Below are 144,179 nucleotides of genomic sequence, written 5' to 3'. Positions count from 1 at the left end.
TGACACATGAATATTAATTTTAGAATAAGCATTAATGAGTCATTATTCTGGAAATAAATTTAATATTGATAAGGGACCCCCTATCCATAAATGAATATTTTATTCTTTATGGGGTCCAAGGATATTCTTAAACATTTTTGAGTGGGATCTCCACTTCAGATTGTTTATTCTGAGTGGGATCTCCTCTTTAGATTGTTTAATCTGAGTGGGATATCCACTCTGCATTATTTATTCTAGTGGGATCTCCACCATGAATAAAATAATCAACCCCCAACCTCACCATGGTTGGATCAAACTCTACCCCAAGCCCTTGGAAAAATCTATAAATACAAGGCATTCTAAGAGCTAAAGGAGGCAATTTTAGAGAAAGAAATTTTGTTAAATTAAGCATTCTTTCTTTCAATTCTAATTCATTTCACTTCTTTTCTAATTCAATTCTAGCTTAATTGCTTTGTTTCTTAGCTTGATTGTACTCCATGCTAGCTTAATATTTCAATTCTAAGTTTTGAATTTTACATTCATCCTAGCTTGAATCTCTCATTCTAGGGGTGTTATTATCACTGATTTGGTCTTAATTCTGAGAGTAATTAATTCCATTTACATACTCATTCCTTAGTTAGAGCAATATGACAGTTTTATAGGGTTTTATTCTTAATTTTGTTTCATTATATGTGCTAACCCTATGATATAATATCTTATTAAAGTGTCTTGGTTTTGCAGATACATGATCTACATTTCTCACACACATTTTTGGCGCCCACCGTGGGGCAAGAACCAAGTTTCTAGCTCCATTTTCTTGCTGAAATTTTAGTTGTATTATCATGTTTGGTTTTTTTACAATAACCTATTGCATCTAACCAAGTGGTTTTGCAGGTTTCTTACTTTGGTTTTAAGGCTAACCCATATGCAAATTGGTTTGAAGGCTACAGCTCTACATTTTGAAAGATTTACTCATATCTTCCAAACTGTTTGGGATACAGATCTGATATAGGGGGTTTGTTCTTTGTATTTTTAGTTTACATGTTATATCAATGCTCAAATATTTGATTTACCAAAACTACTCTATTTTGACAAAGTGGGTCCAATAGGAGCAAATGGGCATATATTTTTAGAAACCTCTCTAATTTTTGGAAGGGGTCCCTTCTTTTTACTTCTATTTTTGAAGCCAAAATCATAAGAAATAAATCAAATCTTGTTGACTAGGTCAAAAACCAATATTAAAAAAAAAAAGGCATTTGATGAATAGCTTGCATTTAATTTTCACATGGATCAATGCAGGATGTGAGCTTTTATTTGGGTTATTTACTAGTTATTATCACTCTTTAAAATTAGATTCTCAGATCTAACCCTATTTTTGCATATTTTTTATATATATTGCATATTTTGTGTTTTCTTGTTGCTTTGTTCATTGCGAGCGAGTGTCCAAGCGCAAATGAAAGGTACAACAAAGAAAAGATGCGTTGCAAGGATTACCGGGTATTTTGTTGGATATCTATAACATTTGGATTTGGAAAGGAAATGGACCCTCTCATGTGTTTGGCTTGAGTTCTTTTACATGCTTTCATAAACTCACACTTTATTTGGTGTTCTAAAATTGGATCTAGATTTACTTTCACATAGTAATTAGGCCCTATGAACATTATTTGTGGAGTTCTTGAGTGAATATGCTTCATTTGCTTGCCTCACATGGGAAGCTCTTCTCAATGATAGATCCACCTGTAGGTAGGGAAAGATATGTGTTATTATCTCACTATTCTACTTGGGTTTGTCCTCAACATCCATTACTACTTTCTCTTTTGAGATTGGTGATGTTAGTTATTGCCTTTTTCAAAAAAATTGGTGAGGTGATTTTGAATTAGCATGTTAAATAATCTTGTTTTCTATGTTTGGGTAAGGTGAAGTGGCTAGAGGATTATGCTTTGTTCCCTTTTGGGTACATCAGAAACTTGGAACCCTTGAATCCAAACCAAGTCCCCATGTGGTACAACTTTGTGAGTCTTCCTTGATTAGAGAGGGTTAACTGTAGTGAACATTCCCTTTATTGGGTCAACCATGTGGATGGAACCTCAAGCGGTAATAGCCATTTTTGATGTGGTAGTGACAACTGCTATATAAATGTCCTTGTGGGGGAAATCCTCATGGGTGTAGTCTTTTGTTGGGTTGTCAGATCTCCTTAGTATCTTTGATTGATTAAATTCTCAGAATATGTCAAAACCTTGGTGTGCCGAGATTGGATTTTGCCCACTCTAGATTGCAAAAGCTATAGAGTTGAACATTACTAAGAACCATACTGTTGCCAAATTTTATTTTCTAGGAATATGTGCATAATTGGAAAACATTTTGAGAACATACATAGTGGTGGTTCTAGGGATTAGACTGGTACTACAACACTATTCTTGTTTATGTGCAAGGTTACTTTGTCCTTTGCTCACTATTTGAAGATGTTTGTTTGAAATCCCTGATTTTTGTCTTGCGCGCTTGGTTTATGATTCAAAATTTATCACACCTAGTTGGATATTTAAAACGAATAAAATTTGAGTTCTTAAATTGAGACTTTATGATCAAACTACTTTTCTATCCTGTTATTTCCAGTCTTCCGAGGTTGATCTGGTTCAGATTAGGGAACTTACCCCATTGTTAGAAGCTTGTTTGCACCTTGGGTTATTGTGCTTTGACCCCTTTGGGATCTTAGTCTAAAACTGTCAAATTTTTTATACCTATGATTATTGAACCTAAGGGTGGAAGAGAGTTTTCTTGCTTCACATAAAGCTAGACATCACAATGGCTAAAAACAAATGCACTAAATCCAACATTCCTACTAAGGAAGAAGCCATACTTATTTCAGACATGAAGAAACAAATCCAATCAATGAGTGCTCAACTTCAAAGACTAAAGGAAGAAGATGACACATCATCAAAAAAATTCTCCTGGCAAGATTATTCTCCTTCCTCCAATGATAGCAAACCATCAACTTCTTACAATGTTGAATCCAAGCCATCTAAGAACAATGCACAAACACCCAAGAAATCTAGAAGTATATTTGAAGGAAAACTTTGGGGACCTAAACCAAAGTGCGATTTCACCCCTTTGGGAAAATCTTATGAATCAACTTTGAAAGAACTTCTTGAAAAAAAACTCATTGTTTTACCTAAAGTTAGTTTGGCTGGAGTCTACTTTATGAGTAACTATTGTTCCTATCATAGAAATAATCTACATAAAAATTGCATGGAGTTGAAAAATAAAATCCAAGATTTATTTGATGAAGGCATAATTCCAAAACCTAAGAAATTATCTTTTAAATATACTACTCTCAAGCTTGATCAACATCATGAAACCATGTTTAGTAATGGTTCAAATGTGACTTCTACTTCTACCAACATGCCATCACCTTCTAAAGCATCTAAGCTTTCCAACATACCTCCACCGAATAAATAAATCACTACTTTATCGATTGACTATGTGTACCCTCAAGGGTTGCCTCTAAAAGAAAGCCAAGCTAATCTTGACCTAGTTGCAAACCTCTCCCATACTACTCAAACTAAATATCCAAAACCTTCATGCCCGACTACTCCTATTACTCCCACTCTAGCTAGTCCTTCACTATCTCTTCAAGAGCCTACCATGTAAACTCCACATTCTACCTTGTCCTTAGAAGTGGGTCCATGTCAAGAGGATTCTAAAAAACTTAAAGATCAAGATCAAGAACCCTCTCATCTCCCTCAAGATGCCATCCCTCCATCTCAAGAACCACATAGTCCTCCATCTCCCATATCATGCCTCTCTACTAAGAAAGATCATGATATTCCATCCACCATCTCTAATGAGATTAGTGAAGATCAAGAGAAGGATACTTTTCCTATGCTACCTAAATTTCTTTGTGAAGATAAAAATATTCCCTCACCCTCTTGTTCTACTTCTCTACATCCACTTCAAATCTACACGCATGCTATAAGTACTCCTATAAAAGGTGTTGCTCCTATTAAAGTTACATGTGAGTCTATTAATGGCCATGTTGCTCATTCTAAGGATGTTGATATCCCTATCCACTATCCATATATATCTTCTAAATCTATCCTTGGTCCTTATCCATCTAAGCTAAAGCCTTCAAACCTTCCATCTATTTTGGGATCTTATATTCATCCATCTCCTAATTCCATTCTTAACTCATTACCTACTTCTCCTACCCTACCTCAAGATCAACAAAGATATATAAGCTTGAGTCCTTCATATAAAGCTTTCCACCTAAACCAGTTGTATCAACCTTCGTCATCTAGAAGTCCCCAGCCTTTTGGAAGCAATTTGGATGATCAACTTAAAAATAAGCATAATCACTATGTCTCCTCTAATCGACATGTGAATGATAAGAAAGGAAATGCACAAAAGAGACCACAAAGGTCCGCTGTTGCAAAATCAAAGGAAATATGGGTTCCTAAATCCATTATGGAAGAAATATGATCTAAAGCATCTAATGAGAAATCAAAAGCTATATGGATTCCCAAGTCTATTTTGAAGGACTTGAATATTGAAAATAAATCAAAGTTGACATTCAAGCTTCCAAAGGCTTCCACTCCATCTTCTTCCAAACATCTTCCTAAAAAGGTTTCAATACCTTCCACTCCATCTTTTTCTAAAACTATTCTACCATCTCCTACATCAAAACCTCAAGCTATCTCATCCATATCTACTCAAATATTACTACCCTTCAAGGTGTGTGTCTTTGTTGATCTTTCCCACTTTCGCACCTACCCTTCTACAATCTTTTGAAGCCTACACTTCCCTATTATCAATCCTCCATCTATCCATCCAAAACCTACAACCGTATCATCCATCTACCTCTCTTTTTGCTACAATCTCCCTTCCATTACCCTATCAACATCTTTGAGCATACATTTCTATGGTATTGGCCTATAATGACTTATCCTTCTAATAGGAGCACTATTAAAATTGAAAAAGGCTTGGACTCTTCTTTAAAAAAAAAAATTTAAAAAAAAAAAGAATCATTTAAAATTTTTAAAAAAGTGCCTTGGTGAAAACCACTTCTTGTGGCACCTTGGTAGAAAAAATAAAAATAAAAAAATAAAAATGTCCCATGGTGAAAAGGACAAGTGCCACGATGAAAAATTGGAAAACAAGCATCATGTGTAATTCTTTCATCACCCATATATCTTCTCTTTCACCTTTGATCTTGACAAAGTTGATCTACCTATGAGAATTGGCTATCTTATCTATCAGTTTCCCTATCATGATCTTACATATCCCACATCTCATAGCCTCCATACCAAACTTTTCTATCCTACTCACTTGACACTTTGGTCTTGATCAAAAGAAAAAGAAAAAGAAAATTGATTCCTAGAAACCTCTTAACATGTCCATTCTCTTGGATAACTTACATTTCATGACATCATGTCAATATCCTACATGCTACCTTCCATTACACCATATTGCTATATCCTTTTACCTAGCTTGGGTACTCTCGAGGAGTCAGTCCTTAGGGATCACTTTCACTTGCTTCATATTCCTTGCTTATCGATCTCTACTTATCCACCAACTTGCTACTACATCTTGTCCTACACCTTGCTAGACATTGGGGACAAACCAATGTGATCATGCTTGAGAGCTAGATCTCTCTAAAAAAATAAATGCTAAAAATCGCAAAAAGTCTTGACAAAATCATTATCCTGGTGAAAACCTAGCAATAGACATCTTGATAATACCAATTTTTTTTTTTGTAAAAATCCAAAAAATCCAAAAAAATGTTCAACATTCATGTAGAGTTATCTTTTTTCTTTCTTGCTTTGAGTGATTCTCTCTACAAGTTTTATGCTTTAGCTTTGCTATCTTTACTTGTGCATAAGCTCTTAGTTAACTTCAAAACATTTCTCATACCTACATGGATTAAAATCAATCATAAGTCTAGGGAGCAACCTACCTGTTCTGGGGGAAATGTCCCATACTTTCTGAAAGTCTCTCTTGCATCAGTCACCAGTTGTTCTAACTAAGTCTATCTACTGTCACTCTACTACAATTAGATTCCTTTAGTGTTTTTAGAAACTCTCTCACTTTAGTCACCAATTGTTCTAACTGCATCTTTCTACTGTTGCTTTAATACAAAGATTTCTCACACTCACACTATGACTTTCAAACATGACATCAATCCGCTTATACCAAACTTGAAAACTAAAAACTAAAACTGTTTGAGCTATGCTGAGCTTTACTTTTGAAAACTACCAAAAACTACTATATATCAACAAAATAAAAAACATTTTTTTTTCTTTCAAAAATCCCAAAAACATTCAAAAAATTCCAAAAATTCTAAATATTCACATTGAATTAAGATCATCTCATTAGGTGATACACGTTTGAGACAATATTTAGAAATAAAAACAATGTGCACTTTATTAACGAGCATCTGAAGCATCAGTTACAAGCACACAAAACCAAAACATAAAAAAAATGCTCATTGTGCTCCTCCTCATAGAGGCTGGATATTTGGATTCCCAATAGGTGGCATTCCCACTCCTATCTGCGCAGTTCCAGATGATGAAGCTCCTAGTGTCAATCTTGCACCTTCCTAAATTGTATCCATAGGAATTAGGATATGGCCATGTCTCAACATAGTGTTTATTTGTGTCATAAACATTCTATCTAAGAAGGATATTCCTCTCCTATGCTTTGGAGGGACTGCCTGATGATACAATCCCATGTAGTATGCTGCCTCTTGTGCCAGCTTCTTTGACTTCTCCCTAACTTCATTCATATCTGCCTGTAATTTTGTTGCCCCAGGTAGCGTTGTTGCCTGCTGAACGATGTCCCGTTTTGCCTTGTACATATTCACAATCATTTTCCAGGACTCCCTCTCATGCTTCACTTCATGCATCTAATTCATGAAGTGGGTGATCCTTGCATTGGCAACATTTAATTGATCTTGTGATCAATATGCTATGGCATTAGTCTTTGCCATAGTTTCTCTAAATGCTTCCACCTGAGCTCATAACAACACCATCTCATTGCAAATTTGTTCCATTGATGCTCGCTCTGTTACTAGAGATGCCTTTGCAGTCTCTGTGCATGCTCGTTCTGTTGCCAACATTGCTTCCACCCATTTCGCTTCCTCACATGCTCCATCTTCTTGGGCTCTCTCATATATCTCTTTAATATGCATTGTTTTCATGCTAGTTTATGCTTAGAGCTTTTAGAGATCATATCTCCCTCATTTTTCTTGCATTCTTATCTTAATATTCTTGCATATCAATCTTATATAGTGAAATAATGCATCCATTTAGATTAATTGTTCTCTCTTGTTCTTAGAATAATCTTACATACATTTAGATTAATCTTGCATATCTCATATATTTTAAAATCCTTCATTCTAGAGGTCTGGTTGCCCGCTTCTCGTTTTGAGAGAAAAGGCAAAATCTTTCTAGTTAGAAGGTAACAGGTCGAACTATTGGATTACTTGGATGAATAATCTCATATTCATTCTAGGTTGATCTTTTAGATAATGACCATGTTGAAGTGTGTGTGAGGATTTGAGGCTCGCATTTCACTACATCACGAACTGGTTGCAAGACAATACTAGGTTGTGCTTCTTTGAAAGGACAAAATGAAGACATAAGAACTACTCACCTTCTCTGTAGATAAGTCAATCATTTCCCCTAGGATGTTCTTTCCATGCCAAAATGGTGATGCTACTGGCTTCACTATAGTTCCTTGCTCAATGATTGGGGTAGCTTTTTCTATAGGCATTTGATCTTCTGTCCGGCTATCAGTAAAGCAGACATGCACGTTGCTATCTAGTTGTATCCCATCACCTAGAGATTCAGTCTCTTCCACTTTCTTATTTTTCCCTACAATCTGTGTCGCACTTTTAGCTAACATCTACAATAGGGTAGGATCCTCCTCATTTTCTTTTGTTGGATCCTAGGGTAGTTCACCTTGACTTTCCTCTACGACTTCCTATTCACACTGACACACATTTTGATGAGAGGATGCTCCACTTGCTTCTGATCGGCTATGCTTTGCTCTTTTGTGTCTTCTCCATCGTGTTCTATTTGCCACACTATCACTATCATCATCTACCCATCCTCCAAGCTTTGCTTCTCCCATTTGATACTCTTCTTGTGATTTTTCTTGTGATCCTGCCATGGCTATTTTTGCACACAAACAAATACGACTATCTTCTTATCAATTTTTGGAGTCTTTTGATGCTTTTGACACACTATGAATCAACTCATTAAGACTCGCTAACCTATTTATGGCAACAAACTCTCAATACCTTTTGCTACATGCTACTAACTTCTTAAGAGCAAGAGAGTTGTCAACCATCTTTTTCAAAATGACACACAATAATGCCACTCTGATTGATTTTTGCACATCTCACTACACATAAAAATTGCACAACAACCAACCTCATCTTGCCAGCACATCAAACATAATGCCTTTTGATAGTTACATTGCACTCTTGTTTCTTCCAAAAGATGCTTCCCATGTGCGTTCATGCTTGTCCTCCAAACAAACCAAAACTGACACACTTCAACAAACATATCACATGCAATGCAAATTATAAGATTCTTTACAACAATGATTTATCCAATCTTTACTTGGTCGAATCCTATGAGCATCCAAAAATATTATCACAATAGACAAACCTTCAACTATTTGCTACAATAGGTTTGTTATTTACACTTGTCGACAAACGCACACAGTTCTATCAATGGCTTTATTTTCTGCATGGCAACAAATATCATACTATTGTATATAATTGTTCTTCAAACAAACATGCATACGAAGATTACACAATGTTTACTTTTTTCAGTCATGATTTTTCTAGCAACTCGATAATTTCTGAGACTAAAGTAGCCAGGATGAAAAACATGTACTTTTTCTTCATTTTCTGACTGTAGTGTTTACTTTACTATGACAATTTTGTAATTACTGTACATATTGTTAATTATTGTAAATATTTTTCTTTTCATGTACATATTGGCTCAGAATGATAAAATATTCATATTGCCATGGTTGAACCAGTGGTGATTGTACTATATCATATTTTTACTTCTCAATGATGAAAATCAAACAATACTGAGTCAGTGATTAAGTCCTAGGGTTGCATTCATTTAGGTTTGCATTTTAGCTCAACTTTGCATTGCAAAATGTTTCCCATAGCTCTTTTACTAGCCTTTAAAAAAAAACAAGGGGTAGACTATTCAACACAACTTGCATTTCATCATCCCCTCCTCAATTTGATCATCATGAGTCCAATTTCGAGATCAAAATCAAAATCTGATATTCTTCAACTTTGAGAAAATCATTATCAAACTTGTCAAACCTAGTCATATGGATCCTCACATCACTTTGAATGGACTCTACACTTTTTACAATCTATTCTGATATGTTCTACATTCTTCTGAATCACTCATCATATCTACATCTATTACTCTACATCACTTTTTTTTGAAGTATCATCTTTTAATTTTGCTTTTGAGGGGGCATGATGATTACATAATTGAACCTTACTTCAAAATTCTACTTCAAATCTTGCTTCAAAATCTTTCTTCAACATTTTCTTCAATATCTTTCTTCAATCATATCTTGCTTCTTCAATAAATTCTTGTTTTAAAGTCAACCTGATATAAAGTCAAAGTCCTCATTACTAGGGGCATCTACGCTCTCTATATCTCACACCATCTTCTATCTATGCTATCAATTGAACTACCAACTGACTTTTTGTTATTTATCTCAATCAAACTTACGATAACTCAAATCATAGCTCGATGGACAAGTATCAGGGCATTCTAACCTTGACTCTTAAGGATTAAGCCTCATTCTGGGGATATTCCTATGACTCATGATAGGTCTTGTCAACTATTTTATGGTCTAGTATTGGGGCATTCTAACCTTGACTCTGGAGGACTAAGCTTTATTCTTGAGATAGTCCTAAAAATCTTATCAATTGGTCTTCATACAATCAAAATTGGAGCCGATCTCAATTCTCATTCTACACTTCATATCAAACTATTCTTTGAATTAATGCAATGCTTTCACATCAATTTAAAGAGGGGCAAATGTAATCACCCAAAAAATTTCACATCCTTAAATGCAGAATTACATCTTGGAATGAACTAGGTTCAAATAAATCAAACAAGTCAAATCAATTTGAACTCATTCAATTGTGACACATGAATATTAATTTAAGAATAAGCATTAATAAGTCATTATTCTGGAAACAAATTTAATATTCATAAGGGACCCCCTATCCATAAATGAATATTTTATTCTTTATGGGGTCCAAGGATATTCTTAAATAATTTTGAGTGGGATCTCCACTTCAGATCGTTTATTTTAAGTGGGATCTCCACTTCAGATTGTTTATTCTGAGTGGGATCTCCACTATGCATCATTTATTCTAGTGGGATCTCCACCATGAATAAAATAATCAACCCCCAACCTCACTATGATTGGATCAAACTCTACCCCAAGCCCTTGAAAAAATCTATAAATACAAGGCATTCTAAGAGCTAAAGGAGGCAATTTTAGAGCAAAGAAACTTTGTTAGATTAAGCATCCTAGCATTTCAATTCTAATTCGATCTTTCAATTCTAGCTTAATTGCTTTGTTTCTTAGCTTGATTGTACTCTATGCTAGCTTAATATTTCAATTCTAAGTTTGAATCTTGTATTCATGCTAGCTTGAATCTCTCATTCTAGGGGTGTTATTGTCACTGATTTGGTCTTACTTTTGAGAGCAATTAATTCCATTTACATACTCATTCCTTAACTAGAGAGCAAGTTTCATAGATTTTATGTTTGATTTTGATTCATTATATGTACTAACCCACCCTATGATCTAATGTCTTATTGAAGTGTGTTGGTTTTGCAGATACATGATCCACATTTCTCACATACACTTGGAAGCATTTGACACATTGACTTTGTTCTTCCTAAGTAAGTTTTCCAACTCATCTATTCTCTTAGTCTTGTAATGATGCTCATCATGATTTGGTTTCTTGCAATATGCACAAAATAGTTTATCCTTCTTGTTGTTGTTTACCTTCTTGTTGGAAGAAGAATTGCCTTGTTGTGAGGAGGAAGATTGTTGTCTCTGATTGTGATTTTGGCTTCCACTTCCTTTTCTTGTTGTTGGTAAAAAATTTTCCACCTTGATTTTTGTGGTTCTCATTACTAGCCACCAATGTTGTAGACTTGAATGACTTGAGAATTCCCATATCTATCAACTTGGATTGTTCCAACATCAATAGTTCTGCAAATGCATCAAATGAAGGCTTAATAAAGGCACTTCCCATGGTTAACCTGTGAGTGTTGTAACTCGAAAAAAAAGATGCATACTCTAAAGGTAGCCTCTTCAAGATATGATGAATCAAAATATCATCCTTTATGGGATTACAACAATCCTTAAGTAGTGCTCTCAATTCATTAGCTTTGTTTACATAGTCTTGAATTGTGTCAAAATTTTTAGGATCCAATAGAAGTAGATCATCCTCAATTTGGAATCCCTTTTCCTCATCCACCTTACCATACAACCCTTCAAGTTTCTCCAAGCACCCTTGGCATCCTTAAAGCTAGAAATATGGAAGAAGAGATCTCTATGAACACAACTCCTAATAATTCCTATAGCCTGGTTGTCTTTAACTTGGCAATCATCTTGTGCATCAACATCAGTGGGTTTTTTACAATTGTACCTTCAACATATAGATTCAAACCTTTTTCCATTAGTCTACTCCATACGATATCTTTCCATGTAGTATAATTGTGTGAAGTTAGAAGTGGAGTTTTAGGTGAACCTATGATGCAAAAAATTAAAAGAGCACAAGAGAGAAAGAGAGACAAAAGAACACAAGACACACCCTCTCTATTCACTCAATCAAAGAACATCCCCCCCCCCCCCCCCCCGCCCCCAAAAAAAAAATGATGTTTTTGGTGCTTTATATGTAGTGCATTTACAATAGGCCACTTGTCAAAATAGACAAAAGTGGGCTTCTTATTTTGTTGTTTACAACCTCCTTTTGGAGTTCAAATCTAGTGCTTAGCAATGTAGCTTAGATGTACAACAATTTTGAAGTTTAATCAAGGCAATACAATGCAAAAAAAGACCTATTTTTAGAAGTGGTTTTTCTATCCACACAAGTGTAAAATCTAATTGCAGATCTAGAAAGTAGACAAAAAATTATTTACTTTAAAAAAAAATGAAACTTGAATATGTGTCCAGATGAGCCCAAACTAAGCCTTTGAAGTTGCAAAAATTGAGATTTGCAATTTGCAGAAACATTCAAGAAAAAACATCTCAAACATCCTACACCAATGTGTAGATCACGAACTTCAACCCCAAAACAAAAAAAGTTGCTCAGAAAAAGGAGTCTGTATGAGGGAGATATTGCTGTTTGAAAATCACCTCTGCAGTTATTTTTCCTAAATTGCCGCCGTTGCACCTCCAAAAATCAATTGACTCTAGATTTCACCTCAGATGTCCAATTTTGATGAAACAAAAGTTGATTTGGGGTTTTTTTAACCCTCTAAATATGATGCCAATATCTGATTTTGCACCAGCAAGCTCTAATCTTGTCTTGCAAAAAATCTTTCCTATTGTCCTTTTTCACAAAATTTCAAAAATAAAATGCAAATCCAGAAAGAAAAAATGCAGAGATGCAAAAATATTCGGATCTAAAAAATTAATTGCACAGATCTAAAGAGATCATACCAATTTCACAAATCAGGCCTTTGGGTTCCAATTTGCAAAATTTTTTTGCCTCAGATTTGACTGTGTCCCAGGGTAGGCAAATTTATAGTCACATTAGATGCTCCAAATGACTGTGATACTTTGGATCTGAGTTTTGGTCCTCTGAGAGGTGAAGGAAAAAATGGTCTCTAATGGCTATGTGAAGAGAAGCTCCCTCAGCTATGATAACATGTAAGAATTTGCCTTCGGAGAAAATAACCCAAGATCAAGAAGCTCAAGCACTAGCACAATATGGACCAATAAGTTATGATCAGAATAATAATATGAGAATGAATTGATGTACATACACACTAGAACTGCCTATATATAAAGACCTCTAGAATGACTAGGAGTTAGCAAAGTGATAAGACTCACAACTAAGCACATGTCCACCAAGAGTGGATTATCCTCCATTGAGCACGAAAGTTAGTGCAATGATGAGAGGATAAGCTTACATAGGTGTGTCACCATGTGCTTAATTAGAGTGTGAAACTATGTTGTCTACATGACAACTCAGATAAATATGCAAACTCCTATGTTGTAGACACCATGTGCTAAATTAGAGTTGCTAACTTTGTGTTGTCAACAAGACAACTTATATGAGTACGTATAGTCCTAGGTGTCTAATTTAATAAATAATAAAATAATGCATTAACCTAAGTAAACTTAAGTAAATTGTAATAATAATTAATTATTTGCACTAATAGGAAGGTATAAGGACAAGGTGTTATGTGACATTCTACCTATGGATGCATGTTACCTTCTACTAGGAAGGCCATGGCAATTTGATAGACAAGCAATGCATGATGAAGCCAAAAAATGCATACTCGTTCAAGAAAGAGGGTGTGACATTCAAGATTCAATCCTTAATAGAAGAGGGATGAATGGAATCTTTAAGCCCTAATGTCCTTATGGTGGGTGAAAATGAGTTCTTAAAGACCTTGGAGTAAGGAGAAGGAGTAGGGTTTTCCCTAATAGTGAAACCTAAACAAGAAGTTACTAACAAGGCAGGAAAGAAGACAAAACTACCTAAAGAAGTGCAAGAAATGCTTGATGAGTACAAGGACATTGTTAGTGATGGAAAACCTACCACCCTACCTCTCAAGAGACCTATTATCCATCAAATTGACTTTATTCCAAGAACCACCCTTCCCAACAAGGTTGCCTATAAAATGACCCCTTAACAAAATGAGGAAATTGCCAAGCAAATCCAAGAACACTTAGACCAAGGCTTGATTAGGAAAAGTATAATTTTAACACCCAGAATGGGGGGAACTTGGAGACTTTTTATTGATTCAAGATTCATTAATAGGATCACCATTAGGCATAGGTTCCCAATACTTAGGATTGAAGACCTAATGGACTATTTAGGGGAAGCAAGGTACTTTACCAAGATAGATCTCAAAAGTGGCTATCACCAAATTAGGATAACAAAAGGGGATGCATGGAAAAAAAACCTTCAAGACCACAAAAGATTTGTATGAATGGCTTGTAATGCCATTTGGCTTATCAAATGCTCCCTCAACTTTTATAAGGCTTATGAACGAGGTATTGAAGGACTACATTTGTAAGCTTGTTGTTGTCTATTTAGATGACATATTAATTTTTAGTAAAACTAGGGAGGAGCATATTAAACATTTACAAATTATTTTCAAGAAATTACACAAGGAAAAGCTAATGATAAATTTGGAGAAGTGTGACTTCATGAAGTAGGAGCTAGTATACCTTAGGTTTGTTTTGTCTCAAGTGAACCTCAAGATGGATCAAAGTAAGGTGGATACCATCTTAAATTAGCCGACTCCTAAAGTTGCAATAGAGGTGATAAGTTTTCATGGTTTGGCCTAATATTATATGAAGTTTATCAAATATTTTAGTGCTATTTGTGCTCCTATGTTAGAAACTATCAAAGGTGGAATGAAGACAAAGTTTCATTGGACTCCTCAAGAAAATAATGGTTTTGAAACACTCCAAAAGAGGATAGATATTGAGCCCATCCTTGTTTTTCCTAGTTTTGACAAACTCTTCACAATGGAGTATGATGCTAGCAATGTGGCTATTGGGGTAGTCCTAAGCCAAGAAGGGAGACCAATGGCTTTTATTGTGAGAAGCTAAATGATGCAAAGAAGTACTCTTCCTATGGCTTAGAGTTATATAATCTAGTCCAAGCTTTAAGAAAGTGGAGGAATTACTTGCTTCCAAGGGAGTTTGTGGTATATTCAGATAATCAAGCCCTTAGTTTCCTTAACACCCAATAGAAGCTTAATAGAAAACATATGAAGTAGGTGGAATACCTACAAGTTTACACTTTCAACATCAAGCATAAGAAAGGAGTGCATAACAAGGTAGTTGATGCTCTGAGCAGTAGACTCCTCACAGTACAAGATGTTCAATTGCAAAGAATTGGTATTGATAGCTTCAAGGACCTATATGTTGATGATGAAGATTTTGCAGACACTTACAAGGTATGTAAAGAGTACAAGAATATTTCCCATGGTGAATTTTCTGATACACCTTGCAAAATGATTTATTGTTTAAGGGGAGTCAATTATGTGTTCCTAGGGGATCAATGGGGGAAATTTAATTCAAGAAAAACATAATGGGGCACTTAGTGGTCATTTTGGGGTCAATAAGGCACAAGATTTAGTTACTACATTTTACTTTTGGCCAAAAATGAATAGGGATATCGAGCAATATGCTGAAGGTTGTGTGGTGTGTTAAAAAGAAAAAGACATATCTTCCAATGTAGGCCTTTTTCAGCCACTTCCATTTGCTTAAGTATGGAATTTTTAGCATAGTTACCAAGGACCAAGTAGAAGTTTGAAAATATTAATGTTGTAGTGGACAGATTTAGTAAAATGGCACATTTTATCCCTTGTAAAACAATCCATGATGCTTGCCAAATTGCACATTTTTTCTTCAAGGAAGTGGCAAGAATCAATAGCTTACCTCTAAGTATTGTTTCAAAAAGGGACACAAAGTTCATGAATCATTTTTGGAAAACCTTGTGGCATAAACTAGGCACACATTTGTCTTTTGGATCTGCCTATCATCCTAAGATAGATGGTCAAACTGAGGTAATAAATAAGGGTCTTGGAAACTTGTTAAAGTGTCTTACAAAGGAATATGGACAAGTTTGGGATCAACTCATGGGATAGGCTAAAAGTACATGCAATGATACAATCAATATGTCAACTGGTAAAAGTCCATTTGAAATTGTTTATGGGTTGCATCCTAGAGGGGTGTTTGAACTAAGGGAGCTAAAAGATGGTGAAAAAGGAAATGGATATGCTGAGGAATTTTTCCACTCCATGAGGGAAGTCCATGAAACAATGAGGAAGACCTTAATTGAAAATTCTGAAAAACTCAAGCATAAGAAGGATGATAGTAAAAGAGATGTACAATTCCAAGCCAGGGATCTTGTGATGGTTCATCTATACAAATCACGATTGGAAAAGAGAGTTCCTCATAAGATTTAGATGAGAAGGTTGGGACCTTTCCCAACATTGGCCAAGTATGGTAACAATGCATACAAGGTGGAGCTTCATGAAGATATTGGGTTATCACCAATTTTTAATGTTGTTGATTTGGTTAGGTACAAAGGCCCTACTCCAAATGTTGATTATATACTCAAGGGAGTCATTTAAGATGTAGAAGACCTAAAATTAAGTCCTACATCACTCAAGATAGTTGAAAAGCTGGTTGACTCAAGAGTTTACAAGCAAACTAGGACAAAGTCTTATTGGGAACATCTTTTCAAGTGGCAGGGCAAAGATGATGTAGAGGCTACTTGGATCAAGGAAGTAGACTTCAAGAAGTTGGGCATAGAATCTAGCTTGTTAAATCCAAGGATGGACTGAACTCTTTGTATTTGGGGGGAATATGGTGTAGGAGAACCTAGGCTAACTTGATTCTAGATGGATTTGACTGGGTTCAATCCATTCTAGATGTTTTTGCTTGCCTTTGTGTTTAGGTTGTAAGGAAGCAAGATTAGGGTTATGGGTCGTATACCCTAGAAGTCTAAGGAAAGTTTGGTTTTGAGTTTAATCTATCCTCTACGATTTTTTTACATTTTTTTCATAAGTTGGAGGTCATACATTGTCATTTGATGCAAAGTTGGGAAAGATGTCGAAAATATGTAAATTGTTGCAAAAGTTGTCAATTAGGTCAAAGTGGTCCAAATCATGTGAGTTGATGCTCTAAAGGCTAATTCATGCGTGGACATCATAAATGGACCATAACAGACCAACTTGGAAGTTTCCAAGTGATAAATGTCAAAGTTGCTAGAAAATGCAAATGTTGTCAGCAACTTTGAAGAGTTGCATGACAATATTTGACAAGAATGTTGTATTTTTTGGAGAATGATGTTCATAGTTAGGATAAATATCTAAAACCTCTCGAGGAATGTATAAGATCAAAAAGGAGGCCAATTCCAAGGGTTGGTGGATGTAATAAGTAGATTTTGAAAACTTAAGCCATGAACTATTGTTTAGAATTGACAAAATATTGTGTTTTTTATTGCTTGAATGATCTAATGGATTGAAGCAATCATGTTTGTTCTTGATCCTTTTATTTCATGTTCTTAAAATACTTTTTATTTCATATTTCAAGCTGACAGGAGTTTATTTGGTTGTAGTTTAAAAATCTTTTGTTTTTAGCCATTTTCTTGTTCCTGTTGTGATTTTTTGTGAAAAATGGCTCCCCCATAAATCCTCATCATGGCCTTAAGGGACATGGAAGTGGAGTATTTGTACAAAATAAATACCAATGGAGAGGTCTAGACAAGCCTATTTTCTATTTATCAAGTGATGCCCTAGGCAAGCTTTCAATGCATGGTTAGGTGATCACAATGCTTGAAAGTCGTTTTTGATAGATTGAATGTGCTAGAAAGTTAAATCTAAGAGTTTCAAAAGGAGGATGGATGTATGAGGATGGTATGTGTGTGAGGATAAGTTTCCAAGACAATATTTTCCATTTGTTTCATTAGACACTAGAAAGTGTTGATATGAAATGCTTGAAACCCTTGTTATTAGGCATAAAAGTAGCAAGGGGGTGTATGAACAAGTTGGGAACCTAAGACCCACAAAATGTTGAAGTACTTCCAAAAGGGTATTCATATTGGAAATTAGTCTTCTACATTGTTAAGGGAAATTTGGAGCTATAGTCCAAAAGCTAAGACTGGAGGCCTAATTCAATAGGCCCAAATATGACAGTTTTGTCTAATTTGAAGGAATCGATAGTGAAATCTATGGATTTTGAGTCCAAGAGGTTAGGGAAAGTCTAAAATCTGTAAGAATGAATACCTCACTCCAAGTTGAAGGTAGAAAGATGATGTTTTTTGAATTTGAGAAGTTGACGAGCAAGTTGGAATATCTCCATAATGCAAGTTGTAACATTGGTGTTGTTGGATAGTGAAAATTGTAGGATAAGTTAGCAATCCTCTTGAGGTTAGGGTGACAAAGGGGAACCCTAGTAGGTTATAAGAGAAGCCTAGGTGAGTCCTTAGAGAAGAAAAGGGAAATAAGTAATCCAGTTTACATCATTTATTCTTCATTGTGTGTATAATCCCACACACCCATTTAATCTCAAATGATGATATGTGTAATATACTAAATATTGAGTGTTTAATTGAGTACTAAACCCCTTCCATTTCATACTTTCATAGTTTCTTTCTACTTACATACCCATTTCATTTCAGATGATCCTCTAAAAATTGTGTCAAACAAAGCTCTCGATTGTGTCCTCTTGTTTGATCATCTCAAAACTTGTCTATGTAGGCTCGTACCCTCATGTCCTTATACACAAATTATGCTTGGATAATCTCACACACCCATTTCTTCTCATAGTATCATATATATATATATATATATTGTGTGTATAAACTACCTCCTACCCTTGTTTGACATACAAATTGTGTCAACTAATCTCACACACCCATTTCTTGTCATATCATCTATATTGTTTGTACATACTATAACCCTTGGTGGATGCACAAATTGTGCCTACATAATCTCATTTACATAGTTTTTCTCATATTATCATTTGCATAATCTTAACCCACATTTCATTTTATATTGTCATATATATTATGTGTATATAGCTTACTTCAACTCTTATTTGATGCAGTATGAATTATTTATTCTACTAGTACCCCTTCTCCTTTAATGATAATAATATATACACATACTCTTTGGACACCAAGAAAGTCTGTCTATGGTGATGCTTTTCTTACATGTACACACCGAGCTGAGGGAATCCATTTTAGACAAGCAATATGATTCATCCATATTCATATTTGATATGTGCCTCTCCACATATTCCATATTCTTGTCCTAGTTTCCCATCTCTTCTAACACCCATATAAGAAGTCAACACAACAATCATGATAAGGGTGACACAAAATTGCCTCTTGGATTCATATTCCATCCCACTAATTAAGACCTCATTACACATTATCTCTTGAGAAAGGTTTTAGACAACAATTTCACAGGAAGGGCCATTGTTGAAGTGGACCTCAAAAAGTGTGGGCCTTGTGATCTCCCTATTATGTTAAGTTCCCTCCTTTATTGTTCATTGTGTGTGTAATTAGGTGCACACCCATTTGATCTTGAATGATGATATGTGCATATTGAATGTTGAGTGTCTATACTGCATACTCCAAAATCATCCATTTCATACCTACATCTATACACAATATCTTTCTAGTTTCTTTCTACTCACACACCCATTTCATTTCATATGATCATTTGAGAATTGTGTCAATCTAAGCTCTCAACTATTTCCTCTTGTTTGATCATCTTATAACTACTAAATGATGATTATTGTAGAGGACTAGTTCCAAATGTCTACTTAATAATCTCTAACTTATGTCTACTTAATAGTTTCAAATATTTACTTCCTATGTCTACCTATGTCTACCTAATAATCTTTAACTTCTTGTATGCAAATCTATTTTGCCAATAATTTATAAGCTATATTTGATGATTTATATAAATGCATATTCAATGATGATCTGAATAAATATGTATCTAGTGATATGTCTGACATGAAGGATATAACATCAATTTTTTTTTCTCTCAACAATCTTTTCTAGATATGATAAATGAATTTTTATTATGAAAAAAGAAGTATCACTAGATATGATATACTTCTATGTTAGATCGATTCTCAAATGATTGTAACTTCAAGTAATGTTTCTCTTTTAGATATATTACTCTCATAAAGTCTATATGATGTTTTTATTAGCTTAGATGGAAATCTATATTTGTATGAGTGAGTTGTCCATCTCAAATATAAATGTGATTGATTCCTTTGCAAGGTCAATCTATATGGAATCTCATTCTTTTAATTCATAAGCTCCATATCTTTAACAATCGTTACAACTAAATAATAAAATCCACTATTGTTGCATAAATTATTTTCTAATATATCTATTGCTTACCATTCCACTTATTTCCCCAACTAGTTAATTTAAAATGTTCATATGGGAACTTTACTAGCATCTAGCTTTCCTATGTTAAAATGGGAACTTTGGAACAAATTATAGACATCCATCAGAGTATAAAGGATAGAGTAATTTTGAGAGATGGTGTAGTTGCAAATGCTTAGGTAAACAATGATGCAAACTGTGGAAGCACATACAAGACATATAAATAAATTGAGGCACATACTCACATGTACATATCAAACTGAGTCCAAAATGGAGATGAAAACATATACAACTTTTACATACTCAAATTCTTTTGGAAATATATGTGCATGTATTTTTTACTTACTGAAATTGCAGAAATAATGAACTTTTATTGTTTTCCCTCAAACAGTCTATACCAAATGATGTCTAATTTGCACTCCCTGGAGCCCCTATGACTTGATCGAGCTATATAGGGTGAAAAAAAAACTTCCCCAACCAATCCAAGTCAATTGGAAGGCATTAAAAATTTAGGGTCTAAATGAACTTTCCCTTTAAAATCCTTCTAATCTTTAGAATTCAAAATTTTAGATTTCTAACTTACATTTCTTTGCTTTAATTATGGATTTAAAACTCATTCAATTTTCTTCCATTTGTACTTTGAGAATAGTATACCATATCTAATACCCTTACAAATTATTGTATTCCTAGGTGGGCACTATTGGCCCCCCTTACATTCATTTGACCTTGATATAACAATGAGAACATAGTGCTCAATTTATATATAAATGTGTGTGTGCTCCATTTTTTAATACTTCTATTTTTTAGCTAACACATGTAGAAACTTGATCCCCTTTATCGAGCATCCCTTATAGTCTCATGGATTGACAGGTATAATTCTATACATCATATAGAGATAGTTTATTTAATATAATTATGAATGGTAAGTTTTTCTGATACAACATTTTATTATTAAGTTTTTTTGTTTATATTTTTATATTTGATCTTTGTCTCAGGGCCACATGGATTGACAACTACATGGCAGAGACACGGATATTGGTACTCCAAACTCTTTTTCTTGATAGGTAAAGCTCATTGTAATTGTTCAAATTAGCTAACATAAATATGTTATTTTATTATGTTCTTTTCTTTATAAGTGTATTGGAGTAAGTTTGATAGTGTCAATAATATGAATGACATAGAGAAATGCTTGGGGAAAAGGAAAGGAACCTATGTTAGTCCTTGAGGAGTGCAAGTAATCATTTTCTATTTTTTATTTCATTTTATGTAACTAAATGTTAATAATTGTTAATGAATGTCAACTTGTTTAGTACTACTTGTGTTATTTAATGTTAACAAATGTTATGTGTTTATGTACTAATGTTAATGAATGTTAAATGTTAGCTTTAGAAATTATGAGATTACTTTATGGATGCTCATAATTTTTTTTAGTTCACGTGATAATGAATGAATGTTATATTTTATTAATGGATGAAAGAATGTTGGATGTAACAAGGAATTTAGAGTTATGGGGGGGGGGGGGGGGGGGGGCGACGGGGGGGCAGTTGAGCTTCCACCTTCATGTGGTTGGCTCTATTAAGTAGAGAATAGTAAACTATTCTCAAAGTAAAGTAAAGCATACACTGGAGTTTCAAGATCTAAAATTTGTTATAAAACAGAGGTAACTCAACCCTTAAAACATGCATGGTGGTTCCAACCTTTTTGCAATGCATACACCTCCATGCTAAGCTTGTGATCAACAAAAATGTACAGGGAAAAAAAATTTCTCAAGATTTTGGTATTCCTCAATATACAATTGATCCAAAAAACTTCTACATTGATCTCATTCAATTATTTTTGGCATAAAAACATGTGTCTCATTGATTTTCATGATCTTGTAAAGCCAAAAGACTCCTAGTCTTCATTTTTTGCCAAAGTTGCATAGTTGCAAAAATGTAACTTTTGCAAAATGCCAACCTTATTGAACCAATATGAATTCCTATTTATGTAACCCTTCTAAGATAGTTAGATGACCCTAATTATGAACTAATTTATATAATTACATGCCATAGGATAATTTGGTAACTTAATCATTATGGATTATAGGTGTGCGAAGTCATGCCAATGCCTTACAAAATAGGCCTTTATGCAACTTAAATAAATCAAATGACTTGAAAAATTGAAATGACCTATTCTAATATGCATGATGGAGTTATTTACATATGGAGGTGAAATGCAAAGAAAAGTTCTTCATGTAGGTGCCCCAACACCATACACTATGGGGAAATTTATCTCAAGCCCACTTGAGATGAGCTTCTTTATGTCTTCCTATGCCATCTAAACATCATCCACATCTAAATAGCCTCTAATTTTGACCAGGTGTTGCTTATACTCCGTTCATATAGTCTTCTTCACAACTTTGGTATCAAGTATCCTCTCTAGTTTTGGAGATTCCTTCAATGGTAGGTCCTTCATGTCCTGTACATTTGTAATCTACTCTAAATTAACTTCTTCATTACCTCCTTTGAATGGTATGAGGTCTACTATATTGAATATGGGAGAGATCCCAATCTCAGGTCATAGTTGAATCTCTGTTCCAAACCTCGAAGTGTCCCACAAACTTCACATCACATTCTGAAACTATATTGAGAGGTATCCCATGATTCCTTATAACTTATTTGAAAAAAAAAATCTTCTCTATGGGAAGCATCATTGGTTGATTTGCATGGAAAGAGATGACCCATCTTACTAAACCTATCAACTACCACAACACACTATCATGTCCTCTCTATATTCTTGGAAACCCCATCACAAAATCCATTGTTATGCTTTCCTATGGCCTAGATGGTATTGGAAAAGGTTGATGCATCCCTGTATTTGTAGTCCTCTCAAAATCATGCATGTTTCTGCAAAGTTTCTAACATAAATTTGATGTTTCCCTCATTTGAATAGAAGTTTGTCCTTAATCATAGAATCAAAGAATTCAACATGACACCTATCAGAAAACTCCATAATACCTTATAAATTTCTCGAAAATTAGGATATGTTGCATGCATGTCTTTAAGTGCTTCAATTCTGACACTTTCTAGTTGAGTATGAGAAATAGTCATGTTCCTTCTACTAATTGAATCAACTAATTTATTGGCTATGGACTTCTTGTGCTTGGTGGTGAAGGTATAGGCATTTAAAGCCTCTACCCATTTCATATCCCTATGACTTAGTTTGCCTTGGCTATTAAGGAAACTAAGTGCTCAGTTGTCTGTATACACACTAAACTCCTTTGGTAATAATTAATGTATTCACTTATTAATGTCTCCTCTATAATTCAGTAAGATATTATTATTTCAAATAATCCTACTATGAAGAATTTTCTTCCTACTATACTTTTCTTTAGTAGAAAATATTCATTTTCATCTTCCTTTTCTTTTTTCCTCCAATGTAGTAGGCTATACACTCACCTCATTTGACAACTCCTTTGCCATGAAACCTTATCAGTTTAAGGTATGTTTCTCTCCTCACTATTGATATTTTACATCTCTTTATTATGCATTTCAAACTTTCTTGGTTTATCATTTAATGAATTGATCTTTTGTATGGATAAGTATCATAGAGTAGTGATTTTTTTGGCTTCAACTCTTGTACTATCCTAATCAATGAGCTATTTGCATCCATCATTTGTGCACCTATAATCAAAGGTGTGTAACTTTATCACTTGTAACTATTATTTTCAAATACTACAAATAAGTGGTTTTCACAATAGTTTCTTCTAATTTTGTGGTTCTCTTATATTATGAAATGAGAGAGAACTTTATGTTAGAAACTCATTTGTGGGAGAAAACTTCCACAAGTAAATTTAGTAAGTATCTAGTTCAAACTCTACAATGCCTTGTTATAGGGAAAGTGGCTTAAAACTCTACCGGTGAAAAGATACAATGAAGTAAAATATGAATTCTTCCCCGAGCTTAGTCTTTTGTTGTGAACTGATTTGGATTCCACATTCAAAAACTCTCATAGTAATTATTAGGGGAAGTTTTTTTTACATAATTTTGTGGCACAATCATAGTAACTTTGACAAGTAGTATATTTTAAGTCTAGGAAAAAGACTTGTTTCAAAGGTTTTTTCCAACTTTTGGCAACTAACTAGGTCTTGCATCATATTTCTCGTAGGCAACCATTTACATACCTCATTGTAGTTGTTAATACAATATACATGCTATTATGTCTCATGCAAGTATCCACCTACCCTTGTCAAAATCATAATAGCAACACATTGTTGGTATAATTGGCCATTACATGCTTTCACATTTCTTATTATTCCATATTCTTTGAACTTGTAGATCATGCTAGTGCTCTTTGTTTGAAGTCCGACGATCTCTGCATAGTATAATTGTGTCAGTAAAAATGTTTGTCAGTCAATGATTTCCATGTTGGTAGTGGTATAAATTTTTTCTTGCTACAAACCATTTTTTTAAAAGTTGACTTAAAATCTACACAGATGTTCTAAAATAGCACATAAATGATTATATGAGGAGTTTTGATTGTACAGCTAGCAAATATCCAACTTAAGGTCACATTATTGGAATGAGAATTAAAGTAAAAACATTTATTCAAGCGATTGACATAATTGTGTCAATATCATTAAGTTGATTTACATTCCAATATGCTCGATATGTGCCACTTTTATTATATACAATCCTCATCTAATCATTTGTGCGCTATTTTAGAACATTTCTACAAATTTTAAGTCAAACTTCAAAAAATGGTGTATGGTGGGAGAATACTATATCACTACCAAAATGGAATTCGTTAGCTGGAAAATCCTTTTCTTGACACAATTATACTATCAACATATCATTGGATTTGTTATGTCATAGTAGTTATTTTTGATGTAACATAGAACAAGGATTCCATACATTTGACAACATCTTCGTTAGTAAATTCAACTACTTATCGTTAGAATACCGATGACTAAACATCATACCTCCAATGAAAGTGACAACAGTCAAGTTACTTTCATGAATTTTACTTCCCCATATCCTACCTGACAACATTTAACATTGGTATTGTGACACCTTTTGATTCTATAAAAAAGTTTGATGCCCATTCAACGACGGATCATTTAGTCGGTTGACCATAAAAAAATGGTCCCAAATGTAGTGGTGCACTATTTGTCTTATCATAGTGTATGATGAATTGAAAATAATTTTTTTTCTTTATTTATGAGGTGTCTTTTGACCATCATGGACAAGAACAATTTTTTAAATGTGCCTTTGAGATGCAATAGAAAGTTGTCTATCACATTGATAATTGATTGTCATAAATGTGTTTATGTTAATGTTTATGTCGAAAGATAGATAATGGAAGGGCATTGAATGTGGGGACTTTGGGAAGGGTTGAAAATATATATTGTCTTGATATATTCTACGTGTTACTAAATCTAGTGCAAAAATTTCTTTGGCCAAAACAATTGTTGCATATGTTAATCCTATGCATCATTATATTGTTTCATCCCCCATACACATTTGTGTTCAATTGTACATATAGGAATATGTACATGTAGTTATGTAACATGATTACACAAGATCCATTTGATCCACCAGTTTTGGGTTTCTAGGCTTCTTGGGAAAGGTCAGGGTGTTCTCCATGTCAGGAAGAACCCTAAGGGAGCTAACCACTTTGTGGTTGAGCATTAAAAGCACGAGCCACACTCCCATCTTGAGATAGTAATACATGTGGATGGACATAGATTTGATGACATATTTCTTTTCTATATATGTTTCTTCATGATATTATTCTCATGTGATGTAATCATTTTGTAATATTTGACTGGACATGAAACTTAACATATTTATGTGAAAAGATTTGATGTGTGATATACTTGGTTTTTATGTACATTAATGTATGCTCCTTTTTTAATGAAGCCAATGTGTAGGTCGACTTCCTTTTTGTAATTTCTTATATATTTAGTCACGTGACAACATGTTGTGCTCAACAATTGGGACACTTGACATATGAGATGTAATTGGTTGAATTTCATTTGCAATTTAGAATTGGAAAATAAATCATTTTGGTTGATACAATTAATTATAAAGATATACCATAGCCTTAGATATAATAATTCTCATGTAAATCAAACATCGCATTAAAATTTATATGTTTGAATTAACCACTGCCATATAGTAGTAGTACTTGCTTCTTATTTATAAATTAAATGTAATTATAGAAGTTAAACATTGTAATAATTAAATGATAGAGTGAATGAAAGATACATGAGTTGTGATTAGTTTTTAAGAATTTTTTTAATCGGTAAATGATCGAGGCCTTTTAATTATATAGATGAAAATAAATAATAGTACAATGTTTCTCTGTACAAACAAACACTGGTAGGAAAGAATGGAGAAGAAAATCTCCAATCTTGCCCGAGACTTTTGTCCTATACAAATTACAAATTTAAAAGGGGTATACCCCAATTTATTTTCACCATGAGTGATATATATACATGACCATTTTTATTATTACAACTATTCCATGTCTATTCAAGTGTAGTCCTATTTCTTGTGTGTACTACCGAGATGATAGTTTCTACCTTCCTTTACCTACTATTCTAATACTACAACTAAGATGAGTCCTTAGAAATATTAGGAAATCAAGAATTTTATAACTTACTCCCATTGATTACTGAGTTTGAAAACCCATTTTAACAAATTTTGTTTCCTTCTTGAGATCTTAAGTTCAATTTTTAGTTTTTAAGATTGCTAATGCTCCTTATGTGGTTTGAGTTTGGCAAGAAAAGTTTTGAAAGCATAAAGCCTAAATAAATAAAGTTGGTGACACAAGATGGTTAAAACTTACATATTGAAGATGACGATAAAAGGATGAAAGAGTCTAAGACCCCATAAGAAACCTAAGGATCCTTCGAGAGAATCCAACCTATAAATAAAAGTTTGATAAGATTTGTCTAATGCTTTAGGATAATTTCCAAAACTAAACCAGAAAAGGAAACTTCCTTACTAACTCACTAAAATGCATCGATTAGTGATAGAATAGGGGAAAGGGAAAAGTCATAACCCTAAATGTTAGAAGAAGAAATATCAATATTTACTCTATTTACAATAATTTGATTCATTCAAACATAGTGATTGGGAATCAAAGACATGCATCAATAGATAAGGCTTCAAACCAATTCCACACCATAACACAAGGCATACAATAATTAACAAAGTTGTATTATAAAGCATCAGATATTTACAATCTGAGATACCAAAAGAGGGAGAAAAAGAAGCTACTATAGCTGATTACAAAATCCTAATAGACCTTACAATCCATCATCTTTATACAAAAAATAAAGATTCCTAGAATACAAAGCAAACAATTGATACATAAGGTACAAAAATTAAAGTCTTTTACTATTAAAAGCTAGGACCCTATGAATGCATATCAAGATAAGCCCTAGGACCCAATATAACCAGATAATCTATAAAACCACTATAAAACCATACCTAACAACCATCCAACAAAAGAACTAATAATTCTCCTTCTTCACACAAGCCATGATGATTTTTGAAGCTTCCTTAATATTCATCACAGGATGCCCTAGAGGACATACATAAGCCATTTTTTCTTTACTGGACTTGTATAAATTTGGAAGAATGAATTCAATGTCATCCAAATTATCTAAATCCACCCCCAACTCAATGTATGCAGAGTACATATTCAGATGGTTTTGAAGCCATACCATGTTCTGCTCCTCCACAATCCCTCTCCAGCACAACAAGAAGTTTATATTGGCTTCCATCTTCAGTCATACTTGATAAAACAGAGCATTGTCCCTTATTAGATATAATAGGACACCTATGGACATTAGCTTTCCCTAGGCTACCTGGAGTATGGCTCATGTAGATCTCTAGAAGAGGAATTCTCAATTGATGATTGATACTAAGAATTGCATTCTCTAAACCCTCTAGCCATGTGGGGTCAAATAAATTACAATAAAGGATAATAATCTCAGCATGGCCAATATTTTCCCTAGCCAAACAAGCAATGAAAGACCCAATTACCGAGTTGTTGGTACGCCATGTATAATCGTAATCAAAGGATTTCTTTCTGAAGACCTTGCTAATGACTACCCTAGATAAATCATCCACTGGATTCAGGATTCTATTCCACCTTTCAGGCTTTACACTGCCACTAAATGCCATGGTTTGATTTTCTAGGGCATGAAAAATAACTACAACCATCTCCATACTTACACTTAGACAGATATCGATAAACAAAGACAAAAGCGACAGATCATGAACTAAAAACAATGACGTCGTATTTATAAAAGTAGCCCGAGATGAAGGATCTAGAAATCATAGACATTTCGATGATTAAACTACATGATCAATTACAAAATTTTGCCACCATGATTACCAAATTTCTTTATTCGATATTGAAAATTATTAATAGTTAAGATCCTAAGGGTTGATGTGTTCAAAAGATATAGAGTGTGAGAAAGGTGTATTGAAGAAGAATGTTAATAATACTCAATCATGAATTTATTGGTCTTGATATATTAATATATCCTCACCATATACTCCTTTATTTGATAGATAATTTTCCTTTTGGTTACCTTCTCAGAATATATGTTGAATTTTTGTTTCTTCTAGATGGTCAAATTATTTTAAAACATCTTTTAGTTTCGAGTTCAGCATCCAATTTGGAGTACATACCTTTTCCTTAAGGCATTAAGAACAATTTCGGAATCCCCTTCTATTATTAGTTTCTTAATTACTATTCTTAAACTTAATTGAAGTCCCTCTTCAAGGGCTTCTAGTTCTAGTAAATTATTTATGATGATGCCCATAGGCTTAACTCTTTTAATGACCCATTTTCCAAAGCCCATATTAATGATGCATCTTATTCCAACTTTACCAAGATTTCCCCTAGATGCTCCATCGAAATTCAACTTTGACCATCCTATCAGTGAAGGTTCCCATTTACATTTTCTCCTTACTTCCTGATTGTTCTTATTGTATACTAGTGGTAGATTGATGAGTTTGTTCCAATTTCATTTCATTTCACCATCCCATTCTGTCAAGGATCCTTCCTCTTTAACTGTTTTCCTTTAATGATTATTCATGACTTCTGTTATACATGCTTCTATTTTGTTGAGTAAAGATGCTATATTTAGTTCCGAATCACAAAAAATCTATCTATTCCTTTCATTCCAGGTCTCCCATATAATTATAGATGGGCTAATGTTCTAAAGTTTTCTGTAAACTTTAGAAGAGCATCTATTAGGCCAACCAATCGAGTGACCCTTATAGCTTCTAGATAGAGGTGATGTCCAAAAAAGCTTTTGTTAGAGCCATTCCCAACATTTTTTTGCATATGAACATTGGAATAATAGGTTTTTGTTGACTCACTTTCTTTTTTGCATAAATAGGATCTTGAGGGTCCCTCAAATCCTATTTTCTTTAGTCTATCTACTGTTAAAATCCTCTTTTGAAGTGCTACCTAGAGGAAAATTCCTGCTTTTGGTAGGCAAGTTGAGTCCCAATAGAGTTTGAGGGGCATATTAATAGCTTCCCATCTTTGTGATTGTATTATTAGGTTGTATCCTTTTTTTATACTATACCTTCAATCTTTAGAGGCTCCCCAAATGAGTCTGTCTCTTCTTTCCTTATGATTAACCTCTCGTTGATGAAGTATTTCCTCAAGTTTCTTCTTTTCTTTAGGATCTAGATCTATGTTTTACAATGATATCCATTCCCATATATCTTTCTCATATTCCTTCTAGTTTTGTTTATAATTGCTTACTTTTGTCTCCCATATGTTTACTAATAAGTTTTTTACATTGGCAGGGATGCCTAAGCTATCCAAGGAGGGAAGAGCATCCCGTAAATCCTCCTAGAAGAGTGCTTCTTCTCCTTTACCTATATCCCAAGTAATATAATTACTAATTAGAGATCAAATTTTACTATAGAATCCCAACTTTCTAATCCTTTTGGTAAATTACGCATTCTAAAAGGGAAGTTGGATATGCTTCATTTAAGTACTCTTTTGTATGGTATTTTTGCCCACTTTTGGTCTCGTTCTTGATAGATTTTCCATACTAGTTTTGCTCCTAGTACTTTGTTTTTCCAATTGAGGTTTTTTTATACCTAAGGCCCCTAACTCCTTGGATTTGCAAATATCATCCCATTTTATTAGGGCCATTTTATTATGCTCATCTGTATCATTCCAAAAAAAATTTCTTAGCTTTACTTCTAGCCTTTTATTCACTTTTTTGAAAATGGGGGGCATGACATTTGATATGTGAGAAGTGTTGATAATACAACTTTAATTTTTGTAACTTTGCCTGCTTTTGTTAGCTACTTTCCTTTCCAACTTCCTATTTTCTTGTCAATTCTTTCTAGAATATCAGTCTACCCTTTATTATGTCTGGTTCCTTTTTCTAATTCTATACCTAGATATTTGAATGGAAATGATCATTTTTTATATCCCATAAGGTTGCATATTTGGTTTTCTAGATCATGCTTGGTATTAATAAAGACAATTTTAGACTTACCTGCATTTTCTTTTTGTCTAGATGCTTCCATATAATGATGAATGAAGTTTTTGAAGTTTTAGGCTTCTTCCATGGAGCTTTCTCTTGGTAGAATTGTATCATCAACAAATTGTTGGTGAGTGATATTTGGAGTATTTTCTGTAATAGTAATTCCTTTAATTTTACCCTCTATCTGGGCACTTTTTATTGTCCTCCTGAAAGCTTCTGCCATAATGATGAATAGGGATGGAGACAAAGGATCTCCTTGTATAATACCTCTTGAGATATTGAAATATCCTTCTGGGGTTCCATTTATGAGGAGTGACATTTTGAGTGTTGATATACATTGGAAAATGATGTTGATCCATTGGTGAGAGAACCCAAAGGCTTCTAATGTTTTACATAAGAATCTATAATCCACCATATCGTATGCTTTTTGTATGTCCAATTTCATAAACATACTTGCCCCTTTATTCTTGGTTACAACATGTATCATTTCTTGAATAATGATTATACCATCTAAAATGGATCTTTTAGGTACAAAGCCTATTTGTTCCTCCGATATGAGTTTGGGAAATATCAATTTATGCATCGAGCTAAAACTTTTGAGAGGATTTTATATACAATATTGGAAAGAGCTATTGGTCTAAAATCCCCAGGAATTACTGAATCAAGTTTTTTGGGTATGAGAGTCAAGAAAGTATGAATGATCTCTTTTAATATTGATCTGCCATTTCTAGATGCACCTATAGCTTTCCATAGATCTATCCCAATAATATCCCAATATTTTTTATAAAAGAGGCATGAAAGCCATCTATCCCTGGTGATTTATCAGGATTTAGGCTAAAAAGTGTAGACTTGACCTCTTCTAATGATAGAGGTTTGTTAAGTAATTTATTATCTTCTATAGAAACCAACTTCGGGATGGTTTCTAACATCTTTTCTTGTGTATTCCTATTAGAGAAGTCAAAGTTGTTTAGTATGTTTTTCAAATAATCCACAAATACTTCTGCAATATTCTTCAGGTTTTTGATGATGTTTCCATCTCTGTCCTTAATCTTTGTAATTTTGTTTTTAGTTCTATTAAAAATAGTGTTGTTATGGAAATTCTTTGTATTATGGTTCCCTTCTACTAACCATGTTTCTCTTGATTTTTATCTCTAGAAGATCTCTTCTTTTGCTAGTATTTCCTCCTATTTTGTAAGTAATTCTTTTTCTTTTAGGTATTTCTCAGTATCCATTCCCTTTTTTATAACTTCATTATTTATAATTTTTAGGTTTTCTACATTATCTATTTTTTTCTTTAAATATATTATTAAAATGTGTATTGTTCCATTTTAGGATATTTTCTTTGATCGTTTTCATCTTATAAACAAAGCAATACATTTTTGATCCTTGGAAGTGTCCTTGTGACCACCATAGTTTAATGTGTTCCATGAAGTTATTGTCTAGAAACCACATTTTTTTTACATTTAAAGGGGTTTCTCAAGGGTCTCATAGGTTCAGTTAATTCAATTCTTACTGGATAATGGTTTGATCCTACTATTGGTAAGATTGTTGACTCTAGTACCATGTTTATGTCTGTTAATCCCCCTTTGAAAAAAATTCTATCTAGTTTTTTTTCTATGTAAGTGAATTTGTTTCTTCTATTATTCCATGTATAAGTTCTACTACTAGTAGGAATATCTAATAAGTTGTTTTGCTCTACCCACCTATTGAAGTCAATAGTATCTTGTAAGATATGTTGCATGCCCCCATATTTTTTGTTCAAATTTAAAATAACATTACAGTCCCCACCTATAAATATGTATTCATTGTGATAGTCACCAATGAATAAGCTTATTTCTTCCCATGGGTGATTCTTTTCTGCACTCTGTGTTGGCCCATATATAATGTAGGGGGTTCAGAGAGTCATAACTTTTGACTCGAATATGGGTTTTCTTAGATTTTTTTGGGTTTTTTCTCAAAATCTATTATTGAGGTGGATTCCAACTAAGCCAACTCTGTTGGGGCCATTTCGACTATTTTTTCGAGAGCTAGAAATTCCATTTTGACCTCCAAATTTCCTTTTTAAAATATCTTAGGTGTTTTTTTTATTTTTTCTGCTTTGTAATAACTTCAAAATTTCTTTCTAAATTTCAAAGATTAGTTGACAATTCATCTTGCCTTAGTTGGGGGCTTTTCTTGGAAAAAAATGAGATTCATAGGATGAGTTCTAAAAATTACCAAAGATGGAAATTTCCATTTTTCCCAAAAATTTGCCAAATATGGTAATTTTTGGAATTGTAATAATTAGGTGTTTGTTTTTATTGTAGAGGCAGAGTAGAGTTGGAGAGTTTTTTTAATGAAGAACTTTGTTATTCTGAAACACCCATCTTGTGTAAAATTCAGATTTATTGTTTTATGATATTGGGGTTACATCATTTGGTATCAGAGTAGTAAGATGGCTAGGAGAGGAAGAGGAGGCGTCACATCGATGCAAAGATTGGTACTAGATATGCAAAGAGAGATTGACCGATTCACTGAGCGACTAGATAATCAAGAAATACAAAGAGGAAATGATACTGATGATGAGGGAGAAAATGAAGACGAGAGACTGGGAGAACTGAGCTACGAAGATAGAGTTCTGAAGGCTTTAGAAGGAAGAAGTGAAGCAATAAAAGTTGATGTTTCAAACTATGTTGGTAGTCTTAAGCCGAAAGAACTAATAGACTGGCTAAATGAGATGAGATTTTTTTTTTGAATGGAAGCCCATGATAGAAGAAAAGAAGATGAAGTTTGCGTGCACAAAGCTAAAAGGGCATGCAATGATATGGTGGGATCACCTCCAAAAGAAATGAGTTAGAAATGACAAGCAGAAGATTAAGACATGGATCAAGATGGAGAAAAATCTAAGAGAAAAATTCTTACCCATGGATTATTCACAAACCCTCTTTCGCAGATTCCAGAATTTGAAACAAAATTTGTCTTCAGTGCAAGACTATACAAATGAGTTCTACAAGCTACCCATGCACATAGAACATCAAGAAAATAATGAGCAGATGGCTGCTAGATATGTTAATGGCTTGAAATTCTCTATTCAAGATGAACTCAACATGCATCATGTTAATAGTATGGAGGAAGCCTACCAACTAGCTCTGAAGGCTAAAGAAAAGTAGAATAGGCAATATAAATTAGAGGAATAGAGGTGGTCAAAGGGGTACGTCAACTCCACTTCGGGGAGGTTTTAATAATGGATGGGGAGAGAGTTTTCAAGGCTTTGAAAAAAGTATAGATGCTAGGCAGGATCCTCTGAATCAAGAAAGAGGAAGGGGGTTTCAAAGAGGTCAAGGCTACGGAAGCGGAAGAGGTTGGGAAAACCAAAGAAGGCCTTTCACTTTTTTTAGGTGCAAAGAAGAAGGCCAAAGGGCTTTTGAGTGTTCCAATTTCAACATGCAAGATAGAAATCAAGGAGGACCATCCAGAGTGAACCTAGCACAGGCTGACAATGAATTTGAACAAGAACTACCTCCAGATATGGGAGAAAGCCTCATGATGAGAAGGACAATGATTATTCCAGCCAAGGAGGATGTAGAGGAGAAAGGCATAGATGATTCATGGCTTAGGACCAACATATTTCAGACGATTTGTACCTCAGGGGGAAAGGTATGTCAAGTAATTATTGATGGAGGTAGTTGTGAGAATATGGTTTCTAAAGAAATGGTAGATAAATTAAATCTCCAGTGTGAAAAGCACCCTCATCCTTATCGGATTGCATGGTTTAAGAAGGGAAGTGAAGTCACAGTAGATAAGAGATGCCTTGTTAAATTTTCCATAGGGAAGGTCTACAAGGATGAGTTGTGGTGTGATGTGATTCCGATGGATGCATGCCATGTCCTCTTGGGTCGTCCTTAGCAGTATGACTGAAAGGTTGTTCATAATGGGGAAAAGAATACTTACACCTTCTAGAAGGATGGATCTAAGGTAGTCTTATTACCTCTAAAAGGTGATGGAAAAATTAAAAGTATGCTATCTGAAAAGGAACTTGTCAAGGAGATGAAAGTGATAGGGTTTTGTTATGCATTGGTAGTACAAAAGGGGAAAGAAGAAGACTTGACTATACCACCAGAAGTAGTTGCAGTATTGGAAGAATATTCAAATGTCATTCCAGAGGAGCTACTTGATGGACTTCCCCCAAAATGAGATATCCAACATCATATTGATCTTATTCCAGGAGCAAGTCTTCCCAATCAAGAGGCATACAAAATGAGTCTGACAAAACATGCAAAACTGGACAAACAAGTAACTGAGCTCATAGAAAAGGGCTTAGTACAAGAAAGCATGAGCCCCTGTGCTATCCCAACTTTAATAACTCCAAAGAAAGATGAAACATGGAGGATGTGCATAGACAATCAAGCCATCAATAGGATAACCATCAGTTATCATTTTCCAATCCCACATTTGGATGACATGCTGGATGTTCTTGTTGGAGCAAAGTATTTCTCTAAGATTGATCTACAAAGTGGGTACCATCAGATCCACATCCGAGAGGGGGATGAGTAGAAAATAACTTTCAAAACTAGGGATGGTTTGTTTGAATGGAAGGTTATGCCTTTTGGCTTGTCCAATGCATCTAGTACTTTTATGAGACTCATGAACATTGTGTTACATCCCTACATTGGTAAGTTTGTTGTAGTTTATTTTGATGATATATTAATTTTTAGTAAGGAAAGGGAAGAACATCTGCAACATGTGAGGATAATATTGGGGGTATTAAGGAGAGAAAAGATCTATGCTAATTTAAAGAAGTGTAGGTTCATGCAAGAAAGCTTGGTTTTTCTAGGATTTGTCATTTCTGCAGATGGTGTCAAGATGGATCCAGAGAAAGTTCGAGCCATTCTTGAATGACCTAGTCTAGATAGTATCACCGAGGTGAGAAGTTTCCATGGCTTGGTTACTTTCTATAGAAAGTTCATTCGTAATTTTAGCAGTATTGTAGCACTTGTGACAGATTGCACTAAGGGTCGAGAGTTCTCATCGGCCAAAGAGGCTGAAGAGAGTTTCCAATACTAAAGAAGAAGGTCACTGAAGCTCTAGTACTAGCACTGCCAAATTTTTACAAAGTATTTGAAGTGGACTGTGATGCCTCACATGTGGGCATTGGTGCTGTACTTAGCCAAGAAGGTAAACCCATTGCCTTTTTTAGTGAAAAATTGAATGATGTGCAGAAGAAATATTCTACATATGATATAGAATTCTATGCAATTGTGTAAGCTTTGAGGCACTGGAAGCATTATCTAGTACCCAAAGAATTTGTATTTACAGACCATATTGCTTTGAAATACTTGAACAAACAAAAGAAATTGAACACTAGACATGCTAAGTGGGTCTCTTTCCTACAAGAGTATACCTTTGTTCTAAAGCACAAATCAGGGAAACCTAATCAAGTTGTAGATGCCTTAAGTAGGAAAGTTGTTATTCTGAATATCATGGAAATAGAGGTGGTTGACTTTGATGCAATCAAAGACTTGTATGAATCTGATAGTGACTTTTGGGAAGTTGTTGATCAGTTGAAGATTCCAGTACTTGGACATGCAGACACTATTCAAGGTGATTATCTATTGCAAGATGGTTACTTATTCAAGGGAAAACAACTATGTGTTCCTATAGGCTCAATGTGAGAAAATATTATTCGATAATTTCATAGTAGTCATATGGCTGGGCATTTCGGGAAGGATAAAACAATAGCTTTGGTGGCAGATAAGTACTATTGGCCAAAGATGAAGCGAGATATCACCAGGTTTGTGGAGAGGTGTCGAGTTTGTCAAGTAGTGAAAGGGCACTCCCAGAACACTAGATTATACATGCCATTACCAATAATAGTTAGATCATGGACAGATTTGAGTATGGATTTTGTATTGGGATTTCCTTATACATAGCGAGGTAATGACTATTTTTGTAGTTGTGGACAGATTTTCAAAAATGGTTCATTTCATTGCTTGTAAGAAAACTAGTGATGCTACTAGGGTGGCTACATTATTCTTTTCTGAGATAGTTAGATTGCATGGGGTTTCTAAAACAATCACCTCTGACCGAGATACCAAGTTCTTGAGTCATTTTTGGCGAACGTTATAGAAGAAAATGGGAATAAAATTACAGTTCAGTAGTTCTTACCATCTACAAATAGATGGACAAACAGAGGTTGTTAATCATAGTTTGGGTTATCTATTACAATGTATTGTTGAGGAGAAGCCCAAAAAATGGGATTTGGCATTGCCTTAAGCAGAATTTGCTTATAACAGCTCAGTGAACAGGTCAACTAGTAAGTCACCATTTCAAGTTGTTTATGGACATAACCCTCAAGGTGTTCTCGATTTGGTGTAGCTTCCTTTGGGTGATAGAGTCAGTGATGATGGAGAAGCCTTTGTAGAGCAGCTCCGCCAGTTGCAAGAAAATGTAAGACAAAAGTTGCAGGATAGCAATGAGTGGTACAAAGCTTCTATAGATGCTACTCGAAGGTATCAAGTTTTTAATGCAGAGGATCTAGTGATGGTTTACCTTAGAAAGGAGAGGTTTCCTACTGGGACTTGTCATAAACTGAAATATAAGAAAATTGGTCCTTGCAAGATTTTGAAGAAGATTAACGACAATGCGTATGAGGTAGAGCTCCCAAGTGGTCTTGATATATCTCCTATGTTTAATATTTCTGATTTGTATACTTTCCATGGTGATGATACGTCTATTGAAAATGAGGATGAGGTAGAATGGACACACACCGTACCCATCAAAAAGAGAGAAAAGGTTGCACAAATTCTAGACAAGAAGACTGTTTAGACTTTTCAGGGTGACTACAATAGATATCTCGTGCAGTGGGAAGGATTAACGCTGACAGATAGTACTTGGATTATAGAATGGGAGTTGCAAAAGCTGGATGAGCCTAAAAGGAAGTAGTTTGAGGATCAAAACTCATAGAAGCTTCGTTCTTTTCAAGCAAGTGATGCAGGGGGTTCAAAGAGTCATAACTTTTGACTTGAATCTGGGTTTTCTTAGATTTTTCTGGGTTTTTTTCAAAATCTATTCTTGAGGTGGATTCCAACTTAGCCAACTTTGTTGGGGCTGTTTTGACTATTTTTTCGAGAGCCAGAAATTCCATTTTGACCTCCAAATTTCCTTTTAAAAATATCTTAGGTGTTTTTAAAATTTTTTTTGCTTTGTAATAACTTTGAAATTTCTTTTTAAATTTTGAAGATTAGTTGGCAATTCATCTTGCCTTAGTTGGGGGTTTTTCCTAGGAAAATTTGGGATTCATAGGATGAGTTCTAAAAATTACCAAAAATGGAAATTTTTGTTTTTCCCAAAAATTTGCCAAATATGGTAATTTTTGAAATTGTAATAAGTAGGTGTTTTTTTTCATTGTAGATGTAGAGTAGAGTTGGAGAATTTTTTTAATGAAGAACTTTGTTATTCTGAAACACCTATCTTGTGTAAAATTCAAATTTATTGTTTTATGATATTGGGATTACATCAATATATATTTATTAGGATGATTTGGAGATTGTTCCTGATACTCTTGATTTTACATCCCATCTAGTTATGATTTGAGGTTATCAAATCTAGGGTAATCTTCCTTGGGTTCCATATCATGCCTATCCCTCCTAAAGCTCCTCTTGATTCCTATAGGATTATACTCCAACTACCCAGTTTCCTTCCTAATCTAATTCCTTTTTTATTAAGTTTTGTTTCTTGTATTAATATGATTTCCGATTCAAATAGTGATATGTTTCGCTTTAGTAAGCATTTTTGGCTAGGGGCATTTAGACCCCTAGCATTCTAGGTTGTTATCCTCATAATGTCATGGGAAGGCTCTCCCCCTTCCCTACTTTTAGAATTTGAACAATCTTTTTTTTGTTCTTTAGCCTAGCCATCTCCCTCTCTCAGTTCTTTAAGTGATTTCTTCCCTCGTTTTGACTTTTGCTTACCACATTTCAGAGTCTTGATGCCTTCCTGATTAATTGAGATGCCTAGGTGTTCTAGATTCTCCTGGGCATTCTTAATGCGTGTTGTATGGTTTTTAAGCATTAATTATTGATCATTAACAAAATTTAATGTCCATTTTATATAAAAAGTTTATTGTCATTATAGAACACCTCTTCATCTAATAAACCAAAACTACATCTCCAAGCTTATATTTAGATGAACATACTATTCAATATAAGATAAAACATATTTTAAAATATGATTATAAAGTAGGTGTTGGAAAGTTAAAAAATTATGTGACATAAAAGTTTTAAAATAGATAAAATATTATCATAGAGATTTAAAAAGAGAGAGAGATAGAGAAGATCATCCAAATTCAAATAAAACATAAGCACTTGTACATGTTAGAATTTTAAAAAAAATTCTTATCTATTTGTTTAAAAAAATAAAAAATTACATCAACAAAATTTAAAATATATCGAAAAGAAATGACTAAGATAAGAAATCCTAATTATTTGATATCATTCCAATTAAAAATAGATTTGAACTCTTTTTTTTTTTTTACAAAACTGCAACATTCACTTGTGTAAATTAGTGAATTTTCACCAATTAAAATAGTTTATTTTTTCATTTTCTAAATAATCACACTTTCTATAAAGTTTGAATTTATATGTTTAATTTTTTTCTAATAAAAATATTTACTTATTTGAAAATATGATTAGTTTAAACTAATTTATGTTTAAGACTTTTTTTTTTCTTGAAGGGCACATTATAAAATTAAAAATTTGGTGATAAAATTATAGTAATAATAATAAGCAAAGTTAGAAAATGAAGAAGAACTAAAAAAATTAACTGAAGAAATAATCAAGAAAGGAATGAATTATGAACACTACTGCAAAGAAAAAGAATGGTTAGCAAAATAAGAAAAGATACTTGCTAAGGAAGAAACCTACTGGCATAAAAAATCTAGAGATATATGGTTGGAAAACGGGGACTGAAATACAAAATTCTTTCACAACAGTACCATCAACAACAAAAATATCAACAGAATCACAAAAATAAAAAACACAGAAGGGAACTGAGAAGAAAATCCTTCAAAATTTTTGGAGGTCTTTATGAGTTTCTATAACATTATTCTGAATAATTTTGACACTTCAAATTTAAAAGCTCAAAAAGTAATGGAAGAACTATCCCCAAATTAATAACAAATGAAAACAAAAAATTTCTAAACAAACCCTTCATAATCGAAGAAATAAAAAAGCACTTTTTAGCCTAAACCTAGACAAATCACTATGTCTGAATGGTTTCAAAGCATTCTTCTTCCAAAAGTGTTGGGATATTCTTGGAACTGAACTATGGAAAGCAATAGAAGCCTCTAGAAATGCAAGATCCATATTAATAGAGATAAACAATTCTTTCTAACACTAATTCCAAAAAATGAAAATAATGAGGAACCTAGAGACTTTAGACACATTGCTTTCTGCAATACAATCTACAAAATACTATCCAAGGCACTACCAAACACACTTAAAACTCTCCTCCCAAAACTAATATCAGAGGAAACAACATGATTTATTCTAGGGAGGTCTATCTTAGATGGAATAATTATCATCCAAGAAATAATACACTCAACCCAAAACAACAAGGAACCAATATGCTTATGAAATTAGATATACAAAAGGCATATGCCAAGGTAGATTGGAGATTTCTATGCAAAACCTTAGAAGCATTTGGATTCTCCAAATAGTGGATTAATTAAATTTTCACCTTCATTGCCACCCCTAAGATTTCTCTTCTTATCAACGGTACTCCGAAAGGTTTCTTTGGAATTTCAACAAGAATAAAACAAGGAGACCGTCGCACCATTTTTATTCGTAATAATGGTAGAAGCATTTGGTATGGAAATCACAAAAGTGCAAGAAGAAGGGAAAATAAAAGGAATAACAATGACAAAAGACACTTGAAATGTAACACATCAAAAATCCGCAGATGATACAATCCTCCCAAGGAAAAGTATGGTAGAGGAAGCTCAAAGCTTCAAAGAAATCATACAAACTTATATGGAGGCCTTCGGAGAAAAGGTTAATAATGAAAAATAAGAAATTTTCTTTTTAAATGCATCACCTAAAACATAAATAAATATTTGCAATATAATGGATTTTAGGAAAGGTGAATTTCCATGTAAGTATCTAGGAACACAACTAGAAAAAGGAGCTAAAGACTCCAAAACTTGGAATCCCATTCTAGATAAAATTGACAAATATACAGGCAACTGGAATGGAAAGTGGCTAACAAAGGCATGAAGAGCCACAAAAATCAAAGTAGTTCCTACAATGATTCCCACATACCAAATACCCCATCTCCCTCTTCCAAAAGGGTTAAAAAGGAAATTAGACAACAAATTTAGAGACTTCTTTTGGAAAGGAGAAGAAGAGAAAAATAAACAAGCATTTATCAAATGAGAAAATATTTGCAAACCTAAAGCATTGTGCTTTAGAAATCAAAAAATGGAGTTGGCAAAACGAAGCTCTAGGAACCAAGTTAATTTGGAGAATGTAGCAAGAGAAAGAAAGAAAATGGGAAAAAATTATTGTGTGATAAATATTTAAATCTTGCAAACCCATTATTAGTCTTTAGAACTAGGAAACCCCCTAAATGCTCTAAAACCTAGAACTTTATGCTTCAATGTAGCCCTATGATTGATACAATTTAACTTGGAACATATGGGATGACAAAGAGGCATTATTTTGGGAAGACTTGTGGGATGCATTCCCAACCATAGATAAATTTGAGATACCAATTAATATTAAAAATACTTTAGTAGACCAATGGGGAAATCACATTTATAACTACAAAGAAGAAATAAATATAGAGGGGAAATAAGTATGGAAATGGAAATCCATAGAAGGATTGAATGTGTCAAATCAAGATAAACAAATCTATAAAAATTTAATGGAATAAAGATAGATTAACTCTAAAAATAGGGAAGATAGGCTTATTTGGGGAGCATCTAAGGATGGACAGTACAATGTGAAGAAAGGATATGATCTGACTATCAATTCCCAAAGATAGGAAACACTCAATATACCATTAAACCTATACTAGGATACAACATGTCTCCCCAAAGCAGGCATTTTTCTATGGGCAACAACACAAAAGAGAATTTTAACAGCCAACAGATTTACAAAAATGGGATTTGAGGGCCCAACAAGATGCCCCCTTTGTAAAATGGATTTAGAATCAACAAAACACCTTCTATACAAATGTACCTTTACTGAAAAATATTGGCAATGTCTAAGCCAAAAACTTGACTAGAAATTAGCCTTAGGTGACAATCTCATGAATCATCTAAATAACTAACCAATCTCAAAAACAAAAAAGTATATAGTAAACTATAGAACATTTCTCCATCTATCCTCCTATGGGAAATATGGAAGGAAAGAAATAGAAGAATTTTTGAAAATAAAGAATTGTCAATGTCATCACTCCTCAACAAAGTAGAAACCCGTATCACGGAAGTCATGAACAAAAATCCCAGAAACGCAATAAAGGAAGAAGAATTTTTTTCAGAATGGTATGCTAAAATGTGAAAAAAAATGGAGTAACTTAATAAATACTCCATTAGAATATCCTAAACAAAACAAAAAAGAAAGAAAAGAATGCAAATGGGAACCTCCTCCATTCGGTTGGTCCAAGTTGAATTTTGATGGAGCCTCTAGGGGAAATCTAGGAAATGTAGGTTTATGATATATAATAAGCTTTGAGAAAGGGGATTGGATTGCTAAAAGATCCAAACCACTAAGAAAAATCTCCAACAATATAGTAGAACTAGAAGCCCTAATAAAGGGTTTAAACCTATGTATTGAATTGGAAATGAAAAAAGTAATCATAGAAGGGGATTCTTGAATGATTCTAAATGCAATTAGAAAACAGAGTATCCCTAATTGGAAAATAAATTCTAAATTAGAAAATTACCTTACCCTAGTTGAAGAGTTTGAAGAGCTAAGAATCCAACACATCTATAGGGAAGGAAATAAGGAAGTAGACTTGCTAGCAAATTTGGGAGCCAATGGAGAACAAATATGCATAAAAAAAGTTTAAAAATAAAAAACTATGACATTCACTTGTGTAAATTAGTGAAGTTTCACCAATCAAAATACTTTATTTTTTCATTTTAAAAATAATCATTGTTTCTATAGGGTTTTAATTTATATGTTTAATTGTTTTTCTAATAAAAATATTTATTTATTTGAAATATGATTGGTTAAAACAAATTTATGTTTAAGAGTCTTTTTTTTTTTTTTTTCCCTTAGAGGACACGTTATAAAATTAAAATTTTGGTGATACAATTATAGTAATAATAATAAGGAAAATTAGAAAATGAAGAACTAAAACAACTAAGTGAAGAAATAATCAAGAAAGGAATGACTGATGAACATTAGTCCAAAGAAAAAGATTTGCTAGCAAAACACGAAAACATACTTGCTAAAGAAGAAACCTTTTGGCATAAAAAATCTAGAGATATATGGTAGGAAAATGGTGACCGAAATACAAAATTATTTCACAATAGTACCATGAACAACAAAAATATCAACAAAATCACAAATATAAAAAACATAGAAGGAAATTGGGAAGAAAATCCTTCAAAAAATTTAGAGGTCTTTATGAGTTTCTATTATATTATTTTGAACAATTTTGACAGCTCAAATTTAAAAGCTCAAAAAATAATGGAAAGAACTATCCCCAAATTAATAACAAACGAAGATAACAAATTTCTAAAAAAATCCTTCACAATAGAGGAAATGATTAAGCACTTTTTAGCCTAAACGCACATAAATCACTAGGTCCAGATGGTTTCCAAGCTTTTTTCTTCCAAAAGTGTTGGGATATTCTTGGGACTGAACTATGGAAAGCAATAGAAGCCTCTAGAAAAATATGATCCCTATTAACAGAGATAAACAATACTTTTCTAAGACTAATTCCAGAAAAAGAAAATAATGAGGAACCTGGAGACTTTAGACCTATCGTTCTCTGAAATACAATCTATAAAATACTGTCAAGGTACTAGCAAACTGACTTAAAACTCTCCTCCCAAAACTAATATTAGAGGAGCAAACATGATTTTTTCTAGGGAGGCCTATCTTGGATGGAATAATCATCACCCAAGAGATAATACACTCAGCCCAAAACAAAAATGAACCATGTATTCTTATGAAATTAGATATACAAAAGGCATACAACAAGGTATATTGGAGATTTCTATGAAAAAACTTAGAAGCATTTGGATTCACCAAACAATGGATCAATTTAACTTTCGCTTGCATTGCCACCCCTAATATCTCTCTTCTTATCAACAATACTCCTGAAGGTTTCTTTGGAATTTCAAGAGGAATGAGGCAATGAGACCTAATCTCACCATTTTTATTCCTAATAATGGAAAAAGCATTTGGTAGGGAAATCAAAAAAGTGCAAGAAGAAGGGAAAATAAAAGGAATAATAGTGTCAGAAGACTTTCCAAATGTAACACATAAACAAATCATAGATTATACAATCCCCCTAGGGGAAAGTGCAGTAGAGGAAGCTCAAAGCTTCAAAGAAATCATACAAACTTATATGGAGGCTTCATGACAAAAGTTTAATACTGAAAAATTAAAAAATTTCATTTTAAAAACATTACCCGAAATAGAAATAAATATTTTCAATATAATGGGTTTATGGAAAGGTCAATTCCCATGTGAGTATCTACGAACATAGCTAGGAAAAAGAGCTAAAGACACCAAAATTTGGAATCCTATTCTAAATAAAATTGACAAATATATAGGTAGTTGGAATAGAAAGTGGCTAACAAAGGCAGGAAGAGCCACAAAATCAAAGCAGTTCTTACAGTGTTTCCCACATACCAAATGTCTTGTCTCCCTCTTCCAAAAGGGGTAAAAAGGAAATTAGACAACAAACTTAGAGACTTCTTTTGGAAAGGAGTGGAAGAGAAAAAGAAACAAGCCTTGATTAAATGAGAAAAATATTTGCAAACCTAAAGCATTAGGTGCTTTAGGCATCAAAAAATGGACCTAGAAAAATGAAGCTCTAGGAGCCAAGTTAATTTGGAGAATGTACAGGGAGAAAGAAACAAAATGGGCAAAAATATTATATCACAAATATTTAAACCATGCAGACCCATTATCAGTCTTTAGAACTAGGAACCCCACTAAATGCTCTAAAACCCGAAACTTTATGTTTCAATGTAGCCCTATCATTGATAAAAAAATTAACTTGGGATATAGGGGATGAAGAATAGACATTAATTTGGGAAGACTTGTGGGATGGATTCCCAACCATAGATACTTTTTAGATACCAATTAATATTAAAAATACTTTAGCAGACCAATGGGGAAAGCACGTCTATAACTACAATGAAGCAATAAATATAGAGGGGAAAGAAGTATGGAAATAGAAATCCATAGAAGGATTGAATGTGTCAAATCAAGATAAACAAATCTATAAAAACTTAATGGAATAAAGACATATTAACTCTAAAAATAGGGAAGATAGGATTATTTGGGGAGCATCTAAGGATGGATAATACAATGTGAAGAAAGGATATGATCTCATTATTGATTCCAAAAAATGGAAAACACTCAATATATCATTAAACCTGTGTTGGGATACAACATGTCTCCCCAAAGCAAACCTTTTTCTATGGGGAACAACACAAAAGAGAATTTTAACAACCAACAAATTTACAAAAATGGGATTTGAGGGCCCAACAAGATGCCCCCTTTGTAAAATGTATTTAGAATAAATAGAACACCTTCTATACAACTGTCCCTTTACTGAAAAAAGTTGGCAGTGACTAAGCCAAAAACTTAACTGGAGATCAACCTAAGGTGACAATCTCATGAATAATCTAAACAACTGGCCAAATCTAGGAAACAAAAGAGTATATAGTAAACTATGGAACATTTCTCCATCTATCCTCCTATGGGAAATATGGAAGGAAAGAAATAGGAGAAATTTGAAAATAAAGAATTGTCAATGTCGTCACTCCTCAACAAAGTAGAAGCTTGTATTATGGAAGTCATGAACAACAATCTCAGAAACACAATAAAGGAAGAAGGACCTTTTTTAGAATGGGATGCAGTAATGCAAAAAAATTGGAGTAACTTCATAAATCCTCCATTGGTATATCCTAAACAAAACATAAAAGCAAGAAAATAATACAAAGTGGGAACCTCCTCTAGTAGGTTGGTCCAAGTTGAATTTTGATGAAGCCTCTAGGGGAAATCTAGGAAAGGTAGGTTTAGGATGTATAATAAGCTTTGAGAAAGGGGATTGGATTGCTAAAAGAGCCAAACCATTAGGAACAATCTCCAACAATATAGCATAACTAGAAGCCCTAATAGAGGGTTTAAACCTATGTATTGAATTGGAAATTAAAAAAAAATCATAGGAGGATATTCCAAAATAATTTTGAATGCAATTAGAAAACTGAGTACCCCTAATTGGAAAATTAACTCCAAATTAGAAAATTCCCTTACCCTCATTGAAGATTTTGAAGAGATAAGAATACAACACATTTATAGGGAAGGAAATAAGGAAGCAGACTTGTTAGCAAATTTGGGAGCCAATGGAGAACAATTATGCATTAAAAAAGTTTTAAAAAATAAATAAAAATAAAACAACATAACTAAAAGATAGGTTATAATTAAAATAACATAAATATAAAACACATCATCGAGACATGAAATACCATAGTCATAACATAACCCAAAGACTATAAGTATTTAGCATATTGGAAATAGGTGGAAGTAATCAAATTATTCTACATAGAATAGAGGTTAAAAAGAAGATCAAGTATTTTGATTATAACATGCTCAATAGAATTAAGTTCATTATAAGATCCCTAAGCGTTAGACTATTTAAGATTTCAAGACTAACTGTTTAAATGAGCTTGAAGCATAGGTAAATTGCTAGAATTTAAGAAGGAACAATGACACCAACACCAAAGCGATGTATACTTGATCATCTAAACTAGAAAAAAGGACTTGATCACCTCAGAATCATATTCAGACATAATTATTTCTTAGAATAAAGACAAAGGATATATAAATAGGGATGTCTTCCTAAGCCCCCTAGTGTGATAGGGGCAATTAAATACAAACCTGATAACTATAATACTGTTGAAAGGAGGTTGCAAATGTAATAAGGGAAACATGTTAGAAAACTTGTAACTAGGGTATGTTCTTTGTAATTTTGTATAGGATTTTGTCCTAGGCAAGACTAGAGGTTTTCTTCTACATTCTTTCCTACTAGTGCTTGTTTGAATGTAGACCTTATAATTTTTTTTATTAATTTAATCTATATCTCTTTGGCCTTTTACCGATAAAATAAAATAAATTAATAATAATAATATAAATAGAACTTTTTATAATATATGAAATGTATTTATCAAAAATCTAATTACCTTTTAGATTAAAAAATATATATGATGCTTTTTTGATCGATAATATATTTTATTTTATTAAAAAATCAGAAAAGCACCAAGTACAAACTAGGGATGGCTACAATAAGGGAAACCATTGTCCCATTTGAGAGCACAAGCTAAATCTATAAATATACAATCACTAGAGAGCCAAGAAGCCTCCCCTTTTAGTTTGAGATAGAAGGATTATCACAAAAGATTTCTTCATTTTTCTTTCCTTTTTTCTCTTCACCATGTCCCAACCTTCTTTTACCCTTGTTTCCATATGTTTCCATGGCTCCATGGAGTCATCAGTATCCGATAATGTGACAACTATACTATCCATCCTTTTTTCAACATGTTTTCCGTTAGGGGTATCTTTCTCTTCCTCTCGAGATCCAACTGACCTTTTCTTTTCCTATTCCTCTAGTGTTCCAAATCCATTTTTAAGTTCACACTTACCATCCATAAAAACCTTAACATTATCTTGAGGCAGTTGTGGAACCAACTTTGGAGCCTTAGAGGTACACTGCAAATGTTCACCATGCACCGCCTCAACAAAATTCTTATGTCTTAAATCTCTCTTCTCAACCATGTAAAGTGCAAAGGAGATAAAATTCCACAAGAAGCTTTTTTATCCCTTCTATATTTAGCACATTAGTCTGCCATATGCCCTACTTTAAAGCATTTCCTACATCTCAATTATACCCCTTCATAGTCTAAGTGTTGGACCCAAAACCATTTTGAAGTTTTAATTAGAATCTCACAAGGAAGATCACCTGAAATGTCCATTTCTACCAATATTGGTGCATAAGTTGAATGAAAAATATTTGAAGACCTTTTATCCACCATTAAAAAGCTTCCCAATGAATTATCTATTTCCTCTAAATACTAGTTAAACAAGAAATGGAGAGGGAAGTTAGGAAGCCTCACCTAAGTAGGAACCATATCAAAAACTTGAGGAGGGTTAAAGAATAGGTGCTAGGGCTTCAACATAAGTAGAAATTTATACTCCCAATTCCCAAAAAAAGTCACATAAAATCTTATTTTTATCATTTTTTTTTCAAAAACCATAATGAAGAAACCATTGGCAACATGGTAAATCTTGACATACCTTCCAAAAGCGGGTTATGTTGATTTGATTTCAATTTGTTAAGAACTTTTAGACTCAGCCAAAAAACTCTAAATATTCCTATTAGACCAAGATCTAAAAATACTCCAACATTTTGCATCACTTCAACATCTATAGCCTCCTCTAACACCACTAATAAAGCTTTGATGAAGGGTTTGTGCATAAAACTGCTAGACTATTTAAAATGTTTAGTTGTTAGATCATTCTGAGAGGGTACCCAACACATCCCTATGGGTCTCACTATTCACCCAAATAGAGGATTTTCTCACCTTTTCCTTCTTGTTGGCAAGAATAGAAGGTCCATCACCAATACCTTTTATCTCAACTCATTGTCCTTGCTCCTCTTAACCCACAAGCTCTACTTGCTTCTGTTTGGGCCCATCCACCAAAGATGCCCCAGAATGCATAGTTTTCATTCGTTCAAAGTTTCTATTGCATTTCCCACCATTAATGCATTCCTTTTCTTGGAGCTTCATAGAAATCCCTTTGAATCTTCTACATGTTGCTTCTGTGGGATGGCCATCCCTCCAGCCTACTTAAGTTTGGTGGAGGTTTCTCCTTCCACAAAGCCCCTAAAATCCTTGAACTTTAACTGAGCCACAAGACTATTGTTCACACCTGTAGCCTTAGAAACACAATCCGACCACACACCATTTGGAAGGGGTCGAGTCTCCGAGGTTACTGCAATATAAGAAACCCTAACTCTAATAACAAGAGCATTCAAACTGATTAGGAGTGCCATTATATCCTAACTCATTCTCTTGACATTTAAGCAAATTTACTTTTAAAAATATGTATAATCAATGATAATAGATTTTTACAATCCATAATCTTATATTTTTTGTTTATGGATGAGATTTTGTATTTTTTAATCAAAGTTTCAGATCACACTCAATGATCCATCATTAGGATGAGAGAGCTCAAGTATTAATTCTTAAGCACTCAAATTGCTTGTATTTCATAACTAGTTTACTCCCATGAAAGGTATTGATCTATATTATCATTGATTGATACCTTTCATGGGAGCAAACTCGTTATGAAATACAAGCAATTTGAGTGCTTAAGAATTAATACTCAAGCTCTCTCATCTTGATGATGGGTCATTGAGTGTGATCCGAAATGTTGATGTTTAAAAAACATACATAATCTCATCCAAAAGGAAAAATATAAGATTGTGGAAATTTATTATCATTAATTGATACCATTCATGAGAGGGAACTAGTTATGAAATGCAAGCAATTTGAGTGCTTAAGAATTAATTCTTGAGCTCTCTCATCTTGATGATGGATCATTGAGATGTTGATGTTTAAAAAACACACACAATATCATCTAGAAGCAAATATATAATATGTATGATGTTGATATTTGATATATGTTTATAATTATTTATAAATTTTAAAAAAAATATGTAGAAATAACTATATAAGATAATGAATATTATAGTTGTAATTAAATATCATTTTTGAATTTAGATTTAATAAAATAATCTAATCAATCCAAATTAATTTATTCAAACAAGAGATTTAATGCGTCAAAGTTAAGCCTTATATTGCTTGAAGAGGTATAAAATTATAGAAGTTGGAGAAGAAAATGAAACAACAGTATACAATTAAGTGTATTAAATTTTCACATAGAAAAAACAATTTAGAGAAATGAACATAAAAGTAATACAACAAAAGTTAAGATAAGAATATTTATTTAGAGTTAGTATTAGATAAATTAGTAGTTGGATGTTATAGTACAACTTTATAGATTTTAAATTTAAACAACAAGTGCACGCAGTGGCTTGTGTTTGTTGTAAGTTGTAATAGTTTAAGTTAAAAAAAAAAAAAATAGTTAGAGAATAGTAAGTTGCCATAAGTTATACTATTTTAGGATTAAAGATTTAATAGAGAGTAGTGAATTGTAATGATGCTATTTGATATAATTTAATCAATAGTTGATTAAGAAAAATAGTTTTTAATAAAAAAAATATAATTAGAAAAATTAATTCATATATAAATGTAATGTTACTATTCACTTTATTGTACTTGTCGTAGGCAATGTACTATTGTATTCAATTCTTCTAAATTAATCAATGGTTGCTCACTCTCAAACCAATTAGATATTTGTATTTTTGTTGAGTTTCATTATTACTAAAGTTTTAATACATATTTCTTAATTTTACATTTGATATAATTGATTTTATTCACTTTTGATTGGCTCAATCACTTTTCTCTTATAGGACCCCTTTTTTCGGACCGACACTCCATATTCATATTCTTCAGCAAGATTTTAGGATTCGTTAAATATTTTATTTCTCCTAAAGATTAAACATTAATTATGAGTGATAAGATGATTTGGAAACAATACAATAAGAACATCTATATACAATACACACTAAAAATAGGCCATTTATCTATTATTTTTGAATTCTTAGACAACTTTTCTTAAATCTAATTATTTTGTTAAATGTTTTAAATTTCTTATAGTATTATATTTTTGCAAATATATCCCACCGAGTAGGAACAAAGGCTTGGCAAGTTTGGACTTAAAATGTTGTTCTAGGATGCCAATGCTCAAATTGTGATTAATAACTCTTTGACAACACCATTTGAATTACAATGATCTATTAGGCATGGCTGCCCTTTATCACCCTTCTTATACGTTCTTACAGCTGATGCCTTCGGTTACCTCCTTCATGGTGCGAACCATTTGAATCTCATCAAAGGGATTTCCATTCCTCAAAATCAGGTGGTTATCAATTATCATTTTGCTAATGAAAAGATGTTTTTCTTGCAAAATTCTAAAGAAGAGTTAAATAATACACTGGATATATTGGAATTATATTGTGTTGTTTCTGGCTCCCAGTTGGCCCATAATAAAACTGAATTTATGATGACCCATTCTGAGCAGATTCCAAAGTGGCTTCCTAAGGAATGGAGGTGTATTAGGCATGATGAGATCACTAGATATTTGGGCATTCCATTTGGTATTGGTGTTTCTCTTTCAGACATGTGGAAGTGGTTTCTTAATCGACTTAAAGATAAATTATTCAATTGGAATAATAGATTCTTATCTTTAGCAGGGAAAATACAAGTTGCAAATAAAATATTCATTGCTTCCCATGTTTACTATTCATCATGTTGGATGCCATCAAAGAGGAAATATGAAGAATTGAACAAACTTATTCGGAAATTTCTTTGGTCTAAATGAGACAGAAATGATGGATTTATTGGTGCTTCCTAGTCTCATTGCATTCAACCAAGGCATAGGGGTGGGTTGGGAATTATAGACCCTAAGACTCAAGGGGAGTGTCTTGCTGCAAAATGGATACTGAGAGCTACTAAAGGAGATGAACCATGGAAAATTCTTGTTCGTAACTATATGTTGCAGGCTGCTACAAATAAAAAATGGCAATTAGTCAATTGGCTTGACAAGATCATCATGGCTCCTTGTTTAAAAATCAAGGCTTCTGTTCCCTTGCAATCCATTTGGAAGGCTTGGCAACATGTTTGTCATTTTCTTTAGTGGAATGATTCCTCTTTGTAGCATGGTTTCAGCTTTGCTTCTTCATCCATTTGGTGGAACAAGTTGGTTCAATACCACAACCTACCCCTTGCTATTTGATTTCCAAAGCATGCCTCTTATTTTTTCACGAAAGGTGTGAGAAAATTTAAGGACATTTGGGACTTTAGTAATTTTGAATGGGCTTCATGGTTGAAGATTAAAAACCAATTTGCTCTAGATAACAAATATAAACCGTTTATCGTATTTGTCCAGTCATTAGTTCCACTTGAGTTGTCCATTAAAATCTATACTCCAAGAGAATGCAACTTTTTTAAAGACTGGAAATGGTTCTTTACATCTCATTTTAGCCATCTTCCACTTAAGAAAGCATATTTGATCTCCTTACCTCATAGGTCTATCCTCCCCTGTCTCAATCAGAAATGGAAATGCAGATTTAGTATGAAGAGATGAATCAATATGAGTGCACAAGTTTGGATATCCAAAGCTGATGTGGATTCACAATTGCTAGCCTGGAAGGTTTTACACCACAAATTATTTGTTGGTGACAAATTAAAATACATTGTTGTGCAACCTATTAGATGCCCCTTTTGTTTGTATACTGAAAAATATGAAACATATATTTTGGGACTACCCCTATGTGAAAAAGCAATGGAATGTTATCTTTAAAAACTTTTCAACTATTTTTCACCATAAATGGAATTGGAAGGAAGCTCTCCTTGGCTTTGGCCTTCATAATGATGTTATTGCTGATTCTATTAGGAAAGTTATCTTAAGACATATTTGGAAAACTAGATGCAATGTTGTTTTTTCAACAATTATTTGCAAGAAAGAGGTATCTTAATGTTGTACTTTGATGTAGTTTTTTAGGTTGCTTTTTTGTTGTCGTAGATATCAGATTTATCTATAAGGAATCCGTTGGCCATGGCCCAACTACAACAACTTAAAGACCAAGTGAATCAGCTTCGAAGCAACTACCATATGGACCTTTGCAAAGTGTTTCGTCATGTCCTTTCAATGTAATGCTAGTTGTTAATTATCTTGTAGTGATTTGTCTTATATGTTGAATCTCTCTTCCAGCTACCTCATGTAGCTGTTATTATTTGCAAATTTGCTTTCTTTCATTAAAATATAAATATAAATAAATAAATAAATAAATATCTATATATATCCCACCAAGGGATATTCAAGGTCAATTTGGGAAATAAAGTAGGTGTATTTTTATTTTTATTTTAACATGTTATTGATTTTACCATTAAAATCCAATCATTAGGGTGAAACTGAAATGTTGAGAGTTCTACTTATTATTCATAGGACTATACATAGTTTTGTTTTGGAAAGAAATGGTCCCAAATGTAATGCTGCCTGCCAACAATGATGACTGGTGCTGGAAACATACTGTAGACCTATAAATACAAAGCTTTTTTTCCAAATTATTACTATACCAGAAGGTGAATATGATATTATATTAATACAGTTTGCTTTCACATAAACTTATTATTAAAATTACTATATGATAAGCGTGGACAAGTATACATTGATACAACGACAAAGAATCTTTACAAAAAAATGTAATGACTGACATTTTTAAAAGGATAAAGAATTACTCATCCCTAAAAAGTAATTTCTTCTCCTTTCTCTTATAGCATGGTCCATGATGATGGCTTACACACTTTCTATATTTGAATTGGTAGGTTTGCATGAATCTAGTCATATCTGATCGTGCAAAATAATAATATAAGCAATACCCAAAGATAAAGACAACAGTTGATCCTCCACATAGTACAGACCTCCACCACCACTCATGATCCTCTACTGCTTGGTGGAAGTAGGTCAATGCAATAGTAATGAAGGTTGTCACAATAATAAGGATTATGAAAACAATGAAGAGGATGTTGTATAGTGTGTAGATTTTGTGACCCCATACACGTGCAAATATATAGCCATAGTTCTAATCCTACTATAACCTAAATATTAAACCTTAATCCTAAACAAGATCATAATCATAATTCTAAACCTAATTCTAACTTTTAATAATGGTATTAGTAATTAGCTACTAGTATAAAATGATTAATATTATATTATATGAAGTTTAAAAGAATAAAAATATAAAACTTTTAAAAAGATAAAAAATATTGATATAACTCATTGCCAAATACATAAATAATTTAAAAGTTTTAAAATATTTGAAAAACTTTTCTTTTTTGTACTACTATATCTTTTCAAACTTGAAATGAAGATAAAAAATATTGATATAACTCATTACCAAATACAAAAATAATTTTAAAGTATTAAAATATTTGAAAAACTTTTTTTTTGTACTACTATATCTTTTAAAACCTGAAATGTTAAGTTGATTAAATGGTTAAGCACATCATTAGCTACTTCAACATTGAAGCCATTGTCATTGCATTGCCAAGCTCTTCTCTTCTTGTGACCACCTTGATTTGATTTGAGCCGCTGAAAAAATGTTGTGCCAAGCATTCTGCCAAACAACAAATCTAGATCCATGTTTAGGCGGATAACTGTGTTACACTAAAAAGATGGTAATGGTTAATTATTATTCTACTAGATAATTAAGGATAATCAGAAGCATTAACATTAAAGAAAAAGATTATAAAAAATTAATCTAAACTTGAGAATAAAATAATGACAAATGTAGGTTTCATACCTTATACCACATAAAAATTACAATTGATGGCACTTGTTTCAAAGTTGACTAATCCAAAAAAAATTATTACTATATGCATGCATATTTAAATTATATATATATATATATATATATATATATATATATATATATATATATATATATATATATATATATATATATATATATATATATATATATATATATATATATATATATATATATATATGATTATTTATATAATTTAGTATAAAAATATTTATATTTAATTTAATTTGCTGAGAAATGGAATATGTATTATCAACGGTAAACAATTCATTTTGTTTTGATAAAAAAATTAGTTTCAATAGATAAAGATTGAGTCAGTTATGTGTCCAAGAGGAAGATTTGGTTATGGCTCAGCAAGTAAATGAGAGGTTGAGATCAAATAGGTTTTCGACAAGTGAACTGAAGAAGACATTGAGCCACATTGATATTCATCAGTTTCCTACATTGACTGATATACTAGAAAATGATTTGGAAAAGCAAGCAACCAACAAGAGAGCTGGACTAGGTTCTTATTTTTATTTTCAAGTCTGCTATTTATTAACCATAAATGTTATCAATATATCTCTCCTTGTAATTGAAAGCATGTGGATTCCACTTTTTTTCCCCTCTTTTTTAGACCATCGCACTGTTTTCCTAATTTCAAAATTATAAATTAAGGACATGATTTGGTGTTCAGAGCTATATTTTAAATTGTTCTATTATAGTACTTTTCTGGATGGTGTTGTTTTTTTTTCCCACAATTTTATGAGTTCAGATTGTTTGTCAGAAGGTTAATACAATTTTGTTTAAACTGGCAAAATTTTACGACAAAGTATAGCATTATAAGAAATTATAAAAAAATGAGTTATGTGGCAAGGCATTAACAATATGTAAAAATGGTCGAAACACATTTCAATGTCTTTTAACAGTACATAAAAATGGAGAAAAAAGTCTTTATCATTCAACATATAGCAAATTAGAGCATCTTCAAATATTCCATCATCTATTGGCTCTATTTGAAGCAATAATTAAAAAACAATAACTAATGTACTTAAACTTTTTTGATGACATCCCTTACCACAATTTAGGGTTTTATATTGTTTTGCCTCTTGTTTGCCATAATATCAACAAGATTTAAACAAATTATTGTCTGCACTGAATCTACAGATTAATAGTTAATAGTCCTGTACACTAGTTATTACTAATTTGAGTGGATTTTGTTCTCATCCAAATTTCAACCCCCATTTCCCATTTGCAATATTCTTCTACTAAAACTCACTATGCACACATATGCATTACATTCTTTTGTGCAATATGCTATTTATATAAACTATTTATTTTAATTTTTGCAATAATTGGATTGTCTATGATAGTAGAGACTTAGATATGTAAATCGAATTTGGAAAAAATCATGATTTTCGAGAAGAGCATTGATAACCATGCCGACCTAATGAAGAAGAACCCAAACAAAAAAAAGAAACTTCATCAATGATAAATTTGTAAATTTTGTTTTAGTCAAATCTCGCTTTATTTGGCACAGCCGTGGCTTAGAAAATGTCTCTTTGAAAACATTTTTTTTTGTTTTGTTAAGTTCGAATTTTCCAGTTTAAATTTTAAATGATTTTTATTTACTTATTTATTTATGTAGGTCATTTACAAACAAGTTTTAGGTATCTCATACGGGCCCACACATGCTTGGAAGTGTACTTTCTTGAAGTTTCAGTTTTTAAATTTACGGTTTTTCTTTTCTAAATTTTATTTTATTTGATAAGATTTTTTAAATTTTGTTGACAATGAAGGGTATGATTTTTTGATAAGTGGTTGTATTTTTTTAAGTAGTTTCAGTTCATTTTCACCTGTTCAATTTTAAAGGCTTAAACAAGGAGAGTTCTTAAAGGAAAATAATTTAATTAATTGTGTAATCCTTACAAAAAGAATTTAAAGCTCTCCCAATTTTGATTGATGCAAGGTTTTATTGACTTTATATAATGTTCTAGAGTTAGGGATCAAAGATTTGAAGATACCTTACCTAATAACAAATTTGTGATTCTATTTTAGTTGACTTTGATGGAATACCTTGATATTTGTCTATTTTATTTTGGCATCTTTTTAATTTTTGTAGTAAATTGTTTAGAATAAGATAAACACTAGTTATGGAGAAAAATAATCAATAAAACACTAATAATAAAGTTGTTCTAGTCACCACAATTTTACCTGTTGATAAATAGACAAGTGTAAACTTTATAACTTCTATTTTTATGGCTCATTTTCTGAAATGGGACAAATTGTTGAATATGACATTTTGATGTAAAAGTTACTCTAATATATTGTTAAGTGGGCATTAAGATATGATTGCATGCTTTAATTTAAATTTATTAAATAATATTTTATAAGTTGTGATTTATATAGATTTATTTTTTATGTAGCTGATGGTAGCATGAGGTTGTTATCTAGATACAAACCATTGAAGTTGTTATCTTGTTATCTTATAGTGTAGTTTTGTTGACGAAAATGGAGTCTATTTATAGAGTACTCTCTATCTCATTATTTGGAGGGTATAAGGCAACTTATATTTTGATTTTTTGGTACCATTAAGGATATTGAATGATTCATAGCATAAAACTAAAATTAAATTTCTACTTGTCACATTGATATGTCTGTTTATGTTAATTATTATTATACTGATATACTATTTCATCAAACTCAAATCAGGTTTCTACTTGTCATATTGAAGCAGTACTACATATACTTTTTCGTGTAAAATCAGGTATGTAACATGAATCTTAAGTTTTCTTATATGTTTTCAATTTAATGTACTATTATAAAAAATACAAGTTCAATTCAAGTTAAAATTATTAGACAATAAAAAATGAATACTTTTGTTGATGTTGATAGTTATAAAAAAAATTGCAAGCCAATTCCACCTACAATTGATATTGCGTTGGAGACTAAAAAATTATTTAAACTAAAGCCTTTTCATTACATTGTAGGAGATTGTTTATTTGACTCTCTAGAGGTTTTCTACATTCTTGTTATACTTCAGTTGAAATATGAAATGGGTTAGTAGATCATTTTTTGGAATCTGTGTTAAAGAATGACTTAGATGCAATGCAAGCATTTACATGCGAGCTACATCAAATCTTTTGAATGAAGTGCACTTTGTTAGAGATGTGCCTACGTACTTAGAAAGAATGAGGTTGTTTGCATCAAGTAACCAAAATCAAAAACATGGACTTTGGGGTGATACATTTTGTATTCGATGGGTCTCAAAATGGCTAAATATAGCAATTGCAATATGGTCAACAACAACAAAACAAAAATATTTACATTTCAACAATGACATTAGAAAACATATGTATAGTATTTTATTTCATGACGAAAACCCTATTGGTGGTCACTATGAGCCCCTCATATCTAAAAAAATATACATACCTAACAATCATACATCATCAATTTACCTCTTAAACTTTTGTTGTACATTACAAAGCAATTGGCAACAAATTAGATCTGAAATGCGATTTCAAGGTGTCATGATGAATACAAAGCCAACCAAAAATTATGGTGATAGCCTCTTCTATTCAGTTTCATCTTTAATGGATGGGGAATTTGATATACACTCTTTTAGACTATATATTGCACAATCAATTTGCAATGCAAAAAAGAGTAATTCTGAAAATGTGAATTATTACATACAACACTACTTAACAACTATGTTGCAAACAATACCCTATATTGCAAATTGGGAAGACTATATTATCAACATAGCAATGCCTTATTCACAAGGTCAAATTGAAGGAGGCCCTTTTTGTTTACAATGGTTGACAATAATATTTAAAGCAACTATTTATGTATGGTCCTCAACAACTCAACAAATTATACATATCTTTAAAAAATTAGGGATATCAAACAAAGTATATAACATAATATTGTTTGAAACAAATACTACACATATACATTATGAGCCACTATATATGTCCCATAACTCAAAATAACTTAAAAAACTATAGGAATACAAACACCAAACTATAATACAATACATGTTGACAAAAAAATAGACAGGAAAACAATGCCATTTCATAAATTAAAAAAAGAAATGCGCAATACTAATACATATCAACATGACCAATCTTCAAAGAAAATAAAGCATGATACTAATTCAAATATTATTGAAAAATATCATTCAAACAATAGTTTGACAACTTTATATTTCAAGAAACAAAACAAAAATGACACGGATATAGAACTAGAAAAAAATTGTACACAAAAGAATAATATATAAGGTAATGACATAACTATTGGAGTAAAATTTAAATCTCTCCATAAATTTAAAAAACTATTGCATAATAATAACAAAAAATAACAAAACCATTGTCATAAAAAACATAAACACATTAAAAAAAATCAAACACAAATATATTTGAAAGCAATTCAAGATACACCTCAATATTAATGCTATATTTGTAAGCAATTGCAGTTTTCTCAAAATATAAATTCACTTAGCAAAATAAATCAAGAAATGTATAACAAGCTTAGTACCGTAATAGTAGAACAATACATAACAAATGCTTGAATACATTGTAAGAGAATGATAAATAATAAGAAAATCCCAGTCTTTGCTATACCACAATGCATTAGACAAAATAAATCAATTTCGATATTGTCATGTATATCAGAACTAGAGGAACGACTTATATCACCACGACTTGCTTTTGCACAAATTAGACAATGGGGGCACAAAAGGTCTTGTAAGAATTTGGCTTAGGCCAGAATTCACCCAAGAACTAAAAAACTCAACACAAGCACACAGTAGACCAAAATAGATAGAGTATGATCAGAATGACGATATTCATTCAATAATTGGATTCCAGAGTACACTAGGAGTGCCTGAATATAAAGGCCTCACGAGAGCTTCTAGAATGCATAGAAGTTAGCATCATGATATGTCATACAACTAGGCACATGTCCACCAGATATAGATTATCCTCCATTAAGCACGGGATTAAGTGCAATGATGTGAGGATAAGCCTACAATGGTGTAGCATGCAAATCAATGGTGCAGACAACATGTGCTAAATGAGGAGTGCTGATAACTGTGTTGTCAACATGACAATTTAGTGAATGATGCATACTCCTGTGTTGTAGACACCATGTGCATAATTAGAGTTGCGTAAATCAATGAGAGTTCACAAACTCCTAAGTTTCTCACCTAAAATAATAATAAAATAATGCAAAATAATTAAATAATGCATTAACCTAAATAAAACTTAAGTAAGTGTAATAAGTAAATACATATTTACACCAACACCCCCCCTTAAGTGCAACTGAGGGGAATGCCCTTAAGCTTACAAAATCTAGGATGAAATGCAATATGGGTCTCGGCTACTAGGCCATGTTAGGTACCCATGTACACAATGATATGCAATCTCCCATAAAGCGAGGAAAGAGGGAAAACCTCATGGGAAAAACCCTCCCCCAAAAAGAGAGATAAATAGGGATGCATGGATGGATGGAGTAATCAAGACCCCCCCCATTATGACATACATCCAATATATACATAAGAGAATGATGAGAAGAGGAAGAGAGACAGGATGCCCCCCCCCCCCCCCCCCCCCTCCAAAGAAGAATGCCAAACAGTGACTGCTCCGATGAAGAAGCTGATCCAAGACTGCAGAATGGTGTTCCTCCCCTTAGGAAGAAACAATGCCAAAGGTAAAAATGAGATGCTTCTACTGTGTGTGGAAAGAATCCCATGAATAAGTGATGTCTCTGAAACTTGCTCAATTGGCTGAAGAACCTGTCTCAAAGAACTGTCTAACTCTGCAACTGATGAAGAACCCTACTGCAACTGCTGATCATAAGTATCCATAATCACTTCAACCTGTGACGATTGATCATGTAGAGAATGGACAAGAGAGTCTGGAAACCTCGTAACAACTGAAGAATGTAATTCTGCATCAAGAGGAAGAGGCATATCATCAATATTGTCCCCCAAATCTGTCACTGAACCTGTATCTGGAAGACTAGATGTACTCTGCTATTCTGAACCTATCATTGTCGCGATGTATGCATGCGGACTGAACTGATGAAATGACCTCTCACTGTATCTATCAACAGAACTCCACATGTTTGAATCTATTGAAGCACTATCGCTGGAATCACTATCAGTATCCACACTATATGATGTGCGAAGAGGAGTAGAGGACAAGCTTGGAGAACTTTCCTCAAAATGTACATCCTTCTCCACAAATATCTAATGTGTCTCAGGATCTAGAAGTCTATATGCCTTCACACTATCTTCATAACCAATGAAGATACAAGGTCGAGGTGATTGTGTCTTGCATCCCTTGGAAGATCTATTTGCCCATGCAGGACAACCAAAGAATCTAAAGTGTGTCACAATAGGTTTTCTGCTGCACCATGCCTGAAAAGGAGTTTTGCTATCTAAGGCTGGATGAGGAGAACGATTAAGAATGTGAGTGGCACTAGAGATTGCTTTGACTTCTAATGATGGATCTAGAGACTTGGCATGAATCATGCAACTTGCCATAGACTTAAGAGTTTGAATCCTCAAAGCTGTAACATCTGTCTTATGCAGACTGAATGCTAAAGGAGTCTAAAGATCAATTCCCTCATGTCTGCAAAAGTCCTTAATTCTTTTGTTCACATCCATGTTTCCATTGTCCATTCAGAGTACTTTGATGGCCTTTCTAGATTTTCATTCTAGATGAGCCTTGAAGTCTAGAAATTTGTCCAACACTTCATTCTTGTTATGCAAAAAGTAGACCCAAGTGAACCTTGAAAAGTCATCAACTAAGGTAAGTATGTAGCTACCCTGTCTGAATGCAAAAAGACTTGCTAATACCATGTGAACCATTTGAAGAACACCTGTTGCTCTAGAAGACTTCCCTCTTTGTAACTTCCCCTCTGGATGCATATCCACTAAATCTGTTGAACACTCACCCTTAGAAAATTTGATTTGAGGTAGACCTTTCACCATGTGGTATGTGCAAAGTTGTTGAAGATAGCAGTAGTCAAGATGACCATACTGCTCATGCCATAATTGCATGTTTGAATTTGATTGTGTTAACAAGGATTTTGAAGAAGACTTGGGTACAAAAATAGGAGAAAGAGTACAACCTCTTGTGATCATTCACTTTCCCCACTACAACCAAGGAATCGTCTTTAAGACTATGCACTTTTACTGAGTCTGGAAGGAACTCAACTGTATGTCCATCTCCAAAGTGAGTGACTAGGTAGATTGAAAGGAGATTTGAACTTGAGTTTGGAACATAGTATAATATGTTGCCGTACCAGAATTTAGTATTGACAGTTGCCTAATTTGTCTGCTGCCAGAAATAATTTGGCACGCAGTGCAGTTTTAAGGCCATAGAGTCCCGCAAATTTTAGACAAAATATCCTTGCAATTAAAATAGTCCACAAACACCAAATATAGAGCCGAGCCAGGGGTGTCATTGCCCGGTTTGGCAAAAAAATTTCTTTGCCTGGGCCAATTGCAAATCGGTGCCTCCGGGTGCTGGTTTGCAAAATTTTTTTGCCTCACGATCAAATTTCACCGAATATAGGCAAATTTATAGTCGATCTTCACCGAATCAACACTCTGGATGCAACGGTGAGGTCAGATCTGGCTCTAGACACTCCCAAATTTTGTGGATCCTCCAGATTCGTGTCGAGGTGCTGAAGCATGAACGGTCTCGAACGACTATGTGATGAGAATCTCCCTTGGCTCTGATACCATGTAAGAATTTGGCTTAGGCCAGAATTCACCCAAGAACTAAAGAACTCAACACAAGCACACAATAGACCAAAATAGACAAAGTATGATCAGAATGATGATATTCATTCAATAATTGGATTCCAGAGTACACTAGGAGTGTCTGATTATAAAGGCCTTAGGAGAGCTTCTAGAATGCATAGAAGTTAGCATCATGATATGTCATACAACCAGACACATGTCCACTAGATATAGATTATCCTCCATTAAGCATGGGATTAAGTGTGATGATGTGAGGATAAGCCTACAATGGTGTAGCACGCAAATTAGTGGTGTAGACAACATGTGCTAAATGATGAGTGCTGATAACTATGTTGTCAACATGACAATTCAGTGAATGATGCATACTCCTGTGTTGTAGACACCATGTGCATAATTAGAGTTGCGTAACTCAATGAGAGTTCACAAACTCCAAAGTGTCTCACCTAAAATAATAATAAAATAATGCAAAATAATTAAATAATGCATTAACCTAAGTAAAACTTAAGTAAGTGTAATAAGTAAATACTTATTTACACCAACAGGTCTCAAATAGGACTAACTGGTTCTATAATTAATGTGCCTACAAATATGAACATCATTCAAACATTGCTTCCATGTTCCATAAATGACACAGTAACAATTGCAATTGCTTTAAAAAGGAAACTACAATATAAAAATCCATATCATACTAGAATGGTTAATCCACAACTAATAGTAAAATCATTACAAAAAGTATGCAAAAGAAAATTATACAAACAAGAAAACATCACAATAGACAAAACTTGGAAAACAAATTTTGAAAAAAAATCTTATGCCAATGTAAACACAAAAAATGAATATGATAACAGTGATTCGAGTTCTCAAGAAGAAGGAAACTATGATGATGTAGAAATTTGTATAGATACACTTGTACATGGCTTCTTGGAGTCTTGAAGTATACATGAATTACATGATAAAATACTTGAAATAGCACCTGCTGAAGGAAATCAACCACTGGGCATTTTTAAAGATAAATTTGTAGAAGAGTTGGACTTTCCAACTTTAATTTTTGGAGAGCCACGTGATCTTGACATAATCCACAATTACAAGTACCAAAAAATAGTGCAATGGAAAATACTACATAGTAGTGGTGATTTTGCAACTCATATAACTAACTTGTTCTTCAAAGTAGTGCGTATCATCATAGAGAAAACAATTTCTAGTATATCAGTATGAATTAGAAAAGGCCAATTAAAAGGAAAAATCTTACTCGCAAAAGATTTAAAATATAAACCAAATCTAGAAAAGATATTGAAATCAGATATTAGATACATGGATTTCAAACATATCCACATTTCTCCAGATTATCTATTACATACAAAAAAGAATGTGTTTGCAATGATAAGACAACTAGGTCCTCCAACATTTTTCTTGACCTTCTCAAGTGCAGAACATATATGACAACCATTACAATCAGCTTTACTAGTGCTACACAAAAAAGACAACACAAAAACAAACCTATTGAACAACATTACCTCGATATTGATTATATCATTTGAAACAACCCGATCACTTGTACACGATATTATAGACATAAAATGAACTGTCTAAGAAAATTAATGCTTCATGATGACACAATTCTAGGCCATATCAATGATTTCGTCTTCATTACAAAATTTCAAAATAGAAGAAATGAACATGACCATGCTCTAGTATGGATTCAAAATGCACCAATATATGGAAAATCAAAAAATAGAGAGATAGAAGAGTTTGTTGACAAGTTCATTACATGCAATACACAATCACTAAATGATACACTTCAAAAGATGCATCGACACTACCACACAAGAAGTTGTAGAAAAATAAGAAAATCACAATGTAGATATAATTTTCCATTACCACCAATGAGATAAACAACCATACTTGAGCCAATTATACATACCAATGAAACCATATTTAATAATGCAACTAAAATATGAAAGATTCTAGAATGTGGAAACTATGACATATCTATGACTTTTGAAACATTCTTAAAGGAAATTAATATGAATGAAGATGAGTACTTGAAAGCATTACAATCAACAATAACAAAACCAACACTTTTTCTAAAAAGAGATCCAACACATATTTGGAATAATAGTTTTGCCAAAAAAATACCACAACTATGGGAGGCAAATATAGATGCACAATTTGTACTAAATGTATATGTTGCTATGACATACTATTCATCATACATGACAAAAATTGATAAATCAATGACAATCACTTTTAGAAAGATAAGTAAAGACCACAAAACCACTAAAATTGATGCTATACAAATGATTCACACCTTGGGAAATAAAATGCTTAACCTCTAACAAATATCCAGTCAACTAACGGTACATATAATACTATCACTACCTTTACATTCAAGCTAAAGAAAATGTGTTTTCATCAATACATCTTCTCAAGAAGAATGCACAATTTTTCTTAAGCATAACTCACTCTTACAAAAGGAATCTGATGATTCCAAACAAACAATGTGTCAATCAATAATTGATCACTATGCCAATCGTCCACAAAATTTAATAACAATTTGCTTAGCAGATTTTGCATCAAACTATAAAATTGTTAAAGGAAAACCAGTAAAACAACATAAGTCGAGTGTTATTAGATTTGTTAAATATAACAAACATGTTGACTATGACAACTACTATAGAGAAAAATTATTGTTGTATGTTCCATTTGAAAAGAATGAAAACACAATCAAAGATGAATTTGAAACAATATAACAAGCATACAAACATTATGAAAACATTATTGAACAAAATGAATCTAAATACACATATGATTTCAATTCAGCGTGGGGAGATTTAGATGATGCATTTGAACTTGAACAAAAAAAACATTGGATGATAAAAAAATTATCAATGATAACATTGCAAAGAATATTACTAAAAATTATGATTTCAGTTTAGATTTACAATATCTAAAAGGTAAGAAAAATGAATTTGATGTTCGATTCCACATAGTAGGCAATCTTAAACTCCTTGACAATGTACAATATTATAAACTAATACAACAACTAAATGAAGAATGAAAAAAAATTATAAAATATATTACAATGCAAAAAAAATGAAAGAAAAACTATACACCTATTTCTAATGGGAGGTGCAAGAACAGGAAAAACTTTCATAGCAAAAGCAATAATGCTATTACACATCTATAATTTGGATCCTAAGTCAGATCCTCTCAAACCAAAAGAACTAGTAATGGCCTATATAGGGAAAGTGACTTACAATGCAGGAGGTATAACTATACATTTTGCATTATTCTTTCCCTTCAACAAATCCACCTTCACACCACTTAATAATGACACAATGGATTCTCTACAAAAACATTATGCACAATTAAAACTACTTTTCATAGACAAGGCCTCTCTAATAGGAAGCTGATTTCTATATCTAATTGACAAAAGACTTAGACAAATCAAACATTGCCCAACAATGTATTTTGGTGGTGTTGACATTATTTTTTGTGGAGACTTCTACCAAGCACAACCAATACAAGATAGTCTTATTTTTGAAACCCCCACTATTAATAAAGAAAATGTACCATACAATTTTTGGAAAGATATGACAACCTGTTATCAATTACAAACTACAATGTGACAACCAAATGTTTTATTCATCTCTATACTAAACAAAATGTGAACAAATTCACAAACAAATTATGAAATAGAATATGTCAACCACAAATGTTTTAGACAACCTCCTATTGACCCAACTTTTCCATATCTTTTTCATACTAATAAGTTAGTCAATTTACATGATCAAAGAATGCTATCCATTGTCCACAATGAACCATTTATTATTAATGCTATCGATGAAATAGATGAAAACTATGGCAATGTAACAAAATATCCTAAAAAATCACTACCACAACAAATTATTTTAAAAACCAACTTGATGGTTGAATTATATGCAGGAAACTATAACATTAAAGATGGACTAGTAAATGGCGCAGACGGAATTTTGAAAACATACACAACATCAAATAAGGGAGACGTAATATGGATTGAGTTTAATGAAAAAACTATTGGACAAATCCAATCAAACAAATTCCAACATCTATATACCCCAACTATCTCTAAACAATGGGTACCTATTCTACGAATAACAAAGCCGATATCTCAAAAGAAGAACTTATCACAGGTCAATGTCTGTAAACAATTTCCCATACAACTAGCATGTGCTTGAACAATTCATAGATCACAAGGACTTACACTTGATGGAATTGCATTTGATCCATTGGAAGTTAACAAGTATCGATTAGTATACATAGCGCTATCTCGTGTTCGAGCTATAAATTCACTATTCTTACTAAATCCACTAACAAATTTTTTTTTCAACGTCAAGGATAAAATAATAGCTAAAATGTTTCAATTAACAACATATGCAAAATGGAGATTAACACATATAATTTTTGAGAATGATATAAATAAAACAATAAAAATTATATCACTAAATATGAGAAGTCTTCCATCACATATTGATCATATTGCAAATGACTATGATTTATTAAATTCAGACATTATATGTTTACAAGAAACACATACATTTCAAATACTTTATCATGAAAAACTAACAATGTTTCAATCTATTTCTATGCATCATAGTCATGGACTTGTCACATTAGTTAAGAACAATATCATCATTAATAATTCTAAAAAAATAAATACAAACAATGTTGAAATATTAGAAACAAATTTGGTTATCAATACTTTTGAACTAACAATAATTAACTTGTATTCACCACCACACACAAAGATAAGTTCAATCATTGATAACATTGAACAAACATTGCCAACTACTATATTCAATAATAATATACTAATTCTTGGTGATTTCAATATCAATATGAAAAATAATAATACAAACACAATTACACTACAAACATTTTTAAACAAGAAAAATATATTTTTCTTGCTTGACGAACTAATCAATTCCAAACATCACTGATTGACCATGCTTGGTCAACTATTAACAAAACCAATTACAAAATCTCAATGATAGAAACATATTGGAGTGATCACGATGCTATCTCTCTAGTACTTCAATATTGACAACTATAAAAGAAAAAAAATAGTAAGAAACAACAATGCCTTACTCCTAATTATTGTATTTTTTTCTTCAATAAATACTCTTCTAACATCTTATTCTTTTTCATGTTTCACAGAAATGAAGGGCAACAAAAGATCAGAAGCAAACAACAATACAATTCAACGAGGACAACAAAAAGTGTAAGCTTATTTTTAATCTTTTACACAATTATGTATGATTAACAATTTGTAGTTTCTTATGAGATTAACAAATACAAACTTGGATACATTTCAGCACCAAAATAGACATTCGTAATGCAGTATCAATTGAATAATTGAATGCACAAAAAGCTGGTAATGTTTTTGAGGGTGACATTATATTGGCATACAAAATAAACCTTGATAAAACAAGAAACACAATTGAAGTCCTCTGTGCAGATTTAACAGATAAAAAAAGAGAGATGTCTATAATCCTCAACGTGATAGGAATATTTGTTGAAAAGTATGAACAAATAATTTCTCTTGGGTCAAGTGTTAAAATAACAAAATTTCAAATTGCTTCAAAAATAGGATATGACCATGGTGACTGTAAATGCATTTTGCAACTTATTGGTGAAAGCACTATTGAACCCATACCTAAAATTTGCCCACAATTTTTCTTTATACCTAACACAACAATAAAACTTCTCTTACTATCTATAGAAAAATATATAGTGGGCACAATTGGTGCAATTGTAGTGGCAACAAAGAGGACTACCCTTCACTACATCCTGGACATAAAAGATGGAGAAACAGAACATGATTTTGCATAGGTAAATAATAAGTACCACATTCAAAAATATATAGCCTATTACTTTTTAAATATTTTTTTTACATTATATACATTTCTAACAAATTATTTCTTCAATTACAACAGATATATATTCATCTCAATCTTTTCCACAATTATATTGCCATTGAGGAACACATCCGAATAAAAGATTATCCCATGATACTGTTCAAAAATATTGTAAAAAGAAATGATGGAAAGGACTTGGCATTTCACACTTCAAAGCCAACTTTTATTGGACCCCTTACAAATAAAGAAACCATAGATCACCTGCATTCATTACTACATTCAACCAAACAGGTATGTCTGGATCAAGTATTTTTCTCAAAATCTATTCTACTCTTTCCAACAAATTATATTGTCAATCTCACATAAATTTTATGCTATCAAATTTTTACTGCAATTTCTAACTTACATTAATTAGATGGTTTCACATTTTATTTGTAGGTTTATGGAGCTTTAAGAGCAACAAATCCATTCTCAAAACCTTTTTAGCCAACATGTGCAAAATGCAATTGTACAACATTTACTTTTGGAGCAATCTAAGATAATGTTGTCTATTATCACAATGCAATGAACATATTGAGTACACATATATCAATTCACTTTAATGTATTTTAACAATTGACAAGAAATGCAAATCCATTGTCAATACCTTTTTAGCCAACATGTGCAAAATGCAATTGTACAACATTTACTTTTGGAGAAATCTAAGATAATGTTGTCTATTGTCACAAATGCAACGAACATATTGAGTACACATATATCAATTCACTTAAATGTATTTTAACAATTGACAAGAAAAAAATTGTTGAATGCACTCTTCAAAATGATATGTTCAACCGTTTGCTTCCAGAGCTTCAAAATATTAGTTATGTTGATTACATCAAACAAAAAGCAAAGATGATATTCATTGTTCATGGGCTCCATGTTCAAGGTATTTACACAATGTCATAATTGATCTTGATGAAGATGGTACACTACTCTTGGATTCTCCATCCCAGGTCAACAAATAAAATAGTATTTATTACTTAAAAATAGAATTTAACTAAATGTCATATTCATATTCATCTCTAATGTCATATTCACATTCATCTCTAATATAATAAAATTACTTTCTTATGCTAGTAAATCAAGAAATATTGCAAATTACTGAAAAATAATTTAAAATTAAAATCCTATGATTGTTGCTTTCCACTATTAAAACACAACTCATATTACTCTATTTACATTGGGTTTTGGGTCCTTGTAAAACCAAATAACATTACAGTCTTATTCTAATTGGTTTTTTGGTCCCTGTAAAACCAAATACACATTACACTCTTATTTGCATTGAGTTTTTGGTCCTTGTAAAACCATTTTTATATTACACTAAAACAATATACTATATCATCCTTTACTTTTATATAAAGATATTGTTTATGGTACATTTAATGCTATTTTAGTCTTATTTTATGACACATAGTACTACTTTCACTATAAATATGCATAAAGTTATATATTACACTCACAACAATACACTACATCTTACATCTCATATCTTATGCTACATTACTCATATTTTAAAGCACACTAAATTACTAAGGTCATCTATTTCATTTCATTTGACAATTATTTCTTGCGCATACTATTTTTAATGTCTAACCTCAAAAATGTTACACAATTTAATTGCACATTGCAAATATTCATGCTAGTCACTAAAATGACAAGTACACACCACTACTGGCACTTGTTTTGTTTTACATACATGCTTAACTATTTGAAAAATAATATTTTCTAATATAAAATATTTTTTAATTTATCATATGTAACTATTATAGCTCAAAAATTATTTGATATGTTTTATGGGTTTCATCTTTTATATATATTTCAATCCTTAAATATCGGGGTAGTGGTTCCTTGAAATTCGTTCCTATAAGACCCAAAGCATATGAGCTAATGAAATTAAAGTTTAATGTTTTTATTGATTTTAGAAATTTAGATTTGACATATAAACATTAGAAAAAATCAAAGAATTAAATTAATAATAAAAATAATGAATTTTCATTCGTTCAAATAGGAAAAATTAATCACTATTTATGCACAAGTGATTGCAATAGTTTATTGCCTACAACAAAATAAAAGTAAACGACATTAAAAATGTTAATGCTTATATTTAATTAAGAAAATTATCAATAAAATCAAATTTCAAAAGTTAAAAATAGAATAAAAATATCAGTTTAGTTAACAAATTTATTATGTAATTAAATTTCATGATAATTTTATATTTGTGAATCTTTTAATTTTCATTCTATTTACTATAAATAAATATACAAATATTAAAAGTTAAATTTTGTTTAAAGTAAAAAATAAATAATTGAAATAATTTTTTTTAAAAAAAATGTAAAGATAGTGATACTTGTTTTCAAAATTATGACTAAAAATTAGACATTTATGTTCATTAAATTTTTAATATTAATTTTGATAACAATATAAAATATAATCTAATTATTAATAAAGTTTTATATGATCAAACTTAAACTCATTTTAATGCTTACCAAAATTATCCTTGGTCAATTAAATTGAGAAAAACTAAGATTTATATAATTATGCAAAATAATAAATAAATTTAAACTATAAAAGTTGAGATTCCAATAATTTCATTATAAAATTGAATTAAAGGATTAATAATATCTTAAATAAACTTAATAATCATATTGACTCTTGCATTCTTAAATAACCAACAACCTAAATCTTAATATAAAAATTAAGATATATATCTTATCTCAACATTAATAAAATAAAATAAAATATTATTCATAAAAGCAGTGTGGTAATGATCTTTCTATATGTATCTCATCATAATTATCAACTTAAATACATAGAAGTTTTGGAATAATGATGAAAGGTTTAGGATAGATACTCATCATAAGTACTTCTTTATTTGGTATAAGTATAAAAGTAAGTTTGTTAGTGACACAATTGAAAACTACTAACACAAGATTGAAAATGGAAAGAAATATAGAAATTAATCGTTTAGACTACTTGATATAGTGAATGTGATTAAAATCATTCATTCATTCATTCAATAGACAACAATAATAGGCCAAAGCAAAATAAACATTCCTTATATCAACTAGCGGAGAGGGCCCAGTACTTGAAGACCCTAACTTTGCACTTATCAAAACCCTACGTAAAAATTTCAAATCGCTCTCAGTTTTTTACAACAACTTACTTGGCAAGTTGTCTACTTGTAACTAAGGTTTCAAGTCCACGCCACCCATTATGATGCCACATCAACATGCTTTTTGCCAAGTTTTCCAAAACAAACCCAAAAAAAGTGAGACCAATGGTCGTGCAGTTACCCATACTTGAACAACGAATGTGGCATCATATCATTGGTTAATTTTTATAACTAAGGGTACATTTTATTCAATTTTGGGTAGTTAGCATTGTACTAACAACTTTTAAGTCACAAGTATTGTTACAATATTGTTAAAAAAAATTGGACATTAAATCAAATAAGTGAAGATATTAAATGAACAACTCATATCACAACTATTAGAAAGCGTTTCTAGGTCCTCTCCCCTATCTATACAATAGTATGTGAAACATGTATTCTTTGTTTTGTTTCATCTAAATGTTTTAAAAAGGAGACCGTTAAGAGAGAAAAACAGGACTTAAAAGCTAAAAAAACACTGTTAAAAAAGCACAACCGTTTGAAAAAAGCTTGCTTTAACTGGTACCTTTTACGTGAGAGGCAGGGCAATTTGTTATTATGTCGCTGTGTTGATTGTGCAAGCTGAGTAATGGCGACGGCCAGGGCTTGTCTTTCTATGAGTTCTCGGATGAGATATGTCTGGGTCTGTCCTGTTCAATGTAGGACACAGGCCCTCAATTCTTCACGAGGAAAACTGATGAGACATGGATGATTGTGGATTTGATTATGCCACTGTGGTGTCTGCAATGTTTGAGAGTTTCTATTAGGGAAGGGGCAAGACGGTGCTGGTGTAATTTCAGGTTACTTTCTAGTAGATTCTTTTTCCTACATTTCAATTATTAGAATCTTTGCACGAGAGTCAGATCCATGATTGTTTCTGCAATTTTATTACAGAGCCCTTAAATCTGACTTTTGATAGCAGAAATGGCGTCCCCGCTCAATCAAATGCGCAATGTTCAGATATGCCCTCGCACTCAACCTCTCTGACGCTCTGCAGAGGGAATGCGAAAGGAAGAGACAGAGCACAACTGATGGAGGCTAAATTCTTGTTCTAGGTAATTCTTCTTACCCGTGTTTGATGCTTTAGATTGTTTTGATGATCACCATAGTCTGCGACTTGTCCCTTGCTTATTACATTGCTGTTTTGAATATCAGTTGCAACTGGATGTAAGATGTCCTTTAACTCCTATCAAATTAACCTTTCTGTTTAAATACTGTAGATTGAGAGAATGTATTTATACTGTAGATTCTCGCCTCTATCAGGAAAAACTCTTTAAACTTATTCAATCAAATTATGTCAAAAACTCAGGTTCTAGGATAAGGGAGCGGAATAGCATTTTTACACATTTTAAATTTCTCCCTTAGATTTTCACATCCTTACTAATGCCCTCACAATCATCACACATTAACTGTTTGGACAATCCTTCCTTATCCGAGAGATCTTTCTGAGGAAGAAGCCCAAGCTACATTCCAAGTCTTTGCCATGGTTGTTATATGTATATGGTTTATCCTCTTACTAATGTTCTCATTCCCATTGCATTGCAACTGCCTGGAGAATCCAGAAACTTTATCTGGAAATCTCCTGTATAAGGTGTTCAAACCATGTTTACTTATATGGGGATAATTATATCTACAAATTTTGTACTGGTATAGTGGTGAAAGTATAAGGTAGTATGTCAACGTAATATAAGAGAATTTGGTGCGACTTCCAATAGTGAGGGCAAATATTTACAAATCTATGATCACATTTTTTTGAATATTGTTTGTCAGTGATCCTATGGATGATCCATATTTTCTCTTGTTTATAGTAGAAACACACAAACTGCATGCTTTTGTTGCTGGGTTATCTCAGTTGATCAATGACAGCTGAATAGAGGCCTAAACTTTCGTTTGCAACTGAAAAAAAAAAATGTGACTAAATTTTGTGATGCAACACAACTCTTATCCTGGAAGACCTCGGATGGGGCAAAACCAGCTTGTATTGGCCATTGCTCATCTGCTTGTTTATTGTTACTCAGAGAACTAAGTACAGTGATAACAGATACAACTTTTAGTTGTTCTCCTTATTGCCGAGTCTGCTATTCCAGTTTTAATCTGAAATTCTTCTTCTTCTAGATGCCTCAACACTCAAACTTGCCTCTCATGCTCTAATTTTCCCTCCACATGTCTTTATATTAGCTGCTGAAAGTCCCTAACTGTGCAGTGGAAGGTCTTTTTGTTCAGGCATGGATAGACAAAGTTGAACTAGCTGGTTCAACTTCTCAGATGTTTAACTTGGACGACACCGCCTGTTTCATTGAGTTGGTGGTTTCCGAACTGCCCCATGATTGAATTGACAGTCTCATACTGCTTGTTCTTCTGAGGTTTTCTGAAGCTTGAAACTCCAGAAGTGAATCCTTCTGCTGATGTTTTCTCTTTTTAAAGATCCTTATGGATCGTATCTCTCTTGTGAAAGAGGCTTTTGATCACACGCACATTCAACAGGACACCGGCTATGGGAACAGTTCTCCCATTTTCTCCTTCAAGAATAATTTTGTTTTATTCGGTTCTTGTTCTTTGAGTCCTATATGCCAAGATTCCTGGGCACTCCTTCTGGGCTGTCTAGTCTTCCTTTGCAATACTACATGCTCACCAAGTATTGCTTGTTCATCAGGTCGTCCAATGAGGCCAATAAGCACTCTTCATCTTCTTGATCCAACATGGCTTGTTGATATGGATGCAGGTATGTACAATTTACAATTGAATGGATCCTCATATATTGGGGTGGATAAAGTGCAGAAGCATTGTTTCCAAGCACTTCCAAGGTGGTGAAGGGTTCACACCTCAGTGGTTTTACCTTTTTGGCTAGTCCTTGTAGCCTTTCTTTTCCCAAGGTTAGCCACATCTTGTCTCCCACATTGAGACTCTTGTACTTGAGGCCTTTCTGGTTAATCTTTCTTCTTGAGGTGGATTTGTCCATTCCATTCATTGAATTTCACGAGTCCTTACATCTCTTGACTGTGCTCTAATTTCTTGTCTTTCTGATTCAATGCAACATCAAGTAGTTAGTAGGTTGATAACCCAAACAAACCTCAAATGCCAACTGATTCTTTAATGAGCGAATTTCTCAATTGTAAGAGTGCTGGACGTTGGGCAACAACTCATCCCAAGTCCTTTGACACCTGTTGTCAGTGTTGTACCAAGGTCACAATTCACTGATTCCATTTGTCCATTTGTTTGTGGATGAAAAGTAGTACTCTTTTGGAGCCCTGCATCTATTTTGTCCTGCAATATAAACCAACATTTCCTTACAAACCTGGAACCTCCATCCAAGGACTGAATTAATAGATTGTGGTAGTCCAAAGTGCACCCCCAGTTGCCTGTTCGGTTGTATTGGGCCTTGGCTTCTCACATTGAGTAAGATGACACATCTTGGTGAATCTAACTACAACTACAAAAATAAAATAAAAATCATGTCCACATATATACCTTGAAGCTCTTTTCCATCGATATATGGGCGTAGGTTGATTTCCTGTATTAGTATGTTAGATGTACCAGCGCAACAAATTTTGCAAGCAATGCATAAGGAAAGTAAAGCTAGAGCAGCAATAAAGTCACAGTCTAATACACAGTAAAAGGGTCTGTTTGGTTGCAGGTATAGGAATGGGGAATATGAATGCATATTAGAAATAGGAATAACTATTCTAATAACAGCTATTTTTTGGAATGGGCATAAGCTTAGAAGCAAAATGAAAATATGCATTCCTATTCCCTATTCCAATTTAAGTACCAAATAGAAAATAGAAAACGTATTCCTAATTTTCTATTCCTATTCTAGCAACCAAATGCAGAATATAGTAACCACTATATGCTATAGGAGAAGTTACAGAACAACACATGTTTCTTTCTGATAGATCTCAGCATTTCGAGCTGTGATTAAGTGGAGCATTTCAAGATACATCAAACGATATGTTCAGTATCAAACAATCTAATGTAGAGCAAGATATTTTTAGCAAGAAATAACAGAGCTCGGTATAATGTATTACCAAAGACAGGGAACTGAAAAGAGGTTGCAATAATATACACTTTATCTGTGCTTTGTAAAGAAAGCAATCCTCATCATAGATGTAATGATCCTGTAAAGGTGGAGCAGTATATGCATAAGAGCAGGGAAGACTTCTTTGATCTCAACAATTCTTGGAGTTCGTTAGTTCAAAATCTAGCATTGTCAATATTAAAAAAAAAAAAAAAAAACATTTCTTGAGGAAATACCATTAATACAAAATACCGGGTTTCTTGTCAGGGGCACCATTGCCTATCTGCCACAAGTCGCTTTAATGCAACAGTTCGGGACAACATTTTATTTGGATCTCCATATGATCCAATACGTTATGAAAGAGCAGTCCATTTTAGCGCACTGGAACATGATCTTCAGTTTTTACCTGGTGGTGATCTCACAGAGATTGGTGAAAGAGGAGGGAACATATGAAGAACTCATCAGACATGGGCCTTTATTTCAGACGCTATTGGAAAATGCTAGATAAATGGAAGATGGAATAGCGAAGTTACTTTCACCATACGAGGATAAGGGTTTCATGATAAACCAAAGTTTTTAAGGTCCATAGCTTAGTCAAAGCTCACAGTAAGAGTATCGATGGTCAAGACTATGACATCTCTAGAAATGACAAGTGCAAACTCCAAATCACATGCCAATGTCGGTTTTAAAGAGAAATGCATGTTGCATGTTTTTGTATAAAACAGAAAAGCTTTCAAGTTTGCAGTCACAGTGTTATCGAATTAGCAGACAAAATCTTCACTAAAAAATCTTCAAAAACAGAGCGGCTGAAGTCGGCCAATTGTAACAGCTGATCGAAATGCAGACTCCATCAAAAGTTCATCAAATTCCTCAATTTGACCTTCCAAGTTGGCCAGGATATCAACTTGCATTTTTTCAGATAATTTTAAGTGTTAGGGCATTTTCTTAAGATTTTCAAATGAGCCTTGGATTATATGGGATTCTTTTCCATTTACTAAACGTGGGTTTTAACCCTTGCATTCTTCTTGTTTTATATTAATATTAATATTTGTTATGTTTTATAGCTAACAAATGTTCATATTAATATAAATTAAGAATTAAGAATTAAGTCATCCTTTTAAGTGTTTTTGTGTTTTTGCATATATTCATAAAATTGTAATTAATATTTATTTTATATTAAGCTATAAACTATATAATAAATATTACAAAATATAGGTATTAGTCAAACGTATAAGTCATTTATTCATTTATTTTCTCATGTGCTATAATGACTTATTCTTTGGAGAGATAAGAGTGCATTAAGGGTTTAATGACTTGTTCTTGGAACTTGGAAGCTAGTGAGTTGGCAACCAAAAGAGGGTATCTAGGAGTTCATGGAGTGGATTTAGGGGAGGTCATTTTTTACTTTGCCATGGTGGTTGGAAGGCATTTATGGACTATTGGAATATTTTGCGGACACTTTTGATGAGGTGTTGGTTATTTATTGGATGAGATGACTTTTTTCAGCATGATGGCTTCTTCTCATTGAGTTTTGACTCCTCTTTTCTAGCCTTTTTAGTTGCATTCGACCCTAGGAGGTTTGGAGTGTTTGTACTTAATGAGTTTTGGTAACTCATTTTAGGGAGTTCTTGGTAATGCAAAATTTGGCTCTTAGTGACTTTTATGTGTCCTTTAGTCATTTATTTTGCATTTCTTTTGAAATTCACTCATGATGATATATATATTATAAGGCTTCCTTGGAGACTAATTTGGCATAAGCATTTATCATCTTCTTGTCAGTTACATAGTTGTGTGTAGTGTGATTTGATCAAATTGTTAGTTGAAATATACATGTAACGTAAATTTACACATGTAAATATAAGTATAACTTGGGACTACATAAACATACACATTTTAAATCATCACTTCTTAATTTTACTTAGGGTTATTTCTAGTAAAGTTATTAGGAAAACCTATAGGCTTAACAGGGCTACCATATTCTAGATGGTGCAAGTCAGGGTATTGATTTGACTCTAGGATATTGCCCAATAATCAAGTATTGATGAACCTATCTATTAATTCTTACCAGAAATCTAGTCTGCCAAAGTGACCAACATCCTCAGTGGCACTTACCTTTCTCCCCAACATTCAGTCCTCCATGTGCTTTTACCAAGTCTTTTTCCTTGTTCCTAATGATACTCCCCCTCTCTTTCCTTTGGGTCTAATTTAATTGTGCACCCACTTGCCACATTATAGTAGTCAACCTATTATCATATCATGATAAATTAATACACATGCATAAACCCAAATAATAATTAAATTTATCGAACTTGATTAATCATAATGACATCTTAAAATCAAATAAATTTCATTATTAAACATCATTCTGAATAATAATTTTTTAAATTCATTAAACAAAGCATGTAGGATCCATTTAGCACAGAATTCATAAAACCATCATTAACTTAAAATGAAATTGAAAACTACTTAGGGCACAACTTGCAAAGCCATGGGTTAGTCCAAAATAAAATCATTTAGGGTATACTTTTAAACCAACTATATAATATAAACCCAAAACCACTTAGGGCATAAAAAATATTATTTAAGCAAATGCACACCACTTAGGGCATAAGACAATACATGGAGAGATATAATAGTTCAAAAAGGGGTGTGATGTATATACCCTTCCCCTTATGAGTCATTGTCTTCGATGATAGAAAATCAAAATTGATTAAATATTTATATCTCCATAAACAATAATGTTAATTCTAATCTAATCAATTATAGATATTAAAAAGAAAGAGAAATTACTATTGGATTTCATCATTATCCTTCCATATAGCACTTTCTTTTGAATACTCGTCCTAGTGCACCTTGCATTGCTTTACTTATTGCATAGGTGAAGCCTACGTACCTTGAGCACCCTTATGGGCTTGACCAGGACCACCCTTAGGTATTGCATATGCAAAGAATTCTAGTCAATCATATGAGAGAAATCTAAAATATATTTCTTAAGATAAGACACATGAAATACATTATGCATCCCAGACAGAGCTGGAGGTAGAGCAATCCTGTAAGCAACTGGGTTGACAATCTCTAAAACTTCAAAAGCACCGACATATTTGGAAGAAAGTTTTGAAGATTTTCCAAAACTAATAACACACTTCTGGGGCTTAACCCTTAAGATTACTTTTTCTCCTACCACAAACTGTTGGGGTGTCTGCTTAGCAGTTGCAAAACTTTTTGTTGATCAGTAGCCTCAGCTAATCTCTATCAAATCAATTGAACTTGCGCCTCCATTTCCAATAACATTTCTAGTCTTATCAATATCCTATCTTCTAGCTTATCCCAACTGATAGGAGTTCTACACTTTTTTCTGTATAATGCTTCAAAAGGAGCCATTTTAATGGAAGACTGGTAGGTTTTGTTATAGGAAAATTCTATTAATGGTAAGTAGTCTTCCCATTTGTATTATTGATCCATGCAGTAAATTCTAAGTAGGTCTTCCAAAATTTGATTGACCCGTTTCTGTTTGACCTTCTATTTCTAGATGATAAGCGAAGCTTATATTAAGATGAGTCCCTAGAGCAGAAAAGAGGCTTTTCCAAAACCTAGACATTATTTAGGCATCTCTATCAAAGATGATCTTCTTGGGTACACTATGAATCCTAAAGACTTCCTATACAAATTTGTGTGCTATCACAAGAGCTTCATTTGTAAGATTTCTTGGAATAAAGTGTGCTAATTTAGCAAGTTTATCTACCACGATGAGGATAGCATTATGTTTCTTTAGTGACATGGGTAGTCCTTGAATAAAGTCCATTCTGATTACTTACCACTTCCATTTTCGAATAGCATGTGGAATGAGTAATCCTATGGGGTGATGATTTTCAACCTTGATTCATTGACACTCCAAACAAATGGTAACAAGTTTGGCCATATCTCTTTTCATATTCCTCCAAAAGTATAGGGGTATGGCATGAGCTAAGAGTTTAGTAACTCTCGGATGATTAGAATAAGGAGATGAATGAACTTCCTTCCAGACCAAGTTCCTTAATTCTCCAAAGTTTGGAATATATATCCGCTCTTAATATCTAATTCATTTGATTCGAAATGAAACTTGTCATATTTTTGGTCTTGAGCATTTATCCCCAATGCTTCCTTAACTTGGTTGTAGTATTATCATTTACAAAATTCAAAAGAACTTATTGTCTAAAATTTGTTTGAATTGATGTTATTGTTGATATATGTTACTTGTGACTTAAGGCTATATCCTTTATCCTTTGATGTAACTAATTTTGAAGTCATAATCTGACGTCATCTCTAACCATCATCTTTGATGGACATTTAGGTTAGGTTGGGTGAGTATATATTTCAACCCCTAGTGATTTGATCTAAGCTCAAATGTTTTCCCCATCAAATTATGTTTCCATTTCTGTAGGAACATGAACTATAGAAGCTAACTTGAAATCATGAGGGACATAAATCATTTTTTAGTTTTTGAGTTTCTGCAACTCATATGCGATCACTCAACCATCCTACATTAATACTACTTTGAACCCTTCCCTTGACGCATCAGTCACTACAAGAAACACATTTCAGGATCTAACACGTTCAGAATTATTGTCATGGTTAATTTTTCTTTAAGTAATTAAAACCTCTTGACATTCACTAGTCCATTGAAATATTTTCCTTTATGTTGTAAGGAAGTAATAGGGTAAGCAATACGTGAGAAATTAAGGACAAATTATTTATAGTGACCTACTAACCCCATAAAATTTTTCTCTTCATGAACATTCCTGGGTACATGCCATTATGCCATTGTCTTGATTTTTGATGGGTTCATAGCTATTCCATTCTTGGAAATTATGTGTCCTAAGTATTAAATCTCTTTCTAGAAGAAAACACATCGAGACAATTTCCTAAATAGTTTATCTTCTTGAAGGACTTTAATACAAAGTGGAAGTATTGTAGATGTCCCTCCTCATTCTTTGAATATATTAATATATTGTTGAGGAATACAAGGATAAGCTTATTTGAAGAATTGTGAAACATACATTTAACAAGTTTCAACTTGGGTACTAGATCTACGAAGAATCAAACATTTGTTTTAGAGTCATCTAGGCAATTCCTTAGGAAATACATCATGGAATTCATGTAGGTAGAGGTACCTATATGTTAATCTCATTGCAAGATATATTATCAGTTAGTGTCAAAACACTTACTTCATAATGGACAGACAATAGTAACTGAGTTACTAGTGTGTAGTGTTAACCAAGCTCACTAAGGAACCATGCAAACAATGTTAACTATGCAGGAAGTAAGTAGTGCCAACCGAGTTGCTATGTTAACCGAGTTGATAGTTCATACCGAGCTATAGTGTCAACTGACTTGATAGTGTCTACTGAGCTCCAGTGTGAATTGAGTCAGCAAAGTAGTTTTGTTCCAAGGTGATAATCAAGCTGACGTAACAATGCGAATGAGTCAGCAGTGTCTACCAAGTGATCAACATGAATCAAGCATCCAGTATTAGTCGAGTGCCAGAGTTAGTCAAGGAAACAATGTTGCCCGAGTATCTTTAGTATCGCTCGAGTAGGCCATTGGACCCATGTTTCAACATTGAGCCGACTTGGTAATTATTTTGGGAATTAGTTATGTTGTAGCCAATCCGTGATGGAATTATTTGGATGGATATAAGGTATTTTGTTTATCCAACTCATCTCAATTCATTGTATTATAATTTCAAGCATTAAGTGAATATGGAAGAGCATATTATTTGAAGGCTACAAGCATTCCAGGGAAAGGAAGAGACTCATCTATCACAATCAAGTGATCAATTTACTTCAAAGGATCTTCATTAGCAATCACAGTTGCACATTAGAGATCAATCCATTGATTCATCCTAACAAGTGCATCAGTCCCAAATCCTTTAATCGAGTGGACCTAATGGTCCTTTCCAAATACTCCTAATAGAGTACATACTTAATTGTATTGTAAAAATCCTTTCACAAGGTGGATCTAACAATCCTTATTGCTCTTAATCGAGTAAGATCACCAAAAGTGATCATTTGTAAGCCTTAACATACCAACTTTATTACTGCAGTAATGAAGCATTGTGGGCGTCATCCCTACCCCAATTTTACCTTCTACTTGGAGGGTTTTTGGGTTACCAATATTGTGTTATGGTGTTGTTACTTTACTGTTTTATGTTTCATGCATACAAGTATATTAGACAACTTAATAAAGTGGTTTAATTGAAGAAGTTTAAGTGATTCCTAATTCACCTCTTCCCCCCCCCCCCTCAGTTACCTAACTTGCATTACATTTCCAACACTATCTTCAAAAGACCCCTTTATTTCCTTATTTTCATTGCTTTCAACATGGAATAATAGATAGTGATCTTGATATTTGACTTCTGTTGGTTTCTTAATTTTTTCCATCTTGATTACAAAGAGATTACACCCTTTCTTCTCACTGTGCCTTAGTTGAGACCCGATGAGTTTCCTTAATGTAGCATCTTGCTTAATTCCTTGAATATACATTGCAGTGCACAAATCATTTAAACATTCAACTGTTTTGATAAAACAGTCCACTCTAATCATGTTTTGCCACAACCATTTTATGCCCAAGATTGCCTAAGATAACATTGCACGACCCTAGTGACACAATATATAGATTTACTTCTATTGCGAAGTTAGGAAATTCTACTCTAGCCTCAAACAAACACTTGCTTTACTCGAGCTCTAGACTGGTTTGCGTACATAATAGACTAAGCATTCTTTAGAAATCCAGTCCCTTTTTTATATTAAGTTTATTTAACCTCCCATTTGGGGGAATTGAACACAATATCTTCTATTACAAAGAGAAGCAACAACTGTTGCATTGCAACCCAATGCCTTAAATCTAATCCTTTTTAAAAACTGACTAAGGATCTTAGGGGACATGATATTCTCCATATCCCTGTATCTATCAAGATTGATACAATATTGTACTGTACAACATACTCGTCACCTCCACTGGTGTGATCTTGAAATTTGCCTACCTATTATCTGTTGCAGCATGGATTTTTTGTTGAAAGTTTTTTTGTTGATTAGGAAGAGGATTTCTTTGTATCTGATCACCTTGGTTCTTGGTGGGGCATTGGTTGACATGACGCTTGCTACCATAAGTAAAACATCCTCTTGGTGACCCCTTCTTTTTAGATGTCTTAGACGATGACTCAACACCCTTGTTGTTCCCAACAAGTCTTTTTTTGCTATTAGTAGTATCATGTTTACATCTCCCTTATATTTCTCAGCTTCTTTATGAAAAATTCGCTCTTCATCTGATTTTTGCTTGAATGGTTGATAAGTCTCTGACCACTTCCCCTGGCCATGACTCTTTTCTTTGATAAAGTCGTCCTTCTTTAACTTGATTTCTCGTCACATTGCTTTCTTGTAAGCCTCTATTTTGATGGGTGGGGCTAACACATCCATTGGACTCCCTACCTATCCTATTATTTAACCCCGTAATGTATTTTTGGAGTTGGTAGGTCTCGTTGTCTTGAAGGTCATGTTTGTACGTAAGTAATCTATGGAATTTTTCTGTATATTCATTCACTGACAAATGCCCTTGCTTAAGCTCCTGAAACTTAGATAATTTATGCTCATAAAAGAGCCGAGGCAACCCTCTCCACCTAAAGAGTTCAACAAACTTTAACCATGTAACATTGGACTGTTTGAGTTTCATTTCTGCTTTTTTACTTTCCCACCAATCCACTGCCTCTCTGGTTGACTAGTGGGAACCCCATATGACCTTTTGGATCTTGATGTGATTTATCATTTCAAAATACTTTTCCATCCCAATGAGATACACTTCAGAAGAATCACCAGACACCGATCCATCATATTGTGGGGGTTTGACCTTTTTCATATCCTCAGATATTATTCCTATCCTTGGGTTATTCTCTGAACTACGTTCTTTTCTATGGTTATGCTCATCCGTCCAAACGTTGATTGATATGACTGATCAGTTCTAGTTTTGGGTCTAGACTTCGACTCTTCTTGCTCAATTTCCTCAACATTTTTTTTTCTTCCAAATTTGTGAGTCTAGCCTGAGTTTACTTCATCATTATCAGTAATTGAATTGATTTGCTTGAAGATGAACTAGGTGGCTCATCTTTGATTTCTAATATTTTGAGCAATCTGAAGGAAAAAAAAGTATTATTATTATTATGCAAGATAAATTAAGAACATACATGAGCAATAAATACAATGATAAAAATTTACACACAACAAAATTGGTTTTATTTCTATTCATATTTCACTTTGCAAAACTCTCCCTTTCTACAAACTCTCTTTACAAGATCACACCAAAATTGTAATTACATAATAACATTCCTCTACTTCTTCATCCTCACTTCATGTGATGGGCTCCTTCTGACCTTCATAGTCAAAAGGTATAAATCTATATCCCGAGGTTGGTACTCATGAAGCAAAAAGTGCTATTGGTTAACTAAAGTAGGAGTTTGCACCAACTTACATTCCTCCTTGGAAGATGGTGTGTTTTCTGTGACCATTTATGAGTTTTTGTTTTTTTGTTTTGTTGACTATTTGTGTTTACACCCAAAAGGCTTTCTTTCACATAAACCCTAATTGTAGGAGTCTATGCCCTTCTCTTGTGTTTGATCCTAGTTGTGGAAGCTTCCATAGTTTAATTGTCAAATGGTAGTTCTACTTGAGAGTAATCAAAGTCTTTATATAATGTGTTTTCTAGTTTGATGGTAAGAGGGGCTTAGACTTTTTTTCATTTTGTTCTGATAATGGTCGACATCCTAGAACAATCCCAAATGCCAAAATTAGTTTTAGTTAGAAGGCTTTGGTGAGCCTAGGTTTAGTGTTGAACCTAGTGCTCTTATACCATATGTAACATGCCAATAGTTTGTTAAAGAAAAAAATGGCTAGGTCTTTTTATAAATTTGCTCAAATTTTGGAACAAGTTTAGAAATTAAAGCTATTCAAGTTCAACAAATGAGAATTGAAGATTGATGAGGACCGACTAATTCTAGTGCATCTTGGCCAAGGATTCTAATTCATGGTAAACATGTAGTCAATCCACACACTAGTTGACTTACACTGTCTAAGCAATCAAGTATAGGCATCTATATGTGATATGGAAGGTTTTGATGGCAAGGTTGCCTTAGCATCTTCTTATAGGTGGGTCTTACAATGCTATTGCATTTTGTATTAAGGGGAGCGACTGGCCTGTAATAGTCTCTTAATAGCCTGTTAAAGGGATGATTCTTTATTCTGATATAATTTTCGTTGTCTAGTCTATAGAGTTTATCTGAAGCTTTTAGTTCCCTTCCAAATAATCACTAACTTGGATAATCACTAACTTGGGGTGTACATAGGGTGAGCTATTATGCTTATGATTACTATTAATTTACTATAATATATGTATTGGGGCCGCTACCTATTAGAATAGTACAGTTCTGGCTAAGAATAGCAGAGTCCCACATGAACAACCAACCCTCACAAATAGTAGGGGAGTTTCCCAGTTTAGCCCACTACTATTTATGGGGGCTGGAAGGTAACTTTGGGTGGGAGGGAAACAACCCTACTATTTTATGTGTCATCCCCACACACATGAATTGATGCCATTAATTGATTATCACCTCTGCCATCCATCCTAGAACTATCGAGTAACTCCGACTCTATTGGCATAGCGCCCTTGCCTTAATAACAATAGGCAACCGACCCATAGAATTGTAAGGAGTCTTTCAATCTATACTCTATACATAACATGTGAACTATTGAGCGAGTGAGGCCCAACAATTTAGGCTATAGTTCGTACTAGAAGAGTAGGATTTCGGCTAGCCTCATAGAATTGTATGGTCGTTACCTCCTCCTACGTAGGGGTCAAAAATGACTTGTCCAAATGCATAAATACTTTTTGGCGTTTATTGCACGCTTGCATGTAGAAGTAGGACAATAGTGTCCAAGATCCTATATGTAACATGAGTGTTTAGGTGGGAACTATAGCAAAAATTTGTTGGCACAAAACCATACAATTATAGGGCACCCGTCCCCTTCCCCTTTGCCATAGTAGGGGTAGGGGTATGCAGGGGTAGGGGGTGTTGGCATGTTACTAATAGAATCAATCCACCAATTGATCCTTAGATCCTAAAGATTTGTCGATCCACCTAAAGAGCCATTCAAATAATCTATTTTAGGTAGGGGTGATGTGAATAATATAGAATAGGACTGCCTCCCTACTTTGTTCCATAGTAGGGCTTTGGGCCAGAAGTCGATCGATGTGCATGCAAAATAGTGTCCCCCTACTATGGAACTACAAGCGTGCTTCTCCTACTACCATTCTGTACTCTACTTGCATAGGTATCTAGGGATCTCCTCAGTGTTCTAGGTGAAAGTATGAGCGAGAGCAACAAAGGCTGGTGGAGAATAGGTGGTAGGCAACTCGCCAAAGAATTGTAGGGCAACAATAGAATAATAGGGCTTCCAACTTTCAAAAAAGAGTGTATGTCGTAGGATGGGGAGTAGTTTCTTGCCCAACCCACTAGTGCCCCTTATATATATAGGCACAGATAGGCAGGGATAGCTAAGGTAGCATGGTACAAAGACATGGGTAGTTGGATCCCATCCCCATTCTGGTTCATGCACGAGGGAGGATGGGAATGATAGTTATGAGGATGGGACCGGTTGGTGAAAGCCCAAGTGGCCCCTTAAAATTATATGGCCTTCTATTGTTGTGTGTGTGTGTGTGTGTACACACACACACACACACACACACACCTGAGAAGCAGTGATATGTTATTTTCTTTAGCCACCTATCCATTTCCACATCTATCTATGTCTAGCCTCATTTCATCTAGTGTGTTTAGCTTTGTCCGATATCCCCTAGATTTGGAAATAAGATGCCCTTAAAATGGTAGTGGACCATTTGGCTTCCCTACTATTCTAAAGGGGAACTTAGTTCTCCAATAAGTAAGTGAGTTCACTCTGGGTTCAAGATCTTTCTTTGCCACCTCGTATGCTCCATCTTTGGATGGAATGGGGGATATCATTAAGAACAATCTGCCCTTATCATTGGGTAGATTGGGTGAGAATAAATAAAGCCTCACACCCCTATGTTTAGCCCCTGTAAAAAAAAAATGTTGTAGGGAAGATTAGGGCCTATGGTTTTCTTTTTCCTAGTAGTATGTGTTTGATCCCTAGTTAGCTAGCAGCATCAGAGCAATAAGATAAAGGAAGGCCTCAAATTCTATGGGTCTACAAAATAATTATAGTGATTGACATTGACCTGTATCATGATATGCCTGACCATTCACCCATTCAAGTTGTAGGGGTCTCCGAGAAAGATCAATGTTGCTAATCCCTTTGGCTAAAAAAAATTATCAACATTTTGGTGAACATTCTACTTGACCTCGACAAGTTATCCAATTGCCCAATATATCTTAGTTCAGGACTAGGGATTGTGTTGCTAAAGGAGCCTAAAGAAACTATAGGATGGTCCCAAGCACCCCTTGAAATCTTATAATTGGCCCATTTCAACCAACCCAGGTGGGTTCAGTCAAGACTGAACAATGGGAGCAACAAAACTGACATCAGCAACAACCCATACAATTCTATGGGGATCAAACTATCAACTCCCCTACAGTTGTAACTAGAGTCAAGGTAGCAAAACTAGCTATACAAGATGTAAAGTTAATTTTATAGAATTTCAGGACTTCCATTTAAGAAGCCCACATCCCTTATATATCCATCTGGTGCATATCATATTTCATTTATTGGAGAATTCTATAAAGAAAAGGGCAATTCTATGAGGATTTAATGCCTATTTTGGTTCCCATAGATTTGTAGGGCCAATGCCATATAACTCAATTTCACAATAGCCTAGTCATCACCACTAAAACAAGTAGCAATTCAGATTAAGTCATGATCTAGCTCTTAACCCACCAGTTTAGGATCCAAACCCATTCATTGAGGATCGAGACCTAGCACTAGAAGCAATGGTGATGTCTAAGGTCTCACATATGTAGGATATGTGACTAGGTAAAAGACATCAAAGATGATATTTAGTTATATGCCAACAGTGTTTGAGACCTTGTTGATTGAGCTACAAAGAAAGCATCCTCTAATAAAGTTAGGTAGGGTTTATTAGGGGAATTGAGTTGAGTCACTTCACCAGCCATAGGAGCAAGATATTTTTTTAATTTGAACTACCTATACTCTATACCCCTACTAATATGCTAACTATTCTATAGTCATGCCTAACATCGAGCGTTGGAAGGAAGATAGAGCATTGAATTTTGAAATAAGTGAGAGTTGAATTCACCTATAGAATAGTAGGGCAACCATGCCAATAATAGAAAGGGAAATTGACTTTCATATTTATCCTTCATTATTCTATATTGATTTCCAGCTAGTTGCTATAGTTTCAACTCATGTTATGTCTATATTTTCATAAATCCTAGCCCCTTTCTTTCTTTAGTAGGGCTAGGGGTTGGCCCCTACTATTCTATAGCATGTAGATATTGTTCATTAATGAATTAACATTCTATATGCAACATGGGTGTTCATATCCCTCTCTTTATGTTACTCAGTTACCTAGATTCCATATTTTATATTTAACGTGCCAACAACCCAAAAGAATAGCCCTACAATCAACAACTCTCCTTGTGATATAATGCTATGTTCTTATATTACAAGATGATGTAATTTTGCATTATCACATTAGAGGATAACCTTGCTCTCTCTACCAAGTTAAACTATAAGTTCTATGGTTATCCCTCTCTCACTTTCACTGAATTTAGGTGAGGGATAACCGTAACCTTCCATTAGTCAGATGGGGCCCTACCTTATAAATTCTATGATAAAGTCCTTACTTTAGGAAGATGGAGGGATAATTGTAACCACACATTTCATTTAGGTGAGGTCCTTAAAATTACACGGACTTAAAATTCTATGTCAGAATCTTGACTTTAGGAAGATGAGGGATAACTGTAATGTTTAAGATGAGGGATAACAAAAAGATAGAATTTTAGGTTAGGGTGTGAATCGAGATAGGGTAGGGTAGGCATGCTAGGTATAAAATTTGAAAGGTAAACTATCAGGCATTACCTGACATTGATTTGCTAGTCTAGGTCATATGGCTATTCCTACTATTTGCTAAGGGACCTTTTTTGGAATCCTAAACTAAGTTCAGATTATGGTATAACCTTAGAATAGTAGGTGTTCTTCATAACCCTACCTAACTTGATCATAAGTCTAGCTTTGTAGAAAGGGAAAGTGACCTCCATAGAATAGGGCATGGCATTCTACTAACCTTTAGAATAGGGCAGGGCATCAACCAATTGAGAATTGAACCTGTAGACATGACTTTTCAAGTGACCTTTCTAAATTCCCAAACTACCCCTATGTAATGTCATTTCAGGTTATGGAATAACCTTGCTTGAACTAGGTTCAAACATGGGATAACCTTTAGTTGATAAAAAGTTTGGCTCCATAAGCTGGTGAAGTGACCTTTATAAATTCCCCTAATAAACCTTACCTAACTTGATCATTTTTCTCATAGATATGACTGTAGAAGTGGTTGCCATAAAATAGTAGGGGACATGCACCCATGTTATGTATAGAATATAGATGTGGACAAGTTCACCGCTAGATAAGTTTCGTTGAAATGCTGACAATAATCCCTCATATTCACCTCGTTCGTATGAGTAACCAAATTCTATACGTAACATGCTAGAGAGGGCCCTACTATTTGATTGATTCCAAGATGGAGAATGACACTATTCGCCACACTGGAAGATAGATATTGATCGAATGGAAGGTTATCAGATTTCTCAAAAATACATTTATTCAAATAGTCCTTCTTTGCCCATCATATTTTACTTCTATTGTTTTGTATCACTATCTCCAAACAACGATTTCCATTAGTGTTGCCTTTGCAATCACATAGATAAGATAGTTGAACCAACATCGTCAGTTTCCCTATCCTCTTGACAATAGCAGGAATCATTGGAGAGCCTTGAATGTAGAACACACTATTTGTAGTCAGTTCAGTTCAGTTCCTTTCCTTCCACTCCTCCCTCCCAAAATAGGCATTGATCCCTTCCCACCACCAATAGCAATTCCTCCCTTTTTAAAGTATTGATTCCTTCCCACTAATCAATATCGATTCCATCCTATATCTTAGAAAATGCAGAGTTCTTCGAGGTTAGATTTTTTCTATATTTGGAAGGAGGAATCCCTTTAGAGATAGAGACTTTATTTTAGGAAGGAGGAATCATAGATGGGAAATGAGAACATCTTCAAAGTTCGTTCCAAACTTTGGCTTCACTACATCCCATCCACCATAAATCTACCTCTTAATCTTGGTTATTTCCATCTATCATGCTACCACATCTCTTGGTTCTACCTATTAGAAACAATAGTCCACCAAGATAACTGGGCGGGGGCGAGGGCGGGGGGGGGTGTTGAATTAGTTATCCAAAAATTAAACTATTTATCTTCTTTAAACAAACTTAACCATTCAACCAAAGTAAATAACAACCATACAAAGAAGCACATAAACAATTACACCAAATTTGTTGACTAGGGAAACCCTTGATCAGAGGGAAAACCCCAGTGGGAATGATGCCTACAAGATGATGTACTAATATAAATATTCCTTATCAGAGGATGGACCCTGTTAAGAGTCTATTACAACATTTAATACATATGAGTCCCTGTTAGGAGACTTTGAATCCCTGTTTGGAGATTCCAACTCTATTAGGAATTGTACCAACCCTATTAGGAGTTGTAGTACAATGTATGCAAGATGAGCCCACTGCCCAAACATGCAATTTCAACTACAAGAAGAGCTCATTGCTCAAACTAGTAATTTACTATTATGTCCCTCTTTCCTTTGTTTTGTCAACTGAACCAATCATTGTCAAACCTTGTAGACTAGGTCACAAACCTTAAAATCCAAATATCAGACCTCAGATCGCTCAACAAAACATCGGCAATGAAGTTTCCTTCACTTCCGCTTTGCTTTGCTCAACTTTGCGTTCGCTCTTATTGCTGCTTATCATCAATAAAAAACATACCTTATGATAAAGGAAAATGTCCTTCCTTTATACCGAGTACATAATACAATTCCCTAAGTCAATTGTTAAACCTTCTCAATTAATTATTATGGGACCACATTAAGAACACATTACACTTAGTGATAACATTAATCTTTCACCTTGCAACTTGAATAACTTTCCGTACATGCAATATTATGATGAGTGAACTTAGCCACGTCATTAGCAACATGTCTTCTTCACATCCTCAACCTTGATTCTCAGAATAACAACTCTGCTAAGAGATATAACAAGTTTACCATAACATGCCTCTGTAAACTCTATCCAAAACTTACATAACTTCTTCCAGACTTATCATTTCTTCTTTTGACGTTAACTGCATATACCAGATACTCAGAAGTATCTCTCATAACCTTAGATAGTTAGAATACTCAACTAGCTGTCCATACCAACTCGATTTTTCCGTTGTTCTTCTATTGGATACCACAAAAAATTGCTATGTTGACATCAATGACAAAATCATACATGAATGTACCATATCATCATAGTAACATATCTACAATACTCCCCCATAGGAATACCATCAGCATTCATGCTTCCAATTAATATCTCAACACTACCCATTTCACATCCTGTGGCCCTGCTCTCATCCACTAGAAATGAAGGAGTGATCCCTAGCAATATTTTCCCACCCCCTCACTTTGTTTCACTCATTAGATATCCCATGGATCTTGCTCTATCTATTTGCAGAATGGTTACGAGGTTTTTGGGAGACACAAAGGAGAATGTTGCATTGGACCCTCAAATCTACCATGGGTGTATGAAGAAGGATTTTAGGCCTTTTATACTCCTAACCTATCCGTGGCACCACCCTCTTACAGTTCTCTAGACTCGCTCCCACAATTTGTGGATCTATCATGAGATAGTCTTTGCATTCTACTAAGACGAGGGGCTCTATTTCCTTGCATCAGTGGAAATGTTTCTGAGGCAAAGGACTGAGGTTCTCCATTGTACGAGTGTGGGGGCCTCAAATTCAACATTTAGTTGTGAAAGATTTCTTTAAGAAATTAGAAATGCATTTGTCATTATTTTCTTGGTTTAGATAGTGTCTAGTACATGCATGTTTCTATTTGGTAGTGTAATTCTTGTGAAGTGTTATTCTTGTACAATGCCTAATCCTGACATGGGAAGAAGGGAACATGTTTGTCTAATCTAGGAGTAACTCAAGTGTGGTTTCTTGTGTGTGCATGTACTTTTGAAAGGATTGGTAGTGTAGTGTTTGTTTGCAGTATCTAGATTGTTTTTTTTGTACTTGTTCTTCCATTCCGTTTGCCAATAATAAAGGAAATATTATTTCATAAGTCTCTCTTCAACTACATGTGTTTACATCAACTATGTGTTAATACTATCTTTAGAAAATATTGTTTCCATGAGAGAGTGTGTTGATTTTATTAGAATGCAATCAAATGAAAAGCAAGTTTCAGTTAATGAAATACAAATTTGACTTTATTTAAGTAGATGAAAGACAATCTTGTTGATTGTGATAGAATATAAATGAGGGTAAACCCATTATCTTGAACTTTGAACAATGGAAGTTTGAGTATGAGTAATTTCAAATGAATTTCTTGTTTTCTTCTGGGTTATGTTTGCAAATATTGACCAAGCATCCAAGATGATACATTTTCTAAGAAGGGAGGATGTCACAACTTGTTTTATCTTAAAATGAATAAATCGTTATTCTTATTGGCACTTTGATGTTTTTCAAAATTCTTTATCTTTTATAAAACTAAATGGAATTATTCATTTAATGTGGCTGTTAGGAATGAAATAATCAATTACAAATTGTTGCATACCACTATCCTTTCATTTTTCATGCATTGGTTGGCATTAATGGTATGCAACATAAGCATTACTCGAGTTTTTATCACTTGTATACTGTAGAAAATCTTGGGGGGAAGCTACTAATACAATCCCTATTCTAGTCTTCAAGGTGTGGTTCCTTTGAACCTGAGAGTTAATCATGGTAGGAAATGTTTTTATTTTTCTCTTATTTTATATCCCTATTAGTGGTGTTTTTAGGGATCAATGTTCATCTTTGGAGGAAATTGATTCTTTACGTTGTTGTATTGATAATCATTTATGGACCAAAACTAGTTTCCTCTGCCTCCGAATCAGAACTCATGTTACCAAAACATACCCAATAAATGAGAAAAGAACTCACTTGCAATTCTATTTTCCATGACAGAATTTTAGGGAAGAATGTGATGAAAGTGGAGGTGGTGTCAGTTCTAATAACAAAGATGTCACCTAGTGTAATTGGAAATATGTTTACGATGGATGACCATTGACAAAAGGGAACAAGTCCACCTCCAAATTGGTGAGAAGAAAGAAAGGAATTCACAAGTTCCCTCTTCTTGCACATGTAAACTAAGGTGTCTATCATCATCTTCACAATCTTAAAGGGGCAATTATCTGAAGGGATGCATTCCTGACACTTCAGTTTTCCAATTACTCATTCATTGCCTCATATGTGAAGGGCACTTGGAGCACATAGAGGATGCCTTCTGCAACATCATTGAGGGGTATACTGCAACACACATGGAAAATCAAGCCCTTGGAGTCCTTAGCAAAATAGAGGCCGACATAGTGACAAACTAGATGTTCCAAAGAGGGATTCAAAGAAAACCTATAGGATCACAATGTAAACCTAATTTCTTCATTGGCGTAGATTTCATTCAATATATTTTCCTTAAGGTTTCTTTCTACCAAATAATCAAGGTTAGTTGCTTATGATTCCATTTTCTTTTATGCTTTTGTATTTTTTATGGTGGTTGAGCCTTTATTCCTAATAATATCACACTAGAAGTATTGTGAGATAGTGATTCTTTCCTTATCAATAATTTCTATAATGGTGTTTTCGTTTGTTTCTACACATACACAGATTCTACACCATTTTAATGTGTTGTTAATCTCTAAAGCCAACCACCCCTTCATGCATTTCTGGTCTGACTTTGTTGTCACCATTCAACATTGAGCCTTGCATAGGGCTATTACATTGTCTTCTTGAAGGTTTTCTATACGATTATGAACTTTTTAAAATCTACCAAGGCCTAGCATCTCAATGTCCATGGGGATTATTTTTAACTTTTGTAAATATTGATTCATTGTAGAAACTTTTCTTTTCCTTGGTTGGATTTTAGACATGGCATTGTCCTTTTTTTGTGTGCACGTTATACATACACTATTATTATTATCACTTTTCTAGAGGAAAGTGTATTCAAATTAATGTGTTCTATATTTATTAAGAGTGGTTGTAGATTCTTTTTGTGATATTTGTTCTTATTGACTTTATGAACTATTTATTAGAGAGTGGTGAGCACACTAACAAAATGTTGATATTAAATTATCATGTTAGGTATTCATAGATGTTATTTGTGACACATTAGATAGGAATACACATTCTTTGCATCTTTTAGATTTTAGTGTATATGTATTGTAGTATTCCATTATTGCAAATATCAAAATATATGATTCATATGTTTAGGAAAAATTTAGGCTTCATAATATTTTATTTAATAGAGAATAATGATGCTTTTATTTCCATGTTTTATAAAATGAGTTCTACATATAATGATGGACTTCTTGGGATTTTTTTTGATGTTGAGTAAATATATATTCTTATTGTACACAATTCCATTACTCTTAGTTTTTTCTTGGTTAGTCTTCATCGATGTTAGGCTGGGTATCTTTTGTGTCAAAAAAGATTCTAGTGAAGCTTAACAACTTCTTGGTAGAGTGTAAATAACTCCTACAATATTATTTCTCCTTGTGTCTTGAGTAGGTTTTGGAGCTCCTATGGTTTGGTCGTCATGTTTGAATCATCTTGATATTCTGGTAATTGATTACGATCTCTTTCGTATCTTAGGTTCACATTAAATCTTGTTATATTGTTAATTTTAAATTTAGAACTCGTAATTTTATCTTACACACACACATACACACACATGTATACATGTATGTATGTATGTATATATATGTACACACACATATGTATATATATACACACACACACACACACACACACACACACACACACACACATATGTATACAGACATATATCTATATATATATCTATGTATACATGTATATCTATATCTATATGTATGTATGTACACACACACATAAATGTATACATACATACATACATATATATATATATATATATATATATACACACACACACACATATATATGTATACATACATATATACACACACATGCACATATACATATAAACACACACATATTTTAAATTTAATAGAAATTACAATTGTTGATTGGTCAATGTCTCCACTCCTGTAGATTTTTCGGCATTTTATGAAAATTGCTTACATGACTCTTATTTTGTAGGTGTAGTCTTTACACTCTACTGGCCGTGTGAATATTAATCAGGCAAAAGTGTGAATCACTCTTTTGAAACAGGGGTTGTTCAAACTAGTCTAAGGATTGAGTGAGATTATACTTGGATACCACATGTTTGTGATTGAACAAAAAGAATTTCTCACTTGAATATTGTTTCAATGCAATGATGGTTTTCTTAAACTTGCTACAATTAGAATGCATTAATACAAATCCAATTTTTTGTTACAATGATTTAGTTGTGAGTAACCCATTCATTGCATTTCTAGACATTATTTGATTTGAAGATAAGCAGATAAAGCAGAGACTAAATATTTCAGTACAAAAAGTAGTGAGCAAGCAGAGTGGTGCTAATCATAAGACTACATGGGTTAACATTATCTAATTGCAAAATGTAAAGCAAAAGATTGTACTGAAATAGGGGTTGATATTAGGAATATTGTTGTTGCAATAGAGGCAAAATTTGAATTAACATTGAAATTTTAAAGCATGATAGAAATCCAAGAAACAGGGGATGGTGCTCAAGCAGATTGATGTGATTTAGATTTTGTGTTTTGTTTATTATTCAAGAATTTGTTAAATTAATGTTGGCTGATCCTATATTCCCAATAATATCACACTAGAAGTATTATGAGATTGTGATTCTTTCCCTATCAATAATTTCCATAATGGTGTCTTCCTTTTCAATAATCTCCATAATGATGTTTTCCTTTGTATCTACACATTCATAGCTTCTACACCATTTTAATGCATTGTTAACCTTTAAAGGCAACCACCCCTTCATGCATTTCTGGTTTGACTTTGTTGTCACCATTCAACACTGAGCCTTGCACAAGGTTTTTACACTATCTTTTGGAAGATTTTCTCTATGATTATCAACGTCTTTAAATCTACTAAGGCCTACCATCTCACTGTACATGGGGATTATTTTTAACTTTTGTAAATATTGATTCATTGTAGAAACTTTTTTTTTCCTTGGTTGCATTTTAGACATGGCATTGTGCTTTTTTTGGCGCAATAACAATAACAGAAATAACAATTATTGACTAGTCAATACCCTGACTCTTGTAGACTTTTTGGTATTTTACGAAAATTGTTGACATGGCTCCTATTTTGTAGGTGCAATCTTTACACTACTGGCAGGGTGAACATTCATCAGGAAAAAAGTGGAATCACTCTTTCGAAACAGGGTTTGTTCAGACTGGTCTAAGGATTGAGTGAGATTATACTTGGACCCCACATGTTGTGATTGAACACAAAGATTTTTTTGGCTCAAATATTGTTTCAATGAAATGATGGTTTTCTTAAGCTTGCTACAGTTACAATGCATTTCTATAGACCCAATTTTCTCTTAGAACGATTTAGTTGTGAGTAACCCATTCATTGCATTTCTGGGCAAGATTCAATTTGAAGAAGCAGATAAAGTAAAGACATAATACTTCAGTACAAAAAGTAGAGAACAAGCAGAGTAGTGCTAATCATAGGACTATTTGGGTTAACAATATCTAATTGTAAAAGGTAAAGCAAATGACTACACTAAAATAGGGGTAGATATCAAGAATACATTGACAACTGCTACAATAGAAGCAAATTTTGAATTAAGATTCATATTTCAAAGAAGGATAAAATTCTGATTAACATGAGATGATGCTTAGGCAGAGTGATGTAATTCAAATACTTTTTAAGCTTTGAGACTCCTTTCAGAGTTTTTATATAAAACTCGGTATAAGTAGTATGTCTTCAAGCTATTAATGAAATTCAATGGCAATAAAATAGAAAAGTTATAAATTCATGAAGCATGTGGGGTCATCAAGATCAAGGATAAGAGAAAAGTTCACACTATTAGGCAAAGTAGGGTGGTCGTTTGAATGTTCAATTTTTTTTTTAAAATATGAAGGTGGGAAATTTATTGTGCAGATAAAATCGTCTTTGGTATGATTACGTCTCTATCAAAATTTTGTTTGGCCTATTTTTTCATGGAAAAGAGACCGACTTTCTAAGCTTTGACGATCTTGTTATCTTGCTCAAAATTTTACCATAGTATCAACCCATTGAAATTGTTTATCTTCTTTTCATTTTTGCATTTAATCACTTAATCAATTTGTGATCCACCATCAAAATGTGAACACAAAATGAAAAATAATAGAATTTCTCTCATAATATCGATTATATATATTTTTTTCACATAAACTTAAAATAAAAGAATAGGTTAAAGAAAGAGTACCAATTATCATCTACATTCTTTTACTAATTAAAAGTCTATTAAAAAGTGTTGGGTAAATGGTGACCAATTTTTTAAAAATAGTTAATAGTTTTGATTAAGTAAAAACAGGTTTTGAAAGGATCCGAAACCTTGTGCAACAAAATTAAAGATATGACAATAAACGACCCAAATACAACAGTGAGAATCACCATACAAAGATAGGGAGCAACCAACAAATTCCCACCACAACCGGCATCAATCCTCAACAAGGGAGCTTAAGATTTAGATTTAGATTTAGAACCTCCCTTGTAGGATCGCAAATTCATATCTAGGGGAGGGATGGAGTACCTAGATTTCTTTCCTTTTACTGCTGTCTATCCATCCTCTAGCCTGGTTGCATCATTCAGCCAATTCCCTGAAGAAACAAGCGAATCCACAAGGCAAACCAGAGACGAAGAAACATCCAACAAAACACTCTCCATAGGATAGGCCAAATTGGGCAAATCCAAATCCAAAACTGTCGATACTGTAGGTCCAAAGACGACAACAAGTCCCGAGACAACAGACTAAAAAGGGTCAGCATGCAAAACAACATGACCAACAGTTTGGGACGCAAGAGCCTTCGCCAAAACAGGCTGATCCAAAACATCAGGAGTAGTATCTTCCGAACCATCTAAGGCAAGAGGCCCCTCATCATCATGTCCCCAAATAGAGGAAGATTTAGTAATAGTGTAATGCTCATCAGAAGCACCCATCCACCAGGTAGGCGAACGCTTTGATCTTGCCTTATCAGAAGAACAACGAGCCGCCACATGACCAATCATATGGAATTTCCTACATTGAAAAGGAAGATCGTCGTAATCCAGAACCTGAGTCCAAACACCCTGTGGGGAACCTAGGCAAATCTTCTCAGGGAGACCCTTAGAGACATCCATCTCAACCAGGATGCGCACAACCGTTGAATGCATAACATCAGAGGTCATCGAATCCACAATCTAAAAATCCCCAAGAGCCCTCCCAATAGATTCCAAAACAGAATCCAACCAGAGATGCAAGGGAAGATTCAGAAGCCTAATCCAAACATGGATCTTATTAAAAGATTCTGTAAGTGGGTAAAAATTCTTATGCCAAAGTTTGGCCATCAGGGGGAAACGATCCTCCCATGAGAAACTGTAATCACACAAGATAGTCCTCCTATCTTCAACATTTTCAAACTTGACAATAAAAAAGCCCTTAGCAACAGGGTAAATCTGAATATTTGTAGATAAAATCGGCCTCCACATCCCAACAATCTAATCATGAAGGGCAGGAAGGGAAGGCCAAAAACCCTAAATCCAAAAATAGCAGCATGAGAAGAGAAAACCTCTTATGTTTTGAGAATCTCATCAACTGTAGCAGAGTCTAACAAAACCTAAAGAGGTTTAGTCACACAAACAAGAGTAGCCTCACGTTTCTTTGAAGTTCCAGAAGATTGACTTGCAGAAGGGGCAGCTCGATGAAGATCCGCCTCAAAAGAAACAACATCTTCGTAAGAGGAAGAACCAACACCCCCTGGCCCCAGACACAACAACACCAACAGAAGTGGCCGCACCAGAAGAAGGAGATGGAGACGTAGCAACACCCACACCCTCCCCAACCAGTGTCGCGACAGAAATCCTAGCGGCAGGAGAACCAGTCCGCCCAAAGAGAAAACACCCATGGGTGGGAACGCATGCGGGAGCCATCCAAAAGGTCACTAGTAGACTTACAAATTATCTCTAACTAAACTAGTGATGTTAATGTTCAAAAAATAGCTAATAGTTAGATCAATCCTTCAACTTTATTTGTATCAATAGCACATTGTTGAAACATTTGTGCATAAGTGTAGTTAGATCAATCCTTCAACTTTATTTGTATCAATAGCACATTGTTGAAACATTTGTGCATAAGTGTTTCATCAATTGAACATATTTTGAATTTGTCAAAGCTAACATTTAATAAAGCAATTAGCTCTAAAGATTTTCATAATGTTTGCTACTAAATGCATTAACGAAATGAAGGCTAAGATAATGGTAAAATTAGTAATAATTGAAAATGTTTTTTATTCCAACACAATTTATGGAACTCTATACAAAATGTTTAGGGAAATATGATAGTAAGTTGGACTTGCACAATCTTGTTCATTTTTTGTTTATTTTTCTTTGGTGAATAAAGTAATTGGGTTTTTTTTTATTATACAAGTTTTAGTGTTCATCAATTAAAAGTTGAATTGCTTTTCTTTCTTCCTTGTCATATGAATTAATTTAATAAATATTTTGCTTAATTATTTTTATTTTCACTAAAAATATATTATAATACAATAATCATGAAACCACTAAACTTTCATCCATATTTTGAATAAAATTTAATAAGTTTTAACATTAATCTATATTTATATTTCTAATCAACTATAAGGTCTAAATTAAATGAATATTGTAAGCTTTATTTTGTATTCACGCAAACACCAAAATTATTTAATAAAATGTGTTATAATATTTTATTTGAATATTGTTATAATAAATTATTTTACAAATATTTCATTCAATGAAAATATCTACAATTAGTTATGCACATTCTAATGAAATTGTATCTAAATAACCATAATGTAAATTATTACTTTGTAAAAGCATAATTATGCCAATATCTATGCAAGATAGGTTGGTAATATAGAATCAATTTTTATCCTTCTTTTTGACTCATATTTGACAAATATTTAGAAATAGATCAAGAAATTATGTATTATTTTCTATGTAAAAGAAATCATTTAATGTCTCATGCAAAGGGAGCAAGAGGGAGGAAGAGAGGGATAAATAAGGAGGTAGGGGGAGGAAGAGTAACATAAGAAAGGGGGGAGCAGTGGCCGAGGGAGAGAGAGAGGGTGGGGGAGGAGGAGGAGCAGGAGGAGAAGAAGGAGCATAAGAAGAAGCAAGAGAAGAAGGGGAAGAAACACAAGAAGAGGAGGAGAAGGATGAGGAGGAGGAGAAAGGAAAAAGAACAAAGAAGAAAAAGAAAAAGAAAAAGGAGAAGATGATGACAAATCATTGATCGAGAAGAAAAGGAAAAGGAGGAGAAGAAGAGGGCAAAGAAAGAGAAGAAAGAGAATAAGTGTAATGCCCCGCCAAGGTATCCAAAGAACTAACCTAGAATTTCACTAAGTTTGGTAACATTATTATTATTATTTTTTTAAAAACATAAAAGTAAATACCACAAATAACTTATACACCATAACGGAAGCAATATCAATGTCCATCTAAAAGTAAACATAACATAACAGATTACATTTTTTAAGGATCCCTTAACGTTGAATTACATCTAAGTCAACTAACATTATTGAATCCATCTAATAAAACAACCACATGAAATAATAATGATAAGTCCAATGTTTTACATTACATTTCTAAATACTCAATCATCCACTGTACATGTCACAGGGTATGAAAAGCTTAAAAGAATATACATATGTGAAATAAGGTACATCATCCTATTCTAATCCATGATACATCAAAGTAAAGATAATCACATGTCATACATGATACATCATCATAGAAGACATATACATCCATCATAAAGATCAAACATAATAAACTAAGTGCACGGTTCCTCCCAACCATTAATAACATCATTAGACCATCGTGGGCCCTAGCCATCCCTTCATGTGTAACATTCCAAATCATCGAAGAGATCATCGATATTAACATAGTGGGAATGTCACTCTTAACATATACTATATCATATGCAGAAAGTAATCTAACATGCAAATATAAGCATAAGATAACATCATCTAACATATGCTAATCATCAATGAAAGGATACATATCCACCATCACGAAGGACGCATCAACCACGATGTCTCAATAAATCTCAAATTATAAGAGTGGAAAAACACTACCACCCGACCGCGTGGTACCTAAGTGGTCCACTCCCACGGTGCTGAGGAGATAACCTCAAGTCCCAAACAGGCTATCCAAAACACATAGCATAAATCTCTATAAGTCCAGGAATAGTAAAAGTATACTAACTCAAAGGTTCCATCACACAAAACCGACATCTAATTCCCAGAGGCACACAAAGACATGTAGGAACCTACTATGCAAGTGGGAAAGTGTCATCGCATATATCATGTACAAGTTACCCTGGCAGTTAGCTAAACTCCACAGGTCCATACTGATCCTCATGCAGCCACTAGTATCCTCTCATACTGACGAGACATACTATGGAATGCAAGGTCGCAACCATGCGTTCTCTCTACTCCCATCCTAGTCTGTACAAGCACTCGAGGCATGGGCGAGAACAAAACAATTATCTTTTTAGGTTCATTTAGTTAGTATTAGGTGTGAACGTTTTCACTTATTAACCAACTTACAATGAGTTACCCTGGCAGCCTCTTAGGGCCCCGGCCCCCATTGCAAGCCACTTTCCGACACTACAAGCAGATAACCTACCCTAAGCTCATGGAATCATAAATCTCAAAATCACAAAAGATAATCTATAATAAAAACATCAAATATGCATAAAAGCATCAAATCTCCATGAGCAAGCATCCATAGAAAATCATGACCACAACAGCTCTCTATTGGCAACTGAAGCGTCACTAATAATCAAAAGTATCCATTGGTTCTCAATAACCAAAATATATCTCAAATCATACTGATCGAAGACTCCAAAATGGTTGAGTCAAACATGTCACAACATGACATCATAGAATAACATTTCAGCCCCATCATGGCGACTGAAAAAATAACCAAGGATAACTGATCGATGATTCAAAAATGGTTAAGTTAAGTGTCTCATACATAAGAATCTCAACTATAACAATCAGTAATTACAAACATTACATAGAGCATTTCATCACATAACCATGGTTGGGTTTATAAAGATCGAGATTAAAACATCATCATGACATCACAATCACATAACCCCCAAGCCTCTGGTAGACGTCCTATAACTAGTCAACACTAGTCAACCCAAAACCCAAAACAATAGCATAAAGAATACACAATGCAAATACATGTTTTGGTTTTGCTAATTTACATACTTGAAATAAATGTGGAGGTTTCAGTTTACATTTTTCCATCTAGATATCAAGTGGAGAAATTGCACGTTTTACCTAACCCATGTATTTGTTTGATAGATAAAAGTTTCTCCCCAAAACCATTAGACTCAATTTTCTAATTGATCTAATAATATTTTGTTTATATAAACTTTGTTTGAAAAATGAAATTCCCAATGAATCCAAAATTATCAACAAAATTTGCATATTTCAAAACTTTGACTTATAACACGTTCTAATAATTAACCTTAATTAAATTAAATTAAATTAAGTTTATTATTAATATCTCTTCATTTTAATAATAATTGATAAATTATTATTCATATTTTTAAATCATTTATCTTTTACAGATTGATCCATCTATACAAATCATTTTAAATAAAATAATTATCTATAACTAATACACACACACACACACACACACACACACACACACACACACATATACATATTTACATATACACACACACCCACACATACATCTACATCTACATCTACATCTACATCTACATCTACATCTACATCTACATCTACATATACATATACATATACATATATATATATATACAGTAATATCATTTTATAAAAATAAAATATAAAAATCGAATTAACAATATCGATTGCCATCCCCAACATCCATATTAAACAAAACATATATAACAATAACCCCCCCGCCGCGATACGCAGTACCTGCGGCCGTAGGCACTGCGCCGACAGCGGGTACAGTGTACCCCTGTCGTCGCAGTCCTGTTATACGTGCCAATGTGATTTGCGATATACGTTTTTAATAAAACGTTTCCTCAATGATACAATTTGCGATTCAAAATTGAAATAAAGTTTCATCACTGCGATTTATACAATACGATTATTCTATATATATATATGTGTGTGTGTGTGTGTATTTATATATATATATTCACAGAGTTTAATTAAGTATCACAGCATATATATATATATATATATATATATATATATATATATATATATATATATATATATATATATATATATATATATATATATATATATATGTATGTATGTATGTATATAGATTCGAAAATATAAACATGTATATTTTACAATGAGCATATACACAATTTATTTAAAGGTCTCAATTCTCAGAATTTTCCTATAAGTTTTTTGATCTCAAATTTATTCAATAAATCATCTAATGGATTTGGCTACAATTTAAACCCTAGTCCCGTGTTCTCTTCAGATCTATGCATATAATCAATTTTTAACTACCCATATTGAGAATGCATACAATAAAATAGGAAAAATCCTCAGAATACATATGGAAGACACGAAGAAGATAGGAAGTGCAAGATGCGGAAGTAGCATAAGTAAAATCACAAGAATCTACTCGGATTCTGATGCTAATTCGCTCTTCCTCAGAAAACCCACAGAGCAAACTCCTCCCTTCTTCAGAGTTCTCGAGCCCTCCAATGCTCCAAATGCTCTCCAAATGCTATGTCTAAGCTTCTAGGAATGCCTGAATATAAAGAGCTCTCAGGAAACACTTAAAATGTCTCAAGAAACAACTAGAAGGTGTCACCAACTAAGCATGTGTCTTTTCCAACCTTCTACATGAGTCATAAGGTTGTAGACACCATGTGCTTAATTGATGCACTAACCCCCGTGTTGTTGACATATGAGAAATAGAAAGGTGCGTTAACTTCTAGACAAGCTTATAACTCTAATTTACTTTTTATATAACTTCTATTTATATTTTTATAACTTTCATTATTATTATTTATTTATTACTTTATTATTATTTTATAATTATTATTAATTTTTAATTTCTAATTTTCTTTTATTTAATTCTTTTTCCTCAATTAATTCTCATTATAATCAAAATATCAAAGATCATGATATTATATATTAATTTTTTTCAAATAATTAATTTATTAATTAAATCTATTTATTAAGACTTAATTAATAGAAAATTCACCATAGACCTCCAAGATAAAATATGAAAACCCATCATAGAACAATTCATACAAAATTAGTCTAAAGGGTTAAAAATCACGAATTATGTCATCCGACACATTCGGTGGGTAAAATATCCAGATACTTGTCCTACCTCACTAGGACAAATGGTTTAAGGGTTTGAGATTTAGACTTGAGAATTTATCTCCCTTCTCTTATCATTGAGATAATGTAATAGGGTATGCTCATCCTAGCAATTCAGAGAAGTCGATACTCGGTACCTGCAACCTGCAGAAAAACTATGCATGTACATACAATATATATGATGCTAAGCTAAACAGGCAATGGCAGGAAGTGGTGCATCGTGAAGATCCCGACTAGTAGGTGACTACGACTCCCTTCCTTAACCACATCAGAAACACCATACAATAAGAACAAACACGCACACCATACACATGCAAGTATGGGGTAAGTATCCATATAAAGCACATGAGATAATAAACCATCTAACTAATCATCAACAATAACTGAAAGCAATGTAATGATCATCATGCATACATGAAATGTAAAGTCTAAATGATCTCATCATATATCCATTGAATCCATAATATAATATTTGGTAGTCTCAAAACAATACCACTAATCTGTAACGCCCCGCCAAGGGATCCAAAAGAATTAACCTAAAGTTTCACTAAGTTTGCTAAACATTTTTTTTTGTTTAAGTAAGAAAGTATAACATACATATCAAACACATAGTAGCGGAAGCAATAACATGTAATCATCGACAAACATACATCGCAAGTTACATTTCTTAAGGATCCCAAGACGTTGAGTCACGTTTAAATTTAATTAATTCAAAGTCTAACAACTATCACATACATATGAAAGAATAATCAAAAACTCCAATGTCCATAATATACATTTGTTCCGAATGCCTCTTGGCAAATTAATTCGGAATGCTCAATCATCCACTGTACAAGTCACAGGGTATGAAAGGCTTAAAAAGAATATACATATGTAAAAATAGAAATGCATCAACCTCCACGAATCTATGATACAAAGTACAGTAAAAATATATGAAACTATTCACTATACATGATACATCCATACATCCATAATGATAAAACATCTATCATAAAATCTAACCATCCATCATAATAATCCAAGAACATAGTGAAGGTAAATGCCAATCACGAAAACTCCAGCCACGGTGACCATGGAACGGATCTCAATGGTAAGAGTAAAAAACACTACCACCTGACCGCGTGGAACCTAAATGGTCCACTCCCACCGCACTGAGGAGATAGTCTCAAGTCCCAAACAAGGTATCAAAACACAAAACAAAAGTATTCTCTAAGTCCGGGAAATCCTAAAAGTATACTAACTCAAGGGTTCCAACATAGATAGGCATCTAGACCCAGAGGCACCACAAAGACACGTAGGAAACTTACTATGCAAGCGGAAAAGTGTCATCACAAAAGTCACGTAGAAGTTACCCGAGCAATCCCTTAGGAATCCCGGGTCCCTACTGATCCCTGCAGCCACTAGTATCCTCTCGTACTGACGAGGCATACTATGAAATGCAAGGTCGTAACCAAGCGTTCTCTCTACCCCATCCTAGTCTGTACTAGCACTCAAGGCATGGGAGAGAACATATAATTATCTTGTTAGGTTCATTTTCCTCTCATTTAATGTAAATGTTTTCACTTATTAAAACAACTTACAATGGGTTACTCCAGGCAGCCTCTTAGGGCCCCGATCCCCATTGCAAGCCACTTCCCAACACTACACATAGATAACCTACCCTAGGCTCATGAAATCACGAATCAAAGAATCATAATAAAATCACCTCAGTCCTATACAAGCAACTGAAAAACATCATAAAAGATAAGCCACAAAAATTACATCAGTTCTTCATGAGCAACAGATAAGCATCAAATAATAATCATATGATCACAACAGTTCTCTATCAGCAACTGAAGGCATCAATGATAAATCACAAAATCCAATGGTTCTCCAATGAGCAACCAGAAAGTATCTCAATAGTAAATTACAATACTGATCGAAGACTCCAAAATGGTCAAGTTAAAACATGACATCATCAAGAACATAACAAACACTTCAGTCCTCTCAAACGACTGAAAAGCAATCCAAGTATAACTGATTGAGACTCAAAAATGGTTATCAAATATAACTGATCAAGACTCGAAAATGGTTAAGTTAGGTATCTCAAATACATACATCTCAACTTCACACAAGGAAACTGGAAAGCAATAACAAATAGTAAACACAATCATGTCATAGAGCACTTCATCACATCACCATGGTCGGGTTAAGAAAGATCGAGACCAAATCATCATGACATCACATTCACAATCTCGACCCTCTGGTAACAACTTAAACTGGTCAATACTAGAACAACCCCAAAATACAGAGAACACATAGAAAACATCAAAGTCTCACAGATTGGATTTGAAAGTATATTATCGAGTTAAGATAAGGTTTATGTTCCAGTTTAATGTCTATCTCAAGTAACTAAGTTTTCACAATTAGCCCTTACAATTAACCCATTTCTATATTTACATGATTGTACAATTACCCTATAAATATTCTAAAGATAATCTTTTATTTATTAAGTTATAAAAATGCTCCTTAATGATTTTAAATAAAACAATTATGACTTTATTAAAAATCATCTTTATTTAAACCCTCATTAATAACTTTCATTAAGTCAATAGTCTAATTATACGATTTTATCAGATAATATCCATTAATGATTTGAATAAAATAATTACAATTTTATTAAAATCAATAATTAAATACTCGATAATAATAACTTCTATTCTTAATTAAATATTAAATCATATTAATTAATATTAATCAATATTTTATTTAAATATATATTACATTTGTTATTAATATAACAAATTATAAAATATTATTGAAATTTAATAATGAAATTAATATTAAATAATATCATAAATTTAATTTAATTTAAAAATTATTAATATTAATTATAATTTATAATATTAAAAATTATCATAACCAAACCCGAAATTCGAAATGGCAAACTAGTGGTTATATAAAAAAAAACATAAGCGATTAACAATCGCTTCCTGCCTTATACGTAGGACAGGACTGCTGTCGCAGTCGTCCTGCGTCAGCAGGTACGACTGCGTACAGCAGTCGCCTGCTACATATAATAAGGGGGCAGGGGGTGGTTAAGCCGCCCCTCCCCAATACTTGATTATTAGTTTTTTTTATATATATATATTTTTTAAAAACTATTTTATTTATATCAGAACTTGTATATAAAAAAAAGATTTGTTAATTAAAATTTACATATATGTATATATTTTTTTATCTTAAAAAAAATATAATCATTATAATAAAATTTATTGCTATTCAATCTATTAAATATATATATAAAATAATTCTTTTTAATATATATAAATATATTGAAAACTTGTTTTCTTCCTTATATTGATATAGAAAATATAAGCCAACCATCCGAACTTCTAATTTAGAATTTCAGTCTTAGATTCAACCCTTCCCATTTAAATCTTATGTATACGGAAGTTTATTGACAAGCATCTGATAAATTTCAATATTGTAATGTTTAAACATTCATCATAGAGAATTCAAATTTACAAACACCAGACACGAAGAAGACAGGAAAAGAAAATTGCGTATTTAATCGATAATAAAAAACACAAGACCCTACCTGATCTTGATGCTATTATGCAATCTCCAGGAATTGTAAGAGAATTCGCTTCCCTCAATAACCTTCCTCTGGAAAACTTTCTTGGTCTCAGCCTTCTGAAAGTTGCTTCCAAAAGTAGTCTCCCCAAAAATTCCCGTCCAAATATGTGTCCCCCTAGAATGAACCCCCAAAGTTGTGATAAGCAATTTTCTCCTCAAATCGGGGCACTAATTGTGCGTTCACCCGAGAAGACTCTTTACACAACTGAGTTAACTCCAAATTAACTTTTCTTATCTTTTCTTTTAATTTGCATTCATCTTTTATGCACATTAAGTTGATTTATTAAATAACTTTATTTAATATTCTACTTGACTTTTATTTTAAATTAATTTATTACTTTAACTCATATGCACTTTATGAAATTAAAATAACATTATTAATTTCTATAATTTAATCTTTTAATTTATTTTAGAAACTTAATTGATAACATATTTAATTAATTTAAATAACAATAATATTTAGCATTTATTTAAAAATGAACTCCAAATATATTATTATTAAATTAACTAAATATTATCCTGTTCTAAATTTATCTTTGAACTTTAATTTCCAAATTTAATTCTTTTATTTAATTAATTTCTCAATTAATTAAATATTAAAGATATCATATTAATTCTCTATTAAATTAAATCATTAATTAATCTTTTTAATTAGACTTAATTAATAGAAAACACAGCAAGGACTCATATAACAACATATGAAACCCATCATAGAAAAACATATACTAAATCAAACAAAAAGGGTTATAATCCTGAAATTACATCATTTGATGCATTCGGAGGGTACTTAACTCAGATACTTGTCCTAATTATCAATTAGGACAATTGGCTAAAGGGTTTAGGAATTGGACTTAAGAGTTTATCTCCCCTCTCTTACCATTGAGACAATGTGATAGGGTACGCTCATCCTGGCAATTCAGGGAAGTCGATACCCGGTACCTGCAACCTGCATAAAATCTACGCATGTACAAAAACAATATTCTAAGCTAAACAGACAATGACAAGAAGTGGTGCATCGTGTAGATCCCGACTAGCAGGTGACTACGACTCCCTTCCTTAACCACATCAGAAACACCATACATAAATAAAACAAACACGCACACCATACACATGCAGTATGGGGTAAGTATTCATAAGAAGGCACATGTGATAATAAACCATCAATATCTGAAAACATTGTATAATCATCATACATGCATGAAATATAGAGTACCAAGTAATCTCATCATATAATAAACTGAGTGTAAAACAACATCTGATAATCTCTAAAATAATAATACTAATCATCAAACATAAATTGGCCTAAAAGAGTTTGGCAATGATATCAAGAATGCGACTTAAGGGCAGGCACTACATAATCCATCAACATAAAACTAGTCTAACATAGTCTGATAATAATAACAACAATATGTCCAGAAAAGATGTGAACAAGAGCAGGCACTACAATAAGGTAATGGCGAAGGAGGATGTGGAGGAGGAGAGGGTGGAAGAAATAAAGGAAGGAGTAAAAAAAGGTGGAGAAGAAAGGAAGACAAGGATCAGGAGGAGGAGGATATAAAGAAAGAGAAGGCTAAGAAGAAGTAGAAGAGGGAAGAAGTAATATTTGATGCTCAAGTATTACGTTGGCCAAGATCAAAATATTATTCTTACACCAATATCTGGACACAAGAAGGTCTTGTAAGTAGAGCATTAGGTGAGGTAACAGACATTGTTTACAATATGAGATCAAAACTGTAAGATGTACCACTATACGAACATGGATGAACAGCTACATGGACCGTCATGGAATGAATAAGACCCCAAAATGGTATTTCATAATACCAATATCCTTAGGCAACAAAATAAAAATACCAATATCATCAAAGGTAAAATTTTACAATGGGAAACAATCTTAGTATTTATATATATATAGAAAATCTAAATACAATATGTAGAAAGATGTAGGGACTGGCCCTCAAGAAAGCAACAATTGACCATTGGCAACTCAGAAAGGTAGGGATTAAAATTCATAGTGTTGTCCAAAGTGAAGACCTTAGGTTGACTATGTCTCCAGCGAATATTCCTCTTTGAAAGATTTAAAAAACGTGAAGCCACCCATAGACCATCCTATGAAAAAATGAGCAACAAGATTGGAAAAGATGTCCCTGGAAAATGGATGAGGATGATGTAGAACTCTTTGCTCCACGCAGAGCACATACAAGCTCTTCACAATGGTGTTTTAGTCATGAAATTGAACGGTATACAAAAACTTGAAATTCGATTAGAATATTGATTCTAATCGATAGGTACCGATCCACCCGTGGAATATATAAAATCTTTCATAAACAAAATAAAAGGATTATGTATGTGCCCATATTTAGCTCTTCATAATGGTGTTTTAGTCATGAAATTGAACGGTATACAAAAACTTGAAATTCGATTAGAATATTGATTCTAATCGATAGGTACCGATCCACCCGTGGAATATATAAAATCTTTCATAAACAAAATAAAAGGATTATGTATGTGCCCATATTTAGCTCTTCATAATGGTGTTTTAGTCATGAAATTGAACGGTATACAAAAACTTGAAATTCGATTAGAATATTGATTCTAATCGATAGGTACCGATCCACCCGTGAAATATATAAAATCTTTCATAAACAAAATAAAAGGATTATGTATGTGCCCATATTTAGTTCGACACAATGTCCGATCTGTTCTTCTTTATACCAGAGATATTGAAGAATACGAGTCTGCTCTGGATTGCAGTTGAAAGACTATTTATTCTATTATGAATAATTCCAATTTTTTTTATTTTCATATTTCCTCCTTACTTTTTCTTTAATGATCTTCTGTATAAGTCGTCAGTTCCTTTAAAAAGCAAATAAATTGGATGCCTTTTTTTTCCATTTAAAACTAGCATCGGATCATACAAAAACTTGAAATATCTCCTTACTTCACTCTAATAAATCTGCATCATGTTAACAACTATATGCAAGGTGATTTTTTGAGCAAAATAGAACAGATCGTAATCCAAATCGACTATACGATTACACTAATTGATATAATTTACCAATTTTTTTTTGACTATGATTGCTACAATACTCCGCTCTAATATACGAAAACTTGAAATATCTCCCCACTTCAGTCTAATAAATCTGCATCATATTAACTACTATATGCAAGGTGATTTTCTGAACAAAATAGAACAAATCATAATCCAAATCCACTATAACTAATTGATATAATTGACTAATTTTTTTTGTTTTTGTTTTGATTATGATTGCTATAATTTGATGAGAACAATAGCTTTTGCCAATTCACTACCTATGCAACTTATTGTTAACCTGATTAAGTTGAAATGCCAATCGATCAAAGGGGAAAGAAAACCATACCATTAAAAACATATTATTTTCGGACAAGCAAGACTATTTGACATTGGAGTATTTTATAATCATTGGTATAGTAAAACTATTCATTACTAAGTTGAAACGCCAATTGATATGAGGTGTAAAAAGTGAGCCGTAGGATTCCAATTTGTAGCCCCCTTAATTTCGACACTGATAGTGATATTATGTGCGGTGAGCGTGGATCGAACACGCGACCTTCAGATCTTCAGTCTGACGCTCTCCCAACTGAGCTATCCCCGCACACAATGAAAAACAGATATTTGAAGTGTCAAAATTATTAGATATTAATCCCACATTCGTTGCGGTGAACAGAATTGAGCGAATGGAGATGTATAAAAATACCGTTCGTCTTTAACATTTGTACGGAGCCGTGTGGTGAAGACAGAGCGAACTATTCTTTCGCCTTTTACTAAAGAATACCGTGTCTTTTCCACTCACAGCGGCATACGCCTATTTTTGGAGGCCACCTCTTTACTTCTAGAGGAGCCCAAAACACCAACACTAAATATTACTCTGGTCAATGACTTGAACTTAATCAACATTTTCCAAAGTAATCAAATTTCTCCAAAACCATCAAATCAATCAACATTTTCTCAAAAATGATAAGAGTTTGATGATAAGTAAAGGGTGATTTGATTGTTTTGGCGAAGTTGTTTGTTTAAATAAATATTACATAGAAAGTTTTTGGCAAAGGGTTTGGCTTGTTTGAAAAGTTTATGTGGAAAACAATCTTTTGTCATGTTTAAAACAATCTTAAAAATAGTATATATGGAAAACAACTGTTAAAAAATAGTATATGGAAAACAATATTGAATATTGACATTCATATTGTTTTCAACCAACATTGTTTCATATATAATTAGGTTTTGCTTTTTTAACTATAAAGATGAATGTTGTTCATATATAATAGTGTTGCCATGTTTAAAACAATCTTAAAAAATAGTATATGGAAAACAATCTTAAAAAATAGTTTATGGAAAACAATCTTAAAAAATAGTTTATAGAAAACAATATTGAATATTGACATTCATGTTGTTTTCAACCAACAATGTTTCATATATAATTAGGTTTTGCCTTTTTAACTATAAAGATGAATGTTGTTCATATATAATAGTGTTGGTTTGTTTTAGATGATGTCCTTCATTTGAATTTGATAAAATGTTGTTCAAATATAATAGTGTTGGTTTGTTTAAGATGATGGCCTTCATTTGAATTTGATAAACAACAAGTTCAATTAGAAAAAAATATTTTAATTATAATTATAGCGATGGTCTTTTTTTGAGTAATTATCAATTATTAAGGGATCATCAATCTAAAAAAATGATTTTGGTCTTTTTTAATGAATTGTATTTTAATAACACCATCGATGATCATTTTGATATTTATCTTGGTATTTAATAAGCTTATGTTAACAATTAGCCGATTTTCTTATATTTTACTAGTATATAAGCCTTATCAAGCTTTACTAAGATTTAGTTTGAATAGTCATATAATTTGATCCTCATATCTAAAGTCCATGGGAAGAAACCTTGAGTCCTCCTTTAAATTAAGTGAGAAAGTAATTATCCAAAAATTATAGCTATAAAAGCCAATTAGATAAGTTACTAAGTATGATCTACATAGAAAGATTATTTTCCGTGGTCTTCTTCATATGCTACATCAAGTCCTAACCATCTCTACGAAGATTTCTTCAATATCTTCATAGTACTCTTAAGTATATTGAATGTGATGCCCAAACAAATGCATGGGAGAAAGTATCAAATTGTTTTAAGGAACAACATTTACAAAGAAAATGTGATATTGTGTGGTAGTTTGATGTGTGCTAAGGCCTGGATGCCCTAGTCTCCTTCCCAGTTGTTGTTAGTATTTGTAGAAGGTGTGGATAGTGTGGATTGAGATGGTGGGTCTCCTCTCCCTCCTCTTCACCATTTTTTTCTGTGTTACTTATCCTTAATTCAAATGGAGAATCAAGGACTAGCCTAATCTCAAATAATTTTGGGGGATTTGGAGATGGTAGAGCCACATCTCGTTGGTGCATACCAGTGGCAAGGATAAGGTTAATAAATCTTTACTTGAGGAGGGTGCACCATTTGCAAAGGGGACAATTCAATTAAAAAAGTGAATGGATATTTGGAGATATCTATTGATCAACTAGTTTTGGTTATTCATTCTAAGGAGGTTTTAGAGGATGTTGGTTATTGGTGTAATCATTAACTAATATATAACTTTTTGGGTCTTCGCCTTTTCTCTAACGGTGCTAGAGTCTTGGGTGAAACGGGTTTGGAACGCAGAAGGGATAGAGATATTTTTCTAGTGGTGAATAATTATTTTTTGGTTATTTTTTACGACATGTCAAATATGAATAAGGATTTTGAATGTGGCCCTTATTTCTTTAACCAGGTGGAACTTTTTATCAAGCCATGACATGTAGGCTTTAACTCTATTGAGGAGATCCCCTCTTGTATGCCTGCGTGGGTTCGATTACCAATGCTTCCCTTGGAGTTATGGAGGGTAAATATTCTTCACTCTATTTCACTAGTCCCTAGAAAACTAATGGGATCAATAACACAAACTCAAGACTTTATGATAACTTATGCTCGCTTTTGTGTTTAAATACTTTGCTACCAATTTATATGAAAATTTTCACAAGTTTATCTTCGTGGATACAATCACTAGATTATGAGACCCTCCCATTTAGATGTAAGATATGCCATGAATGTGGTCATTTACAATGTAGATGCCCTAAAAATAAGTCTTCTTCCTTAGCAGTTGTTGAACCTGTTCAACCAACTTCTAGGGAGGACAAGGGGAAGGGCCCTATGATTGATGGGCTTGGTGATAAGGAGGGATTTATTTTGGTGAAGCCTTGTAACAAGGGAAGAGGAGAGAAGAACCTGGATGGATAGGGAAAATGATGCCATCTTTAATAAATTTTTTGTTTCTTAGAAATTGAGAGTTTGCATGGGATTAAGGGTCAAGATGTAGAGACAAGAAAATAGGATTATATTTTATCTCCAAGAGGTCAATAGGTTGGACATATGGCTATTGAAATACCCTCTCAGGTTCAAGATTTTAGAGATCTCAAGGAGTCACAGGTTCCAATGAGTATAATTATATTGAATTTTGATTCCCTTGCTACTATCGGGGGCCTCAAATGTTAAAAAAGGCAATAGATAATCTTTGGCTTCAGGCTTCCAACATAAATTTTTCAAAAAGGGGCCTCAATACAAGCCTTTGAGGAGCGAATGGAAGACTAATCAAGATAAGGTCAAGCTTATGGGCGATACATTTGGTTGAGTCAAGTTCTATGAAACTCATCAGTTCCCACTTTTTCCAATCTCATAAATGATTGTTTTATCATGGAATGCAAGATGGTTTAACATCATCCCTAGAAAAATGGTTGTTCGCAAACTATTGAATCCCAGTCTCTAGATTTAGTTCACTCAAGAAACTCAAATGACAATGGACTATCTAGTTAGTTTTACTTCTTGCATATGGCCTCAAGGTCTATGGAAGGGAAAGGGTGCTCGGGGAAGCTCTAGAGGAGTGTCTTTCTTCTAGTATTTGAGGAGGCTTTCCCCTTATGGTGGATTTACATTTGGTCTTCCATTTCTTTGGTTGCATCTAGCTTGGAGATTGGAGAAAGGTGCCTTTTTTTTCTAATATGCTCCTATTGATTTTTTGGGTAGATCACATCGTTGCGATTATATTATTTGTGTTTGGTCCCTTGATCCATTTCTCCCTTGGATTACAGTTGGCAATCTTAATTTTTCTATTAGTTTGGATGAAATAAAAGGTGGGCTTTACTTTGTTGGATCCTCCATACTTGCTAAGAGATAATATTGCCTCTTTGAACCTCATCGATGTGAAGCTCGGTAGTAGGGATTTTACATGGAATAATAAGAGGAGGGGTTTGGAAGCTATTTCTAAATGGCTTGAAAAGTTTCTAGTGTCTTGCTACTAGGTGGATGAGAGGTGGAACACTAGCTCAAAAATTCTTAATTGGAGTCTAATCATTGTCCAATCATGTTTTCAACGACCTCATATAGAGCTACTAAAATCCCTTCTTTTAAATTTCAATTGATGCGGTCAAGAGATCTTTCTTTACATGATCTTATGTTGGATTGGTGGCATGAAGGGATTCATTTCCATGATATGATCATGTTTACTTTCACTAAAGGCTTTATGATGTGAAATACACGATTAAGAGGTAGAATAAATAATATTTTGGGAACTTGCTTTCTTAGAAGATAGTTACTCAATATAGGTTGGATAGTGTCACTTTTTAGATTCTAGATCATGGATTGACATCAGATCTAATTTAAAAGGAGTCCATTGCTCTTAAGGATCTTGAAGAGTGTGATTTTCATGAGGAGATTCTTTGTAAGAAAAAATCTTGAGTTGATTGGCTTCAAAAGAGGTATAATAATATTGCTTTTTCACAACTTGATTAAAGATTAGAGGTATGTGAATTCTTTTTCTTATCTCATTTCACCAAAAGGGGATCAACTCTATTATTGAAAAGAAATTACTTGAGGAGGTGTTGGTTATGTTTGTAATCTATTCATTAAAGAACATCTTTCTACTAGGGAAGAGGAGAGAGTCATCTTGGATTGTATTTACCCCTAGCTTATGTTGAGATGAATAAGGCTCTTTTGTGGCCCATTTGGCTGCATGAGCTAGAGAAAGTATTTTTCGTATGGAAAAGGTAAAGGTTTTAGTGCAAACCTATTTCCATTTGAGTTCTTTCAATAATTTGGGAGATTATAATGTTTTTTCCTCCTTGAAGTGGTTCAAGAATCCCACACAAATAAGCAAATGCTTAAATATTTAAATTTTACATTTTTGGCCCTCATACCTAAGAAGGAATGGGTCAATTAGCCCAATCAATTTTGGCATATTTCTCTATATAATGTTACTTATAAGATCGTCACTAAATTGATCTTTGAAAGGCTCAAACCTTTCATTTGCGGTTTGATTTCAACAAAGCAGGGAGGTTTGGTTGATGGAAGACAAATCTTGGATGGTGTTGTGATAGCAATGGGGACTATTAATGCTATGGATATCTATTAGAAGAAAGCTATGTTTATCAAGCTTGACATGGCTAAAGCTTATGATTAGGTAAGATGGAACTTTTTAAAGAATTTCCTTCTAGATTTTTTCTTTGAAGTGGAATGGGTTAATTGGGTTCCCAGTTGCACGACTTCCTCCTTTTCTATTTTTATTAATGGAGAGACTTCAGAATTATTTGGTGCTTCTTAGGAACCTTGGAAAGGGGACCCTTTGACTTCTTATTTATTCATTCTCATGGAAGATGGTCTTGGTATATTTATTAAATCTTAGATAAGGCTGGGTCTTATCCAAGGGTGGATTTGGAACAATTATCTCCCTCCTTATTCCCATCTTCATCTTATGGATGATATAGTCTTGATGGGCATGAAAGAAATTAGTGAGGCTGTGAACTTTTTAAGAGAGCTCTAGATATCTATTTGAAAGCCTCAAGTCAATGTATAAATGAATATATATCATTCATTTAATTCTTTAATACTCATAAACTAATTCTAAGTAAAATTTCTAAGATCCTTCAATTTCATATCGACTCCCTTTCGTTGGTGTATATTGGAATTCCTTTGGCTTTGGGATCTCATTTTAAAGAGTATTGGAAGGGGATTTTAAACAATTTATGAGGTAAGTTTTGTCATTGGATTTACAGGTTGCTATCTTCTACTGGGAGATTGACTCTTTCAAAGATTGTGGTGCCAACCCCATCTATTTATAAGTATTTTGTGCAGGTTTTCTTGTGAGAGATTTTGATGTCATGTCTTGATAATTCCTTTGGTCTAGAAGCTATCTATCCTCAAAGTGGACTTTGGTTAATTGGGAGTCTTTCTATAGGACAAAGAATATTCATGATCTCATCTTAGGTTTATTGCTTTGGTGACCAAGGCCTTGGTAACCAAGCTCTACCGAAGGTGGTATACTAGTCAAGATGATGATTAGACAAATATTCTAGCCCACAAGTATATTTTAGGTGTTGAGATCCATTAGGTTCCACATATGGCTTTATTGGGCAATAGATCTTGTGTATGGGACACACTTAAACATAGAGCCAAGTTGATCAAGGATGGTCGCTCATGGATTTGTGATAGAGGCTTAGATGCCGCTTTTGACAAGACTCTTAGGATGGAAATCCTCCTATTCTTTTTGCATCCCCCCATATTCAACCTCTTTTCCATATTTTTTTGGATACTAGGTGGATTATAGTAGAGCATTTAAAAAAAGTTAGGTGTATTGGTCAAGTGGAGGTGACTTGATGGAAGGATCATCATGAGTGGCCCTAGAGTGGTTATGATGATGCACGTGTTAATATGATTAACATTTTGGAGGGTACACTTTACAAATATCTTACAAATAATGACATTTGGGGCCTAGCCCAAAATGTATTTTTACTATTTCTCAAGGCCATATTTTGCTAGAGAAGCATCTTCATGCTTTAGATATTTTCTTAGAATAAATGCCTCACACGGGAGAACCTTCAATTTATAGGTTTTCAAGGACCTTATGTTTGTTCCCTGTGTTTACAAACTAAGTAATATATTTCCTATTTGTTCTTAATATGCCCCTTTTCTTGTGAGATCTGGCATAGGTGGTGGGAGGCATGACATCTTGGTTGTCTTTATGTGGTTTCTCTAACTCATTTTTTTGAGAGTTTGGGAAGATCCCCAGTAATAACTTCTTTCCTTCAAGTGACTTGGGCTATTGGTCCTACTTTTATCATATGGAATATTTGGTTGGAACAAAATCACAAAAAAAAATCGTGTTTCTAAAATGGGGATCTTCAATTGTGATAGAACATTGATAGGAGGCTTCAGGAGAGTATTTATGCTAAATGTGATATGTCTAAAGACATTGGTATTGATGATCTTTCTATCATGAGGAATTTGAGCTTGGGGGATAACATGGGGGTGGGTATTGTTTCTAAACGAACTTGACATACTAGGTGAAGAGTTTATTAGGATGGGTAGTAGAAGCCTCAAATGATTGGGGTATTAAAGCTTAACACCAGGTCTTCCTACAGGAACTCGAGACATGATAGTATTGGTGGCATAAGAAGATGTGAGGATGGGAGAGCTATTTTTCTATATTTAATTTATAAGGGTGATAATTCTAATAATCTAATAGAGGCTCTTACTATAAATATTGTTGTTGAGAGAGACAACACTTTAGGTTGAAGGAAGATTACTAGAGTAATAAAGTATTTCCTTATTACATAAATAATTTTGATTTAATTATTAACTCACTTATTATTTGTAGTTTACTTAAGCTAAACTTTAGGCATATAATAATTATTTCTTTTATTAATTATTATCATGCAACCTAGGTTAGTCACCTTTTAGAGTTTTTATCTTTTAGGTTTTACCTTTATTTTATAAGGATGATACTTGTAAATCTATATTCGTTCATTCAATAAAATTTGCAATTATTTTTTGCACATCAAGAATGTTTCATTTTTTGTGGATCTGTGAATTTAAACCTCCATAGCTTTTACTTCTCTCTTTCTGTGACATGTGTTTGCATACAGTGATTCTTGGGATCTTTGGGGTTGAGCTTTCATCAACTTCAACATGGTATTAGAACTCTAGAATTTCACGTCCCTATTCTCTTCATGAGAGGTTTGGCTTTAGTTTTCATATTTGTTATTTTTCAAAGGTCTTTTGTATTGGATTTGGTGGGTCACTTTTTTTGGTGCAGTTTAAGCACAAACAAACATCACAGTTGGATTTTTAGCACCCCAAAACCCCTATTTTCATATAAGATTTGTCCAATTTGGACACAGTTGCAATCTGAGGCATAAAAAATTTGCCCCTAGATTTGGACACTTCTTAATGAGTGGCAATTTTTTTTTCCAAAAAAATGTTTAATTTTTTTTTTCTATATTAAAATAAGTGCATGCTTATGGTCTTAAAAAACTTTGAAAAATAATAATCACTTAAAAAACTTTGAAAATAATAATAAAAAAGCTCATTTTCTTTAAAAAATATGCATGCACTTTTTGTCATATAAAGTGTTGACATCAGTAGGGTATCCCTACACAATGGTGACATCAGAAGGGTATGCCTACACAATGTTGACATCATCAAAGTACTAACCTAGGATGGTACATTTGCTAATAATGCAAGTCGTGATGGGAGCTAAATTTTGATGACCTTCAAACCATCATGTTTTTGAGTTTTATTTGTCATAAAAAGTAATTGGTGGTATTTCAGTCATATCTTCATCATACAAAGGTATTTCTTGACAAATTTTATATTATCAAAAATATCTTTCCGAGCCCATCGTGATGATTTAGGTTATTTGGAGTTTTGATGCAGTTTGATTTCCTATTCATGCAGTCAAAGCCAAGGGTTTTATTTCGCACTCTAGGAGACATATCTTGAGCATCTGGATTCCATTTTTAAATAATAAATTTATATAGTTGGAAATCTTGTTCTATGCTCTTTCCATTGATGTTCGTTTTTCTTTCAGAGTCTTCAATAGGTACATTCTATTTAATTTTTTGTATTTTTGCACTCTAATGAATATCTTGGTTGTTTCAGTTTGGGGATTGTTTTCGTTACATGGGATGAATCGTCATAAGTTGTAATTTCTATTGTATCAACCTTATGTTCCTTGTGATATTTGTTGACATCCTTTTGTAGTATTTTTGCAAACACACTGAGATAAAGTGTCACTCTATTGTGTTTCAGGATCCCACACATCTTTGTGTTTTGTTGTACACACACTATATTATAAAGTGCCTTGGGGGTTTTCATGTTGGCCATATTTGCCAACTTCCTTTGTCAAGTGAGTGTTCTTCCATGACATTGGCCTCATGATGTCTCAATGACATGTTCCATTCTAGGTGTTTGTACTTCTTTTGCACTCTCGATGTTCTTAGTTCTTTTTTCTATAGGAGACATTACATTTAGTTTTAATGTTCATGTCTTATCTCTCAATATTATAGGGGGGTTATATGGGTTCTATTTCTTTCTTAGTTTGATGGAGTAATCTATGTATTTAGAATTTAATCCTATGTACTAGGTGATTGCAATGGCTAGATAGCTATGCATTTTGGTGAGATTGATCATATACCGCACATACACTCTTTCATTCCTACTTTTGGAGGCCATGGAGATATCTTCCATCTTTGATTGAACAACTCTTTAGACTTAGTCTTCTCTACCTAGTCATGTTCTATTCAGTGGAGGTTCTTCAAATCAATAGTTTGATAGTGTTTGTAGCTTTATGCTTTAGTAGTGTTCTTCATGACCATCCTTTTGTTCCTATCTTCTTGAACGTTTTTCTCATATATTTTTGGATTAGGGTTTTTCCTATGTGGTTTTCTCTATTTCTCCTCTTTACAAAGATTTGGTTGTGATTGAGTACCTCATCAGGCCTTGTTGTTTGGACCAAAATTTACTTTCAGTAGTAGTTTATAGGTTTTTAGCTACTCCCTAAGTTTATCTTAAGAGCGAGTGTTAGAATATTAAAATATTTCCTTATAAAATTAAATCATTTTGATTTAATTATTAAGTCATTATTATCTCTAGTTTACTTAAGCTAAACTTTGGCTGTATAATAATTAATTCTTTTATTAATTATTATCATGCAACCTAGGTTAGTTACCTTGTAGTGCTTTTACCTTATAGGTTTTACCTTTCTCCTTTTATAAGGATGGTAATTGTAAATCTATTCATTCATTCAATAAAATTTGCAATTCTTTTTTGCACATCAAGAATGTTTCATCTTGTGTGGATTTGTGAATTCCAACCCCTATAACTTTTACTTCTCTCTCCTGTGATAGGTGTTTGCATGCACTGTTTCTTGGGAGCTGTGGGGTTGAGCTTTCATCAAATTCAAAAAAAATTATCTATGAGTTAGACTCTTAGATTCTAGTGGATATGTTTAATAATTAAAGGTTGTAAAATGCTAGCTGGAAAATTACCTCAGTGGTTAGACATGTTTTAGGCTTATGCAGTTCTTGGACATTGTTTCCTTCCATCATATTTCTAGGGAGTGGAGTAAAGTGGCTGACTATTTGGAAAAGTGGGGCTCTTAGCATAGGGATGGGTAAGATTTTGTGGGAAGGGATGACTTACCTCCATATTATCATGAGACTTTATATGCATTGTTATTGGGAGAAAAGAATATATAGTGTTGTTGGTAGGGGTATTTTTGTTCTCTTTGCTCTAGTTGGTCTTTTCTTTGTACTTCGAATTTGATTGAATACATTTTTACCCTTTTTATTTATTTTAAGGAACTCTATAAATTCTAATTTTAATCAATGTGAATCATAATTCAACAATTAAGCATGTATAGTATACATATGACCCATTTATTGATTTATTATGAAACCAATCAAGTTTTAAACAATCTAATATAAAATAAATCTATGTTAAATTTTCCATGTCTATTAATTTATTTATTATCATTTTTTCAATAACAAGCTTAAGATTTCCTATATGCAAACACAAGATTCCCACCCATAGTTGTATGCATGAAGCATTGTGATCTCTTGTTGGCACTAGGATTTTGATGGATTATGTGCTCCTTCAAACTACTTAAATATTTTATGTCATGCTTTAGCTTTTTTAGATGGATATGAAATCAATCTCAATGGATTCTCCTCCCAAAATGGGTATTTTTAAAGGTAAAAACACTTTTGTTAGTTATTTTTTCTTTTGTTTAGGAGAAAGAGGAGCTTCACTTGTCATCAAATAAATTGAGAAAATACACATTGGATGGTGAAGTTGTTCACATCAAGCATACATTGGTAGGCCCATTATACAAAATTTGGCATGGATTACTATAGCTAATTAAACATGGATTAAATAGTATTGGAAAAATTTTGTGATGGTGAGATCCACTTTGGTCATTGTGTCCTAGTATTCTTTATTTTTTTTAATGTAAGGCCCCTTGGTTTTGAGACAACACTTTTTGGAGCATGGATCCTTGGTTCTTATGCTCGACCCCTTCATTAAAATCACAACAAAATCCTTAGCTTGTATGCAATTTTCCAACCTTCTATTTGTTAGAAATGCTTTAGAATAACTGAGAGTGGGGGGGGGGGGGGGGGGGGGTGGTGGTGAATCAGTTATTCAAGGGCCAAATGTGTCATGCCAAAAAATATAAGGGTAAAAACACACACAACAATTTTTTTTTAAGAACTATGATTCAATAAGATAATACGGTCGACAAGGTTTAGATGTTTAACTACAATGGAGTTAATTGTCGGAGGGGTTTAAGATTTAGATAACCATAGGTACAATGAAGCTAGATGCGAGATCACCATTGACAATTAACAAGGTTACGACTCAGTTTGATCATAACGTCAAAGAGATTATTTGAGTGAACTGAAAGTCTCTTAGTAAATCCATTAATGAAATTAAATGACTAATCTATTTAACTAAAGTCATAATCCATCAATATGTTTTAATGATACAATTTAATTATGAGTAATATACCACTAACCCTAAAGATGATCTAATTAGCTAGACCTTACATTAACTTGATAACTTGATCGATATTACCAAATAATTCATTTAACATTAAGAAGATTTGAAACTCTAGAAAGTCAATTAAATTTAACTATTTAACGCATACTAACCACGTTTAAAACTTGAATCCAAAATCTAATCTACTTATTAACTTATCATTTACAATTGAAATAGATGTCTAGAATAAATTCAATAATCTATAATTTAATCTAAGCTTCATTTGAAACTATCATAAATTTAAATACACATTAATAAAGTCCATATTAAAATCAAACTGACAACGCTCACAATAGTATAAAACTAATTAATAAAACATTAAAATTTGTTTTAGTTAAAATATTCTAATTTTAAGTTAAAACTTTTTTAAATTAAAATTTATTTAATACTCTAACCTCTAAAACACTATTTAATATTAACATCGTTACTAACATAAAATATTATATTACTTCCTAATGTTATCAAAGACTATTAATCTAACCAAAGATTCAATATCATCCTTAATTTAAAATATAAGCATGAATTTAAATCCTAGCTAACATCATTTCCCACATTAGATTTAAAACTTACTAAACAACTTAAGTATATATATACCTTAAACAATATCACTAAACTACCCAAGCACATATAAGCATTATGTTAATTTTTGTTCCACAAAATAATAACCAATCTAATCATTAACTTAATGCTAATCTTGTTTTAAAATAACAATGAATCTAAAACTAGTCAACAAACCTATATTACCTAGTCTACCCCACTAACACATACTACATTACATAAAAATTATATATATTACCCCTCCCAAAAGCCTACACCTATCCTATACCCTATGACATGGGGGCTTGTCCTACAAGGATAGTGCGCTGCCCCACACCACCTGCCCACTAACGCGGCCTAGCCATGCTATCCTTCTCCTCATGATGTGTGTGGGGGGGTGGGGTTGGTTAAGCCCAAAACCCATGCATGGAAAAAGTGAAAAGTGGGTGGGTAATATGTTCAAGTTTGTTATATATATATATATTAAAACATTAAAACCCTTCCTTGCCCTCCCCATGCGATTTGAAATTTGTACTTGGTGCAGGTTTGGAGGTTAAGTTTGGATTTTTTTTTTTGATTTATAAAATAATGGAAATGATGGCCTAAGCAAGTACCCTGACCCCTTAGCCACTAGGATTTTAATGCAAAATTTTTATGGGTGAAAAATGTCAACAAGATTTGCTATTAAATATTTTAATTTCAAATGTATTTGATTTATATTCTTTTTAAAAGATTTAATGATGATGTTTAGTTGAAATCCAAAGGAATAATTCAGAGAATATTCTCTGTGACCAAGGGGGGAATTAAAATTTTTCCCATACATTTTCCAGAGAGGTTCTTTTCACTCCTGGAGATGTACATTTTTATTTTGAAGCCAATTTTGTCTAAGTGTTGGCATGCTTCTCATTGCTATATACATATTTATACAAGGAGTGATTTTTAACCTAATGACAACATTGATTTCCATTAACAAGCATACTAATCCAAGGAAGTGCATAAGGTTATATTTTCTTTTGTCTTTCATCCTACAATTCATGTTTTATCAATCATCATAAACAAGGTGTGTGTCCCATTTATCTAAATTTCAAGTGATGCATATTTCTTAATCAAATATGATTGAGTCAATTATGAAAATTTAACAATGAGAGAGTTAACCTTGTGATTACAATGTAGGATTTTTATCTCTTCTTAATATTTAAACATCGAATTGAAAACTTCAACATATCAAATTGCTTTTCATTAACATAATTGAAAACTTTAAAATTCATAATTCAAAGTCATTATCTATCAATATATTTTCTCACAACATATGCAAAATTTGAAATCACATGAGAGCAATACAAGGAGGATTTCATAATCTTTTTCTTTCTCTATTATTCATCCTGGTTCAAGGCTCCATCGGGAAAGAAACAGTAAGAAAACTCGATGTCTTTACCAATACATCAAAATTCAAATACATTTTACATAATATTACAATTCAAATGAAATCTCTTCAAAATCCTTCACAAGTACTCTCTTCCAATACCTTCAAAACTTCAAGGAAATACAAGGAGAAGACAAGAGCTGACCTAGGGTGAACATCACAACATCAAGAGCAATTTTAAGCATACACCCCAACCCGGTTTTACACAATAGGTCCAAGCATAGAACCTGACTAGGGGGGAGGTGGATTTTCCCAATGGGAGATGTCAATCACCATGCCATAACATAGCCCTTTCGGGGCTAAAACTCCAAGAACTTCCGTTCTTCTACAAGGCCCTTTCGAGGCTAATACCACAAAGATTTTCATTCCTTTCCATATTCAAAAAATCACAATATCAAACAAGGCATGTGATGACAAGTAGGGGCCCATACACCCTACCCTCTTTCCCTCCTTTCACCATGAAAGGAGACTCTTCACCATTGAGGTCCAACTAAGGCCCTACCCCCGTACATGGCTACTTCTTCCCTATCCAAGGGTGAGTAATGCCAAAACAATCCCCATGAAATCCCCTCAAAACAAATAATCAAGACAAGCATAAGAATGCATCAAGAACAAACAAAAATCCCTCCAAATCCATCCCAACACACAAGCAAGCAAAAATAAGAACAACACAATACTTTATGCAAGATTCAAGCATGAACAACATGAAGAACAAAACCAAAAGAGTGAAGAAATCCTACCTTCACAAAGAGTTATGGTAAAATGGTAAGTTGAGAAGAGCTTTTCCCTTTCTTCCTTCAATCTTCAAACTTTTTCTAAAACTAGAGTTTGGGTAATAAAACTAAAACTACTCCAAAAATGCCTCTAAGTATGAGCCTTAACTCAACTAGACTTCAAGTAACCTCCAGATGGAGTTTTGGGTCACCAACTCAAATAAAGAGACAATCCATTTTCGCAATCAACCAAAAGTAAGGTTTCTGAGTGACCTTAAAAGTCAACCAAGGAGGCTAAAGGGGTGGAAAGTACTCCCCACCCATACCCTTACCCCTAGGGTGCTTAAATTTAATATTTTTAGGCCTTAAAGACTTATTAGAACTCAACAAAAGCTAGGATAATTTTAAGACCAATTACAACCTTAAAGAATTACAATACAAAGATAGCACAAAATTAACAAGTGGTTTAGTTCCTTCTTTCCATTGAGTTTTCTTGGCTAAATTTCCTGCACACTCATTGCACACATCAGTAGATCAAGAAATCACATGCATTATGTAAATTTCGTATCAGAAAAATCATATAAATTAAAGCATCCATTTTCTAATAATCAATTGTTTATCTAATTCTACTCATATTTTTGACCATTAGAATTGCATAATCCAAGTGTTAGTTTTGCATTCATTTCATCATTATACATGTTCATTAAACATTAAATGACGAAATCAAATAACTGAAGTACAACATCACACATCGTAAAATAGCATAATAATGTTCAGTGCATCAAATAATGTTTTGACGTATCGAGTCGTGAGTATCAAAATAATAATGTATCATCGATGCTAGGATGGGTCGGGGCGAGGCCTCACAAAATGTCCTAATATAACTTTTTGATCAAGTAAAGTGACCTCATCAAACTATTCATTCATCCAAGCTTAAACTTTCCTACTTATCAAGTTACTATAAATCAACATGCAAGCATAACACATGAAGAATCAACACATAATACAATGATTTATGTGGAAACCCAATTTGGAAAAAACCACCAATAACATGCTACTCAATTCTCACTCTTCTGAAGTGATGTCATGTGAAAGGCCTACCCTATTAAAGGCTACAACACACTGTTAAATGTGACTTGGTTAGAGGATTTAACCACCCTGTTAGAAGTGGGCCTGGTTAGAGGACTTTAGAACATTCACTTGGAATGCCACCCTATTAAAGGATTTACAAATGACTATTAAACCAACCTAAGTCCATAGGATTTTATCCTAGCTGACACAATTGTTAGAGAGTAACAACAAGGGCTTTTGACCTGATACAACTTACAACTTAACTTGCAGATTTCAGATCACTTTTTAGCTCATAACATTGCCTAGCTTTCAATCTCTACATCTCTAATAGCTTGTCCTCTTTTCAAGCTTTGTCTCCTTGAGTCTTCATGCTCAATGTACCAGTGCAATCTCCTAGTTGACCACTTATCGAAGCAAAATCTCTATGCTCTGTTCTTTCTTCTCCTTGACACCCTTCAACCATTTCACAATTTGGTACACCAACAACTCTTGCTTATTGGCCTGTGACTTCTTAAATAGAAGTTTGGAATTTTTTTTCCTGCTCAATTCTTCCCTCCTTTAATTTTAGTTCGAATGGATTAGGTAGGATTCAATGAATCTAACCCATATCTTGTTCCTTCTAGAAACATCATGAAGAATCCTCCTGGATTTGCCTAAAAACAATTTATGTAAAATTTTGTACCTCCAGCTCATCATCCTCATCCTTCATCTGATTCACAAAATTCAAGGTAACAACCTTGTCATCTTAGATTTGGCAAATCTTGACTTTACAAATAATGCAGCAGCTCGACACTCTTGAAATTTTGGTGCTCGAAACATACTATGTTACTTGACACCAACTACATTTTACTAATGCTTGGCACCTACTATGGATTCACTTGGCATCCACTAAGTTTGGTAATGCTTGACACCTATTACTTGCTCGGCTCCTTCTGTATCACTTGGTATACATTAGATTTTTCATTTGCTCGGCACTAATTGAAAATTTTCTCAGCATCAACTAGCTTGCTCGACATTCACTAATGAACTTAGTTAAGCCTTGCAGACAACCTTGTTACAACTTATACTTCTAGAGTTTCTAAGTGTGGCCAACCTCTATATCTTCTGGTATATTGTCAATACATCATTTGTAACGCCCCACCAAGGGATCCAAAAGAATTAACCTAAATTTTTACTAAGTTTGGTAGCAATTTTTATTTTTTTGAAACATAAAAGTTAAACCATACACATAGTAACAGAAGTGACAACATCAATCAACTGAAAATATACATAAACATACATATTAGGTTACATTCCTTAAATATTCTTTAACGTTGAATCACAATTAAATCAGCTAATATTAATTCCATCTAATACCACATCCACTTGAAATAATAAAAAGTCCAATGTTCCTATACAATGTACTTTTGTTCCAAATGTCTTTAAGTAAAATTACATATCAGAATGTTCAATCATCCACTGTACATGTCACATGGTATGAAAGAAATAAAAGAATATACATGTGTGTAAATAAAGTACATCATCGTCCTATTCTAATCCATGTTGCAAGTGCAATAAGTAAATGAAACCAAATACCATACATGAACATCATCATAGAAAATATAAACATCCATCATAACAGGTAAACTTAAACCACTACACATAATTATCTAAGTGCACGGTTCCTCCCAACCGTAAATAGCATCATTAGACCATCATGGGCCCTAGCCATCCCTCCATGCGTAACATCTCGAGTCATCGAAGAGATCATCGGTATTATCATAGTAGGAATGTCACTCCTAAAACATGCTACATCATATGCAGAGAGAATCTAACATACTACAACTTGTACATAGGAAATCTAACCATGCAAAATAAAGCATAAGATAACATCATCTAACATATGCTAATCATCAATATAAGGATACGTGTCCAACATCATAATCCATGAACAAAATCAAGATAGATGCCAACAAAAAATGCATCAGCCACAGTGTCTCAGACGGATCTCAAATGGTAAGAGTGAAAAAGCACTACCACCCGACCGTGTGTAACCTAAATGGTCCACTCCCACCGCGTTGAGGAGATAATCTCAAGTCCCAAACATGCTATCAAATCACATAGCACAAATACTTTCTAAGTCTAGGAATCCTAAAAGTACACTAACTCAAAGGTTCCAACATAAACCGACATCTAATCCCATCAAGGTGACTAAAAAGTAATCCAAATACAACTGATCGATACTCATAAACGGTTACATATGTCACAACTTACACAAGAAGACTGGAAACAATATCAATCAGTAAACCACACACACACCATAGAGCATGCCATCACATAACCATGGTTGGGTTTAAAAAGATCAAGATCAAAAGACATCATCATGACATCACAATCATAACCCCCGAGCCTTTGGTAGACATCCTATAATTGGTCAACAATCTAGTCAACCCAAAAATCCCAAAACAGATAGCATAGAGAAAACACAAAATGCAAGCACATGTTTTGGGTTCGTTAAAATCTCATAGTTGAATTAAGTGTGGGGGTTTCAATTTTCGTTTAAGAGTTGAGTATCAAATGAAGGAACATTGTTCGACTTCCTTATAACTAACTTGTGTATTAGTTTTAATAAGTTAAAGTTTTTTCCATGACTCTTAGAATTCAATTTTCTAAAGTGCCTATAGTATAAATACGTATTTGGACAATATTCCCCCATTGAGTTCAAATTAAACATGAACGATTACTAACTTCTCCTCATTATTATCTTTCATTCTAGAACAATATTAGATTCAATTAAACAATCAAGTTTATATTAATAAACTAAAAGACAATTACCTATTAAAGAAGAAAAAAACTAATAATTAAATTTTATTAATAATTAATATAATAATTATTAATTATTAATAATATAATATATAATATTTAAAATTTAATAATATTTAATAATGTTAATTATGAAAATCAAATTAGTCAAAAATTGATTTCAAAACATATATAACATAACATATTTAAAAAAAAAAAAAAAAAAAAAAACAAAGTTAAAGTTGACGTTTATTTTAAAAGGCCGTCACCTTTGGGAAGCAGGCCATGTGGCCCTGCCTGTTGTCGTAGGGCCTGCAACAGCTGTCGTAGTACTTGCGACTGTAGGTATGGTGCCGCGGCCCGACAATGGTGAGCATGGAGGTACGGGGGGGTATAACCTACCCTTCCCTTATTTTATATAAATTCTTTTTTATAAACATTTTTAAAAAAATGCTTTTTGTCATATGCGATTCAGATTTTTTATAAATGTTTTTCCACTGTGATTTTTATAAGTAGCATTTTTCAATAAACATATATATGTATATATGTATACACACACACACACACACATATATGTATATGTATATGTATATGTATATGTATATGTATATGTATATATATATATATATATATATATATATATGCAGATTTATAAACATATATGTATATTTTAAAAATAAAACATTTACAATAATGCCTGCAAACATAAACATAATTTTAATGGAAAGGCTTTCCCAATTTTTTAAAATAAGAATTTCTCCAAAGTAATCGTTCCCGATTAATTCTTCTAATAGGTTTATCTAAAGCAACTAAACCCTAGTTTCATAAATTCATCAGATCTACGCATGTGGAGGTTTTCTCACATAGAAAATTAAATATCCATGACACGATTAAAACAACTGGAACATTCACACATGGAATCCTCAAAAAGTATTTAGAAGACACAAAGAAGATAGGAAGTGCAAGAAGCAAAAATAACATAGGCAGAATCACAAGTGTCTACTTGGACACTGGTGCTAATTTGCTTCTCCTCAGAATCTGCAGAGCAAACTCCTTCCTTCTCCAACGTTCGCGGATCCACCACCACACGCTCCTTGAGCTTCTAGGAGTGCCTGAATATAAATAACTCTTAGAAAGCACCTAGAATGTCTCTAGAAACAACTAGAAGATGAGATATAAGCGTTGACAACTAAGCACAAACTTTTTCCAACCTTCTAGATGAGTCACAAGGTTGTAGATACCATGTGCTTAATTTGTGCGCTAACTCCTGCGTTGTAGACATATGTGCAATCAAGAGGGGTGCTTACTCCTAGGTAGACTTATAACTTTTATTTTAATTCTTTTATTATTTTTGTTATTATTATTTATTTATTATTTTTATTATTTTTAAATTCTAATTTCTTTTATTTAATTCTTTTACTCAATTAATTTCTCATTTAATTAATTAAAATCAAAATATCAAAATATCATCACATTATATTAATTTTTCCAAAATAATTAAATTATTAATTAAATCTTTTAATTTTATACTTAATTAATAGAAAATTCACCAAAGACCTCCAAAATAAAATATGAAAACCCATCATAGAACAATTCATACAAAATCAGTCTAAGGAGTTAAATCACGAACTACATCATCCAACGCATTCGGTAGGCAAAACATCTCAGATACTTGTCCTACCTCTCTAGGACAAATAGTTTAAGTGTTTAGGATTTGGACTTGAGAATTTATCTCCCCTCTCTTACCATTGAGATAGTGCAATAAGGTAAGCTCATCCTAGAAATTTAGGGAAGTCGATACCCGGTACCTGCAACTTGCATAAAATCCATGCATTTACATACAATATATATATGCTAAGCTAAACAGGCAATGGCAAGAAGTGGTGCATCGTGTAGATCCCGACTAGCAGGTGACTACGAATACACACACCATACACATGCAAGTATGGGGTAAGTATCCATAAGAAAACACATGTGATAATAGACCATCTAACTAATCATCATGCATACATGAAATGTAGAGTCTAAGTAATCTCATCATATATCAACTGAATCCATAGTGCAATATCTGATAGTCTCAAAACAATGCTACTAACCATCAACATAAAACTGATCTAATAGAGTTCGGCCATGATAGCAACAATGCATTTAGAAAAATGTAAATGAGGGCATACACTACATCATTTTACCAATGTCTTAACTGGTCCTTGTACTTCATTACAAAACCATAACTCAACCTTTCCCTTAGGTGCTTTTGTTACATCTTGTTGATTAAATCCTCTTCATCAATCAACTAAGTGATAGTACTTGGATTTTATAAGCAATTGTCATTCTAGCAAATAGCAGGTTTGACATCAGTGAAAAAACAATGATTTGAAAACATTCTTCATCAATAATCTCCCTTTTTGCAATCAATCTCCTTCTTTATTCTTCAACACTGATCTTTTCAATTAGATTTCCAACAATCTCCCTCTTTGGCATTGATGGCAAACCAATTTAATCAATCAAGTTATCAAAATGCTAACTAGGTTAAAACAATAAATCAAATGCCAAAAAAGAAATTGTGTTACCATTAGTTTTCACATCTCCCTCTCTACTCTCCTATCCTGATTACCTTGGTTTTTCTTCTCCCTCTTAGCTGTTGTTTCCTTTCTCTTTCCTTTCTACTAAATCTTCCTGAACATCCTTTTTCTCCCTCATTTCTGTGGTTTACCATTGTTTACTTTGATCTTGTACTGCTCCTAACTTCCTCTTACATTATTTCTCCCTCTGTCCATTTGATCCTGTAGATTTGATTAGTTTCTTGCTACTTCTCCCTTTGTCCAATTGAATGCTATTGATTAGTTCTTTGTCTATTTGGATGTTGTTGATCAGTTTTTTTATTTCTCCCTCTTTGACAATAATGCCAAAGACATATTATTTCAACATCTCATCATGCAAATATAACATCTGCAGGTACTCCAATTTCTCCCTCTGTCACCTTGCTTTGTGACTGATTTGGAATTTTAACACTTTGATTACTTCAGGAAAAATTCTAAAGTAAGTATCCTCTGCATCAATTCACAACATTTCAACAATCAACTCTTTTGATGTAGGGAAATCTTTGCTATTGCTCAAACAACCTTGGATAGGGGTATCACCCCTAACTTACCTCTGAGATACTCAAATGCATCTTTAAGTAATGCTTTTGTGAAGATGTCAGCAATTTGTTCCTTTGAGCTGACATATTCCATTCTCACTTGCTTGTCTTCCACCAATTCTCTTACATAGTGATACTTAATTGCAATATGCTTTGTTTTTGCATGCATCACATGATTCTTTGATATGTTGATGGCACTTGTGTTATTACAATATAGTATCATAGGTTCAATTACCTCTTCTTTCATACCTTGCAACAGATGTTTGATCCATACAATATTGGTGTAGTTAATAGCAGCAACAATATACTCAGTTTCTGCTGTAGACTATGAGGTACAACATTGCTTTTTACTAGTCCAAGTAACCAATCTTTTGCCTAAGAAAAGTGCTCCTCCACTGGTGCTCTTTGTATCATCAATATTACCTCCCTAATCTGCATTAGTGCAGGCTTTCAACTCAAACTTTTCACTCCTCTTGTAGTATAAGCCAAAGTCATCAGTTCCTTTTAAGTATCTCAATATTCTTTTCATTGCCATAAGATGACTTTCTCTTGGATTTGCAAAAAATTTGGCCACTATTCCAACAACTAATGCAATGTTTGGTCTACTATGCACAACATATTGCAACTTTCCAATCATTGATCTATACAATGTCTGATTCACTTTAGTTGATTCATCATTCTTGGATAGCTTATGTCCTGCTACCATTGGTGTACTGATAGGTTTTGAATCTTCTAAGCCAAATGTCTTGAGTATCTGCTTGATATATTTTGATTGGTTCAAAAATATACCATGCTTTAGTTGATGTACTTATAATCCAAAAAAGAATTTAATTTCTCCAAACATTGACATCTCAAACTCCTGTTTCATCTGATCAACAAAATCTTTGCATAGGGCATCTTTACCTCCAAATATTATGTCATCAACAAAGATCTTAGATATCATAATCTCTTTACCTCTTTTTTCCTTGATATACAGGTTGATGTTGTCATCTGTTCTCTCAAATCCTATCTTCACAAGATATTTATGCAGTCTCTCATACCATGCTCTAGGTGCTTGCTTCAAATCATAGAGTGCTCTATGCAGTTTACAAACTATATCCTTGTTGTTGTCATCAACAAATCCCTCTAGTTGTTCTATGTAGACTTCCTCTTCCAGTATACCATTCAAAAAAGTAGACTTCGCATCCCTTTGGTAGACTTTGAAACTTTTGTAGATAGCATATGCAAGTAATGTTCTCACTCCTTCCATTCTTGCAATAGAGGCAAATGTTTCCCCCATAATCTAGTCCTTCTTCTTGTGCATAACCTTTGCAGACTAGTCTAGCCTTATTTCTTGTGATCTCACCATTCTCATCAAGCTTGTTCCTACATACCCATTTGGTACCAATCACATTCTTATCAGCTAGTCTTGAAACTAAGGTCTAGGTTTTGTTCTTCTCAATCTGATCTATCTCCTCTTCCATAGCTTTATTCCAATTATCATCTTGTAGTGCATCTTTCACTGTTTTGGGCTCAATCTTGCTCAGCAGACATGATTAATTCCTTAGTCTGTTCCTTGTCATTGGTCTAGCATCCTTGTCACCAATGATTTGTTCTGCAAGATGATGTCTTCTCACATACTTGGATATCTTGGTTTTGTTCTTGTTTTCATGTTTGATCTTTCAGCTTCAAAATCACTATACACTTCTCTTTTGGGTATTTCTTCATCTCTTTCATGTGTACTAATTTCAAAATCAGAGTGTGCATTTTCTTCATTCTGTAAATCGACTTCTGAATGCAGCTCGAAATTCACTAGTTATGACTTAGTTGATACTGTAACTTGTTGTTGATTCCCAACTTTCTTGGTAGCTTCATCTTCAGTAGGCATTACTTCATAAAAGTACACAAAAGATCTATAATCTTTTGGTTTCTTGGATTCATCAACTTGGACTTCTGCATGCTCATCAAAATTTACATTTGCACTCTCCACAATCTTGTTAGTGTTAGTATTCAAACACTTATATGCTTTGCTTCTAGTGGAGTATCCAAGGAATATGCCTTCATCACTCTTTGCATCAAACTTTCCATTCCTAGTATCTTTAAGAATATAACATTTACAACCAAATACTTTGAAATGTTTTACATTGGGTGAGTGACCATACTATAATTCAAGAGGTGTTGCATTTTTACCTTTCTTGACTTGTACTCGATTCAAAGTGTAGATAGTAGTACTTACAGCTTCTTTCTAGTACTCCAGTACAACATTTTTCTCCATCATCAATGTTCTAGCATAGTCTATTACTGCTGATCTATTCCTCCTTTCTGTAATGTCATTTTGAGGTGGAGTTCTTAGTGCTGATTTTTGTCTCTTGATTCCTTTATCATTGCAAAATGTCTCAAATTCTTTTGATGTAAACTATCCTCCTCTGTCTCATCTTAAGTACTTCAGACTCTTTCCTGTTTCCTTCTCAACCCTGGCCAAATACCACTTAAACATTTGAAATGCATCATATTTTTGCTTCAAGAACATGACATTCATCACCCTAGAATAATCATCCACAAATAAAATTATATATCTGTATCCTTGGTAGCTTTGGACTTCTATTGGGCCACATAAGTCTGTATGGACTAGCTCTAATACTCCTTTGGAAGTGTAGGTTTTGCTTTTGAAACTTGACTTAGTCATCTTTCCTAGTTGACAATATTTGCACATTGTATTTTCAAGCTTCTTCAATTTTGGCAACCCCCTAACTTTCTTCATTTTGCTGATACTAGTCAGATTATCAAAGTTAACATGACACAGTCTTTTATGCCATAGTCACACATCATCAAGTTTTACAATGAGACAGGTTACATTTTCCATATCTAAGCAAAATAGATTACTCCTAGTTTGTTCATCTTTTCCTATTAGATTTCCATCAGTGTCATAAATTTTGGCAGATTTTGTTTCCAAATTCTATTTTGCAACCTATATTTCCTAACTATGATTTACTCAATAGATTGTAGTTTAAACCTTCAACATAGTATGCATTATCACATGAAATTTTCTCTATAAGTTTAATTGAACCTTTCCTTTGATTTGACATGGAGCATCATTACCAAATCTAACACTATTTCCATCATATTGAGTAAAGGTAATAAACTTACTTTTGTCTCTTGTCATGTGATGTGAGCATCCACTATATATGATCCATTTGTCATTTTTGTTCACACAGGTTACCAATGTTGTCGCTTCATCTTCATCTAACTCATCCTTCAGGGCTACATAGACTACTTCATCATCATTTTCATCAGAATCCTCTTCAACAATGTAGCATCTTTTGCCTTTATCCTTGTAATCTCTGCTATCATCTTCTCTTTTGTTTTTGTACTTATTTCCTTCTTTGAAGTTCTTCTTCTGTGTACACCTTGCAGCAATATGTCCTACTTAATTGCAATTAGAACAAATGATAGGCAACTTACCTTTGAATTTACCTTTGCCTCTATGAAATCTTTTGGCCGATAGTTCTTCCAATTGTTCCACATCTTCCTCATCTGTGCTACTATCACTGGATGCACATTTTCACTTTCTACTCTTCTTCTTTGATTTCACCTCCTTAGTGTCTTTCAATGTTAGCTTGGCCTTGAAAGCAGATTCAAGATTCTCAGGTTTGTAGTTATCAAAGTTGGACAATTCAAATGCAACAAGTCTTCCCACTATACCTTCAAAGGTTAGTGTGTTTCTTGGTACACACCTTAATTCTTGGATGGCTGAAACTCTAATAACATAGATAGGAAGCAGGGTTCTTAAGTATTTATTGCTAACAATATCATCTTCTAAATGACCACCCAAACTTCTTATTGCACTTACCACTTCTTTCATTCTAGAAGCGTATTGAGCAACATTCTCACCTTCCTCCATTTTCATGTCATCAAACTTTCCTCTAAGGCTTTCTCTTTTTGCTCTTTGAACATTCTGATCTCATCCATAGATATTTGACAAAGCTTTCCACATCTTGAATGCAGAGTCACATTCCTTGATGTCATCAAATTCAGCATAGTTAAGGGCAAAGACAATCTCTATCATTGCCTAATTGTGCTCCTTCTATTTTTTCAAATCATCTATAGTAAGGGCTCCAGTTGGATCTACATGTTCCACTGTAATTGAGGTTTTTGCATAATCACCTATTGATCCAAGGTACAACTTCATTAGACTTTTCCATGCAGCGAAGTTATCTTTGTTGCGCTTGGGAATTTCTCTCTTGGACATCTTGATCTTCCTACTTCTAGTACCTTTAAACTAAATCAATAGATTACTCTAATACTAATTGTTAAAAATGCTTTAGAAGAACTAAGAGGGGGGGGGGGGGGGGAGGAGGTGAATCAGTTATTCAAGGTCCAAATGTCCTAATAAAACTTTTTCATCAAGTAAAGTGACCTCATCAAACTATTCATTCATCCAAGCTTAAACTTTCCTACTTATCAAGTTACTATAAATCAACATGCAAGAATAACACATAAAGAATCAACACATAACACAGTGATTTACATGGAAACCCAATTTGGAAAAACCACCAGTAACATGCTACTCAATTTTCACTCTTCTGAAGTTATGCCCTGTTAAAGGCTACAACACACTATTAAATGTGACCTGGTTAAAGGATTTAACTGCCCTGTTAGAAGTGGGCCTGGTTAGAGGACTTTAGAACATTCAATTGAAATGCCACCCTGTTAAAGGATTTAAAAATGGCTATTAAACTAACCTAAGTCCATAATATTTTACCCTAGCTGACACAATTGTTAGACAGTAACAATGAGGGCTTTTGACCTGATACAACTTACAACTTAACTTGTAGATTTTAGATAACTTTTCAACTCATAACATTGCTTGAATTTTAGTCTCTATAGCTCTAATAGCTTGTCCTTCTTTCAAGCTTTGTCTCCTTGAGTCTCCATGCTCAATGTACCAGTGCAATCTCCTAGTTGACCACTTATCGAAGCAGAGTCTTTGTGCTCTGTTCTTTCTTCTCCTTGACACCCTTCGACCACTTCACAATTTGGCACACCAGCAACTCTTGCTTCTTGGCCTATGACTTCTTAAATAAAAGTCTAGAATTACTTTTCCCGCTCGATTCTTCCCTCCTTTAATTTCAGTTTGAATGGATTAGGTAGGATTCAATGAATCTAACCCATATCTTGTTCCTTCTAGAAACATCATGAAGAATCCTCTTGAATTTGCCTAAAAATAGTTTATCTAAAATTTTGTGCCTCCAACTCATCATCCTTATCCTTCATCTAGTTCATAAAATTCAAGGCAACAACCTTGTCGGCTCAGATTTGGCAAATCTTGACTTTTTAAATAAAGTAGCAGCTCAACACTCTTGAAATTCTGGTGCTCGACACATACTGTTTTACTCAACACCAACTACATTTTACTGATGCTCGACACCTACTATGGATTCACTCCACATCCACTAAGTTTTTTGATTCTCGACACTCATTACTTGCTCGACTCCTTCTATATCACTCGACACACACTAGATTTTTCATTTGCTCAGCACTAACTAGAAATCTGCTCGGTATGAACTAACTTTCTCAACACTCACTAATGAACTTAGTTAAACCTTGTAGACAGCCTTGTTACAACTTATACTTCTAGAGTTTCTAAGTGTGGACAACCTCTATATCTTTAGGTATATTGTCAATACATCATTTTACCAATGTCTTAACTGATCCTTGTACTTCATTACAAAACCATAACTCAACCTTTCCCTTAGGTGCTTTTGTTATATCTTGTTGATTAAATCCTCTTCATCAATCAACTAAGTGATAGTACTTGGATCTTATAAGCAATTGTCATTCCAACAAATAACAAGTTTGACATCAGTGACAAAACAATGATTGAAAATATTCTTTATCAACAATCTCCCTTTTTGCAATCAATCTCCTTCTTTATTCTTCAACACTGATCTTTTCAATCAGATTTCCAACACTATTACATTTTTAGAAATATTATTTTGATCTTCAATTGGGAATTCCATTGGAAATTTATCTTCGAAGCAACTTCCTCCAATCAAAATCCACTTTTACTATTCAACCATGTTTTAAATTTGTATCAATATTAGTTGAAATGGATTTTTCCAAAACCTTATCAATATATGTATGAAAATTAAGGTAAACCACAAGATATAGAAAAAATAAATTGATTATGAAGGAATAATATTTAGTTGATCTAAGCTATAGAGTACACCACACATTCTGTTCCTTCTAGATGTCACCAACATCATAACTTTAAGAAATTCCATTAGTTATCAATTAGTCCTACATTGGTTTCTTTGAGTAGAACATTGTGAATGAACATGCTATATAATGTCTACTGTGTAACACTTGTAAACTACATACCCATGTGGCAAAGACAAAGAAAACTATAATTTCTACTTTTACTAAAGAATATTGTGTCTTCACTAGTCAAAGTAATATATGCATAGGCTTCCTCTACTTATAGAGGAGGCCCATTACATCAAAACCAAAATATCTAATAAGTATTTCTTTGAATTATATTTTAGCATAGATGGAATTTGATAAAGGTGCAAAGGTTGATTTGATTATTTTTACTAAAGTGTTTAATTAAAAAATATCACACATAAAATAAATAATGATGAAAATGATGTGAATAGTAACATTCGTGTTGATTTGATTGTATTTTCCAAATTGTTTGATTAAAAAAATACCATATGAAAGTAATGATGTGAAGAAGATGTTAATAATGTTAATAGTAGCATTTATGTTGTTTAATATGAGTGAAACTAGTTTGATAATGATGAATAATGAATACTAGATGTCAACATTATGAAATTGAGTGGTGAAATTGAGGCGTAATAGATGTATTGATGTTGTTTAATACATGAATGAACCTAGTTTGATAATGGTCAATAAGGAGAAAGAGCTATGTCAAAATTGTGAAGTTGCCCCCTTAATGAATGTAATTCTTTTTGTAGCTATATAGCTCATAAGTGTCATGGCGTTTGGTAAAAAATATTGTCCAAGTGTCATCATACCAGTAATACCATTCATTTTGAGGTGGTCATATATTCCTAAATATCTTAATGTATACTAAATTAATTGTGCAAAAGTTTTTTACTTCAAAAAGTGATCAAAATATCATAAATTTTTTGTAGCATATATTTTCTCTCATGTTTGGTGTCTATAAGGAAACCCAGGTGTGGAAAAAACTTCCTACACTAATCCCTTAAGGAAAGTATTGTGCAAATTCCTATTAAATCTTTACAATTTCAGATTCAATATTATGTAAACAATAATATTGTAGTCAATCATGGATACAGAAAACGGATAGAGAAAGAAAACACATAAACACAAAGATATGTTGGTGGGTAAAAACCTTTTGGTAAAGCAACCCCACCCCTCCAAAACCTGCACAATGTATTATCTTCAACACAGAAGGTTACAACAAACTTGCAATGCAAGTTCTTTCAGGATACAAAAGATTAATTTAGTAGCAACATACCATACCAACAATACACTTTCTCTCTATTTGAACTACAACCCCAAAAAAACTTATATCACGCATTTTCCCTTTTAGGAAAACTTCCAAAGAACAACTATATTAGGGTTTTACCATTCTTCACAAAAATAAGAACCCAAAAAGTTGGAGACTAGAGTGTACAATACTCAATGATCAATTGCCACATGTCTTCACGTCTTCATCCATCATCAAATCTTCTAGAGATAGCTCTTACGCGTCATAAGAATCCATCATAATTGTTTCAACCATGATCTCCTTACACACAATTCAAGATGCTGACACATACAAGTGGAGTGACACATCAACATGCCAACTAGATGTACACTCATACTTCATTACTCGCAAAAAATAGATTTACAAAAAAAATAATAAGAATAGGAATTATCCAAGGTTGAGACACCTTATTCCTAATAGTGTCCACATATGTAACCCTATATCAATTGAATTGACATTCATTAGTGAAGTGTTGAGTACTATACACATACTTGATTTATGAAATTTCTTGATACCTTGTATATGAGTCAAAATTCTCAAATTCGTCAAAAAATTATCAATTTGACTATTTTATTAGCTTTAATTTCATAGCATATTATTGATCATTTTTGTAGGGGAAGATTGAGATTATAGGGTAGTTTAATTACTAGTAATTTCACAACCCTCACAATCTAGCTCTTGCATCAATCGACAAACAAATATTAGGTAGTGTTTTCCTTGGTTATTTGAGAGATATTATCATTTGGTTACAATTGTGTAGATGGCTTGAGTTAGTTGTGGAGAAGTAAGAGTTTGATTCCAACACTTTTATTTTCCCCTTGATGAGATGACATACTTGAGGACATGCAAGAGGTCTCGAGATTAGTTGTATCAATAATATGATTTATTGCATATTACTTATAGTTAACCAATAATATGATAGGTTTTTATATTATTATTATACTAACTAAACAACATATGGTCAATGAAGAGTAACCTATCAAATATTACAATCAGCATAACATCCAAGGGCTGCAATTTTTTTGATATTGATAAACACTATTTTGATTAGTCCATATGAGAAAGGTTCCTCAATTTTACACATTTTTTTATTTACTTAGTTAAGAGAATATACTATAATAACATGTTTTTTTAATGTTATAGATGTATCTTGATGGTCCACTTAGGTTTAAGGATACACAAAAATTAAATATGTGTGCTAGAGCACTAATTTATTGTTGCAAGAGCATTAATAATGCATGTCCCCTAGACCTTGATAGATTGAGATCACACTCACACGCCAGTATGAAATGGTTAATTAGAAATAAATGATTACATATATTTGTTGGAGATACATTCTTATATACTAACTCTATCATATATTACATGACATCACTATAACAATATCAAATGATGGTTAGATAATCATTAGTAGTTGAGGAGGGTTATATTATATAGGTGGTGTTATAGGAGAATGACCACATCTTTCAAGTGTTTTAAAAATAATTATGACCTCAAATAATTCAAGATATTGTAGAGTGTTTTACTATTTCCTTAGATATATGTGAGTTCCCAATGCTCTCCATACAAGATTAATGAATTAGATAGACCACCATTTTCTAGCCTAGTCTTTATTGTAGTAATGAGGTAAATTGAAATGAATAAGAATTGTAGTTAAGGATTATAAATGAATAATAGATGCATGCAGAAATTATTGGTAAATAATACATCTATCATTATGTGCATCAGACATTAGTAAGTAGAGTGTACAGGAGTGATGAATGAGACATCGTGAATAGTTATTAGTGAGTATGTACCATGGAGATAGATGGATGAAATGTGCCATTAAAGTAACCCAACTTTATCAAATTAATGGGATGGAATAAATGATCTATTTTAGCAATAGATATTATTTAAATTATGTTCCTTTACACTATAAATGATAAGATATCTCTGATTGAATTCTTTAACAGATGGATTGGTGTGATAGATTTTTTAGTTGATCAATTTTACTTCGATCATATTGTAGTATTGAATTACCTTATGTAGTTTTTTAAAATAATGTTCACAATTTTTATTTATAATAGTTTATTAAAAATGTTAATAACCAAATTTAATACTTCAAGAATCTTTATATATTTGATGCAAACATTATAAATTTATAAATGCTTGTATTCACCTTCTAAATTTATGAGCTAAATTTATTTGGTTTCCATTATTGAGAAATATATTAGTTAGTTGTGTTATAAATATGTTTTAAGCTTAATTCTATGACTCACTGAGATTTAATTATCATACATCCCTTTGTAGTACTCTTTCATTCTTGAAACTAGATTATTTGATATTTGTCTTTGGCACATAGCAACACTATAATAGACATGATTTAAATATCAATATCAACAATGCTAACCTTAATGCACAAAGGATTATTAATTCTTGGATCAAATTAAATAATATTATATGAAAATTTATCTATTGTAATTATATGATCATTGAAATAAAAATTATGAATGTGCACTAATTTTGTTGATCCAAGTGACTAAAATATGTAGGGAAAGGGTTGAAAGATTTAAAGGCTTTATGAGCAATAAAGTTCATGGAAGCAACTCAGAGGGAGCTTTAGTGGGTGAAGTCACTCTTTGGAACTCAAATTTTATTCATGGTACTCACTTGTGTCAAGATGGAAATCATATTGATACATTTTGCAGGAATGTTAGGGATTGTATCATATGGATTCTCTTGAATGTCCATGTGTTTAATAATAAAGGAGCTAGAAGGAAATTATGGTCTAATAGTGTTTCCTTTAGGAAGGGATACCCTAATGATCATTGGATTATAATGGAGATTTTAATACCCCACTTCAAAAGAAGGAAATTTTTGGCGATTCTTAGATTCAGTTGGATTGTGAGATGAATTTGATGCCTCTTATCCATCACGGGTGTTTGCATGATGTTGGTTTAAAGGGATCCTCATCCACTTGGACAAAGAGGAGAAATGGTGATGAGATAATTCAAGTAAGGTTAGATTGTTCCCTTGTCTCTTCTAATTGGTTGCTTCACTATTTCTTCTCTTTGAATACTTTATCTGGAATATGCCCATATCATTATCGTATTAGATTTGTTGTTGAATCAATGAAGGGGAGAAGTAATTTATCTTTTAGATTTGAAAAGATGTAGACATATCATCCCACTTTATGATTGTATTAAGATGTGGAAGAGAATCAATGTTAAGGGGAAGATTGTGTTCATAGTGACGAAAAAGTTGAGAGAGGTTAAAGTAAATGGCTAAAAATGAAATAGACATACTTTTGGGAATACTTTTTCTTTGAAGTTTGTTGTTCAATATTATTTAAATGAGATTTGAGATAAAATACATAAAGGGAGATATATTTAAGACTACCTAGTTAAGGAAAATGAATTCTCTCAAAATATCATCATATCATATCTAGAGAGGAAGTTTTTTTTTGGAAGAAAAGGTCTAGTTTTTTATGGTTGTCCTCAAGGGATAAGAACACTAATTTTTTCCATATAACTACCTTAAATCATAGGGTTGAAAATTAAAATTTATCACATCATGAAAGAAGGTCAAAAATTTGAAAAAAGAAAAAGAAAAAAGGAAAGAGGCAGTTTGCTTCTTTGTTGACCTCTTGAAGGATGACCATAGGTCGGATATTGAGGTTCAAGATATTCTCATTGATTTTGTTTTTAGAATTTTGAATAAAGAGCATAATAAAATGTTGTTGGTCATCCCTTATTTTGAAGAAATTTAGAAGGTAGTTTTTTTCCTTTGATGGGAACAAAGCTCATGGGCTTGATGAGTTCCCTTTGTTCTTATTTGACTCCTTTTGGAATATTGGTGTTGAGGATGTAGAAAATGTTTTGAAGGAGTTCTTTGGTGCTCTATCTATGATAAAGGAATTAAATTATACTTTTATTATTCTTTTTCCTAAGCATCCTATGGTTGATGCCTATTTATTTCAAGCCTTAAAGTATATGGGATTATTTTTATAAAAACATCTAAATAACTTCTAGGCTACTAAGGATCCATCCTTTTCTTATTTATCTACAATAGAATGAATTTGTTCTTGTGATGAAAATTCTATATTCTATTATCACCATGCATGAGAATATCCACTTGTTAGAGGTTTCTATGATCGAATGGTTTATTCTTAAGATTAACATTTCTAAAGCCTATGATAGAGTCGATTGGGGTTTCTGATGAAATTTATTCATCCATTTGGTTTTATAGGAAGAATTATTTAACTCATTTGGTAACTCATTTCTACCTCTTCAGTGGTAAATTAGTTGTTAATGGATCTTCCTCTCACTTATTTAAGGTGTGTTGTGGTCTTAGGGACGAGGGTCTCATTAACCCTATTCTATTTTCTATTCTGCTCAAAATCTTGGG

General features: G+C 33.1%; 1 long non-coding RNA gene and 2 other non-coding genes across 6 annotated transcripts; 2 read left to right on the top strand and 1 right to left on the bottom strand.

The window, feature by feature from the left end:
• The first annotated feature begins 71,789 nt into the window (after nucleotides 1-71,789).
• Nucleotides 71,790-96,054, top strand: LOC149566995 (uncharacterized). Of its 4 annotated transcripts, none has more exons than XR_016362332.1 (4): nucleotides 71,790-72,059; nucleotides 72,154-72,314; nucleotides 94,168-94,220; nucleotides 94,738-94,977. It is a non-coding gene; the product is annotated as an uncharacterized LOC149566995 (long non-coding RNA). The 4 variants fall into 4 exon arrangements; XR_016362329.1 differs by lacking the exon at nucleotides 94,738-94,977 and adding an exon at nucleotides 95,866-96,054 and having other exon boundaries at nucleotides 71,793-72,059; nucleotides 72,182-72,314; XR_016362328.1 differs by having other exon boundaries at nucleotides 71,795-72,059; nucleotides 72,182-72,314.
• Nucleotides 96,055-111,267: 15,213 nt separating this feature from the next.
• TRNAF-GAA (transfer RNA phenylalanine (anticodon GAA)) lies at nucleotides 111,268-111,340 on the bottom strand. The gene has a single exon. It is a non-coding gene; the product is annotated as a tRNA-Phe (tRNA).
• A 126-nt stretch (nucleotides 111,341-111,466) lies between these two features.
• On the top strand, nucleotides 111,467-111,587 carry LOC149566993 (U5 spliceosomal RNA). The gene has a single exon (XR_016363130.1). It is a non-coding gene; the product is annotated as a U5 spliceosomal RNA (small nuclear RNA).
• Nucleotides 111,588-144,179: the final 32,592 nt, after the last annotated feature.

This window comes from Cupressus sempervirens, chromosome 3 (assembly GCF_028749045.1).
Source record: "Cupressus sempervirens isolate cs-2001-9-10 chromosome 3, ASM2874904v1, whole genome shotgun sequence".
NCBI lineage: Eukaryota > Viridiplantae > Streptophyta > Pinopsida > Cupressales > Cupressaceae > Cupressus > Cupressus sempervirens.
Note: the sequence above shows the minus strand (reverse complement) of the source record. Positions and strands in the feature narration are given on the sequence as shown.